The 144,179-nt window shown below is 32.4% G+C and overlaps 1 protein-coding gene across 1 annotated transcript; it reads right to left on the bottom strand.

The window, feature by feature from the left end:
• Positions 1–62,661: 62,661 nt before the first annotated feature.
• Positions 62,662–143,002, bottom strand: LOC149491106 (glutamate receptor 1-like). The gene is made up of 18 exons (XM_089702168.1): positions 142,767–143,002; positions 124,099–124,251; positions 110,686–110,813; positions 100,071–100,200; positions 84,175–84,428; positions 83,435–83,584; positions 78,982–79,188; positions 78,313–78,420; positions 76,236–76,461; positions 75,826–75,911; positions 73,772–73,939; positions 71,893–72,024; positions 71,022–71,110; positions 68,364–68,517; positions 67,713–67,876; positions 64,966–65,080; positions 64,539–64,796; positions 62,662–62,909 (listed from the first exon to the last, which is right to left on the bottom strand). Exons 1-18 carry the CDS (start codon positions 142,861–142,863, stop codon positions 62,844–62,846), a joined length of 2,685 nt encoding a protein of 894 aa, XP_089558294.1. The 5' UTR covers positions 142,864–143,002; the 3' UTR covers positions 62,662–62,843.
• Between the last annotated feature and the right edge of the window lie 1,177 nt (positions 143,003–144,179).

Below are 144,179 nucleotides of genomic sequence, written 5' to 3'. Positions count from 1 at the left end.
AATTTCTTAATGTACAATTTCTATTCCTTTGTGTAGCCTAAATACAAAGCATGTACTCAGTTAAAGTAAAAATAAAATCAATACAGTAAGCGCAGACTGCCAAAACGACAAATCGCAAGGGGGTATAGTACAAAACGTTATTCTTTCAACTCTGTTGTGTTTTGATAAAGTTTTATTTTAATAAAAAAGTTAGATAGACTACTAGATTCCTCTATTTAGACTACTAGATAAAGAAGACTGCTAAAGGAAATGTTTCTTTGTCAAGTTTGAACTCAACTAACTGATATATATTAAAAAAATATGATTTTAAAAAGCACATTTTTAGGGCAATTGTGGTAAGCAGATAATAAATAGTAATAACTGTAAAATCCTAATATTATAAAGAAAAAAGGCTTCTTTGTTAAAGAATATACCAGTAGGTAGTAAAGCCGTGGTATGTGCACTAAATTATAGTTGTAGATATTAAGTATTTAGTACAGTGAAACCTGGTTAAGTGAGACATCAAGGGACCTGCAATGTCGTTTCACTTATAGAGGTATTCCACTTACCCAGTGTCTCAGATATACAGGTATAAATAAATATCTGTCTCATTTACAGAGGGTTCCATTAATAGAGGTGAGAAAACAGGTTATTTCAGTTATACAGGTGCGATCATTAAATAAAATATATGGTAGGGTAGAATAAGAATGAGTAAACAAACAATGTTATCTCAGTTACAGAGGTTTATGCATATAAAATTTACTCGCTGTCTCAGTTATAGAGGTAACTATGATGAAAAATCGAAAGAACAAATCCCAGATATAGAGGTTACCTCGTCCCACTAACAGAGGTAATTCAGTGCCAAAGTGTTGGGACCTCAGCATGAGTTCCAGTTATAGAGGTTTCTCACTTATCCAGGTCCCACTTAACCAAGTTTCACTGTAATAATATTCTTTTACTCTTACAAAAAAAAAATAGTACCTAAAGTCGGAATTTTAATGTCTACCCAAAGAGTCATTTAACAATATTGTTTGTAAAGAATAAAGCTTACTAATTTATTTAATTATAGTCTATAGTGTGTAGTATGAATAAACAGAAAGACAAAAATGTAGCTAACTATATCGAACGGGGCAACGCCAGGCTTTTGGGACACGCCCTCGTGACGTACCTACGCAGGTGTATTGTCTAATACAATTCGATTTAACAAGTATTCCTTTTGAGGGCAATTTTTAAAGCATGTTTTTCAATTTCTTGGTAAGGTACACTTTAAAATTTATTTTGTTTTAACGTACCGTGTAGTATGAAAGATTTTTATAATTACATTGATAATATAAGATGCTCTAAAAACTTATTTTGAAAGCTATAATAATAATTATTGTATTATGTTAATTATATACATTATTCATTGAAATAAAAAAGCCGTGTTCATAGAAATAACAAGGCACAGTACTCAAACACAAAGAGAATGAAACAAAACAAAATGGAAGCAGAAATGGCGCTAAAAAGATTTCCTCGTCAAGCAAAGCTGAAATAATTTTAAAATATATTGCAACCATTTTCTGAAACTATGTGGTTTTTTATTCATATTTTTTTCAAAATAATTTATTGAATTACATTGATGATTATAGAAATTATTTTTTTTAATAAGTATATTAATGCATTGATAAATCAACATAATTCGAAGAAAATTATCTCGAAATTTTCTATAAAATTTTCTCGTACTCTTATTCTATTTTCAAACTGCTTCATCGCAATAATATTAGACTATATCCTAGAATATTAGAATTAAAAATGTATTCTTGAGACCATATAATATTAGACAAAGAATTTCTTAAATTAGACAACGGAATTCCGAAAGTTTCTAATAATATCCATAAAACTTCTTAAAATGTCCAATGTAATAAAATATCTGAATAAAGACCCTATATTTTAGACCGAATATTAGAACAGGAATATCCAGAATTCTACCACAGTATTCAGAAACAGAATCATGTTTCGTGCTAGACAGTACAATATCGGAACTAAAATCAGTAGACTGTATTGAAATTTACTTGTATCCAATACAAATATTGAACCAATGTTTATTTAGTTTGTACTATTGTTTATTTTAGTTATCACTTGTTCGTTATTTCGGAATCGACTTAATGACCAATGTATATTGTTATTTTAAAATATGTAACGAATTTAATCCTTTGGAATTGCAAGAGTAAAATGTACTACGCAAAAATGCGATACTATTTACAGTCATACTCTATCGTACGAATGTTAACCTAAAAGATAATTTAAAAATTAGTTATTTAATTAAATTTAAAATGCGCGTGTATCACGCATACTACAATGACTGTCTTTTATTTATTCGTAGATATAACATTGTTGTTAAGTCCCTAATGAATTCTTTGACATCATTCGTAATTTAATTGCATACATTTTTTAAGTAAATGATACGCAGAATATACCTAACATATTAATAATTACGCAAATAGTTAAAACTTAGTAGATACTAAACAAAATTCATTGTTACCTATAGGAACCTACAATATACATATTAAGTGGTAATATCTTTCTTCTTTCTAATAATAATTATACTTTTATACATTGTATAACTATTTAATGTCGCAATAATCTATTAAACGACGAAAGATATAAATTGAATTAACCAGTATTGTAAGATAAATACGAAAGATCTCATTAATGTGTTTTATTTGTTTACTATTGAGGAATAAATAAATTAATTGAGGAATTAACTCAGCAATCGGTTGAATTGTATAAATAAATAACAGTAATTGGTTCATTGAATGGGTCTGAAACACTCAAATCGTTAATTACTAAGAGATTCATCGGCTGACGGTTTTAATGAAAATTTAAAATAAACTTTTCTACTGTAAATTTAATTATTAAATATTTTCTGAATGTTAATTATTGTGTATCGGTTTTTCTGCGATGAATCAAACGAATATTGAAAATGATATTACAGCTTTTATGTGAGATATAATATCGTTTGGAGGTTTTATGTAGCTGGTAAAGTATTAATAGATATTATATTTCTAATATCCATACTACTTAACACGTAGTTCTGTTTGTTCTTATCTAAGGAAGGCATATAAAAATTCTGCAATTTGAAAGAAAGAAAGAAAGAAACATTTATTTGACTCCACAATATAAAATTTAAATTAATAATGAAAACTAAAAATAAATTAATAATTAATAATTAAAAATAAATTAATAATTTCAATAGTTATAAGTTGTTTGTTGTTCAAAAATTGTAACCGGGTATGGCATTTACGGATCATTATAATATACACAATATAACTTATATTTTATAAAGCTTCATAAACACCACCATCGTAATTTTTAGTACTAACTTTATCAATACATAACTTTTGTGTCCTCTATTATCACACGTGTAACTACTGCAATATATCATCCAACAAAAAAATTTAACGCTAAAAGTCGAACAGGTCGAACTTTCATTCAATTTAAATTTTTCCAATACAACGCCCGTATCGCACCTTTATTGTTAGGTACAATTAACGTTATAAAATTTAAACGGGTCGAACGTTCCGATTCGAATTTACAGGTAAAACTTAAAACTTTAACTGCGAACGTTTTAAATTTATTAAATAACCGCGGTCGGTGGTTGAAGGTTAACTACGATGGTATGTTTGAACCGACCACAATTTCCTTTTGATTTTAATTATTCGATGGATATCAGAGTCGATTCAAGGATACGAGCTTTGCGTCGAGCCTGAGAATTAACAACGCGCTAGCGAAACTCAAGTTATAAGAAAGACTTCAAAAATATTTTCGTTGCGTAGGATTAATTTTTCTAATCCAATTCAAGATACAATAATTACACATTCACTCGTTTAAAAGATGAAATCGAGTACACAAATATTTGTATATCAAATAAACATAGCATGGATCGTTAAGCAAATTAAATTTCCTTGATTGAAAATAAAATAACTCAGCCGTTAGAGAATTTAACGCGGAACGAGATTCCGCATTTCATGTTTAATTTGCGAGATGTCTGAACCAACATTAACCCGTGTTTATTAATAAACAGTTAACGTTTGATATCTGAATATTATGCATGAATGCTGTCAGTAATAAGCTACTCTAAATACGTCTCTAAATAAATGATTAGAATTTGTAAATAATGTACATACACATGACGTAGGCCGTAGGATAATGACGACAGAATAAAAAAAATCATTAAAACTTTTTGATTGAATTTCGACTTTATTTAGATGCAATCTTCATAAAAAATCTTAGATATTTCATGACTTAAAATAATTATTGAGAGATTGTCACCGAAAATGCGTTTAACCAGATTCGGCGAAAACGAAAATTACTTTTAAAATTCAATATTAATATTAACATAATAATAATAATGAGCTTCATACGCATATATTACCGACCTCAATTTAATATTAAATTGGCGATACAATTGCATATAAAATTCCTGTTCAGAAATAATTTTCCAACAAAATTGCAGGTGAAAATATGGATTGTAAAAGGGAATTTTTGAACTACAAAACAAACGCTCGAACTTCAGAACTAATGACTCTCATGCTTCAAGCTCATATGCTTGTCAAGCGCAGCTTGTAGCTAAAATATAAAGATGAATGTATAGTTGAAGCTGCTACATTTCATGACGGAATATGAAGAGGGAATTTTAAAATAAATTGGACTATACGGCGCCGTTAATCATTGGTTATCTGTATAATCTGAATGAATGAATTCGTTCAATATTTTAATAAAAATGAGAATTATTGGATGTCGTTTTGATATATACTAGGTATACTATTTAGGTACTATTATCAAAATTCAAATGATTTTGAAAATGGTATAACCAGAATAGAATAATATGTGCTAAAAATATAATTAAAACTAGGACTTATAATTAGTGGATAAAAGATAAAACCCTGAATTTTACCGCTTGCGATATTTTCAATTACCTTTAGTACGAATTTAATATTATAATATAATCTTGATTGGGCATTTACGATTCCGTTTTTAACAACTGTCCGACCCGAACACAATAGTCCATAAAAGTAAAAACTTAAAGCTATAAAAAGCGAATAAAATATAAAATAAACGTTATGATAATACTTGTTATTTACGACGGACTTTTATTACTTAGAAACCTTTTCTAAGAGGCGATGTAATTAATAAGGAAAATGTAAACAATTTACCAACCACTTAGGGAAAATATCTTGTACAATTTATATTACTTTGCCGTCAAGGAGCATATCATTTGAAAGGGTTTTTTGTGATAAAAACACTTTCTATTTACGGCGTCGGATTTTACCTGGTGTTGGATTTATTTTATCAATAGCGATTAAACGGTTTTGTTAGATTTTGATTGTTGCAATTTTACGATTATAGTTTTCTGTTTTCATAAAAAGTTGTGTGAGGTATTGGTAAATATTTTATCGAAATACCTTAATCTAATATCAATTTAACTATTTTTTACTGACATAAAATTTTAAACACTTCTTATATATTTATCTGCAAATTGTTTTATTTAATTATAAGTTGATACGATAGACTTTGTTTTACCTATTACGAAAGTTTATTTAGATAATTGTTCCGTTTTTTTTAGATTCACATATTTTATACATAGATATTCAAATTTTCTTATTTTTAGCACTACTTTTAACTTATTTCATACGATTTGTCAAGAATAACAAAGGCACAAAAAGATTACCAAAATCGGTCTGAAAAACAACGTAATGCCGTGACCTAAGGAATAAGGGAAACATTTAAGCTTAGCTCTATTTGGTTGAGTTTATCTGCTAGTTAGGTTTTGGTTTAGTTCGTTTGCTCTTCATTTTGGCTAATCAAGCACCAATTATAGTACTAACCACGAGATTGGGGATAGTGTCCGGTTGTCAATTATAAGTGATAGTTTGAACACGATATCTTATAGATATTTTGTATTTAGTATTGTACCATAATGGATTATAAATTAGTAATATCAGTATTATAATAATTTTATAATATTATTAAATAGCCAATTTTTACTCCGTTTTTGTAAGAAACATAATATTTTCCACGATTGGAATATTAGATGAGTTTTAGCGGAAGGAATGAACGGTTTATTGGGTTTAAAATAAAGCATTAATTACGGTATTAGTTTCTAAAATAATCTTATTTCATACGTTTACCGATTTGATGGATAATGAACACATATTTCATATGTATAGCTTTTTGTTGATCGTTTTCAGAAGTGGAAAAGCACACAATTTCGTTTAGTATATTAGTACGTTATAAAAATATTGATTTTTATAACGCGTACGAAAAATAGAATTAAATTTCCGTAGTTTTTAATTCCGTTGTGATGAAGTAAAAAAATATTTATTTAGTTTGTTTTATTAAATTTGTACCAACGTTAAAAATATATAAAAACATAGGCAATATTTATTTATCCTGGATCAACTCGCTAACCGGTACAAACGTAACGCAAACGCAAGCTTATAAAAATACTCTACAATTTCGACCTTTTTGTGAACAGCTTACATTACATATTATAAAAATACAAATTAGATGTTTCATCCGCTTTTTCAACTGTTTTAACGTGTAAAACCTATTGGTTCTAATCTCTAATATCTCGACAAAGGAATTGTTAAAGCGTTCAATGGTTTAACTGATTGTATCACACCTTCGATGGTCACCACACACGCGATTGGCGTCGATCCTCCGTTGTAACTAGCTTTGAAACACGCAATTCATTTTTATTCATGCGAACACTATTATTGCTTCCTGCGCAAAATACGAAATTTCATGAAATTAGCCATATACAGTATTAGGGAACTGATTACCTATAGAATATACAATATAGAACATTATTAATAAACTAATTATGTCTTTTTAGCACCGTTTTTAGGAAATTTCTTGTTATTAGGCGTGCTGATTAGTAAAATTATAGAAAATTTGAAAAACTGCTTAAATCAAGATGCATTCAATACACGTATGATTAAATTTAAATTTTTAGCCAGTTTTAAGTTTTTAGTGAAGAATAATTATTATGATTTGGGTTTACGCATTATTATAAATACGATTATTTACAAATTATCTAACATGAGATTTAGATATTTCTGTTTTATATTGAAATGTAAATTTACTGTACTTTGGGTGTTTAGTTATATTATAATAACTATGTTTATTGTTTATAAGATTTATTACAGTCATTTTATGATCTTTAGGAATTTATTTAATGAATGATGATATGAAGCTTTAAGCACTATTGTTTTTAGGTGATATTGAAAGTCACACATTAATTACTAGATATTTTGTGGTAAATAACTGTTTTCTTCTTAAAGGTTTACTGCGTTTTTTTATTGCGTTTATCTAATAAATTTGGAACGCACTCACGGATTGGATTTATTATATTTTTGTTTAAATATAAGGAAGAAAGCTTAGATAATTATTGTTTTTTTGATGACACACACATTTTTTTACTTAATTTTTCTTAATATTTTGTGTTTTATTTTTACTTAATATTTTGTGATGAATACCTGTTTTATTCTTATATATTGTAATTATTTTAACACGTGCTTTTTGCGTTAATCTGATAAATATGGTGTTTTCACAGATAGGTTTTATTAAAATAAAATAATATGACGAAAGCATAATAGATCCTTGTACAGATTTAGACGGTTGTTTACGACGCACTTTTAATATTTTTTAACATGACATTCTCACTTTGCTTTATTTACACATTTTAACATTATAAGTAATTTGCGTTTATCTACAAAACGCTCACAGTTTTTAAATAATTAATTATGAAGAAAGCTTCAAGAATTATTCTATTATTTACTTTATATTATTAATTGATAATTTAAATGAATTTCGACTCACTTTTATTTTTATTTTTACTTACTGGCTCGTAAGTATTTTGTAAGAGAAATTTGGTATGTACTAAGCGATGGTGTTTATTTTTGTTTTTCGAGGGTTTTCGACACACATTTTTTTTCTTACTAAACTAAATACTCCTAAGTATTTTGTAAAAAATAACTATTTTGTTCTTATATACTGTGTTATTTTAACACAATATTTTTGCGTTTATCTAATTAATTTGGTTTGCACTCACGGGTTGTTTTAATAAATTAAATACAACGAAAGCGTAGAGAATTCTTGAATTTTTATGGTATGGTTTTCGGCACACATTTATTATTATTTTTGTTTGGTGGTAAATAACTAATTTGTTCTTATATATTGTGTTTATTTTAACACAATATTTTTGCGTCAATCTGACGAATTTGGTAAGCACTCAGAGATGGTTTTTATTTTATTTAATGTGATGAAAAGTAAATGTTTTTGACAAACACATATTAGCTCATTTTACTTACTGGTTAGTAGTTATTTTGTGATAACTTACTACACTCTATTCTGTATTTTAACTTTATATTTTGAAATAAATCTACAAAACGTGACACACACACAGTTTGTTTTTGATTAATTAAATATAATGAGAGCTTACAGCATTGTTGTGTTTTGATGATATTGAAGGGTAAATTTGAAATGTTATTTATTTTAAGCGTTTCGTGTAAATGAAACGTGAAATAAACAGATTAAACCTTTTTTAATCGTGGTTGTAGAAAATACGGGAATTAGTGTAGCTTTTAGGAAAGCGAGTAAATGTAAAAGAAGCTTTTTGTGTATGCCTGTTTTAAGGCGTGCCTTTATTATATTGTGACTAATTTTTAAATGGTTTACGAATATGTATAAAATCGTTTACGATTTTTATACATTGCTTTTGTTTAATCTATGTTGTATGATAGGTAGTACTTTGCTCTCTGTTTTAGGTTTAATTTAATCCTTAATCTGATGTCATTGTGAGGATTATTTTGAAGCCTTTGATATCTCTTTTGTCCACGTTTCAGTAGATCTTTGAGATAATTTTATTTATATGTGAGTAATACTGTATTTATTGCGTGTTTTGTTGGTTCAATGGATACTTTGTGAGAATTTTTATTCGTTTAATATTGTCATGGTATGATTGTAATTTTTGTATTAGTGTGGTGTCAAGTCCATGGTGTAGCCAGGATTGATTTCGTAGTAATGTTATGCCTTTTTTAATTTATTTTCATCGTCATTTCTTTTTTTAAGAAAGACTCTTTGTATAACCAATACACTGACGTTGTCTGTGTTTGCGAAGAATGCCCAATTCTTTGCCAAATCGATAATTTTGGCCAGGACCTCCTACATACATAGATTCGTGACACATTCTTTTAGAAGCCCTACGAAGAATCCTTTTCTATAAAGGATTTTCTTAATTGATTTGCCGTATAGAGACGTTTAAATATTCGTTTTTTTTTACCTAACCTAACCAAAGTAGTCGTATTTTCTTAGAAGAAATGCCGATTTTTTTGTCTGGATACTCGATGAAATCACACGCTTGCGAATTTGCTGAGGTTTTCGTATTTTTATTATTTTTTAGCGCAATGGTTGAGCCGAGTTGAGTAGCTTTGCGTTACGTATCGGGAGTCGTAAATATTAAAACTTTTTCTTTCGCCCGTTTAACTCTTTTAAGCGGTAAATCTGTTTCTACTTTGTCGCGGATGCTTGCCCAATCGAACATTCGTACTATTTGTTACTTTTGAAAACTTTTAAAAGTTTCGAAAAGTTGGAAACTAGTCGCAAAAGCGCCGTAAAGCCCAGGGTTTTATCGTTTGGTGGTATGGTGGTGACTTTTTTTTGATCCGCGACTAGTACTCACTCAACTGGGCTTGCGTGTGGTAGAAAAGCGGCCGCGAACGCTAAAAAAAGCGGCGCGCTCGTAAGACATGCGCTCATTTTTCGTAGCGATGTTGCATCGAGTAGCCCGAACTGTCTGATGCCGCCGAAGTCACTCGGCGGACTGAGTACAGAGTTCCACTCGGTGGGACCCTCGTGAGCTCGCAAAGTGTTGGGTATCGATCCCTGCGTGACCCGGACACCGCCTGTCGCGATATCGACCATACCGCCACCGCATGGTGTCGCGTACTCCACTCCTAATTACGGGACGATCGCATTAAAACTTCACGTGCGCGGGCAAAACTCGCCGGCGATAGGCTTTTCGACGTCCCACTCGAAGGGCAAAAGTAGCTAGTAAATAAAAAAAAATGACCATAAAAATGACCATATGCCCAAATGGAAGCTTTTAAGTATGCGAAACAAAAAACAAAATTTTATAAAAAGTTTTCAATGTAGTCGTAATGGCGTTAGATACTTCTAATAATATCAATAATTAACGCGTAAAATATTTGGCGCCAAATATCACCATTAATGCATTATAATATTATACTCGGCGTTTGCGGAATATCTTAATAGCATACTTTGTTTGCTTGAATAATATACAATAAATTAAGATGGATATAGATTATTGACATCAAATGTTAATAAAGATGTCGTCTGTTATTACAATTTGTTTGTTTATTCCCTCGCCTACGCTGTGGTCCGTATTTACTTGAGCATTTAATAATTTATTCCCAACAGTACTACGGAATGAGCTAAATATAGAATAAACTTATTAAAAACTTTATGGGTGAAAAATAATTTAAATATTATCCAAAAGATAACTGTATATAAAACAAAAACAGTAAACGCTTTAAACCAAGAACTCATTTTCGCATATTTCTATAGTTTTATTAATATTTTCATGAAATATTTTCTAATAACTGTAACGTACCGCAAAAATGAATATTTCCACCCAGCGATAAAATTGCAAAAATTCTAATCTAAAAATTCCCAATGATCCAAAAAAGGCAACAAAAAGCTCGGTCCGTTTAGTTTTTGTTTATTCAAGGATTTCATAAATACCTCTATCCCGAATTCGGCAAGTTGAAAGAATTCTTCCTAATCCAATCCGTTTACCTTTTGTACATTTTAACAATCACAATATACCTACTAAAGGTGAAAGAAAGACCTTATTGTTTTTCTTTCATCTGAAGCTATTCTATTCGATTATTACGGACTAAATATAGACCCGCTTTTACAAAAGGTGTATTCTCAATCATACTCTAAGTAAATACCGTTAATTTTCTTCAATAAGTACATTAAATAGATTGAAAACAGACAAAAGTATCTAACGTTCATACAAAACACATTTTACCATGATAAAAGTTAGAAAACGTTGATAAACATCATCTAATTATAAGCTATACGTCACTTATAACCATACACCAATAATCTTGGTGTCATAACTAGCATATTTTGCGAGCTATAAAGGAAACTAAAGCGCGTAAATACCTACTTTTCCCGTAGGTATTTTATATTGAAATAACTGAAGTGACTTTTTATATACTGAATGAAACGTATTTCATGACACACATTATGTACATGCTTAAAACACTTGAAAATGTCCAGCCAATTAATCATAAACAAATATTTATTTCCCCGCATCTAAAGAATTCAACGATGCCTCACCTGATAGGTGAATAAAATATATCGCTCTTTACTTCAACGTTTGTAAAATCGTAATATCAATATGCAGACAACAAATGGACCTTTTTTAAAAAAGTTTACTCCCCATTCGCGTCTTCTTGATCCTGTTAACGTATACAGTGTCATCATTTCTCATCTGGTGACAACATTAAATACAGCATAAGCTACAAGAACTCTGTAATGTGTTGTATTAAAACTCTCAAGTTTCTCTTTCTGATGCAAATGTAACGACCTCAAGGGCTATGGAGCATACTTCGGATGAGACTCTTGAATGCTGGAACGTTTAAGACAAAAACGCCGAATAAATGTTTCAATTTCGTATTAATTAATGTTTATTTATGTGTGCTGAAGCGTTGAGTTTGTTAGCTTTTATAAATGATCTGTTTTCTTTTGTAAACAAGAGATTTTGATTGTAGTGTCAAGTATACTTGAGAAAAATAAGGGCACTCTGATTACTTTGATCTTAAAAGTAACAACAGGACTCTACTTGAGTATATCTGGATAATTAAACATCATTCACGATTATTTTCACCATTATAAAGAAGAATAGGCATTATAACAAAACGATACATAAAACACTACATTCACTGCATATTGTATAGAAAATACTAAAGATTAAAGCTGGATCATTTAGGGCAAGTGTGTTTCTACGTCAGCAGCCACTGCGCCACCCGGAAATCCATTTCAATAAATTACAATAACGCAAATTGAAACTGAATCACTCTGTATCAACCCTAACGGCTGAATATTTTCCTCTACTTTATCCATTTACACGCGAAATAAAAGATACAACCGCCAAAATTAGTTTAACACCTGAAAAATGTCCGAATACGCGTGAATAATTACCAATTTCCCTATATAATATTGCACTCCGCGAGATAAGCGAAGGAATCGCCATCCCACAGCTCCATCTTTCTCTATCGCAATGTATTACCGTATAGCTGTCTCGCTCTGTTGTAAGGAGCGTCATGTTTTATATAACTGTTATATACCAATAACATATCCGTATATAATGGTTGCATTCGCACCGTTATGGGCGGTGTCTGACGTTGCTACTCGCTGTTCATCAAGGACGCGCCAGCTCAATTGCTTTACAGAATAACGAGAAAATAAAAATCTCTAGTGGCTACATTTTACACTATAGGTAACGTTAGTTCGCTGTCTTTCCGGTAGGTATTTATTTTGAAGTGTTATTTTTTCGACTTTAATCGACTTTGTTGATTCGTGTCGTATTATTTTACTATGTTTACTAGAGTTTTGGTTTTTAATTAGTTTAAAAATGTCTTCTAATCAGATTTGCCTGGAAAAAATTTATTCTTTCCTAATTTTAATAAGCGTAATTTTTCTAAGTGTTATACTTCCTGTTTCAAATATTTTTATCACTTTGCTGTTTGTTTAAGAATATACAAGAGAGAGAGAGAAAAGTTAAAAATCGCTAATCTTAAAAATAATTCGTTTTCAGTTGTAATTAAAATTTCTACCAGATCACGAAGAACACCTGAATTTCAAATAGATAAAACTACAGATAACCAGAACATGTTTCTATTTGTAACATCCAAAAAAGCAAAGTCCTTTTTTACTTCTGGTTCCACTTTTGTCGTTCGTTAACGGCAGACTTTTAGTTTGTCAGAGGACAAAGTTCAAAATCCCTAATAGATTAAACCAGCTAGAAATTAGAGCTGTCTTACACAGGACTAACAGACTTCACAACTCTCTGACAACCACGCAAGAGACGAGTTGATTAAACCGAGAACTTGCTAAGTCCGAGTTTGTATTAAATAATGATTTCCTTGGATAGCCGGAACTTTAAGGCGCGGGACATATACAAGCGGCGCGGCGCGCATCGGGCGCACCGCGGGCGCACTGCCGGCGCGCCGCGGGCGCGCTGTTGGCGTCCGAAAATGATATTTATATAGAGTGGTTACTTAAATGCATTTTCTTCATGCATAATTTAGTAAAATTATGTTTTTTGTGCTAAAAGAGATTAACATTAATTTGAAAGTAACGATTTTGTTTTGATAATTCCTTGTAAGTAAATAGCGAGGATAACCCCACGATTGCAAATATATCTTTGTTGGAAATGTTGGAATTTACTTGGAAAATTTTATAGTACTTTTAAAGTAATTTTAAAGTAGTACTGGTGTAATGATGGAAGAAAAGAAGGTTAAAATAACACAAAATTTATATTGTACTAGCGGTCCGCCCCGGCTTCGCCCGTGGTACATATTTCGCAATAAAAGGTAGCCTATGTTCTTTCTCAGGGTCTAAAGATTATCTGTGCCAAATTTCATCAAAATCGGTCCAGTACCTAGTTTATGCGTGAAAACCATACATACATACATACATACAAACCCTTCCTCTTTATAATATTAGTATAGATAAAATATGGTTTTCAAACACAGGTTTACATTTAAACCATATAAATCTTATCATTAAAATCTCAGTTCAAAAGTATTTACAGTACTGATCATTCCACAATATTATTACAATTACAAATAAATAAAAAACACAATCAAAATCAGGATTATCTTTATTTCTGACATTGTAAATACATGGGAACTTTCATTATGCTCTTCTTCATTTTCACTTTCCCTACTGCCATCACCTGTGTAAATCATTTCATCGATTAATTCAATTCACCTTTAAAAACAAAACGAAGAAGGGTATGTAATAGCAGCTCTATATAATTCCACACAGAGAGAACACATTTTTGACTGACAGGCTACCGTCTCCTACCACCCGATTTGTTTTTGATTGTGTATGACCGTGAATTGACCTCTATTTGGATGCGATGGGGGAAGCGCGCCTGCGGTACGCCTGCGGTACGCCCGCGGCGCAACCGTGGCGTGCCGCCTCGTCGCCTTTCCAAAATTCTTTCATACAAAATGTATAAGAAGGACGTGGTGCAAAACAGATTCAAGAGGTGCGCTTATGGCACGCCCGCGCCCGCGCCGCTTGTGTTTGACCCGCGCCTAAGGTAAATGTTTACTAATCCTAAAAGTTTCGTCTGTCGAATTGATCTGACTTCAGTTTTTATGTCTGATTTCGTGAAAAACACGAGTTGATTAAAAAATTCGTTGTAATTATTATTATATTCATCATCATTTTCATCACAAATTTTTTTTATAATTGCAGGAATGCAAGCCATCAGGGAGTTCGGGCAGGCGAGGAATTACCAAGCGAAGCTGGCTCAGATTGATTCCTCGAGAAAATTTCCTTAAAAAACCTGAAAGGGATATGTAGATAAAATAATGTTTAGACAAGAAAAAAAAAAAAGAGAGTTTGTATACCGAGTACACGTAGCAGAAGTGAAACCTCTTTGGAGATTCAAAGATACCAAAACCGTCGCCTTACGCCATGCCGTGACGATGTGACCATGACGCGATGTTGAAATGTTACTCTAAACGCGCCTAAAGAAGTTTCACTTTGAAATATTTTGAATGTTTTAATTTAAATTTAATCCTTAATTACTGCTTTTAGTTATTAATTTGTTCATTAAATACCAGAAAATAATATCAATGTGTAAATTGATTAATCAAAAGATAATTTATTTTAATTGGATTTTAAGTTGTCGCTTCAAAGAGATGTTTTTGGTAATTAATCTAAAAGAATTTTATCCAGGGAATTTATTCTAACCTAAATCTTTTCAAACTTTGTAATGAGATTTAAAAGATTACCCTTAATTTACGGTCTAATGAGCTAAATAGATTCTTAGAGTGGAGACCGCGGCTCGGCAAACGTAGCGTAGGACGCCCTGCTACACGGTGGAGTGACGACATCCGCAGGGTTGCTGGTCAAAACTGGCGACAACGAGCAAACGACCGGGCTCAGTGGCGTGCCATGACTGAGGCCTATGTCCAGCAGTGGACAAGTGTAGGCTGACAATGATGATGATGATGATGATGAGCTAAATAGTTGGTAGTTTATCACATTATTTCGTAATGAATGGACATTGAATTAATATTATATTATATTATAAAATAAATAATAGTTGGATTAATTGGTACTAGCCAATAGCTTCTAAGTTGTTTGAAGGTTTTGAAGTTCTAATTTATTAACGTATTTATTACTAAATTGGTTAGGGTTACGAATGTAACTTCTTAATTTCAGTTTAGAATTCAAGGATTTGCTGTTATTAAAAACTAGCGGTCCGCCCCGGCTTCGCCCGTGGTACTTGTTTATGTTTTCTTTCCATAAGAACCATTCTCGTACTTCAAGGAATATTATAAAAAAAAGAATTATCGAAATCGGTCCACCCGTTCACGCGTGATGCCGTGACCAAGGAAAACGGGTTTAATTTTTACATATATAGATTATTTTACTGACCTGTTTATTGTAGTCATAAAAGCAGAAAATTGGTATTAAGGAAAATTTGAAAAAACGAGCATAATTTCTGATAATTATAGGAAACTAGCGGTCCGCCCCGGCTTCGCCCGTGGTACATGTTTACGTTTTCTCTACATAAGAACCATCCTCGTACTTCAAGGAATATAATAAAAAAAGAATTATCGAAATCGGTTCAGCCGTTCTCGAGTTATGCGCTTACCAACACATTTTGCGATTCATTTTTATATAAGACTAGCAGTCCGCCCCGGCTTCGCCCGTGGTACATATTTACATTTTCTCTACGTAAGAACCATCCTCGTACTTCAAGGAATATAATAAAAAAAGAATTAACGAAATCGGTTCAGCCGTTCTCGAGTTATGCGCTTACCAACACATTTTGGGATTCATTTTTATATTATAGATTACATACAACGTACTTGCTTTCCCTGAATAATAAATATCACTTCAAAACTAGATAATAAAAACTATAATTATCTAATAATAATTATATTGTTTAAAAAATAGTATTTATTATAGCGATACAATATTTTTAATATAGTTTTATTTTACGTTATAAATCGTGCTATTTCCCTGATAACACAATAGTTTTATTATAGCAATTCAAAGAAGCGACAACCTCTTTTAATAGAACAGATTTCCTAAAAACTATGATAAAATACCAATAAAAGCCGAGAAAACAAATTAGAAGACACTAAATTATAAGTATTCAAATATTTCAGAGTCTACGATTTCGGCTAACCTAATTATTCATTATTTTTCACTAAAAATAGCACTAGAAATGAGATCCATTAAAATATTTAATCACCTTCGCCCGGAGCCTAAATAATTATTATAATTGCGTAAGTATAGCTTTCCAATTAATCTATTTCGGTTCAGTAATAATATATTTATTTAACCATTAGTAATTAATTGTTATTTACACCATATTAAAATACTTATACAGTGAATTTTAGTGTAATTGATATGATGGAATTAAACATGATATTGTTATGTTTTGATTTAATTAATGGAATCATCGAATCGGGATCATAAATATTATTAACTAGCTGTTCCCCGCGGTTTCACCCGCATTGCTCCGTTCCTGTTGGTCTTAGCGAGATGTTGATGATGACAATCCTTCCTCGACAAATGGGCTATCTAACGCCGAAAGAATTTTTTAAATCGGACCAGTAGTTCCCGAGATTAGCGCGTTCAAACAAACAAACAAACAATCAAACAAACAAACAAACTCTTCAGCTTTTTAATATTAGTATAGATTACATTAACTAGATTTTGCCATTTTACTGTTTGATATAACATGTTTGTATTTAAAACGAACATTGGACATAATTGGATATTTTGTTTCATCTATACATATAATAAAATCGTAGGAAAGTCAAAACTGTACATTGAATATTTTTTTAAAAGAATACATAATCCATGATCTATAATCGATATAGAAGCCAAAAATATAGTTTTTAGAATTTTTGTCTGTTTGTCTGTTTGTCTGTTTGTCTGTTTGTCTGTATGTTTGTCCGAGCTAATCTCGAAAAGTACTGCATAGATTGACTTCAAATTTTGCATGAATATTACTAACAGGTCGTGTGAGGTTTTTTTAAACATATTATCATGCTATCACCTCCGGGGGAGGAGCTGTGAACCTTTACTTTTCTTACGTATTCCGTGTACTACGACAGCGTACAATCTAAAGACTCATGTTTAAATGTTGTTTTTGAGTAAGCCATGCTATTATCTAGCTTTACACTATAAAAACTACGTCATTTACGTAATTTGGGCAGAGAAACTGTTTAATGAATCTTAGTACTATAAAGACAAATTTGATTCAGCGCCATCTATGAGATTTCGTAAAAATCAAATCAATTTACATGTTAACACTACTGAACACAATGTTAAAAATTAATAATTTAAATATAATTATGTTATTTATTTATTTAACTCTTTAACCCATAATAAATCTTCCCTTCCATATAAGGTGCGCTTATATAATTCGTGTGAATATACTACATTTTTAAAAGTGAGGGTAGATGTATATTATTTTAAGTCAAACTAGACACCATTACAGTTAATCTAATATTGATTGTGTTCATTAGTTACATTTTTAAAAATCTTCGTGTTTTAATAATTCGATCACGAGGCGGGACTCTAATACAAAAAGGTTAGTTCGTTGATAATTATTATTCCTTCATCATTTACATGTTGTTAGTAAAAATATACTTTGACTGTTAATACTTTTATTCAGTATTTATCTGTATGATTATTGCTTGGTAATTAATATATTTTCATGTCGTATACCTAATTATAAACATAAGTGTGATGTGAAACTAGCTGGATTTATTTTTACACACTCACAGTCTTATATTTTGTGTTAATGTTAAAATAGTATTAATAGTGTAAATCATAATATTTTTTCAAAGTTAAAAATATTTCCTTTTTTCTGATGGTGTTGCCATCGAATTAAACCGCGCTGTCGTTTCGTTCACAAAAAGTCATGTTATTAGGACCGAATATGTAGCCGCCTCAACTTACGGAAACGAGAGTAACCTGCGTTGTCTGTTAGTTATTATATAGTCGAATTTAACGTTACATGGAAATTGGAATCTAAATATATGTATACCTACTTATATTAAATCTGTAGAGGTCAATTCTGCACATGAAATATATTTCCTAAATAACTATCACGAGGTGATTAGAGATCGACATCGACGTCAAAAATGTTTGTCCGTCTGTCTGTCTGTATAACCGTTATAGAAACAAAAACTACTCGACGGATTTAAACGAAACTTGGTACAATTATTTTTCATATTCGTGAGCAGAGCAGCAACTCCATTTTTAAGCTTTCGTCGCGTGTGCGTTCTTAATGCGTGTATCTTAATGGTTAAAGCTACACAGAAATCAAGTATGAAAGAAATGTTCTCCATATTATATAAAAAATATCTCCCGACATCATAAATGTCTATCTTTTATGGTTGAGCTTAGGAGTTCAAAGCTTTCTGATTATATTTGTCTACTAGCTGTCCCCGCAACTTCGTTCGCGTGGAAAAGTGACTATGGGACCTATGACCATGGGCTCAGGGTGGGGCAACAATAAAAAATCATTTTTATTTTCATGCTCCCACTCCCGCGCCCACTCGCACTCCCACGCCATATGCCACGTTCAGTCCCAATCCCACGCCCACGCCCACTCCCCTTCACAATTAGTACCTACCAGATCAAAGCCAGGGTAAGCGCCCCACCCAGCTCCACCGTGGCTACGCCCATGCTGAATTACTACTTAACATACAATTATTGAGTAAATACGTACAACCATACTGTACTGTTGTACTACCATAAATAATTAAAAGAATTGTTATTAAAATTTCTTACTAAACTGAGCTAAAAAACTTACGTACCAAATTATTAAAGAAAATCAAGAAATGAAATGCCTAACCTAAGTATACCAAATAGTTACTACATATTATAATTAAAAATTATGATTAGTATATAATATCGAAAATCAAAAAAGAAATGCCTAACTAATTCTACGTAAAATTTCTTTTAAATTATGTCATATTATTTTTTAGGAACCAGGGGGGGAGAGGAGCAAATTCTATTTCCTTCCTTTCTTAAACGGATGTTTTTAATAATCTATGGTGTAGCCAGTAGCCACTGATCAGCTTAATCGATACTCAGTTTTTATCAAATCCAGAAACAAATCCAAATTAGATCTTTCCTGTCTCACGCACGTAACTAAAGGCTGAAGAGAGAGAGATAAACCGTTTAGACGAAGAAAAGTGGAAAAAGGAATAAATAATTTCATAAACTTCCCGACGATCTTTAAAAATAAATTATAACTTTCATTTTTTTCATTCCCACTTTTACCCCTATGTAGGTATAATAAGTGGATGAACCAATTTTGATACACTTTATCTAAGAACCAGCGTCGGAAAATATTCTGCCTAACAAAAAAAACCGCATCTAATTCGGTTTACCTGTTAGCCAGCTACGGTGCCATAGAAAGACACACACACACACACAGAAATACATAGCGGTCAAACACATAACACCAGTCTTTTTGCGTCGGGGGTTAAAAATAGAATACGACATAATTTAAAGGACATTTTATGTGGAAAATTTACCTATACACCAGGGTAGATAATTTTTGAAACAAAAAAAAATCGCAGTAGGATGAAACCCATTAGAAAAGGATATGATAAAAATGTAAGGAAAAATAAATTACGGTCAATCGGAGTTCGGGAAGTGGGAGGGGGGAGCTTTTAAGAGAAAAAAATGGTTTCTCTCGATTTCTCGATAATAATAACACCTGCTAATTTTTTTCTACATATTTTAATTGTACAGACATCACTTTTCCACAATTTTATTATATGTATTGATGATGATGATTGAGATTATAACACTCTTAGACCGTTTTAATTTTTATTCACCCGAATCAGTGCCACCTAAAAAATCTTTATATATCGAAATTCGAGCAAAGTTAAGAAAATGAGAAATAAGAGTTCTCAAGGATCGTTAGAGATAAGAGGCTTACTATTGACCGAAAACAACATGTGTTATGCCGAACCTGAAACCGCTTCACAACGAGAATTGCGGCTCACAGCTGACCGCGAACGGCATGTACTATCCTGTGAGACCGAAACCTTCACTGAGGGTATATATAACGTCTCACAGCTGATCGCAAATGGCATATTGTACTATCCCGTGAGACCGAAACCCTCACTGAGAGGGAATTACGTCTCACAGCTGATCACGATCGTCATATTTTATCTCGAGAATTCTGAAACTTTTACTCAATATGAAGACCGTTTGACAAATAATAGGGTGCACCATAATATTATTCGATCTCTCGAAGATGAACATGAGCATAAGCAATGACTAGAGTAGTGACGCGAATATTACCATTATTTGAGACAAGAACGATTAATAAGTTTGTTTAATGAAAGATTAAGAATTGAAACTATTGGTCTCTTTAAACGGACGAATAGCGAGAGGCCCGTCTTATTGCAGACAGATTTCGACATAGTCTTAATGACTTAGAGGTAAACATAGAAGATCAATCTACAAATTCGGTGGTGTGGTCCGACAAAATAATATAAAAGTGGGTTTGCTTATAACCTCACAATTGATTACAGATCATCTTCTGTATAGGCGATATTAACGTAGTATGTTCTTTTTGTAATGCTTTAAAGTGGAGTAAGGAGTCGGCTTTCGTTTGAAGATACGCCGGAACCTTTGAAATCACTACTTTTAAGTTTTAGAGGAACATGTGCAATCTAAACAGTTCTTAGACAATATTAGCTCTTATAGTATTGCGTTTTAAATGATCCTTTGGTGCTCAACAATTATCAGATGCTCCTTTCATTCTTACTTTTAAGATACAAGGTCAAGTTTATCATTTGATAGGATCCCTTTTGCCTGAAGGCCAACCTAAGTTTCTTTAAATATATTTTGTATTCGACTACGACGAATAATCGAATACAAGAAATCAATATTTCTCGAATTTAAAACTGAACTCATTTCACAATTTTAGAACATGTTAATTCATCAGGTTAATCCGTATATATGCGTTTTAAATCGACATTAGAAGCTTTTCCTCAAGATGGTGATATTAATATAAAATTGGTATAAATGCCGATAGACGGAAGTCTATCAACACTCAGGAATTCCCTGAGCGTGTTATAACGCCCAGGCCGCTGTATTACAATTTTTCCTACAGTAGGGCGACGAATGTATTTTCGCATAGCAACGGAGGGGAACTCGTGGGGGGTAAAGTGAAGCGGGCCACGTACCACAAACATGTTTAGTTTGTGGTACCGAGCGCGAAAGAAAGTCATCGTGTTTTTAGTAAAGTTACTATGTAAACTAATGTAATTTATTACTTAGGTACATATTCTATAATGGTGCGCTCAAACTGTTAATCTACATTTAATTTAGATTATTATTTTAATTACTAAGAAATGTAGAATTTAAATCACATTCATTCATGTTTTCCTCAGATATTCGATGTCTATGATTTTCGATGATTTTAAGATTTTCTTATCAGAGTATTCAATTTTAATGTAGTTAAATTTTATTAGAGACAATTAAGAACATTCAAAAATAAAGTGTCACGTATTTTTTTTAAACGACGAATGACGAAAAACGACCGAATCGCGGACGAAGTCGCGGGCAACAGCTAGTTCTACATAAAATAACACACTAGTATGATTTAAAAGAGAATTGAATTGAACAAGATCACTTATGCTGTTTTTCCTAGCTTTTGCACTTGACTTCAAAGCACAATGATTAGCGGCATACCATACTCTTTATAATTGAGTTAAGCAGCAAATTACATACAAACGCCTGAAAGCGCCTTTGGGTAAAGGGTAAAAAACAAAGATTTAACTACGGTGCAGCGTTCAATTTCCGTAAGTAAGGGAGAGATAATAGGATTTAGCACGCTTCCCTTGCCTCGAAATCCTGAATTTTTGATTAAAGCCTTACCCCCGAGGCTCTTTCGTGCTTACATATAGGTAATACAGATTTTTTGTCTCTCATTATAAAGATGGCGCGTTAAAACACTGTTGTAAACACGAAATGAATCAACACATTATTACGTATTATTTCTGTAGCTTGAGGCTCCTTGGTAGGTACAATGGTTGAATCGAGAGACGAGAGCGTATAATCGAGATGACCTAGGTTGGAATCCCGGTAGGTTCGATTCCCGAAAAAAAATGTATCGATCTCTCAAGACACAGAGGGCTTATCAACTACTTTTCTATAAAGAAAATCAATCAGTGAAACTGATGAATAATACTAGCTGTGCACCGTAGTTTTACACGCATTGCTCCGCTCCTATAGTTATAAATATGCTATGTAACACTGAAGTAATTTTTCAAATAGAATTCAGTAGTTCCTGAGATGAGCGTGTTCAAACAAACAAACAAATTCTTCAACTATATAGGATAGATTTGCCCCAAACCCCACAAGGAAACATGAGACTTCACACGGTAATTATCCACTGCTGTTAACACCAGTAGTGGTATATACCACGCCGCATACGAAACCACTATTATATTAATACGTTTTTAATTATGCATTTAACGTTAATTGATTGGAGTTATGGCTTAGTTACGGATGATTTGTGTTAACTGAAGCGATCTTATAGATGCCTAGATGGATTAAAGGCTGCTCTTGCGTAAAATCTATCATTGCTGTGTGAGAAATCAATCAATTTAATATAAGATAAGATGTAAGAAGGTTATAAAGTACTAATATAATATTATAAGGTGTTCGACGAATGATATATTGTCTTCTAGTTGAATGGAGATCTATTTCATTCTATTTTTATTAACATTCGAAGGAAAACGTCTCAATTAAGTGGTAAAAGTCAATCATCATTGCTGTTATTCAATTGTAATGTTTGTTTTACAAAAGACAGTATATAAAATTTAAAAAAATACGTATCATAATGTATAATACACATAATCATATCCTACAAAATTATTGTTAATTATTAACCACTTCATCAATATACTGTTAAAAATATTCATGAAAATGGATGCATTAAAACAACGCAGTCATTTTTCCTGTCAGAGCTTTCACACCCATAAGGCTATAAAAACTGAATAAACAGATAATGGACTAAAAGGACCATCCATCAATACAGGTGTATAAAAGCTATTTCCAGTATTCTGAAGTAATTGAAACAGCAAGAGTATCCGAGTGTAGCTAATGTGTTTGTAATGCGTTCTGCTGGAAGGCATGTACCCGTTTGAGTGTACTGCTATATATACTTTACAATCGTGTAGATTCAATTATTCGAATTGACTAAACAGTGTACATGTTAAAGGTATAAATATATTATGACGTACTATTTTACGGAACTTATAGATGTTTATTATTCTTTAAAAAGTAAAACGATAGATAGTTGTATGATAAGAATAGAAAATAACAAGAAAAGGGTCTGAAAATGTAGTTAAATTTTTTTGAAATAAAATATTCTTAAGTCTTCCAACTACAACTCCAAACTCTTTATATACAATCAATATACAAACTAAAATACTCAAACATTACCTATGTAATCGACGAGAGAAGTCAATGAGAATCTTTTAATTTCGAATTAATTCCCTCCTTGATTAATTATAGTCACAGAAACTAACTCCGCGCTTAATATTTTATCTTATTTCAAATTAACTTTTTTATGTCTTTATAAATTAATTAAGTTAGCCCGATCACCGGATTGTTCACTCACATAAAAATGGATTCGTATGTTACAGAGTGACTGAATGCTACATTTCATTTCATAAATACGAAGGCAATCTTAATTTATTTCGACAAAATATACCTTTCACTTCACCAATAATGTAACGTATAATAAGAATAATTCTTACAATAATAAATTGATGAAGTAAATATCTAAAGTATATCTAAAGTAATATCTAAAGTAAAACTAAACCACTAAATAACATTATTTTAATAAATGCCTTAGATTTGTATTACTACTCTGTGTTCGTTGTTAAACTGTAAAATAGTACTGCCATCAACTTAATACCGGATTGAACTCGTGTAGCTATTTCTCTTATATCTATCTGATTGCTACTTTGTAACTGTAATGTTTCCAGCATCTTATAAATATCTCAGCAAAGTGGTCGACTTTGTATTCTAACCCTGAACTTATGCTATCCATTGTCAATATCAATTTGAATGTTCCCAAACTAGCATACATCTGTCAGACCGCTGGGTATAGACAGAAAATGTCTTGATATAAATATCATATCGGATACGTACTGAGAAAAATATACGACGTCTGTTTTAACAACCTTGAAGTCAAGAAATAAACTATTGCCTTAAGACAGTTCTAAAAGCATTCAGTCAGTTTATAATTCACGAATCCATTTTTATTTGACCATCTTAGATGTTAGGTGTAAATGAAATTTCCTTTTGCTAATATTGAAGCGTCAGAAATAATCTTTTAAAACAGAGCGAAAAGTCTACGTCCCTAGTAGACTAATTCGCTAAAAGTTTTTTAAAGGAACAAAAACACACTGCAGCTGGAAGCCTTGCTTAATGGTACTGTGAATAATCCTCGAATAGTAGGATAATGGGTTTCAATTATCCGACGTGCTCTGCTGTAAGATACGCTTGCATAATGTAAAGATATTAACGATGTTAATTCACATTGTCTCTGAGATTTATCCGCGTTAATATTATTATGATTAGCAGAGCACTTTTTTTTAGCACTTTAACTGCAGTTAAACCTGGCTTTAATGCTTGGTTTTGGTACTTTTCTCAGCTAACACAATACAATGTGGTAATATAACGATAAACAACTACAACTAAACCACTTTTTGAATAATTAACTGACGGAAGAATAAGGGACAATGGTTTCTGGAATTTAGTTGTAAACTCAAGATTTGTAGAGGCCTATTTACAATGTTAATCATAAATAATCGTATTATATCCATGAACTTAAATATGGTTACATATTATAAAGTTAAACTGAACCCTTCTAAAGAGCTACTTATATTAACAAAGTAAATGTATTTAATAATTAATTAACTTAAAACGTTATTAAAACAGTCTATACAATAATATTATTACTATTAAAACAATAGCGTCGCAGGAACACAAAATGCAATTAACATACGGTTCCTGTATATTCTGAGTCCATTAAAATCACTAACTACTTGATTTAATAGCTAAATGCAATAACTACAGTGTAGATGCAATTACTCCGTGCAGCTCCACTCTAGAGTCTAGGTGCTCAACCCTAATAATAAAATTCTCACTGTACAAAGGAAATCTAAAACGTGGCATTTCCTGCAATATTGTCCTTCCCTTAAATTTCTTTAGAAATGAACTAACTATACACCATCTACGATGCGGATAAGGTTTTAAGGTTATTAGATTGCGAGCGAAGTTTTCAAGTCCTGTCTTCATATTAAAAAAGTTTCCAGAGTTATGTTAATAAAAAAGGAAAGGTTTAAAACACGATAGACTTTCATAAAATCAAAATTAACCCTAGAAAGATAATCATATTGAGTAGTACGGGAAAGATAGTCATGCGTCAAATTTACGCATGTTTTTTATTTAGCTCTAAGTCGAGGTATATTGTTTTTTTTTCTGTAAATTGTAAGTTATTATATATTTACAGTTATATTAGAATAAGTAATATTACAAATAATTTATTTTTAATAATTTTTATAAACATATATAAAAAAACGAAAACATTTAACGTCTGCTATAAATCAAGAATTCTCGTAACACGTATTGTTTCTAATAAAAACTTATTTTTACCACAATTATCAGACTTTTTTATATGTTATATATATGTTTTACATATAGCTATATGAAAAATTAGTGAGAAACAAGTTTAGTACATATCAACGACGACATAATATAACTATGTTACATTTTTTGCATGAGGCATTTGCCTTTTGTCATATTTCAGAAGGACAAAAAGTATAGTAAATACGTTTTTTTACTGAAAGCCTCCTCAGTACTTTCATACGATGTACCAGGTACTTTATTTGGTAACAAATTGGAGATATTATCACGCAAATATCTTATCAAAGCTGGTGATTCTAAACACCCACGCATAAACAAAGAAGACAGTTCCATGCTTCTATATTTCATGTTTTTTTGACTCAGATGTTTTTGCGCTTTGTTGTTAACATTGTGGCTATAAATTAAATATGCAATATGCAGGCAATTTTATTGATTCCATAAAATAAATCTCATTGTCTTCCTACTATTGAACATCAGGGAACACATTCGGTCTAATGCATCTACTCCGCCTTTTGCTTGAATGTAATATATCAGCTTTGCTTTGTATCTCATCGGGAAAAGCTTCTTCTGTGTCACTTTGTTCGTCATCTTCAATTTTGTGGTCCTCCTACTTCACTATCGGTTTCTTCACAGGGACCCTCATAGCTTTGCATAAGAGCGGCTAGTATACAATATTCTTCCAATTTTCTATCCCCAATTGTTTTCTATATTTGCTTTAATATGTACAAAATAAATTTTTAACATAAGTCACAATATACAGTAATAATAAGCTAAAAAATATTCAAACTATCATAGAAGTCAAAATCTTAAAAGTCACGGTAAAGATAATCATGCGTAATTTTGACTCACGTAGTCGTTATATTTCAAAATCGGTTACACTAACTTTATTGACACGTATACCATAGGGTAGCTCTCAGTGACTTATGAAATGTCCTATAAGCACAATTATGGATTCGCGACATTTAAAAAGATACAGCTATATTTCGAAAACGCAGGAGTCATTTTGACGCAGACTATCTTTCTAGGGTTAAATGATGTATCCCATATTACGAGTCATAATTATCTACATGATTGTAGACTATTCAATATAATGATAGTTTTGAAATATTACCCATTGAGGGTTACAAAAAATAACTATTAGTTCAGATAGTTAATGTTCTATAATTATACCTTAAGAGGTGATGTTTTTATTACTTTGATAAATGGACAACAACTGATATTTATAGTGAAGTGACATATGTACTACGTATCATAATCTTCTTATCTTCTTATATATAAAAATGAATCGCAAAATGTGTTGGTAAGCACATAACTCGAGAACGGCTGAACCGATTTCGATAATTCTTTTTTTATTATATTCCTTGAAGTACGAGGATGGTTTTTATGTAGAGAAAACGTAAACATGTACCACGGGCGAAGCCGGGGCGGACCGCTAGTAATATATATATATAAATGAATCGCAAAATGTGTTGGTAAGCGCATAACTCGAGAACGGCTGAACCGATTTCGATAATTCTTTTTTTATTATATTCCTTGAAGTACGAGGATGGTTCTTATGTAGAGAAAACGTAAATATGTACCACGGGCGAAGCCGGGGCGGACCGCTAGTCTTATATATAAAAATGAATCGCAAAATGTGTTGGTAAGCACATAACTCGAGAACGGCTGAACCGATTTCGATAATTCTTTTTTTATTATATTCCTTGAAGTACGAGGATGGTTTTTATGTAGAGAAAACGTAAACATGTACCACGGGCGAAGCCGGGGCGGACCGCTAGTAATATATATATATAAATGAATCGCAAAATGTGTTGGTAAGCGCATAACTCGAGAACGGCTGAACCGATTTCGATAATTCTTTTTTTATTATATTCCTTGAAGTACGAGGATGGTTCTTATGTAGAGAAAACGTAAATATGTACCACGGGCGAAGCCGGGGCGGACCGCTAGTAATATATAAAAATGAATCGCAAAATGTGTTGGTAAGCGCATAACTCGAGAACGGCTGAACCGAATTCGATAATTATTTTTTTATTATATTCCTTGAAGTACGAGGATGGTTCTTATGTAGAGAAAACGTAAACATGTCCCACAGGCGAAGCCGGGGCGGACCGCTAGTTTATTAATAAAATGAACCAATAAACACAAATTGGAAATAATTATCTATGACTAAAAATAAACTATTCTCATCCGTATCCAAATAACTATGTAAGTAAATTAGTATTCATAGATTTTCCATCACAATTATCACAACTAATGAGTCCCGAGTTAATTCTAACGTGTAATTTCAGTTAAATGAACTGTTTCAAACATTACTCGTACAAAATTTGTCAAATTCATACGTATATTACGAACATTGACCATTATTAGACTAATTTAATTGTGGCTCGTTCCTGGATGTGGAGTTGGTTACTAGCTAGATTTCTGTGGTAAAATTGGAATTTAAATTCGTACAGTTTGAGGTAGTGAAGCTAATGTTAATTACAATTTAATTTAACCAGAAATATTTCGAATGTAATTACATTAATTATGAGGAGATGGTTTCTAAACTATTTTATTATAGTACGAAACAAGTTTATGTTTTAACTTATAATATCATAAATAAATAACATGCACAAACGCAGAACGAAAGAAGAAAGTTTTATTTTATAATGCTGCAGCTACATCGCCTTAATTAAGGTGTAAGAGAATTTTATACAATCTCTTTAAGGACGAAAGAGGAAGATATTATCTCGTTACGTTATTAAAGGTTTTTATTCTTGCTTTTATTCTATAGACAAATCTCTAAACTCCTTTGAATGCATTTTTACCGTTCATATAATTTAGCGTACCTTAGCTTGACCTGCTTTAAGAATTCACAATTCATTTGAAAATAAATTTCTTCGAGCTTGACTTTATAATAAATGTGAAAAAATTTATTGCTCGCAATAAACGATATTGCAAACAAGGATCTTGTTACAGAAGGCAGTTTTATAGATAATTAGCGATATTCTTATATTAATTGCAGGAATACTGTTTACTACCGGCGTATTTACTAAGAAATTAAGGTACAATGGATTTGTTCCATTTTCATTGACTTCTTGTTATCGCTGTTTTCTTCAATTATAGATTTCATTCGAAGATATTAACGAAGGAAGAGTATTTCATTTCCTATGAGTTCACCCTTTTGTTTCTCAGCAATAGAATATTGTGTTTCTCAGCATGCCAATTAAAATATATCGTGCTTATTATGTAGTATTCTTATTTATTATTTTTATTTCTCATTTCACTGAGTTGTTGTAATATTACAATTTTGTATAAATACATCATTGACTGAAATAAATTAAAGATATTTGAACCATGATAAGTTTAATATATTATATACTATTAGATTTGAAATTAAACATATTGCGATCAAAAATAATGCTTTTGAATAAAAAGCTTTTCTCTATATTTTGACTCATAGAATCAGGCTAATTAGAGCACGAAATTGATAGGACGTCTCTTTGTTGCAAACATACGTTGATTTAAAATAGTGTGAATGAAGATATCTCTTTCATACATAAAACATAATCATTCTCCTATTATAAAAACAATATGTACTGAATAAATGAAATTCACACAATATCCTAACAAAAGAAAGTCTACATCTTTGCTAAGGGCGTTGTTAAAATAAATATATTGAGCTGTTAGAGATAAACTACAATATTTGAACGCCACACGACTTCGTCAATAGAGGGTCCATTCAATTATATCTGTCTGAAGCAAATATGTATTGATCCCAAGGAGTATTTGCTGACTCAAGTACCAATATAATTTATAAAATTCAATTGAAATTTCATAAACGTTCGCAGACTTTGGTAGCAAAAGGATTAATTTGTTGTATTCGGAATAAATGGTAAATTCAAGAAATCAATTTTATAAGTTAAATTATACAATCGTTGAATATTTGTACCTAATATTTTTTCAAAAGAGTCGCTTGATGTTTGAAATCCGATTTACTACGTATTGAGATGAAATATTCTTTCGACAAAGCATTGTCGTCACGAAAAATATTTGTAGCATTAATGTATGAAAGGAATACTCAATAATACACACGAGAATCAAACAGCGCATTATTATTAAGTACATATATTTATAATATTATTTGAACATTTAAAAGGATCGATATTCGCTTCGGTAAGTAACTAAATGTATGAAATAAACTTTATTTAATGGGTTTTCTAGCTATTGTTATTTAATATTATGAAGTCTAGATCTTAATATATATAAATCTCGTGTCACAATGTTTGTCCTCAATGGACTCCTAAACCACTTAGCCGATTATAATAAAATTCGTACACCATGTGCAGTTCGATCCAACTTGAGAGATAGGATAGTTTAAACATGTAGGTACCACGAGCGGAGCCGGGGCGGACCGCTAGTATTATTATAAAAAGTTGAGTATTCCTTAATCGAACTCTTAGTAGATAGATTAATATAGAAGTCAATAATATTATCCTTATAATGATCGTATTTTAAAAATCATAACATCTCTTGCAGAATTATGTCGACACAAATATACCAGTAGACTGTTATAGATCCACTACAAATAAGTCCAAATAAATGTTCTGTTTTAATAAAAAAACTAAACAGCGTTCACACTATCTCCAGTGCCTAAAGTGGCCATGTATAATGACCCTAGAGAAACTGACAAGATTTAGAACACTAGACGCTTCGAGCTAATGAGAGATTAATTTACATGCAAACAGCATATTTACGCTTCAATAGCGAACTTGGTTAATTAATACGAAAGTGTGCCAGGATTGAAGGTTAGACTAATATTTGTTTTGACTAGCTGCCGCTCCGGGGTTCTGTCTGATAGTTGATAAGATTATTGACCGTTATTACGTACCTATTGATTTCTTTTGCAAACTAGTCCAGATATTATTTAAAAAAATATAAGTACCGTTAATTTACATTTGTTTTTGACGTGAAAACGTCTTATAATTCGATAGAGCTGGCTGCTCGCACGAAAAACATGACTCATGCGGCGTTACCTCGCTCTGAGGCGTTCCATGTAAGGTTTGAAGTGCAAGCGAGAGCGCGGAACGAGCGACAAAGAAGCACAATCGGCCTTAAGACGTTGTCACGTTCAACTATTAGACCGGGAGATATTGACACAAAATTTCGAGTCTTTTGTAACAGGATGGCGGTTCTACAGGGGTCTTAGTACGCAATGACAAAAAGAAAAATGATGGTGTGAACGCTGGTACCGGCGGCTTAGTCGCGTGGGCGTTAGTCGAATTCGTCGGAAAAATAGCGAAAGTCAAACGATTTGTAAAAAAAACATTTAAATATGCAAAAGAAAAAAAAAATATTGAAGTACCAGTAGTTTACATAATATGCGTTTTATGGTATTGTTATTTACTTTTATTAATAAAACATAGAAATAAAGTAATTACGACATCTTGTAACAAAGTCGCTAAGTCTATTCGTTATCGCCAGTCGTCAGAATTTTCCTCCAAATTTAGTCGACCATTCCCATCTATGTATTTCTAATAACCTTTATGAGGAACAAAGTTTCAAATTGCATTAATTTATTTCTATTCCAATACCAAATTCGACCTTATTTTAATAACACCGGATTTCCATCAGACTGTTCTATCTCCGCCTGCAAATAGAAACTTCAGCAAACTTTGGAAGTTACACCAGAAATGCATTATTAGTAAAATGCATCCAAATAGCCTTCACTTTGGATAACAATGTATCATTCATTTATCTATTTCTATTCCACAAAATTTGGCCATAAATGAATAACACAGAATATCCATCTAGATTCTAGAGCTTTCCACCTGCAAATAGACACTTCGATAGAAACTTTGGAAGTAACAACAGAAATGCATTATTAGTTAAATTTATTCAAACTAGATAGGCATACATACACACTAAACTGATTATATATTCAGAGCGAGAGCACATCTAAAATATCCTATTTAAGAGGACTTGCTTCCAAGAAATGAATAACAACGTGCATTGCGAATTTAAACAAGTTTTATGATCGTTATGTTTTGTGCATGTGAATATAGCTAAACGTTGGTTCGCTGAAGACATGGCAATAATGAAAACACACTGCAATGCGACTTTTTAATGGCCTAGTCGCTACACTAAATCATATGAAGTTTCTACCTGTCTTATGCTTTGTTGTAACGGTGCATTTAGACCAACGAACATAGAGCTAGAGCAAGAGCATTTTGTCGTGATCTCTACTAAGAGACTCTACTCTACTCTTCCGTGAAACGAAAAATCGTATTCAATGCTGTTCAGTATTAGAACATTGCATATAATCTTTTCGAACAACGTAAGAATGCTCTACGCCTGTTTACACTAAAATAATTGGACACAGTAAGGTTAGAATGAGCATTCGCTCGTATGATCTAAATGCACCGTAATGGATTCGCGGAAAGACATTTTTATGTGATGGTTTTGTACGGAATAGAAACGGTATTCATACTGCATTTAAGTAAAACGCAGTTGTTGATGTTCTGCGAAATGGTATGCATATTAAAACGCTTTACGATGTAGATTCTAATGTGGGTGATATAGAAATGTCGTTGCATAAAAATATAGAGCAGAAAAGAGAGTTAAAGCTAGGAATTAGAATATTTTTTCAGTTTTATTTTTATATATAGGTACCTACATAATATAATAAAATAGTAGGAAAGTCAAAACTGTACATTGAATATTTTTTTTAAAGAATACTTGGGTCGTGATCCACAATTAATAGATACCGGTATAGGTTACAGAGATAGCTTGAGACCTGAGGAAGGACAAGGAAAAAAAATGTTTTGCCACAAAGACTTTGTAATAACACCTGATATAACCAAAGTAAACCAATGCATGATAACCATCCATACATCACCCAATATTAACATATCAGTTATTTTTAAAATAAACCAATGATAACCATCCATCCATAAAAAAAACTTCTTAGTGCCTCAAATAATCGATAAATCGAATCGATCCAATAATGTCTAAACCTACGCTACAAGCCTGTGATATTGCGCACTTTATTGAATAAGAGCACGATCGCAGACTGGTTGAATAAACTTGTTAAAACACGTTTTCCACTACCAAGATGCGATTATATGAACATAAGCCTATCAACTAGGCCACAGCATGCACTATCTGTATTAAATTGTGCATAACATGGCTTCAGGATTGAAGAATCTATTTTGATGCTAGTTGGAAATCTGCAACTTGGACGTAATGTGATGTTGATGTGAGTTTAGACTTTACGTGATATATTTTAGTAAAACTTTTCTTGAATAAGGGCCAAGTTCCAATTCTCGGTTTAAATTGATATGTCCAATAAAGTTTTATGAAATGTAAAGAGGTCACGTAACATGTCAAATTATGAACAACTAGCTGCGCTCCGCGGTTACACCCGCGTGGCTCCCCTCCTATTGGTCGTAGCGTAATGATATAATATAGCCTATAGCCTTCCTCGATGAATAAGCTATCTAACACCGAAAAAATTTTTCAAATCGGAAAAGTAGTTCCTGAGATTAGCGCGTTCAAACAAACAAATAAACAAACTCTTCAGCTTTATAATATTAAGTATCTCTCTCTCTTGTCGGTCCCTCAGGTCTGAGGATCGTGGTCAGCATCAGGGTTGCATCTGGAGCGGATGATTTGCCTTCACCGGTCTCTGTCCATAGCGTATCTTACGACCGTGTAAAAAATATTAAGTATAGATTAGAACAAAATTTGAAATGGTTGTTATGATTTCTTTCACCATAGATTGAAAAATTAGCCCTGAGTATTTTCTTTTTTCATAAACTGCTCTCAAAAAAGTAAGGTACTGTCTTATCATTTACTAAGACTATATTAGTTTCCACTGCTGGCAGGGACACAGGCATCTCATAAAGGACATAATCCACAAAGGTGGTCAAGAAGGCTTCAAGCAAGTTTCATATTATATTGCCGAACGTTTTAGTCTTGGACATCTTATTTTTTTCTGAATGTCATGTGGGAATGTGAACATGGAAAACATAGTAGGTACATTAGAAAACCAATTTTATTTTTGCATGTTCATAATAATAACATTCATAATAATTTACAAACACGTTTTACACAAATTTGAAAGCTAACTTCTCCTGAACTGAACAATGAAAAATGAATGACGTCAAAATGTAGAAGAATACATTTCAAGCATAATACAACTCATTACATAAAACCCTTTATTCTAAACAAAATAAACAAACATAACTTCAAACCCTTGTTATAATTCAATAATTATACGAGAAACCTTAACAAGACAATCAACCATGTTCCCAACTAAAACCTTATGAATTTCCCAACCTTGCCTTATAGTTAAATACTCTACAGTACAGGCTCAACTATTTTGAATAATACGAACTTTAGTTTCCTATTCAAAATAGTTGAGTCATTGATTGAGAAGCCAACTCAAGTCGAGAACATGGAAGATTGTTAGTTCAGAAATTCGAGTAAATCTACGTCGTAATGTTTAGTTACTGATACTATAACATACTTAGCGGGAACTTCGTCAGATAATGAAGTACGGGAAACTTTGATATCACTATACCTATCTTGATTAGTTAAACAGCTTACAAAGCCCGGATTCCGTGAGATGCGGGTACCAAAAATAGTTAAGATTTTTACACGAAGGTTTCTTAACGATACGCGAAACTCGTCTCTAATGAAATAAGGATTTTTTATATTGTTTTATTTTGGTAAGTATATTTTTATTTTTTACTAAGGTAATTTTAAATTATTTTTATAATTGTAAAAATACGTTAATGTTATAATTTCCTATATCTATTATTCTACACGTACTAAATATGAATATAATGATATTCGCTACGTCCACAAAACATGTATCACAAGGACGCTGATTTTAGATTTATTAATAATATCCATTTCTCATATCTCCATTCAGCTCGTAAATCTTTATTAGTTATTTAGCAGCACATGCATTCGAATGCATCCTGCATTGCTATATATACAGAACCTATAAGTCACTTTATTTCCAACATTGGCGTGAACCGTAAATAGATAGATTCGCCCAATCCATAATTGATAGCAACCAACACGTAGCCCTTGGGCATAGGTAAGCGAACAATTGCTATGAATTGAACAGCGTATCCAATAAGTCCATTTCGGATTCATTGGACCTTGTTAACATCCTGCAGGGGCTTGTTAATTTGAACCGCTTGCAATTTTGTTTGGAAGAATTAATTTTGGAAACGTCGAATGGGTTCTGGATTGCTTTGTTCTTTCAGCAATATGTATCTTTTGTTAGTGCTACGAACGTATTTGGTTGTTGTTTTGAAATTTACGTCAATAGATTGTATCTTTAGTAATAAGTTCATAGGAAGAACAACAATTCATAGAAAGAACAACAACAATAGCTTCCAGCTGGAAATAAGTAGGTTTATTTATAATACAAATACAAGTTTTTTGGGATAATTGAAAAATATATGAAAAGTTTTTTATATGTGTTTAGAACACAGGTTTACACGTTACCAAAAATACAATAACTAGTTTATAACTACTGTAAATAACCAAAAAAGACGATATAAGTCTGACTGATTCGAAATATATCCTTTATGAGCATACAAAACTGAAGCAGAATAATAAATATGACGCTTTCCCATCTTAATCCGAACGCAAATAAACGAACTAAATAGTAAATACAACAATTACGAACTTGTTGACGCGTTGGCCAAAGCGTTAAATTTCAAATGAATGTACGGTGTCATGCTCAAAGCAGAATGAATAATCGCATTTCTCTATTTGCTTGTTGGTGTAGAACAAAAGCAGTAAATCAAATAATGGATTTTGTTCACCAAAAAACCATCGAACAACTAATAGCTGTAACTGAACAAAAAGTAATGATAAACCGCATACACCTAGTTGTTTTCATAATATTTTATAACATCAGCATTCTTTAAACGCTTCTGCATCTTTATATCTAAACAAAATATCATTTTTATTTTCCAAGAATACAAGCTACATAAATCGAAAGATCTACGATTTCTGTCAATAGAAATATCCCTTTCGAGAAGCTGAAAGGCATTCAGTGCCATTTTCCATTTCGCAGGGTACTCACTATCAATATTACTACGATTCAAAGCGAACTGATAATGCTATGAAATGTCTGTTCTTTAATACGAGATGTCCAATCGTGGAGAGTAGCAAGCTTGATGAGCCAATTTCTATTCTGCTACTGTGGTAACATAGTTGCAAATTTAACGAACAATTTGCTTGCTACAACTGTACACAGTAGACCTAATTTGCACATATACAAAGGGAAGTAGCAAGCCAAATGGGTCAATTGCATACCGATTGATAATCCTATTATCACGTCTACGAGAAGACGTTCGATCTAGTGCTGTATTATTACTAATAATATTTGATTATAGGGAATTACGCCACTTGATTTGATTAAGATAATGTATAGATGATTAATGCGTAATTGCGTAATGTACCAACTACCATCCTAATAGACTATAGAGTTAGGTAGTTAGCCTTCCTGCTTATGGATTTGTATGGAACTTGTATGGAATAAGTTTTAAGTTTTTTATATCGATCGCGACAAGCGACGTCAATACCTAATGTAGAACGTCGTGGTGGCTAAGGTATATAAATCAGTCATCTGGAAAATATTATTTATAGATCGGCTTTTAAATATACCGAAATTATACTACTCTAAAATATGCCTCCGAATAATACGTGAAACCTTTAACGGTGAAATATTGATATTATGAATAAGTTTTGTACGTATGTTATAAAGTAAGTACTTTTATTTATTACTTTCTATTGTCCAATGAATGGAAATGTATTCAGATGATATTTGCCTTATCAAAGGAATAGATTGAAAAGTCATACATTGGTAATAGAAATTATCCACCCCTTCTGGGAATATTCAATAGCTCACTGTAATTTATTTCATAGAAATATCTGTAAATAGTACTTTTAAAAACTAGAAATTTTCCAGTTAAAATATAATAGAACGAAGGGTGGGTAATTTCTGTATTGATGTAATTCAGTACTTTATAGATAGTGTTTGAGATTATGATAGGATAGTGACTGTAAAGACTGTAAAAACACATTCTCTATAATAAAGTATTCATAAAATAACCTCAATTTAAACATAAAACATGTATTTAACTAAAAATGATTCTATCATATACAAATTAGTTCTTGAAACTACATGGCATTAGCCATTTCGATACAAAAATCCCTGAACTTTTTACATAATATTATACAAGTCTCTTTCCCACCTCACGATGTATTATTTTTATATCATACTAGCTGTGCCGCGCGGTTTCACCCGCGTGGCTCCGCTCCTGTTGGTCTTAGCGTGATAATATATACCTAGCCTATATTACTCGTGGATAATGTAGCTTTCGAATGGTGAAAAAATTTTTAAAATCGGTCCAGTAGTTTATGAGCCTATTCATTACAATCAAACAAACAAACAAAGTTTTCCTCTTTATAATATTAGTGTACACAAATATAAAACAGCTCTTTTAGAAATTAATTATAACATAGAAGATTACGTAATACATATTGTTCCAGGTAATGTTTATTTATACTTTGGTTAGGTGCCAGATTAAAAACTGTACCGGTAATTACTCTAACAAAGAAGATAGAAAAATGCTTACTCTTTAAAAATATTAAGGTAGATTTTTAAAAATGTCAAAAGACATAGATATAAAGAATTTATCCTTTTTATGAGCTCTATACAAATTGTTGAATATAATATTTTATTGTTTCTTGTATAAGAAACAATTTTCGAAAATCTTTTTACTCTAATAGTTTTGCTCTAGGTATAGGGTTAATTTTTAACATGATTTGAATGTACTTTCTTTAAACATGCAATTATTGTCAGTATTGAATGTACTGCACATTCACTCCTTTCTGTTAATTGAAATAACGCGATCTTTTTAATAAATACAATTTGGATTTAATACTTTTCATCTATTATATAATAAAACCCAAAACTAAACAGTTTTTGTTAGCAGTGGTCTTTTAAAATATTCTCTTATATTATGGCTAAGAATTCAACTTTTAATTATACCATGTTTTTACCCTTTTTTGACATAAATTAATTCATCTTTACTCTTCTTGGCTAGAATTAATCCATTAGATATCGTTGAGAAATAAATAATATGTTTGGTGGATGTTTGGTTTCAATAGCGACGTCACAACAACGCACTTTTTGGCATTTATTGATTACATAAATATGAAATTATTACATAAAAATGAATATGAAAACAAACACATAATTAGGTAAATAAATGAAAACGATTTAACAACCGCATCCAGCTAATGAGGGGAATTGGAAATCCGCATGACTACCAAATAACCGATCCAAATATAATACGGAATTAATCCTTGTTCCGTCAATCAATGCAAAGTAAACCGAATAATATCCAACCACGTTTCCATTTAAGCTATTGAATCTACATTTAGGTACAAATATTAATTCACTGCTATTTCCAACACTATTTCATGATTTTGCGGCGCGTAAGAACCCGCGGGAAAATCCATTTCTATAAATCATGTGTTATTTTCGTAAAAAGCTACATCCCTGCTAAGTATTATCAATATCTGTTTAGCAGATATTTCGAGAAAGAGCTACCAACATACATACATCCTTAAATAGTTAAATACATCTATCCTCACCAACTTTCGCATTAATTTATAATAATAATAATATTCCTAGCTGTGCCGCGTGGTTTCTGACTGACAAGTTGGGTTGGTTGGTAGTGGCCCTGCCTTCCAAGCCAGAGATCGTGGGTTCGATTCCCACCCGGGGCGAATATTTGTGTATAGATGTTTGCTCTGTGTCTAGGTGTTAATTATCTATACAAGTATTTATTTAAAAATTATATATGTATGTTTATCAGCCATCTGGTTTCCATAACACAAGCGAAAGCTTAGTATGGGATCAGATTGTGCCGTGTGTGAAAATTGTGCTGAAATATTTATTTATTTATTTATTTCACTCGCGGACGAACTTGCAATATCAAATATTTATATAGATCATGTGTTCTGATGCCTACATTACTGTGAAATTTCCTCCAAATCCGTCCAGTAGTTTTTTCGTAAAGACTTAAAACTTACATCATCATCACAAACCACAGACACAAACTAACATTTATAATATTAGTAGGATACTAATAGATCGAAAATTTAGTGCGAGGTTAAATACTTTATTTACTGGGGTACACTATCCATACTAATATTATAAATGCGAAAGTAACTCTGTCTGTCTGTCTGTTACTCAATCACGCCTAAACTACTGAACCGATTTGCATGAAATTTGGTATGGAGATATTTTGATACCCGAGAAAGGACATAGGCTACCTATGTCCTTTTCGCAATAAATTGCGAAATATGTACCACGGGCGAAGCCGGGGCGGACCTCTAGTATTATATCTTATATATAAAATTCTCGTGTCACAATGTTAGTCTGCATACTCCTCCGAAACGGGTGGACCGATTCTCATGAAATTTTCTGTGCATATCGGGTAAGTCTGAGAATCGGCCAACATCTATTTTTCATATGTACCACGGGCGAAGCCGGGGCGGACCGCTAGTAATACTATAGTATAGATAATCCCAATACAATCACAAGGTGAACTTGGACAAATGATGACAGATTACACACGTCAAAGCTATTCATAGCTCGAAGCATTGAGAGATGAATCGAGGGTGATATGTTAAATGTGATCAATTTACTATGGACCTTAGCGATTGCACTTAGACACGTTGACAAGGACTCCTTTGTAAAGGGCTATCTGTACTGGGATCGTTTGTTAGATGGATCCTTCACATATTTGATTTGTAAGTGGGGATGTATGTTGGACAGGTTTCTATTAGTTGAATGCAATTATTTCACTAGATAACTATTATAACCAAGGGGAAACAATGGGAAACAAGTCATAGGGAATAGAGATTTTTTTCAACTGTGCCATTTAGAGGTCATAAATCACTACATAGTATAAAACAAAGTCGATTTCCCTGTCCCTATGTCCCTATATCCTTATGTCCCTATGTCCCTTTGTACGCTTAAATCTTTGAAACTACGCAACGGATTTTGATGCAGTTTTTTTTAATAGATAGAGTGATCCAAGAGGAAGGTTTATATGTATAATAACATCCATTAAATAGTGGAGAAGTACTGTTATTTTTGAGGTTTCTAAAGTGATGTCGTAAAAAATTACATTTTTTCCGCTTACATTGCAAACGCAGGCTGAACCCTACGAGTTTTATCAAAATAATGTACTAAGTATTATACACATTGAAAAGGTCTATAGAAAAGTCCGCGATGGTATATGTCTATCTCTTATTGATAACCCACAATAACATTTTTTTGTCATTTACTTTTTACGAAAAATAATGGCTAATTTTCGATGCGATTTTAACCAATACAGCATTAATCCTTAACCAATTAAATACCTTGAATACATTGTTCGTTTAATATAGATCTATATGGCCCTTTACACCGTATGATTTAAGTGAATATTTTCGAAGATATTACAGATTTAAAAATTGCGGGACGTAGCGTTTGCGGCGGTACCGGCCGGCCGCCAGGCTATTCGGAGCGGGCCGCTATGTTTTTATATACAACGTTCACAGTTTTTCTGTAGTGTATTTAGTATCAGCATTGCACCCGTGCGAAGCCGGGGCGGGTCGCTAGTCTTATATATAAAATTCTCGTGTCACAATGTTAGTTTGCATACTCCTCCGAAACGGGTGGACCGATTCTCATGAAATTTTCTGTGCATATCGGGTAAGTCTGAGAATCGGCCAACATCTATTTTTCATATGTACCACGGGAGAAGCCGGGGCGGACCGCTAGTAGAACTATAATATTAACGTATTCAACGATACGATCATCGCTACACTTATAAAAGTTGAATTGAAATTAAAATTTAAAGTTGAATTAAAATTTACGGGTGTAGAGAAAATTTAATGTTCACTTTTAATTACTTAATAATATTATATTTAATACGATTTGTTTATTATTAAGTTATTTTACTTATGACGCATTATATTGGATTTTTATTGGAAAAATAAAATCAGTTTCTTATTTCATTAGCTTCAATAACTCTGTAAAATCAGAAATATTATTTTTATAACTTCTTTGAGAAATCTTGTATGTGCGATAACTAATAAAATAACTAAATAGATTATTAGCATACAATTTTCAATCTTTAAAACGGTAAAAGTATTTAAAGAGACAGCTTTAACTGAATTATTGAGAAGCAGAATTAACCAAAGCTAATCAAATGAATGCACGAGTAACCTCCATCGCAAATTAGCGTGAAATGTTACTTTAAAAAATACATGTATATGTCAATCAATTTAAAGAACTGTTAAATGCCAAACTATTTTGTTTTTCCACTGATTCTTGAGAATTATATAATAGTATTAAAGATCACACTCGTTTCTAGACGGCCCAAGTAGGTTAGCCTATTGTTGTACATAATAATATAGAATGACTTTCTTTTGTTTATTATATTACTAGCTTCCGCCCACGACTTTGTACGTGCATCCCCATTTTTCCCCGTTCCCATAAAAATTTCGGGAAATCCTTTCTTAGCGGATGCCTACGTCCTAACATCTACCTGCATGCCAAATTTCAGCCCGATACGTCCAGTGGTTTGGGCTGTGCGTTGATAGATCACTATATCAGTCACCTTTGAGTTTTATATATATATATAGACTTACTATAAATAAAACCTATCCTATATTACTCGTGGATAATGTAGCTTTCGAATGGTGAATGAATTTTTAAAATCGGTCCAGTATAGTTTATGAGCCTATTCATTACAATCAAACAAACAAACAAAGTTTTCCTCTTTATAATATTAGTGTAGATGAATAAGTATTAATTTTATATTTATAATATACATTAAATTATACACACGCCACCGTTTGTACACATTATTTCCTATTAGCTGTACTTTATGTGTCTCTATTTCTTTTGTGTGTGCAATAAATAATTAAATAAAATAAATAAATAAATAAAATAAATTCTTTTAAAAACGCAAGCCTAGTAATATCAACGTATTTTTTATAAGAACAATGGACTATAAACGTTCGTAATCACTTAATTTTATAAAATATTTCGAGGTTAATATTATGATTAATACAAGTATTATATTATTCGTGTCGTATAATAATTATGAAGTGTTAATAAAATAGCATTTAAATACTTTCTACTTTTATTAACGTCGCCGGTTTAAAACAATTTAAAATGTTCACAATTGGAATTGCGTGCAAGTCGAAAGCTTTATTCGAGAAATTCTAGAAAAATAGCCTTAAAGTAACATTTTGCTTTAGACTTTACTTATCAGACCACTTATCAATGTTAAAATTGTGAGGAACAACACGGTATTTTATGATTTACGTGCCTCGTAATGTAAGGTTTAAATGATTTCTTTTTATGCCTACTTATAGTTCTAAATAACTCGCGTTCGAGCTAATAGACTACAAGCCCGCATATGAAAAAAATATGGGTCAAATGAACCACCAGGGGTCATATCTAGAACGAAAGAAGAGCAAAAAATAATAAGATTCATCACTATGCCGTCACTTGTAAGCTGTCCAACTGAGTGCAGATGAGAATTGAAAAGTACAGGTAGACTCGGTAAATTTTGGTCATATATTTTTGTACGGCATTCTTAACCATCGATAGATCCATTAAAAATAATAAGAAACCGCTCAGTGCCGTACAAAAATGTTGGTCCACCAAGTCGGAATTTTAATTTCATTTCCGAGAGTTACCGGGGGTAAATTTGGTCATTTGACCATGTACGGCATCTGTGTCATACTATTGCTATACTGCTTTTAATCCATTATTCCGCAACGCCGTACAAAAATCATGGGGACAAGGGGAAAAAATCGAGAGTTGCAATCCCCTCTCTTTCCCCACTCCAGGGGGTCATTTGACTAAGTACGGCTTCGGTTCCAAAACATTATCTAGCACTCAAAAGTACTATTAAAAGCAATGCCGTCAAAAAATAATTGTTCTTTTAAATGTATACCAATAATCATCTTAATTCATCGAATTCTTGATATAAAGAGCTGTAAGGTCATTTGACCCTGTACGGGAACTTTTTTTTTAACATGATATTGTAAAATTCAATTGTTGTATAGTATTGCCGTTCAAAAGAAACCGTTCTAAAAAAAGTTATAGAGAAATGCAAAACCAGAAATTTTGTTAAAGTTTAAACATCGTAGATTAATGAAATATAATAGTTTTCTACACTTTATTCGTTGTTTTAAATAGTATTAACATAGATAAATTAGGAAAAAACGATGCCGTACATTTTTGTGCAGACCACATCTTTTAGGCTGATGAAAGCGACGAAAGCTACAATTTTAAGGGTGCTTTATGGCCATTTGATACAGTACGGCATTAACATATTTTTACCCAACTACGGCAAAGCAAAAGGAGGGTTATGGTTTCGACAGGTCATGTATGTATGTTCATCTATTCCCTCGTAACTTCTAAACTACTTATCAGAATTCGACAAATAACATATCATTAGAAGCATCTGAATTGTTCACTGGATAACCAGCGACCAGCTAGCTAAAGGCTATATGGGGTTTCACAAAATCTAATGTGGCGCCCTCTAGCGGACAAAACATACAGAGTAAAAAAATAAAGTTAAGATAAATATGCCGTGTTTGGTATCATTTGAAAGCGCTTTACTTGTACATTTTGAATATGTATATAATACAAGCATTTGCTTTTGACTTTACCTGTATTCATGGGCTGATTGCATATAATTCACATCTTTTCGTTCATAGCTTTTTTATTAGTTCATCAATTTAACGGAGTCCATTCCACTTGACTCCGAGTTTCCAAGGTGATAATTAACCACCTCGAGCTTCTTAATATTAATGTATATTTATATTTTATTATCAAAATATAAAGCAAACATTTCGTTACATGGATTTTTTCTTTTTCAGATTTTTCCCCTTTGAACCAACGAAAATGTACGGCACATGAAAAAATATTATCTATGCATAAAATACTTTAAAAATAAATTTATTTCGTGTTGTGTCAAATGACCCCCTGGAGTGGGGAAAGAGAGGGGATTACAACTCTCGATTTTTTCCCCTTGTCCCCATGATTTTTGTACGGCGTTGCGGAATAATGGATTAAAAGCAGTATAGCAATAGTATGACACAGATGCCGTACATGGTCAAATGACCAAATTTACCCCCGGTAACTCTCGGAAATGAAATTAAAATTCCGACTTGGTGGACCAACATTTTTGTACGGCACTGAGCGGTTTCTTATTATTTTTAATGGATCTATCGATGGTTAAGAATGCCGTACAAAAATATATGACCAAAATTTACCGAGTCTACCTGTACTTTTCAATTCTCATCTGCACTCAGTTGGACAGCTTACAAGTGACGGCATAGTGATGAATCTTATTATTTTTTGCTCTTCTTTCGTACTAGATATGTCCCGTGGTGGTTCATTTGACCCATATTTTTTTCATATGTGGGCTTGTAGTCTATAAATAACGTAATGGTGTGTGCGTGTCTTTGTGTTCGTGTTTGTCTATGTGTGCGTTCGTAATTACAGTGCTAATTAGAGTAATAAAAATTAATTTACATTATAAATAAAAAGGATAAAACGTTAAGGAATTGCACATAATACCCCTAATTAAAAAGGGTCAAAACGTTAATAGAAAACAAGTAAATTCTACGGTACGGTCTACGGTAAACAAAATAGGACAAAAATTACAAAGCAGCTTTTTATGTCGAGCTGGGGCCTGACGAGGGAGATTTAAATACAACAACGCGTCTATTCAAGCCACGCGAATAAAAGTCGCCTCACTATATTCTATACAAAATGTTCGTAGAATATGCCAACTGACGAACGAGCCACGGTGCAGGCTTAGGGTAAAGGTAATTGGTAAAGGTAATTGCATAGTATTTCTAGCTACACTTCCATACGAACCCAATTATTCGTTACGATTGTAGAGATAAAGTCGAGAAAGAAAAAAGAGTGAGTGTACTCAAATAGTTTGCTTTGCTTGTTTAAAAAATGTCCGACTTTTAAAAAGACTGAATATAAGAGGACTATTTTGGCAATGGAGAGAGGTCTGAATAATTGGGTGTTTTTATAGATATTACTAGTGGTCCGCCCCGGCTTCGCCCGTGGTATCTACATGTTTAAACTATCATATCTCTCAAGTTGGATCGAACTGCACATGGTGTGCGAATTTTATTATAATCAGTTAAGTGGTTTAGGAGTCCATTGAGGACAAACATTGTGACACGAGATTTATAATATATATATTAAGATATCCTGTACCGATTTGTTAAGACAGTTTTCTTGTATTTGGGTTTGCATGAATGCACATAAATTGTTAAAAAATGTTAACGTACATTGTCTAGATTTCATATCTTAGTAATTGATATGAATTTATTTTCAAGAATATGAATGTTTTTTATAAGAATTTATTTTAATTATTTAAAGAGGTTTTATTTCAGTTGTGTAATTATCACTCACTCGGTTCGTATAATTTCCTATCGAACCAATGCAAAAAATAAAAAATGGCAAAATACTATTCTAACAAAGCAAACATTATGCAAATTTTAACTTGATGCAATGCAATATTTCCTGTGTGCAAGAAAAAAAATCATGACATATATGACAGCAAAACTAATAATAGATACATAATATTATATTATGTAATAAATATCTATGTTTGTTGATGTTCTCAAACGTTGACTCATATAATTGTGACTCAGTTTATATTTATAGAAATTGGATATATAAATATTATTTAAGATGGCATTTTTATTATATTATTTTGAAATGTAGAGCAACCAGTCGTGATTTAACGAGGAGTCTTGTATATCATTACAGAAATGTATCTTAATATTTTAAACAGCAGCAAAAACTTCTCGAACTATTTAAATTTTATGTTTTTTAAATCATTTCCAGTGTAGCTATAGTATAATTATTCTTGATATAGGTATTTTTATTAGATGGGTCATTATACAAAAATGGGGTAACTTTTGAGGATATTTTGTTTACTATATTTTTTATATCAGATTGTTACAAATTAGGGTGTATATGATAGCTAATCTAATGAATATATTGTTCCAAATCGGGCCAGCCACTTTTTTAAATAGATTGTGAGATATTTTAAATTTTCTGGATTTGGCCTCCAGGGGACTGACGAGGCTAACATGGTACTGATAAAAAACTATAACTTGTAATATTCTTAAAGAAATTCAATGAAAATTACTACAAATCTCTCAGTTTTAATAATGGCACATGTCTTTTACGTACTTAACATGTTTAAAAATGATAATTAATAATATGTGATACTGGGAAAAACGATCTCTCAATTTTCAAAACAGCCTTCTGACATTTAACGCAACGTGAATATTCTTACTCTCTTACTTAACTTTTACTACTTTGAATTAGTTTTACTTGATATTTTAAGTAATTCACAAACAATAGAAACAAAAAAACGGCCAAGTGCGAGTTGGACTCCTAACAAACCTATTTTTTATTATGTTTGTTACTTAAAATTTACACTTTTAGCAATTTTTCCTTTATCTGTGTTATAAGACGTTGCTATTTACCGAGTAGAAGTAAACTATAGTAGACTGTATACATGGCAAGCATCCTGTGTGTTTTTTTATTCCCTTGCGAATATTGAATTATGTGGAAATTTGCAGTATTAACGGATGTAGGTATCTTTTGATTGCGTTGCGTTATAAGTTTGATTTTTTTACAGCCCCAAGGGTTCTTAATCTTGAGTATCCAATATAAATTTCAGATTGATACCTCCACGCGTTCCAAAAAAACGTCTTAACAGACAAACGGACTACAAAGTGATCCTATAAGGGTTCTGTTTTTTCCTTTTGAGGTTCGGAGCCCTAAAAATTTACCAATATTTATGTTAAAAGTACTAATTATTATAAAATTAAAAACCAAAGGCTCGAATGAAAGTCTCATCTGAGTTTTCATAAGAGCCCCTTGACATTTTTATAATGTTATTAAGTATATTAATTAACTTTTATGTTATTTTGAGGTAATTTTACTTCACAGTATTATACGTATACGTATTTATCTGATAAATATAAAAAGCTATGCCCTGAAAGCATCAAAATCAATAATTAAAAGAAAATAAGATCTTTTTAATAAAATTATTAGTAGTTTGTTTCAATAGCTCTTTTCTTTGCTACTCTTTTTTAAATGTTTCTTCCCTAGTCAAATTCAGTTTCTTTTAGCGTGGCGCATGATGTTTTTAACTGAAATATAATATAGAAATGCTTATACCAATAGCAATCAAGATAAAAGTTCTCAAAAATGATAGAATCATCAGTACTATGGGGCCGCGTCAGTCCTCTGGCGCGATATCTGACAAAGGACTGATGCCAGCGGATTGATGAAAAGGGACTTAATATGAGGTTATAATCACAAATTAGGTTTTTTTGCCTAATTTCTGATATCAACAAACTATATTTTTACAAATCATATTTAACCATTTATAAATGAAAATAAAAATCGGATTAACAATAAAATAACGACTCACCATAGGACTGAAATGTTGACTGGCGCAGCAAGATTTTAGAGGACAAACACAACCCTAGCGCTGGTACAGTTATGACGGCCGTCAAAATATGCGGTGCACAAGTAACTTCATTACCAACATTAATACTTAGACAGGGATTTGACCTCGACTTGGTGATATTTAGCGAGAATTTCGAATTTAAAAAACACACAACGGACTGACTAGTGAAAACGATGACAAAGTTTAATTTTATTTTTTAAATAAAATGGAAAACATTGCGTTATGAAAGTTGTAGTATATAATACTATGTACATCAAAGATTGTAGTGAATTAGTAAGTTTTCTTAAATCGATGATAATGTTTAAACGATAGTCACTTGATTGTTGGTTTTCGGAGTTGTGACATGCCAAAGTACTGACGTTTGAGGTATTAATTTATTATTTTTATTCATTTGTATTTTAAATAAAGAAGTGAAATTGAGTGACCAAATAAAGGACGCTTCATTGTTTTAAAATAGATTGTTATTTGAATAAAATATAATAAGACTTTGTTTAAATTGGCTGATGACATCGAGTTACCCCATTTTTGTATAATCACCCAGATAGACTTTTTTCTTTTCTTGATTTAGACTTCAAATAAGCAGCATTACGACTGTATTTTTTGTCTTTTTTTTTTTTGGGTTTAGTTGGTATCTCAGCATTTTCTGTTTGGAGCGATTTTGACAATAATTTTTTTAAATCGAAAACTGGTACTTGTCATGACGTGGTTTCATTTAAATTTGGTTTAGTTCTGACAATTTTATGGTGGTTTAAATTTTTTGTAAAAAAATAATTAAGTATTTTATTCTGAGTCAAGGTAGAACCGTGGTGAAAGGGTAGTTTTTAATAAAGCTAGGGTGTGAATTAATAGGGAATGGAATGGGGAGCGGCAACGCGATAAGTGCACGCAAGCAAATCTACATTATACACTGTACACACTGTACGGGCAAATTTATATTTTACATCAATTTCATTAATTAACCTTCTTTATAAACAACTAGCTTCCGCCCGGGCTTCGCCCGCGTTTTCAAAGAAAAACCCGTTCCCGTAGGATTTCCGGGATAAAACCTATCCTATGTCCTTTCTCGGGTATCAAAATATCTCTATACCAAATTTCATGCAAATTGGTTCAGTAGTTAAGGCGTGATTGAGTAACAGACAGACAGACAGAGTTACTTTCGCATTTATAATATTAGTATGGATTTAGGCATCGGCTGCTTTGGACATATTCCTACTATTTTAAATGTGTATTATACAATTAGGGGTAACTTACGATATAATTTTAAATCAATAGTTTAAAAAAAATACGTCCAGGCAAACGGCCCTCCTCATTTTGTTTTTATAAGTCGGATAAAAATATAGGCTACATCGCTCAGGACTAATTTTCGCTTTCTACCAGTGTAAACAAAATCAAAATCATAAATATTTTAAAATATTCTCATTTTATTACTTATCATAACACTTTTGATGAATACATACAATATTTATATTATATTAGTTTAGTTAAAATATTTAAATCTTCCACTGCGGATTAAAAAACTAGTTACGTCCTTATATACTTAAGAGCAAAATGCCTCGACTTGCTTAATATTTGAGAGGTCAGCCGCTAGAGCAGTCGAAGTTTAATACAGCCAAGTACGAGCAAAGTTTACCGTACCTACACGATGTTCAGCAAATACTAGTACATGCACTGCTCATATTATGTACTAAATTATTAATTCCACCATTCTCTGTATAGAATACAATATTTGCACTACAACTCTATATGATTTAACAACAATCCTTTCATGACAATTCAATTAATAATGGTTAGGGAGCCAGGTGCAAATTTGGTTAACTATTTCCTCTCAAGAGATAATTCGTCAGACGCATGAGAGTATAGTATTATAAAGCCTCGTGAACGTCAGCTGGCGCTCGGTTGGGGGGGTGAGCGGTTGTAGCCTCCCACGCACATAGGAAAAAAAATACATTCATTCATTCATTTCCTCTCAGCTAAAAATTTGTCAAATTGTAGCTAACCCAATATCTCAACGAAAAAAAATAGTCAGCTGGTTACAACATGGTGTATTATACGTCAGCTGGTGTCTCGAACATGAAAGTTAAATTTAAAGAAAAATTTATTTTCCGTTATTTCCTCTCAAACAAAAATTTACCTGATGATAGCTTATATGTAACTGTGGATAAATATATATGTCAGCTGGCTGTATCTTGGTGGAAAAACCGTCAGCTGATACGGGAGGCTACAACCGCTCTTCCCCCCAACCGAGCTCCAGCTGACATTCACGAGGCTTCATAATACTATACTTTGATGCATTTTACTAATTACCGCTTGAGAGGAACTTGGTCATAAAATCTGCTGCTGGCTCCCGGACCATAATTCATAACTTGGTGAATGTTTTAGCCTCAATTATTAATACCACAAGCGTTATAAAGAGAATGTTTACAAATATTATTGATATTATTCAACAAATATTATGAAATAACAACTGAATCGATAAACAAATATCACTGATGTAGGTATACACAAATGATTGAAATCAAAGAACTCATTTTATTGTGTAAATATTATGCGGAACATTCGCTAGTTTTAATAAAAGCCTGTGTGATTTTATGATCACAAATCATATTATATTTGTAGTTATTTTATATTTTTAAGATATATAATATTTAATTTAGCTAGCGATTTATACTTTTGGAGCGAAAAAGTTCTATAAATTAAGTCTGTAAATTGTAATAGAAATATGATGATACTAGGTACTATTTTTCCGGTAATGTGAAAATGAGTAACAAACTCATTATTATACAGTGTTGTAGTATGCATGTGTACATTTGATTAGTAACTTACACCCACTTTTGGCTCTCCTGAAGGATACTGCAAAAATGTTATTATTATTATCTTTTTCATATGGTAAGAAACAAATGAAAGTAAATAAATGATTAAAACGGGTAGTACTTCATTCAATAACCTTAAATAATTATATAACTCAAAATAAGAAGGATTAACTTCACAGCAAAGTTTATCTCAACAACTACTGAATTAAATTAAGACGGTTTTCCATTTGCTGCATAAAATTACTAATGCATTTTCCATTTTAAACTAATATAGACTTTGAATTACTAAGGTATTTAAATTTTATTATTACTTTTAAATCCTTTTTAATTGTAGATACGTATATAGTACCTAATATTTTTCTACTTATAATGTTTTGATTATAAGTAAGTATATTATTTAACTGCGCGCGATCGAGAAATGTGGCGTGAACTCCTGTCGGAAGCCAAGACTCTGTTTGGGTCGCAGAGCTAGTTAAAAAAAATGTTTTGATTTATAAATAAACAACACAAGCCTTAATTGAGCTTACTGTGGGACTAGGTCGATTTGTGTAATAATGTCCTATAATATTTATTTATTATTTATTTATTTATAAATAACTTACTTTCCGCCCGCGTATTCGCCAGCTTTGTCTAATAAATACAATAAATACCTAAATAATATCACATTATAAAAAAACCGCATCAAAATCCGTTAAGCAACTTTGATTTAAACTGTGTAAATGTAAATAACCATTATTTTTTAAATTTTCTATACTATTCTAAAATATTATGGAAAATTTCCTTATGTAAAAGAAGCAAGAGGACAATTAGGAATTATACAAAAAGCGTTATTATGTGCTATAATTATGCCCCCTAACTATCGACACTTACAAATTCGCTAAGAGCGTGACCCACATTCCAAAATGAGCTCTCACATTCAACTTCTTTGTATCAAGTACATCATTTCACCGGCCATTTTTTTCAGTATTCATTAAAACAAAGCGTCATTCAGACTATTCAAATGTACCTGAATGCATGTGCAAAGGTCACTGCAACACTTATGAAATAATCGCACATAGCAATTCCTTTACATCACGATTGACCTAATTATAACTTTCCCTTTAATAAACGCCATTTTACACCCACTTGGTAGTATAATTTAAACGATAAAATGAAACGTCTTTTTAGGGTTCCGTACCCAAAGGGTAAAACGGAAAGCTGTTACTAAGCCTCCACTGTCTGTCTGTCTCCAGGCTGTATCTCATAAACCGTGATAGCTAGAAAGCAGAACTTTTCACAAATGATGTATTTCCGTTGCCACTATTACAACAAATACTAAAAATTATGCAAAACAAATACTAATACATACGTACGGAACCCCTCGTGCGCGAGTCTTACTCACACTTGGCCGGTTTTTTAATTTAGTTAATGGATGGCACATTTTAAAAAGCCATAGATAATTGTGGCAATTAATTCATGGCTTTCAGCTTTGCTCATTTATTTTATGAACAACAAAGCTTAATTGTGTTTTAAATTTAAATATTTTATGCAGGAGGACGGCCAAGAAATAAAGGATAATAGCTATTTTATTTATTACACAATTTTTACAATTGCTAATCTCAATTAAAATGAGCCATCTTTAAAAGAGACGTAGTGTACTTAAAAACAAACAGAGACATTTTATATGAATAAAGTTAAAAATGACGCACACTTTCTAAATCTCATATGGAAAATCCAATAAAACTAGGGATATCTCCTTAAAGGGTATAAAAGGGACAACTATTCATAGAGTATAATGTAATAGTATGATAAACATAAACACAAGAAATAAAATATATTTCAAATGAAATAAAAGTTATTTCGGGATACCGTGATTGCTGTGCCTCTCTCTATAGAAACTTACTTCAAACTGAAACTTAGTTCCGATTAATAAATCAGTTTTAAAGTGCTTCTAGTTAATTAAATAAATGTTGAGTCTATTTTCATCTTTATACATTTGAGATTGAATGCAGCAAAAGTCCTAGAATAGCAAGAAGTCAAAGAATATTAAGTATAAGAAATTAGTAATTTTATAGTATAATACCAAAGGATACCTTGAAAAGAGTGAATAGGCTATACCTCCCTCATCAGGCATGCTAACCAAGTGGACCGCATCTGCGCTTAACATCAGGCGAGATCGCGGTCAAATGCCTGAACAGTTTTTGAATAAAAAAAAGTGTATAAAATGATTACTTCAGTATTTTTAAATTATTAGATTGAAGACCGAAAAACCAATTTTGTAATTGTGCTGTATTATAATTTCAATCTTACTGGAATTATTATTAAATTATTATCCATATAAAAAATTTATTATTATAGTCGAAAGATTATATCGAATGAATTTCCACAATAATTACTGCGAATAATACGAATATCTCGTAGCAATGCAAAATTGCTTTGTACTCAAGTAGGTTCATACCCATAATGCTTGGAACAAAGAACGGTACCTACATTATAATTGTATTTTTACCTGAGTCAAGAATGTTCTTGGCCCAGTTTTAACCCTTTATGTTCACAAGTCTAAGGGCGCGGGCACACGATGCGTTGCGGCGCCGCACCGCAAAGATTTCACCGTGTCAGTGGGCACACGAGCGGTGCGGCGCCGTAACGTTTTTATGTCGCAGCGGCGTCGTAGCAGCGTTGCACAGTGTGTCCTTCCTTGTGACGCAAAACAACTGAGCGGTGCCGCTCCGACGTCGCACCGCATTCACCCCTCCCCGCCTCGTCTTGGTGGTTACAAGTCCGGTGCGGCGCCGGAACGCATCGTGTGACATGCCACAGATATTTCTATGTAAGACGACGCAGCGACACCGCTCCGGCGCCGCACCGCCGCCGCAACGCATCGTGTGCCCCCGCTCTAAATGGTTTCAAGATATTTTATACGATTGCTCGCGTGTTTCGTATTAACCAGATTAATTTTATACGTTGATGTTAATTTGTTATAGCTGATTGTGATTCGTTTGAACGCAAATGTATAAATGCAATACATTGCAAAAGATTAAAAAATCGTATATTTTACTACTTACTTTACTCAGTTTCACCCGTGAAATAAAGCACATAGTCCATGGTACTCGGTGAGGATTTCCTGAGCTTTTTAATAGCATAAGATACTCTTATAGGCCCATGTTGAAAAAAATATGGGTCATTTGAACCACCAGGTGACCTATCTAGAACGATATAAGAGCATAAAATAATAAGATTCAGCACTATGCCGTCACTTGTAAGCTATCCACCTGAGTGCAGATGAGAATAATTCGAAAGTACAGGTAGAGATTTTTTCCCCTTGTCTCCATGATTTTTGTACGGCGTTGCGGAATAATGGATTAAAAGCAGTATAGAAATAGTATGAAACAGATGCCTGTAGTCTATTAGAGTTTTTTGAGTTAGATAATAGTTGAAAAACAAAAACTGAAAATTTTCAGCTTTATAATATTAGTTTAGATAAATATATCAGACATAAGCAATAATAATATAGAAACAGCCGTTGAGCATTATCAAATAATATAGTCTAATTTTGCAGAATATAAACATAATATTAAACACTTTAGCTTTGAACAAACACATCATAATAAATACATTATATTTTTATCTAACATATTTCTCATAAATTATAATCATGAACACCTTTTAAAAATATTTCTACAAAAACATCTTAAGCCAAACTCAATAGGTACTCGTTTCGTATTACCAACTTAACTTTAGCTCAGAGAAAAACTACGTTAAAATGAAAGTTTGTATTCATATTTTCATAGTACGTACTTCAGCTCTTACAAGCGGAGCTATCAATTAGTAGTTTGTAGTGTACACACTAACTAAGTTTGTAACTCAAGCGAGCAAGTTTGTCAGATAATCTTTTATACAAACGTCCCGGATCGTCTTCATCTGAGTATGTTGATTTAAATTGTACAAGCCTAGTAAAAGTTTTGGTAAGTGTAATTAATTTTACTCTAGTGGAATAGCAGTTATTAAATTTAAGATTCTTCTAATGGTGCTTTCTCCTTTAGTGGGTTGTCGGTCATTTTGAAAATCATAATTATTAACAATGATTATTCTAATGCTCTTCCGAAACCATTTATTTCGGAGCCGTAGAGGTTCCATTGAAAATAAGATTTAAAAAGAGAGCGTGTGTGCCGATCACACCTGTGTGAAACTTCTTTATTAAGATTCAAAGATACCAAAATCGTCGCTCTACTCCATGACGTGACGGTATTGCCATGACGCAACCTTGAAATTTTAATTTTACTACCAACGCGTTCAAAGAAGTTTTACTTCAAAAAGTTACTGAATCGTTCTCCACGTACTTATACAAATGACGCTTAAAAATTTAAACTGGCATTGCTAGATGCAATGCCAGTTTCAATTTTTATGCCAGTCACACTTTCCTGTAAAACGACATAAATGCCGTTTAGTTTTACGCTTCATATTTTCTTAATAGTCTATTTCGAAAATACACACAATTTAATACGATAATATATTGATATTGAATTGAATTTAAAGTCCCGAAGCGAGGAAATTGAACGTATACTTTGATGCTTTTCCGTGGTAAGAAAACTTTATTTCTCACGTTGACTTCTCACAAGCTTAGAAGCTTGGAAGTAGAAGTTTATTTTCCTTTTTCAGTTTTGCAGGTATTTCTTAGTGAAGGTGTAACTTTTCTATACAATTTTCCATGTTTATATATATTTTTTGGAAAATAAATTGTCACTTTTCAGAATAAGGCTCATTTAGAATTTATCATTGCATAAAGGAGTACAATCTATTGTAATCATAATTAAAGTTTCCAAATATTTCGTTTTCTAATTTTCTTACGTTCAAATATTGAATAAGATCAGGCAAAAAGTCTCTTTTGATTAAAAATAAAGTTGAATTTGTGTTGCACGTGTCTTCACAATATTACTGCACTGTATAGAATAAACGAGTTGAAGCTCATTGAATTTATTTCATATCACATAATATGAAAAATATTATTTATTGCATTCAATATTCTCGAAGCAACTTTATCAATCGGCACATCAAATGCTTCTGTTGCTCGAATAAATATGGTCTTCAAAATTCAATTGAGATCATTTTGATCCATCAAGATTTTATTAAGAGTTTTATTTTCCAAGCTATTAATTGGTATTATGAGAGTGAATTTCGACCAACTTGAATATTATTAAATTAATCAATTGAATATTATTCAAATTGCCAACGTTAACTTAACAGCAAAGTTGTATCAAAAAGTTTCATTTTTAGCTTTGTTTTAAATGGAGGTTGCTTTTAAATCTTAATATAACTCTAACAACTAAGCTAGGTATAATTATATTCAATCAATAAATCAATTAATAATCATCTAGCTGTTGACCGCGAATTCGTCCGCGATTACGTCGTGTTTCCTCATTTGTCGTGTAAAATAAAATACGCGTCACTTTATTATTGAATGTTCTTATAATAATACGAGCAGTCCGATAATAATTTAACATTCAAAAACAACACTGCCATAATGGTATTATTATTTGACTAAAATCATTAAACATATTTTTAATTTACTTACTCGCTCGAAAATTTAATACAGAAATAGTTCCACATGTATAAGACACCGCAATAACTAAAAAGCGAAAACCAACAATGACCAACCTAACGTATGAAACAGTTTCGAAATAATAACGTTAATTAACAGGCGGTGGAAAATGTTTGCATACCGCCGCTTCAGATGCCTAAAATAGTCCAACATTTAGCCTCTCGTCACTTTAGTTGAAAAGCTAGTCCGAACTGCATGGAGCAACTCATTTTGATGTTTGTAAAGGTAAATGGAAATGTTTATCCTTCCCAACGCGTGAATATCTAATTACGGCGGGGGCACACGATGCGTTGCGGCGCCGCACCGCAAAGATTTCACCGTGTCAGTGGGCACACGAGCGGTGCGGCGCCGTAACGTTTTTATGTCGCAGCGGCGTCGTAGCAGCGTTGCACAGCGTGTCCTTCCTTGTGACGCAAAACAACTGAGCGGTGCCGCTCCGACGTCGCACCGCATTCACCCCTCCCCGCCTCGTCTCGGTGGTTGCAAGTCCGGTGCGGCGCCGGAGCGCATCGTGTGACATGCCACAGATATTTCTATGTAAGACGACGCAGCGACACCGCTCCGGCGCCGGACCGCCGCCGCAACGCATCGTGTGCCCCCGCCGTTATAGTTCATTGCCAGTCGCAATATTAAGTTTTGAACGTGGTTACTGGCATAGTATAAAGATAACAAGTAGACCGTCCCCCGGCGTTTAGGAGCGCACGGTATCGCAAGGGGCAGGGGCACTTGTCACATTGATAATATTTTAAATAGGTAATGGTATAAATAAACACCGACCGCTCACAACAATGCGCGGCGTTGTGTGCGTGCGTCATATTATTGCGTACCTACATAAATGCGTGGCCAACGGCACCGCGGCCATTGAAACGGCGCGATGTTCGAAGATAACTTACTTGTTCTCTTTATACTATGTTACTGGTTAGTAGCGTTGATTTTGATTCAATATTGCAAATGAGATACGTGATGGAGCGATGTTTGCGGTGTATTATCGGAAAATTACAAATGTTTTACCGTATTAATGCTATAAATGGGAACGTTTGAAAGATGCTTGTTATTCAATTTGAGTTGAACGGATTGGGAAATTTTGCAGAGATTAACTATAGTTTGGAAAATCAAATACTGTTATAATCTGAGTACTTATCATGTATAATATCGGACTGAACGATATAATAGTAGTACTTTTTTATTAATATAAAAGTAAGTATCCTAATTCTTTCATGTATTTTCTAGTCCGTAATCTTATAAATGTGGAATTTTGGGATGATGGATGGATGGATGTTTATGGCTCAAATGCGTCTCATCGAATGTGTAAGAAATTCGCTTCTAGATTATAATCTGGACTAGCACATAGGCTACTATTTATTGAGGTATTATACAAAGAAATGTGGGCTCTAACGAGAAGCAAATGTTATTAAAAACAAAATGGGAAAGTTAATTGTACAATACTAGCTTACCGCCCGCGGCTTCGCCCGCTTTGTCTAAAACCTAATAAATTATATACTAAAACCTTCCTCTTAAATCTATCAAATATCTATCTATTAAAAAAAAACCGCATCAAAATCCGTTGCGTAGTTTTAGAGATTTAAGCATACAAAGGGACATAGGGACATAGGGACAGAGAAAGCGACTTTGTTTTATACTATGTAGTGATGATAGTGAAGTATGCAAAATCCCAATCCAGTGACGATAATGTTTGAGAAAACAATCAGATTTTTTACATTTTTATAACTACGTATGTAGTATTTACAGTTTGGTGCTTATAGAAGCTTTAAAATATTCAGAATGAGAACTATGTTTTGACATGATATCGACGGATGGACAGGCATATTGATGGAGCACCGCGCCACTGCATGGCCATTTATTATTTTATTTTCGTATTGGAGTTTTGAAATATATTATGAATACTCGATAATGGTTATTTTGAAAACAAACATTTACAGAAGATCTAGTGGAAATAATATTGCTTATAATTTGGTGGTTAATGTTAAAAATATATTGTAACTAGCGGTCCGCCCCGGCTTCGCCCGTGGTACCTACATGTTTAAACTATCCTATCTCTCAAGTTGGATCGAACTGCACATGGTGTGCGAATTTTATTATAATCGGTTAAGTGGTTTAGGAATCCATTGAGGACAACATTGTGACACGAGATTTATATATATTAAGAAGATGACGATTCAAAAGTGCTTTTGAAGAATCTATTTGAATAAATAAATGTTTGAGTTTGAGTATATTTCAGAAGAAGCCAAATTTACAATTATAAAATACCTATCTCAAACATATTTACAGATACATAGACCATTTTGTATGATTATCCATTTCGTTGAGTTTTCATCCATTTAATATACGATTAATGTTTACTTTCTATGTATTCAAAAACCTTATCAGTACCAGACATTGTAGTCTGGAACCCAATAAATATTGCGATTAACTTGAGGGTGGCATACAAACAAGGGTTACAATACATCAGGTTAAGGACCTCTAGCATATAAGCCCTTTGTGTAGGATCGTGCGTCTAGGGTAGTCCGTTGGATTATGCACACAATATACACAATATATCAGTCAACAATTGTTAATCCATAGTCCATACTAATATTATAAATGCGAAAGTAACTCTGTCTGTCTGTCTGTTACTCAATCACGCCTAAACTACTGAACCAATTTGCATGAAATTTGGTATAGAGATATTTTGATACCCGAGAAAGGACATAGGATAGGTTTTATCTCGGAAATCCCACGGGAACGGGAACTATGCGGGTTTTTCTTTGACTGCGCGGGCGATGCCGCGGGTGGAAAGCTAGTATAGGTATACTTTCAATCTGCCAAATATTATAGACTTGTAGCGCGTGCGCTATTATAAAGTGTACCATCTACACATTTTTTCGAAATAGCTTCATGTAAAAATATACTACGATTAAAATATACTACAGTTTACATATTTAAAACCAGTGCTAAGGGCATTAGCTGGCTAAATATAGAGTTGAAAGTTATACTTTCAGACGAAGTTGCGCTATGCAACTTTTCCTATAGATATTCTAGCACCTATACCACTCTAAGTCAATACAAGCCTGAAACTTCGTTCAGTAACAGACCCATCTTTTGCTTCTTTGGATACCTATTTTATCTAGAACAAAATTTTAGCTTTACTGGCCTTATAACTTGTATCAATATTAAACTATTTGTGTAGATGGCGCTGTTATGTAAGCGGGTAATCTATTGATTTGATTAGACACGCTATCTGGCGGGATATGCAAGAGTTAATTTTAATACAAAGACGATATGTATCCTACTAGTATTATAAATGCGAAAGTTTGTGAGGATGTGTGTGTGTTTTTTACCCTTTCACGCAAATACTACTGAACAGATTACAATGAAATTTAGCACACGTATATATGGTAACTTGAATTAACACATAGGATAAGTTTTATCCCGAAAATCCCACGGGAACGGGAACTATGAAAACGAAAAACGCGGGCGAAGCCGCGGGCGGAAAGCTAGTAATACACAAGTCTTAAAAAAAATTTATATTTTGCATGGTTGTAATTTGTATAGTTAACATACGTAGTATATTATTATTAGTCTGTGGTTATAACATAGATGTCGCTGAGGCTGATTTTAAATACATTCTAAGAAAATATTATGTAGTGAATTTTTCTCTAAATTAATTTGTTTATCATGTCTCTTAAATTATTATACAAATCATAACTTTTAGTTTAATATGATAGTACGCAATCCAGCTATTTTCCTACAAATTGCTCATCGAGATTTAGATGAAAGTTAGTTGATGCGTCTTTGGCTTTTGCTTTTAATAAAAAAACCTTGTTATTTTATCATATTTATCATCTCTAAATATTTTTAAGCTAATTAAGATTTATTTTAATACACTATTTTAGAAAAGAACTTATAAACAGATTAGATAATATAATTGTGTAATTTCTCACATAATAGAATGGGGAATAGGGGCATAGGAAGGTAAATAAAACACATTTTAATACACGACATAAAAATTGAATCGTACATCAAGTGAAATATTACGAAGAAAGAATCTTAGCTTACTTAAATAAAATTGGCACAGATTGTTCAGTAGGTATCGATATTATTTTAAAATTGGCACTGCGGAGGTGTTTTTCGACGATAAAGTAATAGTAAGTGTGTAAAATAAATAATATGTATTAACGTATTTTTATGGTGTTCGCTTACATTCAATTGGTTACGTAGAAAACTGTGGTAGAAAATAGCAGTACCGCTATTTCTTGCCTAGATTTAAAGAAGATGTTTTTGCATTAATCGTCATTCAATTTCATAAATACGTAATTCAATACTAAATCCAAAATATTACAAATATTATTGTATTCTCTGTGTAATTATTAAATCATGGGGTGTATGTAGCGTTTATGCCTTTAAAATTTTTTACTTATAAACATAATAACCACACTACACTACTAACTTCACTTGAATAAATATTAACAAAATTGGCATAAAGAAAAATGGATAGCCACTGAACTTGTTATAATACATTAATTATAATATCATGCATGAGCATAGAACAGATAAAATCTAATATTGTTTAATAGTCAATAAACAACTACCAGTTCAATCACACAATATTATTAAAATGTAGCAGAAAAAAAATGATTGGCTGACTACATATGGAATGAACATCATAATCCTATCTATAACTAACGCATAATATACTTTAATACTATTATAATGGAATTCAAATAATATACCTTATATTAAGTATTTAAGATTGATATTCTAATAAACATTGTGAAGAACAAAACACAACATAACGGAGAAATAACGAGGAAATAAATATGTTTCACAATATAAACTAAGTTTGTGCTTTATTAACAGATTTAAAGATAAAATTATTAAATTTAAATGCATAAAGTCAGGTACAAAACAATTAATGATGTTTAACAAGAAGCTTATAATAACTACGTTTTGCCGCAAAACAATTATTCTAGAAGACTTAAGCGCGTCACACACGGTGAAGATACTATAATATTTTATGTTAAGATTCTCTAATATAAAATATTACAGTATCTTAAGGTATCCGGTATCAGCGTTCTGACCATCATTTTTCTTTTTGTCATTACGTACTAAGACCCCTGTAGAACCGCCATCCTGTTACAAATGACCCGAAATTTTATGTCAGTGTTTCGGGTAATAAAAAATATTATAGTATCTTCACCGTGTGTGACGCGCTTTATTGCAAAATTGGCTTCTTCAAAAACTTTTTCCAATAGTAAATATTATATTGAGATCGTAACCCGTAAAAGGATATAATATCGTAAATGATCTAAAAACTATCGCTATCTAAAACTTACGCTACGTATAGATTAAATGCTACATGATTACTACATAAAGAGAGTCTATCATGAGTTTTATTCATTAAAAGTCAAGTCCCCTGTTCCTTGCCAGTAAGAAGATTTTCTTTAAGAGCATGTAGCTGATCATCTTTCTAAGCCTTTTTTTAATAGTAATATATTTTATAATCCAGTCCTGTTCATTGAACCTGACCCGCCTTTCTGCTACTTTTCATACATTTTTAACTAACTTTGATTGGAATTGCCTAAGTATTTCGTGAAAAAACTCATGAGTGACGCTTTGATGAATTATTCTAATGAACGATTATATATTGATACGTATTCTATAACATAATTAGATGAACATTAACATTAAATTTGAAAGATGACTAGTATGCTTTATACTATACGATTGCAGAGCGTCGTCGTAACAGTGTGCTCTTCACTAAGACAACATTTTCATAATACTCGTGATGTTAACTTTGAGGCTCTTTTTACCAAGACTAAAATGATGTGTGTACGTATGTAAGTACTATATAATATACCTAGTAATTACTTATTAGTACACCCATAGAACGTCTCTTTGTATGATTTTTAAAAAATACACATTCAAGTTGTGTTGCGAAGTATTTTCTTCGTCTAATTCTCTGTTATTTTAAGATATTATGAGCCCTTAAATATTCATTTTCCCGGTTGTTCGCACCTTACTTATATCCTCAATTCTCGAAAATTCTAAAGGATATGTTTTAATTTAAACTAACGCAATGAGAAACACTACCAAGTATACAGTTTTAACAGACATTAATAACTAATGATATTTTTATGAAGTGGATTTGAAATTGAGTATGGTTTCTGTATAAGTGTAAGAAAAAAATTGTTTGTAATGGCAGTGACTATAATATTTAGTATTTTCCAGATGGACAGGTGCAGCTTTTGCAGAAAATTTTAATTTACGGGCGCAAAAACTGTTGGCATTAAATTAGTTTTTATCATTTTATTTTTATTGTAAACATGTTTTTACTTTTACAATAAAATTGCCTTGCTGTAATATTGATGGAATTATAAATATAGTTAAAATAATTATTTTTAAGTCATAATGAATGCAAATGTTTACCCTTTAACATTAATTAAACTGTAAGTAATAGCTTAAGAAATTATCATACGAAAAATAAAACATAAAAAAAAACATATCAAAAATAGTAGTGCTCACTGCTCACAGCTCACAGTTCATAATAGTGAAAATTCATTGCTTATGTTACTTGTACAATGAGCAATAATAACAATTGAAGACAGAATAATAATTGTAAATAGATGTAATTCTGATTTATACAAGAAAAACTTCTTACTAAACGAAATAAACATAACAATTGCACATCACGGATACAATGATGCTAAATCAAATGGACAGATGGAACAATAGAATTTAGAGCTGGAAGAGGTCAACATTATTCGGCTGCTTAGCCGGCGACTGGCGGCGGTTGTTGACGCCGCACTTCTCGGATCAGACGTGCGTGAAGCTCGCGTGCACAGCATCCTCCTGCGAGATCTGGTTACCAGCAGGGAAGTACTGGAAAATTAGAATAATGGTCAGTAAGATCAACATTATTACGTAGAGCGAGCAGCCACGCGAATATATACGCGAGAAAAATACTTCAGCTGTTCGCTCTTTACTAACAATATTGATCTGGCTAATCAATTTTATGTTATTTGGAAGAAGTTCGTATTTTCATAATACAGCAAAGTTTCAGACCCCAAAGAGAGAAATGTTTTAGAGGTGCATAAGAATCACTCACTTCGAATACAGTGTAAATTGGTCTGAATTATGCATCGTGATTGAGTGCTTTGTACTTAAACTGTGACACGGTTGTACACATTGGCACAATCAATCTATGGTCAGTTCTACAACGGATCGACCTACTGACCACAAGTTAGTATAATAAATACCTACCGTATACTATTTATCGTCTTGTAATATTATTGATATTTTGAACACACCTGAAAGTACTTTAAGTACTTTCAACTTCTTTATAATAAATAATGACACTATTTTTTTAAATATACCTTTAGATTATGAGTTGTTAAAAAAATGGAATAATAGGTAAGTTGGTTAACATGAATTGAGCCAAGCTGTAAATGAAAATCTAGCAGAATTAAAAACTATTTACAATATGAATCAGATTAATATAAATATTAAAATGTTTGCATTCATGACAATTAGAACAACACAAAGGATGAACTAAAGATATTAACAATCACTTATTTATAAGCAGACTTAGGACTTTCTCACGAATACCAAACATAGGAGCATTATATTATTGGATTATTGTTCGTAACGTACATAATATGGACTTATAACAAACATGGAAACAAATTGAAGTTAATATAATATGTCCAGCAATTTGCATGAAAATATTAAAAAAAATCAAAAACTCTATGAACGATCTAAAGATCTATCTTCGAAAGTCGGATTTCCACATTTGTTATCCAACACACAGAAACGTCCAATGGTATTTTATTGTAGTGGATATCAATTGAACAGTTTATTTCAATGTCTACTCGTTTCGAAAGGAAAATACACTTGAAAAGGTAAACGCTCACTGGGTATTTGACGCTCATACGGACCGTACTTAACTTACGAAATGTAATGTCTAAAACAATTTCCGATGAGTGCTTCCTGCCGATTCTCGTCCTAGGAGGAAGTCTGTGTACTACGAATATATAAATGTAAAATATACATTAGTAAAATGAAAATAAGTCTCAAATTACAGTGCTTGAGTGTTGAAACAATTTTTGTGTTTTTCTATACATAGTTCATATTCTTTTTCATATAAATGTTCATATTCATAGTTCATATAGTACATAGTTCTTTGTAGAAGTCTTTATAACTCTAGTGTATACTTTTGCATTCAAACTCAAGAAATTAACTTCATAATTATACCAGCTGTAACGTAGTAATCAATGACATTGACAAGCAAATTCAATCAAGTACAACAATTTAACGTGCAGTTAACTGCATATTGCATTACCTATCTATTCATTAAAGCTAATTAACTCTCGGGTCGCTCGCCCAGTACTACGTGCTCTTTGTAGTCGCTCAAGTTGTACGTGCATCGAGTCAACATATTTTACATTGCTCGTTTGTGCTGACGGAGCAGTCGTGCGCGGGAGGAAATTAAGGAATGTATTTGTTACTTACTCCAGCGAACGCAGCTCCGTTCCATCCAAGTCTGTCTTGGTCGCGGGAACGTTGAGGCGTCTTGCGATCAGAGCGGGAAGACATCTTGGCTTTAGCTTTTAGTGCAGCGCTTAGAGACACGTTGCTTCGTACAGCTTCATTGCGTCCGTGGTGACAGAATTCTAGAAGGGCTACTCCTAGGGCAAGACCCAAGCCTCCGACGAGCACGTAGAATATTCCAGCAACTTGGCTCAGCGACATTTCGGATATTTCTGATTCCTGGAATTCAAAGAAAATGTAATTTAAGATATCTTTAAAATTAAGTTCTTAATAAATAGACGATAAGATTTGTGTAAATTTTATTAACTTGTCACAATTTAGATTTTTTGAGTTTAAAATTGGGTATGTTTTAAATTGAAATTAATAAAAACTTCATGTTTTCGCATACCTTTTCTTTGTTATTTTCGCATTGCGGCTTGTTAATATACAGCATCCACTTCCGCCAGAGTCTTGTAATTATTCCATCCTTCTTCAGATCCACAATGACAAGATTCAGTGATTCTCTGAAATTATTAAATAATTGTTGGGTTATTAAAGACATGCCGTTAATTATGTATCCTTATTGTTTCTAAAATTACAATGAGCTACCGTTACGTAAAAATGAAAAAGTTAATTAGGTACAATAATTTGTTCTTGATTCTTTGCTTACATCTATTATTAAGAAAGTACACAACATAAAATTCGGGAATCCATATAGCATAAGCCAGATCCATTAAAAATTAACTAATCTTTTGCGCAGCCGTTAAACAGATTATAAAGAGTAATTTAGAGGATAATAACAGCCGATTAAAACAAATTTAAATCTTAAATCCGACCAAACACAATTTATAAAGAAAAAATTTCATTTACATTTTATGTTAAATTCGATTCGTTTATGTTAAAAGCTATTTGCTTTGCGCATAATTCGAAGCATGTTATAAAAGCGAAGTACTCTAATCCGAAGGCAACTTAGTCTCTAGTATCGAGATCAAATTCACGAAGAACGTGAAACTTTCAACTTTTTATTACTCCAGGGACCTTAGAAGGTAGCTCTTTTTACATATATGGATAATATTACATGTATAAGAAAGTCTATCTCAAGTTTATTGTTTGTATAATTTTCTCCGCTAGCTACCTGATAACGCGTCTGATATTTGACCTTTTTGTTATGCCTTTTTATGAGAACGAAGTCCGAAACCGTCCATAACCATCAGCGTAAAGCTAAAATAAACGACGGGATTAGAAAGGATTCGCGAAACTAACCACTACATTTTGTTCAGTTCAAAAATCCTCGCAAAATATTCTTCTGGGAGCGAATTTACAACTTTAATATCTCCAGCGCCGTGCAGCGGAACCGTCTACCTCACGCGGACGTAATTCCTCATTCAGGCAAGGTCTCAAATCCGGGCCAGAGTTTAAACTTAAACCACGTCCCCTTCGTAAAAATGCTATATCGTACATCCAATAAACTTCCCCAGCGATTCGAGCTATCATAAAACCACAGCTGTCTGTTATAAAATGTAAATTTTAACTTGTTGTTAAAAATCACGTTCGCAAATCGCGGTATCATAAAAATGGGGTGTGTAAATTCGAAATGCTGAAGGCTCATTTTGTCCTGACGGCCCATGTAAATTTACGACCATTCAGTATTCAACGGGGAATTACCTCATAGAACGATTTCATCCTGATAGCAAACTAGGCGAAGAAATACACTCATATTTTTACATAATATACTGCTTGAGTATCTTCCCAGCTGGATCATTTTGGTTATTTTGAGTGTAGAAAATGTTATGTGTATTTTGTGTTTTCTTTTTCCAACAGTACATCTCAATTTTAATAATATCGTTGTACTTAGTAGGTACCATAGGTTAAATTTGTGGACGAGGCTTTTTATGAAAATAAAAATGCATAGTCCACTCTAGTCTATAAAGAAGACCACCACACATTCCTGGAAAAATTGCGTTTAAAACGAATTTATGATAAAAAGCATTTTAATTTCTAAATTGCAGCGGCATTTAATATTATGAATACAGCATTGAAACAACGCGACCACATAATCACGCAGGCCGCACAAACAAACCCCTAATATGCTTTTAAAGCAAAATCTGAAAGTCTAGTTCATTTTAATACATTTTTCAATCTCGTTTCCCCGTTACCGTTAGCATGGCTTTGACGAGCAATAGCGTATGCAAGACTGGTCAAAGCGCGTGTCTCATTGCAAGACTTTTTGTGCTAATAATGCCTTTATAATATAATTGCATCATTTATCGGGCAACGATCAAAACACGATTATTTTTAGCGCCGGCAAACATTAATCAAGTGAATTGATTTTCAAGAATATATCGGGCTGTTTACTCTTTTGAAATATTGCTTTGCTATCGTCGGTTTTAATCAATGCGTCATGCATGAGGACGTCAAATAACATCAAAACGTTGGGTATGGAGCGTCGGGATTGATTAAATAAAATACCGCATTGTTTGTTTTTTTTTTGCTCGCCGTTTTGTAAACCTAAATAATTGATGAATAATTCGATATTCTTCTACCGTTCAGCCAATCAGTTTTATTTTTAATTTAAACTTTAAAGCAATGGTATATCGTTTGTAATTGTAACGATCAGGTTACCTGACGCAGTGTGCTGTGTGTGTGTCTATTAATAACACTGATAGGATTATATTTTTTTAACCGACTTCAAAACTAATAACAATTATCACAAATCATACACTTGTTTACATATAGGTCGTATTGTGTTAAAATATAACTCACTACATATTATTACTTTCCCTTTCGTCGTTGATCCTTATAAACTTAACAAAATCACACATGCACACAAACACCTTTAGATTCTCTTGCTATTATTGTAGCACATAAACTAATTTCTCAAATCACCACCCTTCATCATATAAACAAAACAAAATTACACACACAGTAGTAAATACTGCAGTATACTGCCGTATTATACATATATGTCATCATCGTCATCAGCCCACATAAGTTCCCACTGTTGGGTCATGACGGGCCTCTTATGAGTGTACTAACAACTACTAATCAAAATCAAGGCAAATCACACACACCTTTAGATTCCCTAGCTAATGTACGTGCATCATATTAATTACACACACACATACTAGATTTGATACTATAGTACATATAACTCACTTCATATTAGATCCCCTGGGCAGAGCAATCCCGAAGTCAACGTGCTTGTATCTGCAAATGGGCGGTGTCAGACAGGAGCGTTCATAGCGGCTGTCAATCGTGTATGGGGGATCGTTGGCCACCTCCGGGTCCTTCACTAGATCGTTGTTTGGTAGGAACTGACTCTGAAAATATAGCGTGACTTGTAGACAGTACCTACGATAAAAATTATAGTATTCGTTCTAAATTGAAAAGGGGATGCTGCTGTTCTAATAATAATTAATGTAAACTGTACTAATCTCAATCAGTTTGTATTAATTTGCATAAGTATAAGTTTGTTTAAGCGATCAGAGAAGAGATGATACGGTAAGTAGGCGAAAACCATGTGGTCATGAAATTATAATAATAATAATATAGTGATGGGTCGAATTCATAGGCAATAACAATGATGTCGTGATGAGTATATGATTGTAAAGTTTTGATAAATAATAATTGTATATAAGAGTTACAATGGAATCAAGTAAAATTTAATCAATAAGCAATGACCATAAAAATTCATTATTCAACACATTACCGTTATAATTTGAAAACAATAGTACATAACACTCGCCGTGGCATCGCTCAGCGCACATGACATAATTGTTACCTTTTATTGTAATAGTGCAATCTTACTTCGAAATTGATCTTCGAGCTGTAGGTGAGAAATTGGGCTGGCTCCGAGATTCTTTCAATAATGAGATATGCGGCGAGGTTCGCTGTGTACGAACACACAAGGATGAGGGCAAAGAACCACCAGACAGTGCCCACTATTCTTCCAGAGAGCGATCTGAAAGAGACATTCGTTAGAGAAAATAGTAGGGGATCGGTGGTATTTAGAAGAACAAAATTTATATGGAGGAATGAGCTGCTTGTTTATTTATTGAAATGTGCTTTAAAATTATTATAAATTAATCCATTTGCTTACAAAAATTAGCCCTATGAGTGTGTAATAATAAGCTATTATTAAAATTGTTTTATAGCTAAATAAAAAATGAAGATAATATCTTGTATTATTGCAATATTTGCCGTATCTAATATTTTAAGTTTAAATTTCTTTTTTTACTTTCGAGGCGTGTCAGAAGTGAAACTTCTTAGGAAAGATTCAAAGATACCATTGCCATGACGCAACCTTCAAAATTTTACTCTCAACGCGCCTAAAGAAGTGTCACTTCAAAACACACTTATAGGGCTTTTAAATGGAAAAGTAATCAGACTTCTTCATAATCTACGAACGTTAAAAGTTACTCACAGAAGTTAAAAACTAAAACCAACAAAATGCATGTCATAAAGAGATCTCATCTTGCTCTGAGAACTTGCTGAATAACATTATTTTACAAAAATAAAAATTCCCTTCTAAATGGAAAATCATTTGTAAGAAATCGTCTATATGTTGGCGGTACCTATTTTTAACTTGTTATAAGAATTTTCTAAGAAGACTCACTTTGTGTGTAGTTAAAAAAATAAACATTTTCAAACATTGAATGACAGTAAACTACAGCGGATATTTTTTAAAAGTTAACAAGTTTATGTTTCTTCGAATCTTTAAACTTTAATTAACTTTAATCACATTGCATAATTTGTATACAAACAACCACACCATTCATCCATAAATAAAAAAAAAAGATTTCAAATTATGCATTTCACATTCTTTATAAGGTGCTTCTCCAGACGATATGCACGTGCATACATGCTACGTGCATATAAAAACGTATGATATTTGCAGTATTTTCATTTAATGAAATTAATTGGGATACTATTAACCCACCATCTAAAAATACTAATGAGCGAAAGTTAATTGCTGACCAAACTAAAATTAACGAATAGTTACAGATGTAGTTTAATTTATAAAACTGCTTAGAACTCTACAAAAATGATATCTTGCATTAAATAGAAAGCTTTTAACAATATTACTATGAACACTTTCTTTTTATTTACATGTTACTGTTGTTATAATAAAGTGTTCAGATAAGTATTATTTATTTTCTTTATACTTTTAAACAAACTTGTGACATCTTATTAAATAAAATAGCTACATTTGCAGAAATACATAATATTATATTCCTCAGTAAATATTAATTCATTACATTGAAGGTATCAATATTGTTATTAAATGAAAATTTTATACAGTTTAGAGGTAATATCAAATATGCAATATCAAAGCTGGAACCATGGATAAAGCAAACTGTACCAGTACGATTAGCGAAAAATTATCTGGATGTAGTCGGATAATTATTAAATGAGATAAGAAATGTTTGGCAGTATCAAACGACCCTATATATTACAGTTATATTTAAAAAAAGCTCTATTAGTAATATTAGTTAGTAATTTGACATTTTCTAATATCAACCGTCATAGGTTTTATAAACCACGTTTATCACAGGTAAGCATTTTATAACAAAATGAATACTATTTCAACGAGGCTGCTTTGGTTATATTTAATTATTGTTAATATTAGTAGATTACCTAATTATAATTGTGACACCATGATGATAACATGTGAACGTATTAATTTGCTACAACAAAGAAACATCAATAAATTTCTCAATCTTTCACTTTCAGTGTAGTATTAAAACAATGCTTTGTCTTTTATTCTTACTCAAATATTATGTTGATAGTATGTAAAATGTATGGAATATAAGATGAACCATTTTCCAATATCGGATTGCGTGTAAACTACTTTACGGAAACAATATTGCATTGTAAGCACGATTTAACTCGAGACAAGGAATTTAATATATTCTCTTAGAAACGATATTGACCGCAATGCTTAAAATTCACTAGACCCAGTATTCCTTGAATCTTTAATCTAAAGGTAATCTCAAACTTTATGCATTCTCTGTACACTAGGTTGTTTAAAATAGAGGAAATATTTACTAGCTGTCACAGGGTTTTATGAAAATTCTATTTTCAATCATGGTTCGGTTTATATAATACTAGCTTTCCGCCCGCGGCTTCGCCCGCATTTTCAAAGAAAAACCCGTTCCCGTAGGATTTCCGGTATAAAACCTATCCTATGTCCTTTCTCGGGTATCAAAATATCTCTATACCAAATTTCATGCAAATTGGTTCAGTAGTTAAGGCGTGATTGAGTAACAGACAGACAGACAGAGTTACATTCGCATTTATAATATTAGTATGGATTGTCTATCCTTTTGTAAAGTCGGAACATCGATGCTATCCATATTTGACTTTCAAGCAAAATATGAAAACAATTTCAGATGAATTTGTTTATTTGCAGAAAGTCGAGCTCAAGACGAAGAAAATTAAAAATATTTTCATAAGAAATCTTACCTCGGTACAACGTCACTGCCTTGTTGCATAAATGATCCCAGAGAGAACCAGAACGAATTCCAAATGCTAAATTCATTATGCAAGATAATCTGAAAGGAATTTCAACCATGAAATACCATAATTTATTCTTAAAACTGAACAAATCATGAACGAATTTTATATCAAATGATATGACCAATGGCCATAGTATCTTTTGATTTTAATTTACGACGTAGTGTTCTTTACAATATAATATACACGGTACAGTAGTAAGTAGCAAGTAAGCAATACTTGCTATGTAGTACTGAAGAGGAGTTTACTATCACATAAAGGACAAGTGATAACTGCGTTAAAAACAACCGACTTCAAACTTGCACTTGCAACATTTACAAATACAGACAAAAATGCTCATAAAATAAAAACTACTAGGCCTATCCGAATAAAATTTTTATGGGACCAATTCGACACCATCCCGCATCGAACAAAAAAAGAATCACGTAAATCGGTTCAGAAACCTCGGAGTAATCGGTGTACATACATAAAAAAAAAAACATACCGGCCGAATTGATAACCTCCTCCTTTTTTTTGAAGTCGGTTAAAAATCGACCTTCTTAGCCAAAGACAGAAAGCCTTTCTAATAAACCAACCAATATATTGCGAAATCTAGTCTTGAACATAAAAAATAAATAAATAAGGATTCAAAAGAAGGAGAAATTAGAAAATTTCCTAACAAAGGTTCCGGAATAATATTTAAAAAAATGTCAAAAGGCTTACTTAATTATTAGACTTATAATCTAAGTATATCAATAAGAAGACGTGAAATTATCAATAATTGTATGTACAATTTAGTTACACAACTAAATAATATCTTCATATATTTAAAAGTAATTACCTCATTAGTACTGCTGACAGGATGATCCAATTGGGTATCAGATATAGATACCGATTTCCACTCGTGCGGTGAAAATCTTGACACCAAGAACAGAACTATGCTCACCGCGAAGAAGCTGAATAGCACACAGAGCTAGAAATAATAGAAATAGTTCAAAATTCAACTTTACTGTATGCGAATTAAGGTTTTATATTGTTGACTTTTTTTATCAAAGCATTGATCCATTGAGGAGTTAAGAGAAAGCTTAATTAATTTACAATATTTTACATGTTGCATCAAAATTTAACTACGACAGGAGCTCACCTACGCGAATATAAGTAGACACATTATAAAATGGTAATAAAAAACTTGTAGTAATAAAAACATATAAAGGACTTATATTTATTGAAATTTATTACATTTGCTAGACTTATTAGGGAAACGAAATCTAAAATCTTATATTTCGTGTCAAACATAAAACGCTGAAATAACATTTTAAAAGGTTAAAGATTAGAAAATCTTTAACCTTTTAAATTGTTATTTGAACGAATGTAAAAGTAAGCCTTATTTGATATTGTTACCTGGATATAAAATACGTGTTTTTTTACACGAGTAGGTATCTTACATGATTATATATAATAGGTAGTAAATTAATGTAGAGTATACTAAACTGCAAACCAAATTTCCTAGCTGTAAACATGCATTTCAAATTTCATAATTAAGACTTGTCCACAGGTTGATGTTTGTAAAAGCATTTTACCAACATAACCATCAATGAGGAAGCAATCTATTGTGCTGCAGATGACAGGATAATGAAAATCCACAATTATTAAACAGATGCTTGACATCACCGCAATTGTTGACGTGGGTCGAAATTGGGTGGTATTGTCAAAAGAAAAATAATATCTTCGTTGTCCACGATACATAAATATTACACACTTATCTCATGCATATTTACTGAAAATACTTTGCAAGCTCCAAGTATTATTTTTCAAAAATATCGGACGAAATTTAATTAAATTATATAACCAATAAAATAATAGGTATGGATGAAAAAAATATGTTACTATAGAAATCTATCTGTCCTTCTAAGACCTTTTAACCTTTCAAGCCATCTATTTTATAGCGTAATATATTATGGACCGGTATATTAAATATACACCCAATATCCTACACTAAAACTTATTCTTCGATCAAGGCAATCGTACCATAGAATGGTAACAAAATATCTAAAGAAACTAAAGTCCATAAGTCAGTGTGTATCTCGACGTTGTGCTCAAGACCTGCTATAATAACATTCACGTTTAAACAGCATTTTATCGAGACACTGTTTGAATTCGAAGAGCGCAGCCACTTCTAAAAGCTCAAATGCTTGTGACTTGAACACTATTTGACGCTTGAATTTCGAGAGAAAAAGAACAGAAAACGTGTGTGAAGTTAGTGATGATAACTATGTTATCAAAACATAGTTAGAATTGGCGTAAATTTTGTGGGTCATTTGTAACAGGATGGCGGTTCTACAGGGGTCTTAGTACGCAATGACAAAAAGAAAAATGATGGTCAGAACGCTGATACCGGATACCTTAAGATACTGTAATAGTCTAGTAAATAAAAAAGAGATAAGGATTAAGAAAGAAAAATCGCGACTCCCAGACTTTATTAAAAAATCCAAAAAGGCACTTCTTGCTCATTAGACTAATAAACTTAAGTTAAAGCGTTACAATATTTATTGCAAATAAAAATATGTACGTTAATACGCTACACGTTCCAACTTCCAAGAATGTCTTAAATAAATAGAATCTACCTTAATAATTCCTTTTACTTCTACTACATTATCCAGCTTAAATAAAATCAAAGCACATTACGTATTTATTACATTAGCCAAATAATGTATACTTACCCATATTTCCTTAGACAAAGGCCGTAAAAAGCTGAATGTATCGGAGAGCTGCTTAGGCGTCTTTGTTTGTATAATCGGATTTTCTACAGACAGGAATGGTTCAGTGAAATCCACCACACGCTCCCTTACAGATGTTATGGCTAATGGTGCTAAGGCCAAGTCTGCTTCCTGTGGAGTTAATCGATAAACATACATATTTTTAAACCAGCATCACAACTAATAGGGTATGTTGTAGGATAGTATTAATACGTGGAACTGAGCGAAGGAGTAAGCAGGATTTTGGTAAGTTGGGGTTTGGCTTCATTTTCAAATAATGTAAGTAGGCCGTAGATATTTGTTGTCTAATTTTAAATAATGCAGACATTATAAAACAAAAATAGAGGAATTAAATTAATTATTTAATTGGCATTGTGTTTCATTCTTTCCTAAAACAGTGTATAACTAACACATCTTAAAAAAATATGGATATTACGAAAGTTTCCTCATATGTAGCTAACAGCAGAGTTATAATTACCCTATTTATGTATCATACTCCTCTTGAGAACTCATCTTATTTAAGCCCTGAGAGGTTGTCACTGCATCTAATTACACATGCAAGACGCTTCTTCAAGTATTTTACAAGTCGTTTTACATGTCTATATTTCATAAATCCCGCGTGTTATGGACGTGAAACTTCTTTAGGCGCGTTGAGCAATGGCATACCTACATAATATGGTAATACCGTCACGTTATGGAGTAAGGCGACGATTTTGGTATCTTTGAATCTCGCCAAGGAAGTTTTAGTTCTGATACGTGTGCGTGCACGCTCTTTTTTATTAGCTAAACAATTTCATAGAATATTGCTTGTGAATAAAACGAAACGCTTCCCATTTTTGGCCAGTGTTGCAAATAATCAAAGCCTTCACAGACACATCGTACGCAATACAACAAAAGCATAACTGACTTTATAGGATGGAAGATAAACTATTTTTCCCGGACAAGCCGTCCAATTCATGCCCCGGGAAAAATCCGTTTTGTGTTGTTCGGAATATTGTTTTTTCCAAACTACTTTTAATACGCTTTTAACCAATTTATTTTTCGAAACTTTAAATACAACATTAGAAATTGATGATTCATTTCTATCAGACTACTTCTTATTTTAAATCTATGTTTAAATACTGAATAAAAGGTACTAAAGTGTCCGAAGACACAATAAAATAAAAGAGACATATCCCGATCGTTATTCACTCGAAATACAAAAGAAAGTTAAATTGTTAACCAAAGTATTGAGGCATTTAATGCACTGCAAACCACACACCCCCGAAGGCGAGCCTTTGTACTCCACTGCTTAATAGAATAAAACACTTTATCCCTCCCTTACAAATCGGATCCTGATATTTTTCTTTGATCATCACATCTAAGAAAAACTGCTACACTTTAACACAAATGTTTTTAGCTTCTTTGAACACGCTTTCAGTTTAATTTATTATTTACGTATAAGCTCTTAGCATCACTAGTTTTATGTAGCTGGAATATTTTATGCTAATAAATTATGAAAGTAGATACGCATTTGGTACAATATTGTTTGATGATGTTTAAATACCATGTTTACAATTTGTATTAAAATACAAAATATATGTTTAATATAATATTAATAAACAAATACAATTCCAAAGCTAGTTAATCTTTCTTGTAATTAATATTGTTCAATAACGTTATCATAAATTGGAATGGAATTAAAACGGAGAAAAAAATATATTGGAATCAAGCATCACAACAAAAGATACTTAATAATATGTTCCATTGTTAAATGTCATTGGTAGTTCAATTAATTAACGTATCAATATTGAAAAGAAATATGATATACTAATAAATTTATTTAATAAGCGAAGAAATTAAGTTTATTAACGCGCATTGCTCTGTTTGGTTTGACAATAATTAATTATTTTAATGTACAGTTTATAGATTTTTTCTAAGCAACCTGATTTCTTATTAAAGGAGAATCCATAGGAAAAGGATAAAACAAAATTATTTATGCTATTAAGTTATTTAATATCAATTATAACTAAACTTACCTTCTTTAGAACTTCACCCACTAAGCCGGACCAGCCGTCTACTGTTTCGCTTCCAAATTGTCCATCTTTTACTATCCTTATTTCATCTTTAAAAAAATAACCGTATAAATATTGCATACATTTAACTAATTAAAACATATAATTAATGTAGCAAACATTAATAAAATATACCATAACCGACATTAAATGGGCATAATAAAACAATTAGTCGAAATTATAGAGTAGCATATTAAAATATTGAAACCTTTTCCATATTATAAAACGGCCTGACCTGCCCATTATTTCTTATAGCAGTATTATTACCAGTGTGGGAAAGTGATGACTCTAGAAATAATAATATAACGCTGGAAATAATACTGCTTTAAGACATCATACTGGTTTGGAGGCTGGTTGTAACTCAAAATACGTACATTTTATCCCCAGTCTCTTCGCAAGGAAATCGGCCAAGTCCTTCAAAAAGCCATGGTACTGTTCCTCTCTCTGCCCATATTCCTTTGGTTTTATCATCAAGTATGGCTCTTGCAGCATTGTCGTGATTATAAATGTTCTGTTTGTCTCGAATGTTGTTGGCGTGTACAGACGAACGTATTTTGGTGACAGGAGATGCAAACCTTGCTTGTCAGACCACGTCGCAACCTAATAAAGGATGAGTCTTTAATGAAATTCTTTAATTTAATGTATTTATAAACCGGATACTGACCAACTTTTGTAGGGGACCTTTCCCAAACTCCTAATTACAAAGTTGTTTAAATATAAATGTAATTTAGACGAGTTACCTACATAAAATAATTGAAGATGATTAGTTTAAAAAATAGTTACGCGAAAAATTTAATTTAAAAAAAAAATACATTAAGGTATTTTGAGTTATTATCGAAGGTTATTATCGAATGCATGAATACGAAACAAAATCATTTCATATCACAATCTTACTTCCTTTCTTGCGTGTTACATGTAATGCTATACCATCCAGACACTACCAACCTCTGTATAATTCCCACAATCCATTAATTACAAACCAATTTACAAATGACCTACCGACTATGCCTATACCAAGAATCATGTCCAAGGAGGCCTCTGAGCTGTTAACGTTATAAACCTATTAGCTTATCTCAAAAGCCTGAGTTTCTCAATCTCCGGTCTGACTTTGATCTAGTATTACAGCCAAGGTTTAACATAGAATATATTTATCAGCATCGATGGAAACTATCTATATTCAAATATTCTCGGTACGGTCAGAGAGCAATTAATTTGGTCAAGTTATAACATTTGACTGGATCGTAATATTCATTGGATAGTCTTGTTGTTTATGTATGAAGTAATTATTGTAACTATTATGTGTGTAAAAGGTTAATAATGAAAAATGAAAATCGTGCTTGAGGGTAGCTGTTACTGAATTATTCTCCAATCCATTACTGTACATTCATGCAATTTATATGAAGATTTAATAATTTGTATGATTTATTTATGATTATTTTACAAATCTCATGCACGAGATCGCTAATAATTAATTAACAATTTATCGTCTAGACGTCTCTAAAAATAGGTTTTATTGAAGAAATCATGAAAAAGATATTATAAGAGATAAAAACAATTTTGTACAATGGTCTGTGTCGTTTTAATCTTTGCTAGTGAGATTTTTTTATTCATAAATACAATCATCCTTTATCAAAAACATTATTAAATTTATTTAGATGATGTTATAATATAAAAAATGTTATAATAAAAATGTAAAAATAATAATGTAAAAATGTTATAATATGAAAACATTTATTTCTAACTAATTCCATGTTACCGAAAAGTTATATCCAAGAAATCGTTCAAATCTCAAGTCGTTAAATCATCAAGTCGGTATGTAACATTGATTTATAATTATTGTCGGAAAGCTACCATAACCCCGTCTAACGCTGAAAAGATGGAGTGAAATAAACTTTATATTACATAACTTTCAACAAAGGTTGTTACCACGTAACTGATGTGCAAAGTTTTACGCACCTAAGATTTTGTAAACCTTATTACGTGAGCGTATTTTAAAATTATTCATTGGTAAATCGCGGCTTAATGGACGTGGGCGTTTTAGAATTATATACAGTGTTTTAATTTGAATATACAATTATTATAGTATTTAAATTTTAGTTTGGTGGAAAATTTCGAAGATACTTAGGCACTCAATGTAATTATTCTTTATTGACCTATCCTGATACTAGATTATTTAATCTACAAGGGAGGTAATCTTTAAACATTTTAAAAGAAAATTAGTAGGTATACCGAATAAAAATGTAATGTGCTAATATTTTTTTTATTATTTATCTTACTTATGTTATAATTACTATTCCTCACAATTTTAGTCCTAAAACTAAAATAATTTGCTTCTGTGTGTTAACTGTAAAAATATCGTACAAACAAATGAAACTGATGTAATAATAATATGTTCCTCAATCCTCAGCAAGGCCTAAAAATAAAACATTTCATAAAACAATATAACCATACCTTAACCATCGCACTCTGCACAGTCATTTCAACAACTTGCAGGGTGAAATTACACCGGTGTCCCTCCTCGTTGAACGAAATATTCCCCGTTAGACCCTCGATATCCGTCTAAAATACATTTAAAAAGTTCAAATAAATCTCTTCCCTGATTTGGGACGGAACGCATAAAGTAAAGGTGGTCGAACATCTGTTCGTGGACTAATGTTCCCAACTTCCTAAGTACTTTGGCAATACCTTTTTTACCGTGTCGCGCTGGACCCAATATTTTCCACGGACTATAAGAACTGTTACGATAGGACATAAATAATAGCATTTTATTACTGCGCCCTTTCATAAATGTCTTGTAAAAGGCCAGCACTAAATTTGTTATGTAATATTATATTTCTAAGTTTCAGCAGTTTAACGGGACGGACTTTATTTTGTTGATCCATTTCATTGTTTTTTTTTCATAATTGACTGGTTCCTTGATTAAGGTTGCTAGAATACATTACCCAATTACATTTGAGACGATATTTTTGACTTAATAATAATATTAATTATTCTATTACATACTGTTGTTGAATGAAATCAAAGTACCAAGACTTAAATCACATTGTAAATATTATTAAGACATGACTTACAGACATTGACTGTATATGATAATATTTTTATACACACAACACCATATACCTTTTTAATCAACCTCGATATTTTATCCCCATGTTCAAAGGGCACCACCCAGCCCTTACCAGGGTTGCAATCAATCACTTTAGTGGTATTTGCTAGCGCGGCAGCCCTTCGCAGTGCAGCCCTGAACGCATCTGGCTTCTTCCTCCACAGCCTTCCAAGAGCATCCATCAGAACTTGGACTCCGTCGTACATTAGTGCTGTTTGCGCCTGTATGAAATAGGAGTTAAGTATTCGTCTAATCACATTAGAATACAGTAGCATAAGCTTAAAATGAAGAGACAAGTAGTGGTTTCATATATTCATCTAAGTTAAAACTTCGGCTATGTAGTTTAAATATGTTAGGGAACTAGAAATAGTAAATAATATTATATAAAAAAGGTCGCAGTCAAGATGAAGATTGAACCGGGTGGATGGAAAACGTTGGTAATTGGCACTAAAATTAATGAATCATTGATTTGATGCAGGCCTTAGTTTCTAAATCACTTGTAATATGAGCATGTATCTATTTATGTACCTACTAGAGGTCCGCCCCGGCTTCGCCCGTGGATGTACCACAATTTCGCAATAAAAGGTAGCCTATGTCCTTTCTCGGGTATCAAAATATCTCCATACCAAATTTTATGCAAATTGGTTCAGTAGTTTAGGCGTGATTGAGTAACAGACAGACAGACAGAGTTACTTTCGCATTTATAATATTAGTATGGATATATACTGTGGTTCTAACGCTGTGTTATTAAATTAAAAATAAAAATATTAAATGATTTGAATGTTTATTTTATTACGATGCCTAATATAAAAGCTTTGAATTCCAGCAATAAAAAATAGAACCATGTGTAGCATACGTTTTGAATGCTATATTAAAAATCAGTCTGGCGCATTTAAATAAAATTCTAACACAGTAACGCAAATAGCCTCCATAAAAACACGGGCGGATGCAAAAATGTCATATCGACGATCCAGGTATAAAAAAAATGAGAGATATTAATAAAATCGCTTCGAATGTTCATTTCATTTCGAGATCGGAGTTCAATTTTGTTTTTCGGTTGAATGTTTTTAGTTTTCTATATAAACACGGTGGGAGGCCAATATTAAACATTGCCTGTGAGGGCTTGCTTTTTGTGTTACATGTCAATATTAATCTGGGAAATGAGAAAATAAATGGTAAGCGCATGTTAGTGCCATGGTAAATTCGTCTTTACCTATAGCAATTTACAAACGAGTTAACTATGAATAACTTTAACAGTAAACTCGTATAAATTTATAAAGAATAGAAAAATTCGATAACGAGGCGGGACTCGAACCCGCATCCTTTCGCGCCAAACCGGGGCGGATGCCTGACCAACTCGAACTGATCGATTTTCTTCTATTCTTTATAAATTTATGTTTATAAAGCATTTGAATGCCATAAAACCAAAAATATCAAATTCGGTAAACTCGTAGTTTAATATTAAAACCATTTCTCTGAACTAATGATCCTGTTACTTACAGATCGGAACGTAGAATGAGCTCTTAATCAAAGCCGAGAGTTCCAACTAAAATGTAATCAAACTGATTATTATTAGCAAGTGGCCATTAATTTGAAAAGCACTGATGTGCACTTTGTACTGGAGATTATATCGCTAAATTTGCAGGCGTTGGTCACGTAATAGCTTCCAAACAAACTTTGATAACACTTTCAGTGTGGTAAGCGTCAAATATATCTAAAGTTGGTTGGAATTAGTTATAACTTATAAGTATAGTGTATAAGTATAACGGCATGAATAATGTGTGCACATATTTATATAATAGACTGTGTTTTTATTATGAAATTTAAGTAATAATTCTTTTAAGATTTAGAAGACTTAATGAATTACAAGGCTTCTTCTAAACTGATGTGTTTCGAGCAAGATTGGTTGACCATTTTATATCGGGTAACTTTTTACCTCGCTTATTAGCTTCACTTGTATGGTTGTATGTAACCGTCTCCTTTAGAATTGATATTGGTCCACTTTAAACAGACTGCTGAATTAATCAACCTTCGTACACTTCGAATCGGTGGCAATATACAAATTTAGATTCTTATCAAAGCGTTTACTTTGGCTATTTTGACTATAGTTATGATTATTTATTAACATTAAACATTTTACAATTAGCAAACAGTTTTGAATATACAACTAGCATGTTATCAAATATACACAATAGCACATAATATTATAGTGTAGGAAACACAGCGAAAACTAAAAACTAAACTAGCCTGCATTACATTATTATTACTCTAATAAAAGCTCAGAATTTCCTGTGCAATTTGAAATACATCTTCACCGTCTTTAAAGCTATTTCTAGATAGATTTAATATTATGTAGCTTTATAATAATTTTACGTTATTTTTAGCTCTTAATTCTTCGAAGAGGAGATTATTAAACGATACTAATAATAGATACCAAGGTAATATATAATTTTACTATGAAACTAAAGAAATAGCATCTGTATTATAATAATACGTTATTTATTTAATTACCTAGATGTACGTGACGTGCTTTTGTAAAATCCAAGTACAAAATATACCTTATACTACATTATAATACAGGTGCCGAATCTTGGGCCGTATACAATAGCTTTGATACTGAAAAAAAAAACATTTTATCTATTAGTATAATATTATATTTAAATCATGAAAATTTGTGTTCGATTACTTTATTTAATATTAGATGCAATACTAGAAAACGTTTACACAGTACAGAATATTACGAGTAATATAGATTTATTCGATTAAAAAGCATATCCCATTTTCCTAGGCTAGGCCGATTTTCTGATAGAATATCTGGTTCTCACATGAACGGAACTAGCAAGGTTGTTAGCGACCTGCCGTTGTACGTTATTCCTGTTGGTCGAGCATTAGAGATCGGGTTATCATTGAAATAACCAGTATGTACCTATCCGTTGCATCACTGTAAACAGTGATAGACATGTTTTAGACGATTTTGGAAATCAACCCATACAATCGAATCTATATTCCGTTTTCAGGATAATTTAAGCTGAGCATTCAATAATTTAATGTTTGTAATTAATAAGTATATAATATGAGTAATAATGAACGAAATTATTTATAGCATTTCAAATAATTTTTGAGGTCACGATCCGTTTCGGGTCGCTGCGCCAACAAAGTAAATTTGTAACCAGGCGAATTATTTTTAATTATTATAATATAATATTTTATCCGTAATAATAAAATATTTAAATAGTGGTTAATGTCTATTAATAAAATGTTTGTAAAATGTTACGGTATAATAATTATGCTTTGACTTGTAATTAACTTCATTTTCGGTCCAATTTTTGATGGCCAGAATGTTGGAAAGTTATTACAAATATAATATTTAAGTTATTTATCAGGGCCTTTAAGTACTCACTGTGTGTGTACTCCCATCGTCTTATATTTAGCACCTCCACGAATATTATGTTATGTCTTGGGTAAGTCGTAAAATTTTGTTGATTTTATGTAATGGTGATTTAGAAATATCTTCGGCAGTATAATATAATGCATGTAGATATTAAATTTATGTAAGGGATAGATTCATGTGGTTGTCCTAGTTTGCTTTATTGGATAGTTATTTACTATTAAATTCAAGGTTATTATAATTTTTGATATGTCAAGAAACAGATTTATTAATTTTAGAATTAGGAAGTGAAGGAAGTTTGTTATGTTTGTTGTTGTGAAATAATAAATGCAATTTGATAGAAGAAAGAAAATATGTGAGATATTAAAATATATAGTAGTGTCAAATTACAATAAAGTCGAGAAGGATCACATATAAACTCCAATAAATAGATTAATAACATCCAGTTAAAAAGTAATTACGTATTAAATCGTTCATTATTATCTCGATAAATCCGTGTTATAATGAAAAAAGTTATCAGAATTTAATTTACATTCTGTATTGATTGCTTATATTATTAACAGAAGACTGGCTTGTAGATCCCCATTGTGATTCAGACGAGCGAAAAACGGAGTGCAGTTTTTTTGCATAGCTTTTACGGAGCCGTAATAAGGCCTGAAATGTGTGAACTTATGAATGAATATTGACGTTTTTGATGTGTGAATAAGTGTGCATTTTATAAACTGATTTTGTGATGTCGTTAATTTTGTTTTCAGTGAATTATTATGAGCGATTTTATGAGAATAATTAATTATATTATTTGCAAAGATTCTTATAGATTCACTGTAAACATAACAGTTTGAAGTTATATTTGTATATCAACATTATAATACATTATAATTCATATAATATTTTCATATGATTGTAAAAAAAAATATTGATCCAATGAAAAAACTTAACAAATAACCAATCATTCGAACCGTTTATAAAATCTTCCTATGTAATAGACCTTAATATTTACATAATTACACTGTTATTCACCTATAATAAAATAATAGTATCTATAAAATCCAATGCAAATGACTATCTAATTGACTTACCGAAATAGTCCCCTTGAAGCGCGGGTCCATCCTCCGCAGCCCCTCTATGAAGTCGCGCACCACCTTCCTCGAATGGTCCACTATGCGGAACCCGGTAATATTGACCGCTCCATATTCCGTAACCTCGTTTTCCCATTGATCGTCCATAACCTGATAATGCGAACGCCTTAAATTCCTATCTGCTACCACAAGCCGGAGACGTGACTCGAAAGCCTTTAGCGCATCCGACAGTCATTTATCTTATTGTCTCGACAAAGTTTAATTTAGTTTATACTTTGTAATTAGGAATACTCTAAGGAATAATAAGCAACTCGGAAGCTATTTAGAATGTGAATAAGATGTAGCGATTTTTGTTGCTATTTCAGATGGAGTTATTGTCGTTCGAAGCTTGGATTAGATCATTTAATTTTTAAGGTAAGTAAAATAAACAAATCCATCCATCCAGTTTAGTTGAACTGGGTATGTAAAAATACATATTATAGTATTCATATTTCTCAAGATGGGATAAAGTAGTTTGTTTTTTCATTCTCGTTAGATATCCGCCCTAGCTTCTCCCGAGTTACAAATATAGTCTTTACCACTAAGAGCACACATAGCACATAATATTATTGTGAAAAGATTTTTGAAATTGGTCCAGTTTTGGACCTGAGATTTACAGTATTGAACCTGAGATTAGCACATAACAATCTCGTAAGAAACAAACGAACTCTATAGCATTATAATATTAGCTACCAACTAACCAGTCCACTGAGCAGATAGTGGTAAGTTCTCCTCCCTAGTTCCACCTTCCTCACGTGTTCTACAAGCACACTCTTAGCGTTTTTCGCATTACAGTCCAGGACTATACGCTTGCTGCTCCACCGATCATGTTCCTCTACCGCCATGAGGAATTCCATGGCTTCCGCGGGGGAGTTGATGCGTTTCACCAAAGATATCTTGAATGTGGTGCGGCCTGGTTGCATTGTTTGGTATAGCTGCTGTAGCCGCAAGAGACCTGTGGACAATGTGCGAATTTATGGTCGTGTTATTTACGTTGAGACGTTCTTGGTTATTAATTCTGACTCGATTGTTTTTTTACATTGTTGTCTGAACAAAATTGATGGTAGGTATCTTAAATGGGATAAATAGTAGAAACGAATGGTAATAAACATTTTTTTTATAAATCAAACTTTACAATTGATATGATAAAATATTAAGGTAAGTAAATGCATGTTACTGATATGCAAAAGGTTTTAGGGGCTTAAAAAGTGAACTGAAAATATTGGAAAAAAATGTAAAAAATTTACTCCACCAAAATTGTGGAAAAATATTCAAAATTTAACTTTGACTGGTCGACCTTAAATCACGTAACTTATCGGACCGATCACAATTTTTTACTATGTTAGAGAAATGATTAGAATTTTGAACATACATGTTGCAAATATACCACATTAGTATAAATAATAAACATTACAAAATATTAATCGTACCTCCTCAATGTATTTTACTGTTATTCTTAAATCTTACAATTTTATCGCAAGAGATATTTTTCCATTGTTATAAAAAATGTAAATAAAGCGAAGCCGGCACTTGATGCGATTCTAATCCGCACAATATTCCATCGATAAGCTTTCAACAAAGGCAAAAAGCAAAATATTTAACTCATAACAATAGCGGATGTTCAGAGATTATATCAATGGCCGGCTTTTTATGTTATTCACGAGTTACCGTGATGATATTACATTTTGAAAATGCGTTTTTTACTGGAACATATTGTGAAGTGTATTGCATTATGTAGGCTTTGTATACAACAATAAACTGTTTAGAATAGCTTTTTATGTTCAACTATTCTTAAAAATTAGAACAGTATTATTATTATTCACTAAAACATATAAGATAATATAATATTTATGTAATGGCGTATACATTGCATTTTTATTTAAACAGTCGATTTCACAAGATATTGTCCTTGTAAACTACTTATAATACAGACAACATATTTCTAGATCATTCCCTACTATGCTACACCTTATCTAAAGCATACATAACACCTCATACCACTAATCCCCATCCTTAATTACAGCGGTACCTAGCAAAACTCTTCCAGTACCCTAATCGTAAGCCAGCTAGATTAATGTACGGACCGAAACTTGTCGAGCAATTCCAACCATGTGACGCTACCAGGGCCCTTGAGGTCACACCACAACCGCTAACGGGATACCACGTTTCTGAATTCCTCATTTTATACCCATATCTATACGGAACGAGAAATACTTTGAGCGCGATACGTATTTGTTTCCAAAATATCATATGGTAGGTGTAATATTTCAAAATGTCATATTGAAGGTGTAAAATAATAAGTGTCCATAGTATGGTAGGTGTTAAATCAGTATTTATAAGATGTGTTTGTCTTCCGTTGTTTTCGATTATTATCATGGCTCTGACGCTGTCGTGTAAGCGATAAGGTTCAATAAACTATAGACATCTAAGCTATAGACTATAATCATCGAAAATACGGTTAATATTTTCTTATAAGAATTCATCCCTGCCAGAATTACTTCTGTTTCAAAATTCTGATTATTACATAATGGATCAATGAAAGAGATATACCCAAATCATAAGTTATCAATCACAGGCTTACTTACTGCAGAAGTACTGCATATTCAAGGGGCGAGATTTACTAGATGAAGAAATATAATTTAGTAGATATAATAAATTTGCTACCTCTTTTAACGATACGCTATGTACCTTATATAATAAGTTATTACGAGTACAAAGAAGATATTTTAAATACATAGTAGCATTTGGAGCCCATATTTAACAATAAACATAAAATAAATAGATAGGTATAAAATGAGATAAACATAACATTCGCAGAGCTTAAAATTAACCTATCCAATGCTAAAGTTGAGGAAACCTCTTAAAATACACTTGAGTTTGAGAAATGGCTAGATAACTGTAGAACTCATAAAGTGGTATTACCATTAACAATAGACTGCGCACTTGTTACAACAAAGGAGTCCAAAACTCGACTTGTGAACTTTACTTGATTTGTGCAATTATGTTCTGGGTATTAATTACTTTTACACTTCACTAAGTGACTTTTCCTTGTTATAATGTTATAGAATTTAAAAATCTGGAACACTTTTATTATAAGCAGTATGGCAGTGGTGTGTAGTATTACGTGAGTATTAGATGAGATATGAAATACCTTTTATTAACGAATCTATAACCAAAGTTCTGTATAATTGTTAATTATTAATTATTAAAGTGAATCAGGCTAAAAATGTGATCTTACATTTAAATACTCGTAGTTACATATTTAAATTTATAAATATAATTTTGGTGTGATATGTAAGATGTTTTTCAAACAACTATTTTGATGGTTAATTGTCATAATATTGTTAGACGTAACTTTTGATTTAATATTTTTGTCGATGATTAATTGTCAATATAGTTGTCACTGTTTCCTGTTCGAACATGTTTAGCTGCCGAATACTATAAATTGCCGCGTTCCTTTGACTCGTGGCGCATCCTTGTTCCGCGTTCCCGCGCCCACCCAGGTGAGAGCCCTTCCGACTAGGGCCCTTCTGGCCTCCTCCACTCAAGCGACAGTCCAAGCCGAGGTTCGAGATCCCCGTCAAGTGGGGACGCCCTTGCGCATGTCGCTACCAGGGTGAACCTTCAGTTCACCCCCGCGTCCGCGTTAAAATGTAGAAGCCTTTCTGGCTAACATTGAGAAACACCATACAAAAAAAAAACTCGTGGCGCATTCGTACGAATCGTGCCTAGGGGCTGGACTTCCTAGCGAAGGGCTCTGGACGATGGACCGGGGACATGCTCCATCGTCCGGGGCAGTGAGGTGACATGAGACGTGTTCCGCTCATGCCGCCTCGCAGAGGAAGGAGGAGGCGCGCACGCGCGCAGCCGTTGGTGGTAACGGAGGTGGGCCCGTAACCGGGCGTCCGCTGCCAGGGTCGTGGACGATTTCTAAGAGTACCCGCGGCCCCGGCTAACTGCGCGGCTCGACGTTTTTTTTTTTTAAAAAATAAAAAAAAGGGGCTGGACGTTGTTTATACGACGTTCGACCTTCACTTTGATAATAGTCGTTGACTCACTGCGATTTGTCTACTACCTACATCAATTAGGTAGCTGTGTAGAATCGCAGTACATTCTTACATTACATTCAAACTAATATTTACATTCAAACTAATATTTAACCCGGCCTCTCGTGTTATTTCTTATAATATTTTATTTAAAAAGTAATCTGATTTAAACACGTGTATTTCAAACTATACAGATCCAATAAATTGTTTTATTTACATGTGTAAGGAAATCTTTTAAAAATTCCTCTCCTCGCCGTATTACAATACTATGAATTGTTTGAACTTGGCAGTGCCCACAAGTAAATTGACTTCCTCGTTTGTTCCACTTTGCCAAATAAAAACGTCCCAGAAAAATCTACATTCAAACCGGTGTTTAAATAATTTAACATTTTCCTGCGACTTGGACGAATCTTAATTAAACACGGCGGTCAAAGCTTTGATCGCTCGTTCGTATTGTCGGGTCTAAACTCTATTGGCTATTATTGTACCATTCATTGGCGCATCCATCCACCGAACTTGTCGCCAAACTAGTACGCGAACAAATCGCATGTGAATGTACGCGAGCGCCGTGCTTGTGTAACGTGTAGGCGAGCGTGCAGGCAATAAATTGTTTTCAATTTATCTGCGCATGTTATAACGTCACCACTGCTCGAACGGTGAAGGAAAACATCATGAGGAAACCTACATGTCGAAGAATCAAAAGTTCGATGACATGGTACTTGGTACACTTACCAACCCGCACTAGGCCAGCGTGGTGGATTATGGCCACGCTCATAAGGGACCCAGCAGTGGGAACCGTACTCATCATCAGCCCATACAAGTGGGAACCTGTATGGGCTGATGATGAGTACGGTTCGGGGCTCGGTTCGTAGTAGGTGTAGTGAATGTTGGAAAGTCATTACAATTTATTTGGAGATCTTCCACGTTTGCAAGAGCGTCACCATTAAGTGATTTGTGACCGATTTGCGGGATTCTGTTTCAATTTGTCGTTAGCCGATCGTGGATAGAAGATTGATTGTTCCCTGTTTATTCGGTGCGGTGTTTTCTTACGGTACAATAAATTGTATGATTCCAGCTTTAGTATCGGCATATTGATGTTTCGAGTGATTCGGGTCGTTAAGGATATGTGCTACATTAACTTGATGAAACAATGGTATACCTACTTATAAAAATTGTAGTAATAATAATAATAAATAAATATTATAGGACATTATTACACAGATCGACCTAGTCCCACAGTAAGCTCAATTATTAAGGCTTGTGTTGTGGGTACTAGGCGACGATAAATATAATATTTAATAAATACATAATATATAGATAATAACACCCAGACCCAAGAACAAATAATTGAGTTCATCACACAAATATTTGCCCTGACCGGGGATCAAACCCGGGACCGTCGGCTCAGTAGGCAGTTACTTTACCACTGCGCCAACCGCGTCGTCATTGTAGTGATTTGCAGTAGGTACTAGAACGTAGGAGAAAGTGATTTAATTTCATCTTAAATAGATATTGTTATAATTTTGAAAGAGTTAAATGGATGTAGGATGTTTATTATATTATTCTATTCTATTAATCTAAAAAAAATGAAGTCTAAGTCAATATAAATTACATTGAAATATCCTTTAAGCCTTAAACAGAGTAAAATATAAATTATTGTGGCAAAATTAATTGCCTATAGAACCAAGTAAAATTCAAATAAGTACTTGGAAGTTTCCCAAACTCTTTAGATTCAATTAGGTACTTTATGCGAGACAGGAGTTTTAGAAGTTAAAACTCCCTTATTTCTTAAATATATGTAAAATGTTTCCTGTTTATTTATTTATACCGTGAAAATGTCCCGACTATTTTGTGTCAAATTAACCTTTTCGTATATTTTATCCTTAAAATGCAATCGATGATTTTAAGTTTTATAATCGGCTTCGAGTCAAATACTTATTACTTACTATTATTACTTTTTCTTATCTAAATTTAGATAGAAAAATCGGCTCTATTTTTACGAGAATAGTCAGAATTGCTCGGAATAAAATGTTTTAAAAGACATGACAGAAAAACACCCACAAAAAGTGACAATTCATACAACTCAATAGTTTTCACGTTTTATAAAGAATAGCATATACCTATATAAAACTAGTGGTCCGCCCCGGCTTCGCCCGTGATCCTACCTGTTTTAACTATCCTATTTCTCAAGTTGGATCGAACTGCACATGGTGTGCGAATTATATTATAATCGGTTAAGTGGTTTAGGAGTCCATTGAGGACAAACATTGTGATTCGATATTATATTAAGATAAAATACTATACATATACAAAATTATCCGCCCTATTTTGTTTGATAATTTCCAAGCGTTATATTATGTCCAGTATATGTCAGAATGGGAGAAGTTAAATTGAAATCGAAATTGAAAAGTTTGCGAAGATACGAATGTTGTTTATATTCATAAAACTACGAAACTGATACTATCGGGGAAATCACATGCACTTCTTTCTTGAGGAAAATAGAATAGATATTAAATCAGAAAGTTACAACTATATTCAAGCATAATAATATCGTTAAAACTTGATTCATTTCAATTCTTTGACTTCTTGTAAGAGAAATTCTTAATTTATTCATTTTCATGGCTTCTTATTATTATGTACTTCTTTGTCTGTGTTTTTTTTCTTACTTTAAACCTAAATGTAATGATCAAAGAAAGGCTGTCTTATCACAGGTTATACATAATATACATGTACAGGTAGAGAGCCAGAGCCTCATATTAAAATTGTATGAACAAAGGTGAAATAAATATTTATTTTATTTTTGAAGTGAAAACTTCTTTAGCGGCGTTGGGTATAAAATCTTAAACTCGCGTCAGGACACGTGACCTGATCGAAAAAGCGTAAGACGGATGGATATCAAACATGCTCAACGTTAATAATCAAGTTTTCACTTCTGCCGGCACTCCCGGAGTGCAACCCGTCTTTTTTTTTGTTCCTATTAATCTACAACAATAATTAATATAAAACAAATTCACGACGTATTTCAAGTTCGTTAAATAAAATAATCTGCCGCTAATCTGAACAAAACAGCTTATACTGAGGATAATTCCATAATATTTATATTAAACAAAGTCTTGTTTATGAGCGACTAGATTTCCGAATGCGGCTTCGCTCGAGTTTTCAAAGAAAAACCCGCATAGTTCCTGTGGGATTGCCGAATAAAAAGTATAGCCTATGTCTTATTCTGGGTCTTCAGCTACATACCAAATATAATTGTAATCGGTTCAGTAGTATTTGAGTAAAAGAGTAACAAACATCCATCCATCCATCCTCACAAACTTTCGCATTTATAATAATAGTAGGATTTTCTTCTAACTTTTCAAAATTATAACCAGTCTCTTCAGACGCTCCTTAGACACTACTTGTCGCTTTTTTGCCTCTCAACGAACAAAAAGTATGACTTCCCAAATGGTCCGGACTTTAATTTCTTGTATAATGTTTGTTTAGTAAATATTTCATTTTAATATATTTAAATGTTTTAAAGAATTTGTGCAAATGACTAAACTTTTTGCGGCACGTAGAAAATTTATTTTTATTGATAACATTTTTTCGAGGAATATGTTAAACGCTAATCTACTTTTAATAAAATATTTTGTCGTGATATAATATTTTGTATTTAGAATCACTGAGTTTATCATTAAAGTAAACAAATTCAAAATAGAAGGGTTCTGAGAAAATTATAATTAATAACACTTACAAATACAACTCCTAGAATGGATATAATACAATATTATTTCTTGTAAAATATACTTCAATAGCAATTAGCATTTCGGAAAATAAATCCTCAATTTAAACGTTTACTATCTGGAAAATTGAAATACGTTCTTATCACTCTTAAATGAGCTCAGAAAATAGGGCATAGCATTCTGTAAAGTATGTACTAAAGTCTCTCAATACCTCATATCATGGAAGTTAACCTTTTGTAAAACTAGACGTCCTCTAAGCCCCTTAAAACGTTAATGATGGAAAATCGTGATTTTTATCGAGAGAAATCCCGACATATTTCTTGTGTATTAAACTGGCTACTTAACTGAAATGGAAATGCAGTTTTATTACAAATACCTACGCCACATTTTGCATTGTACTACCGATAGTACTGTGATTGCTTTCATTTGTATTTATAATTATATAAAACGAAACTAGAACAAGTTGGTCGAATTCGTTTGGATTTCTGGTTAAATGAGTAAATGTGTAAATTGGAACGAGCGCGTTTGTAGAATAATTAAAAATAAAAAACCCTCTAGTATGATTTAAATACCAATAAATTATAATTCACATTAAAACCAAATGATTAATATATATTTTTAAGTACTTAATGTGGATTGATTTTACGCGTAAAGTAGACTACTAGTACTTGGAAATGTGTATTTCGGTTGTGTCCGGGATTTGCCGTAATGATTCGGGGTATTAAAGAATTGTAAATATAGCCTTTAATACTTTAAAACATGCTTTACATTCGTAAAATAATGTTTCATATCAAAGTTATCGGTTTACAGCTCAGAATAGTTTTTCTGGTAAATCATAACAATCAAAAACTCATATCAATCATCTCTATAATACAATAAAATAAACACCGATCTTGACATCGCTCCATAATATAGAAAATCCAATAGGAAACACCAATTTCGCAATACCATCGACCGTTGATTGACGTCAATTCAATTTTAGCACTGTTTGGTTTTTCCAAGATTTTCTTTGCAAAAAAACATAACTTAATGCAGATAAAATTAGGGTTGAATATTTTTAATACATCTAATATGTAAAACTGATTATTATGTCGTACTTATCTGGGGACTATTCATTATATTCGAAATTGGCAATAATTTGATAAAAAGAACTTTTGAAATCGGCCGAATAATAACCCGATTTGGGAATACCTTCACATCAACTTACCTACTTAGTGCAGCATTAGGGGACTAATGCTAATCGTATTCGCAGTATGGTGTCATAATATTAGATAGTAATATGTAATTCTTTGTAAGACAAATTTTATCAAAAGGAAAATAATATTAGTTGAAAATCAATCGGTTTAACCGCAGGTATTCATATGGATTACCTAGTCGTAGGTACAGTTTAGTAATAGCTTTGTATTACTATTTTTTACATTACAGATAAGACTATTTGACGACGCGGTTGGCGCAGTGGTAAAGTAACTGCCTACCGAGCCGACGGTCCCGGGTTCGATCCCCGGTCAGGGCAAATATTTGTGTGATGAACTCAATTATTTGTTCTTGGGTCTGGGTGTTATATGTATTTATATGTATATGTATTTATTAAATACTAGGTTTCCGCCCGCGGCTTCGCCCGCGCAGTCAAAGAAAAACCCGTATAGTTCCCGTTCCCGTGGGATTTCCGGGATTGCGTCATTATCCCGGGATAAAAAGTAGCCTATGTCCTTTCTCGGGTATCAAAATATCTCCATACCAAAGTTCATGAAAATTGGTTCAGTAGTTTAGGCGTGATTGAGTAACAGACAGACAGACAGAGTTACTTTCGCATTTATAATATTAGTATGGATTATATTTATCGTCGCCTAGTACCATAATAATGTCCTATAATATTTATTTATTTAATGAGTAGAAATTCTGATAATGTTACGTATGATTTCAGAAGGATTTCAAATTTCTAAACCTACCTTTGTTAAAGTAATAAAAAAACTTCACCTGCATTACAATAACATAACATGAAAAGGTCATTTCATTACAAAATATGGCATGATTTTTAAAACACCACAGAATCGTACTACAAAAACGCCTTAATGAAATAAAATCAAAAGAGAAGCCTATAAATTACGCAAGTGTCAAGTATTCACGTTGCGTTGATATTGGCAGACTTTTGGCAGACTATTTTATTTATTTCCTTCAAAAATTGCTTATTTTACTCCTCAATATTGAGCCCGGAATTCTCAAGGTTAGATACATTTTAATTGGAAGCGAAACCCATATTTAGGAAGGTTAATATATTATTATTGGAGGGTAAAATTATATCGAGCTCTTAATAGTCCTTTAGCTAGGCCCTTCGTCTTGGCCAGCTGAGCTCCGATCATTTACAGTAAATAACTATATTATATAGTATATACCTATTGTAAGATCTTTGGTTTCTTAATAAATGGGCAATGAAATGTATTTATACTAATTTTCATGCAAATAATTAACCTATTTTTATTTAAGAATAATATTTTTTTCTGCGTTTATTTGCTTGTTACACAAAAACTTAATAGCGGCTTGACAATTTAAACCAGAAATATATTGGATGTTTTTGTATAGCCATAAACCAACGTTAATTTTTTATATTATTTACAGTTACATTAAATTTCTAATTCCTTGTTATTTAAATTATAATAAACGTTGTACTGTGAATATGCAAATTTATTCCAACGCTTTTTAAGATGGTTACTATCAGAATAACAATAAGATCAGGCATGACTGAACCACAATAAGAATAAACTTGATCGAGATTTATATAATATTATAATATTATGCTACGACCCTTTAGAAGTTTCTGGAATTTTTAATTAACGTTGTCAACAATCTTTGGTACACGAGGTATGATTTTGTACGGATTTTATGTTGATTCAGGTGGAAAAGTACCGACTTTATAATTAATTGTATTTTAGCAGTCGTGTCTATCTCTACTAGACTTCTTTTTCAATAAAAATGCTTATCGCCATCAAAGTGCAGAAATTTATAAGCCACACATAATCAGCATATAGAATGGCCGGTTGGCTTAGTTGGAAGCGACCCTGCCTTTCAGAGGTCGTGGGTTCGATTCCCAACCAGGGCAAACATGTGTGATGAACATCGATGCTTCGTCTATGTCTGGGTGTTAATTTATATATAAGTATATATTTAAAATTATATATTTGTACGTTTATCAACCATTTGGTTTCCATAATACTAGTGAAGAGCTTAGTATGGGATCAGATCGTGGCGTGTGTGAAAAATTTCCTGAAATATTTATTTATGTTAAACAAAAGAAACCAAAAAAGGATCCTTAATTACCCAAATATTTCAATACATTGAATGTAGAGTAGATAAAGTGTAGAATAAACCATACAATCCGAAAAATAATGCTTCCAGGAAAAGCATTCAAAAAGCGCTATATCTACTCATGATAAATTATCATTTCTCTTTCAACCGTGTTAAACCGCAAGTTGATGTTACAGCAACATTTCAATTTGAGAAATAGTTCGTACATTCAACACTATCTGGCCACAAAATTCTCTCTGTATCGCAGACAAAGCTAGCTCTAATTAGATTAAGAGCAAACTTAGAACGCAAACGTGGATTTTCAGCCCATATGCTTTTGATACATCTGAACATTATTCGTATATTTAAAACTTAATTCATGGAAGTGCATGCATTCACTATAATATAATCGGTATTTCGCTAGTCTATAATATATTTGTAATTATAGATATTATAGTAATATTATGAACTATTTTATTGTTTGTTCTGAACTAGTAGGTATTATAGTTATTTAAAAACGTATTACACCTATCAACGTCTATTCCGTAATAATACAATACTACTTTTTATAACGAAAAAGTAATAATATATGATCGACCTAACTAATCGACACGTAATTTTTTGTTCAGCTAATAACAGTAAAAATACGGTTACTCCGACGGTATATACAGCTAAGTATAACTAAGTGAAATATCGTCGTATACCTAATCATTAACGTCGTTCCCTCGAGCGGCATATAATACAAAATGTAAATTTATCGAAAATATCATCCAAATATAAATTTACGGAGAGCTGTAAATTGTATTACGGAAAGTAACCTTGACGTTGAGTTGTTTTGAGAGTTCCCCGAAATAAGAGCGAGCTTAGAAGCTTCACTAGAACAAATACCAATCAATTTTGATGAAAAATTGTTAACGACACGCCATAGATATCACAGTGTCTTCATTTGTGTCGTTTTATATAATAATTTGGAGTTTACGTTTTGTTGAAATTGCCGTGTTGATTTGTTATCAATTTTGTGGCATTTTTTGCATTTTTATAAACGGATGGGGACTTTTTGATGGAACAGCATTGTTCGAAATCAAAAGATTATAGTTAAAAAGTTTAGATTAATTTTTTAAAGTAATATCTTTAAAAAATTATTAAACAGTGTACAGATACATAACTCCTTCCCAGTACACATTTGTTACATCAAGATCATATTAAAATCCGGGTGAATGAAGTTCCGCAAGTCACGTTCATATTAAGTATAATTTGCACTATAACAAAGCCATAATACAGTACACATTAAGTGTTTGCGAGTGGAAACTTAACACGTTTCGCCATGCATGAGGACACTTACTATACTGCACTATACTGCACTGTACTGCAGAGGACATAAAATGCTGGCTGCTCGCACTGACTTAGGTTATTGAATAAATTGAATAGATATGATCGTACTGTTCACTTGCATCCTTTACATTTGAATGTATGTTTTATCTAACGTCGGGTAATAAGTCTGGGATCGAATGGGACGCTTTAAAGTGAAGTAATTGATCTTTGCGATACGTCTCCGAATTGAATGGAGGATTCTGTTTAGTCTTCGAAAAGTCAGCTTCTAAAGTTGCAGGTTTTATAGAACATGTTTTAGGCTATACTCCAAAGGCCTTAAGGTATAGCTTTGAAAGTTTTCAATCTATTAAATTTACTGAGTATAGTAGGAATAAAATATTTTTGGTTAAAATATTATCACCTAATTTGCAAATATGTAGTTCTATTTAAAACAGCATTAAAGTTTATATATCCTAATTGGATGTAGAATGCGTTAACAAAATTAATTAATGCGATGCATTGAAAGCGCAACTGAAAGCTAAATCCTATCTCTGTATTCTTCGTAATTCCACATTCCCAATGGACGTCTAATCAATGTATTAAACAATTTAACCTACTAGAATATCGGTGTACTATAATTAATGTTTCGCAACAGAATAAGTTTGGAGTACCGTTCGTGCTAAAACTAATCATGCAGAAGTATGGTGCAGGTGTATATCGCAAACAAATTAACCTTATAGTTAGAGCATCTTTGATTAACTTGGAGTTTCTAGGTTGGGTATGCGTAAAGTATTTTGAAACAATATGTTAACAATTATGGTATGCCGCTTTTCTGTTCGATACATATTCTTTAGTATATGATAAAAGGGATGTAATATATTTTGTATCATTAGATTATTGTTTATGGATGTTATACGCGGTGTATATTATGTACTAGCTTTCCGCCCGCGGCTACGCCCGTGTTTTCAGAGAAAAACCCGTTCTCGTAGGATTTCCGGGATAAAACCTATCCTATGTCCTCAAACTCAAACTCAAATGCAAATTGGTTCAGTAGTTCAGGCGTGATTGAGTAACAGACAGACAGACAGAGTTACTTTCGCATTTATAATAATATTAGTATGGATTTATAAAATTATATAATTTTTTGTTGACGTCCTTGACCTATGCATATAATTAAATCGTAGGAAAGTCAAAACTGTAGATACATTTAATATTTTTTTAAAGAATTCTTGGGACGTGATCAACAATAGATATCGAAGCCAAAAATGTAGTTTTTAGAATTTTCGTCTGTTTGCCTGTTTGTCCGTTTGTCGGTATGTATGTCCGGGCTATAGTTTCAAATAAAGCTTTGCAATGCCTGCAATGCAATGCTAACTCAATTTTTAGATTAAGGAATTAAAAGGGAGAACGGCATGGAATTCGATCTTTTATTTTATTAAGCTATTGCATAGCTTCTATCGCGGGCCTTGAGCGCGGGGACCGAATCCACAAATTTAGTAACAAAAACCTCACGCTCCTCACTCCGACGGGCGCGGAGGTGTGGCTTGAAAACATAGCATGGTCCCCGAGTGCCACACGTCTTTTTTATTTATTTAAATACTTTATTGTACTGCCAACCAAACAAAGATACAAAGAGAAAATTTATGCTAAAAGAAGACACAGCACAGATGGCGGTCTTATCACTTGTATTTTGTAAGTTATTTCTTCCAGGCAACCTACTGAAGGAGTGATAACATTTTTTTTATTATATAAGGTAGGTATAATATATCAAATTAATATTTACATTATAATGTAATGGGCCATTATTATTGGTAAGTCCATAATTATATTTATTTTAGAAAATAACGTAACATAACCTAGTAAACATTTATTCATTTATATCAAACTTTTCATCATGACAATAATATTTGCAAATGTCTCTCGGATGGATAAATCTGACCATTTTACAATGTATATTTTTGGAACACTGTTGATGTTTATACAAGTTTTTCAACAAAGAGATTTTACTTTGTCAAAAATCAATCCGAGCTACTACTAAAATATAGCATGAAACACGTTATTTCAATGTTTTTTGGAAACCTGTTTTTTGTTTTACAATACAAAACAAGCTTATTGTTAGAATTTTTGTTTAGATTAACGCTATTATAAGCATATTTAATATGAGAGGTGCATATTTAATATGAGATTCTTTGTTTTTCTTCATAGATGCAAAGAAAGCACAATCAGAACTAAACGTGCTTACATTTTTAATAGAGGTTGCAATCCGTGTATGGTCATAAAACTTTATGCTTGTATTAACTTGGGTTATTCCAAGAATCTGTTTCTCTCCACTAATGGGACCATGTTTTTAAATATACTTCAAGGATATAGTTGGAAAATATTCAAAGACTGAATGTTCTTTGCTGGTATATCTTTTCAATAATGAGTGTTTGACCGAGATTTACCTGGTTTTTACCGTGATGTTATTCCTTACGTTTTAATAGTATTCCTTGTTTAGAACGCTAAGGAGGATTTATTGAATGTTATCTTATATATAAAATTCTCGTGTCACAATGTTAGTCTGCATACTCCTCCGAAACGGGTGGACCGATTCTCATGAAATTTTCTGTGCATATCGGGTAAGTCTGAGAATCGGCCAACATCTATTTTTCATATGTACCACGGGCGAAGCCGGGGCGGACCGCTAGTATACTTATATAGCAACGAGATGTATTACGATGTTTTAAAGAAACAAAGATCCACGAAAGTTAACCCGATTATGCTCTGCACTTTCCGGCTATAGAGTTATATTTTTATTTAGTTTTGATAAATTTAGCGTTGTCATATAGTTGTTTATTTTATTTTGTTAATTAAATAAAATGGTTTTAATGTTAATACTTTGTTACAAGTATTTAAAAATAATGATTTGACAATTTTTCTTTCTAAAAATGGATGGCCTATTGTGATGTTAATTTGTGAAAGAACATCATAATAAGTAGGTGATATTTATATCCCCAAATTTTATTTAAAGCATTACCAACATAAATAAACGCTACCAAGGTACAAACAGTAAGAGAGTAGGTATTTTACGTAATTTGAACTAGAAATTACCAGTAGATACTTAGATAGCAAACCGTTACCGGGATGAATATCCGGAAAACCAGTCCCTACATTTTCTATCTACGAGCTGTAATCCAGTGACACAGATTTATAAAACCACTAGCGGACCTCCCCGGCTTTGCCCGTGGTACGTGTTTACGTTTTCTCTCGATAAGAAAAATCCTCGTACTTCAAGGAATATTATAAAAAAAAAAGAATTAATGAAATCGGTTTAGTTGTTCTCGAGTTTTGCGCTGAGCAACAAATTTAGCGTTTTATTTTATATTATAGATTTAGTTAGAGGTTACTTCTAAAAGTGTGTGTGCTAGAAACTTCATCAAAACTAAATGTTTTGATGAAGTTTCTAGCACAAATTTAAAATATAAAATATACAGACTCATCTTCATCTTAAGGAAGCTACAGATTCTTCTTTAATTCCACAAATATAATTACGTTAAGGTAATTTAAGTCTTCTTTTCTAGAATTAAATAAATAAATATTAATTACACTAGAAATGAATTACATAATACTTGAAATGCTTTCCATCTTAAAACGATATACCTAATTAAAAAGATACATACTTACTATAGATACATACTTACTATACATACTAATATCTAAGTTTAATGATAATTAAATATTCCGAGCTAATATGATCTATTTATGTACTAGATATTATAATATCACGAAATATTTTTATGATTAATTTTTCCTATTTATCAAGGTTGCCTGGTAGAAATCGCTTTTAAGCGATAAGGCCGCCAAATTGTACATTTTTTTCAAGTTTATTTATGTAAATGTTATTTTTGTGTGCATTGTACAATAAAGTATTTTTATTTTATTTATTTATTATGAAATATTCCTCTCATTTTCAATTCCATTTCTTTCTACTTTTATAAAATCATTAAATTCGTTTAATCTATAAATATAATATATAAAACTCAAAGGTGACTGATATAGTGATTTATCAACGCACAGCTCAAACCACTGGACGTATCGGGCTGAAATTTGGCATGCAGGTAGATGTTAGGACGTAGGCATCCGCTAAGAAAGGATTTCCCGAAATTCTTGCGGGAACGGGGAAAAACGGGGATGCACGTACAAAGTGGTGGGCGGAAGCTAGTAATACAATAAAAATTGATAAAATGAACTTACCATCATGCGAATCGTACATGTAGATAATTTCCTTCCACCCATAGTGTGTGATGACGTCGAAGATAGCCCGGTGGTAGTCTGGTCTCATGCTGATCGCGTGGTCTATTAGACCAGAAGACGGTGGAATAACCTAGAAACAATTCATTATATTAGAGCATAATTATATTAACTAGCTTTCCCCCCGCGGCTTCAACCGCGTTTTCAAAAAAAACCCGAGGGATTTACGGGATAAAACTTATCCTATATGGTAATCCAAGTTACCTTCTAGATGTGTGCTAAATTTCATTGTAATCGGTTCAGTGGTATTTGCGTGAAAGAGTAACAAACATACATACACATATATTAATCCTCACAAACTTTTGCATTTATAATATTAGGATAGGATAGGATACCTATTATAATAAAAATTCATTATACGCTTATGTCTGATATGCTTATGTCTGCGACGCGACGTTGTTCAGGTATATGAGAGATTTTGTGTGATGTTTAATTTTTTCAAATAGAATCTATATTTTAATTTACCTAGCAAAGGTTACCTACATTGGGGAAATCTGTAGTTAATTAGTTTTAAAATGATCCGTGCACACAGATGAAAAATTCAAAAAACTGATATTTGGTTTCGAATGTTTGTATATTTTGTTTGGATGATATTTCGCCAGGTATTAACAACGTACTCATCAAATCATGAAAATGTAGAATTCATAAAAAATAAATGAAATATAACATTTCTGCTCAACTATAACGTGTACCTAATTAATTATTTAAATCGTATAACCTACCTGTATTAATGAATATATCTTATATAGTCTTAACATTCTTATATAGGATGTAGTATTTGTCTTAAAATAACTGTAACAAATTATCTTTGGATTACTTGCACAAATATTCCGGGCTAATATTATCATATCATATACCAAGGTTTCAAAGAACGTAACATAATCATTCAGTAGCTATTTCACTAGAAGACAGCTTTCGAACTTCATTATCCTCCCGTCAACGGGACATTTATCAATTCTAACTAAATCTCAAAAAAATTCATTCGTAATCACTCAGACTCCAGAGAAGTAATAACTTGCCGAATAAAAGGAGTTCGTCCAATTTCTATTGAAAATAAAACAAAAGATTCAACTCGTGAAAGGCTTTACACATTAATCTAACAGATTCAACTCAAGTATTAATGACTGAAAGAGAGATGCTCAGTGGAAGGGATTTCGCGGGCTGAAATTACGTATTTTCTTGAAAGCAAAAGAGGCGCCGCTTCATGATGAGCGACGTGTGACGTGTGTATACAATTACTGTCAAACGTTTAACAATATAAAATGGGCTTCCGTATGGGACTGGATATAATGAGGATTAGTTACAGAAGAGTCCCCTGAAGCCAATATCTAGTCTAGTGCATAATAAAATTATGTGTTATAACCTTTTCTTGATAAAGAGAAACTTCTTTCCTTGATGCAGTAAAATTTTTCAAAAATAAATTTGTTATAAGTAATATTAATTGTAGTACTTGACGGTATTTATCTCTTTATTTTTCAGGATAGATACCTACTCTTCTTCCTAAGCACAAAGATTATTATTGTTGTTAAACGTTTTACTCATGTAATCCGTGAATTAAATGCATGCATCTCAAAGCGATTTAATCTTAAGCTGTATAACATCAGGTTACGCCCGGAAGGCGCTAATGTGAAATGTTAGCGCATCCAAACATCCACTGAATTTACATTGGCCGATACTTTGGGCTAATAGCGGAGTAAAACGAACTTTCGATTGATGCTATTCCCGGTGGAATATCAATGTGTTTGAAATGCAGATATATTATTCTATTTGCAAATTCGTGTTTTAGATGAGGTAAATGTGCGTTCGAACTTTTATTGAGGGCACTGCTTCTGTATGAGTAGATAAAGCAACGCTGAGTAATGTTGGTTCAGTTATGTTTAACTTTGGGCTTCCAGAGTACACTATAATGGGTAATAGAAAACACGAGGCATTTAGAAACTGTTATTATGTTTGTGCAAAGATTCTATCAACGCAATTATAATTACTGAGTTACGCTCGCAACTTCTACTGAAAGCACTTTGTGGAGGAGATTGTTATTTATATTTGGAGACAGGAGAGATAGATTAAAACTAATAAAACAGATACTGTCTGCAAGCTGTGTATGTTAAATTTGATAATAACAATATGTTGGGATTTACTCCAACTTTTAACTAATAAAGCAACGCTTACACTAAATTATGTGCATTAATCTTGTCTATGACCTAGTGCATATACCTAAATACGTTTATCTGTACATCGACGAAGTTATGCGTAACTTTTGTTACAAACGATTTAGCTCAGCCGCGACACGTTAACGGGAACTAACTAGAAACGCACACATGATTGTGAGTTGTGGAAGTGTGAGTGTGTAATATTGCGAGTTTGGAAGTGTGAGTGCACACGGTACTGTATGAAATTGTTTATGATCTACTTAAGCAAACAAGAACGTAGGTCGGTGATTCTTTCAACTGTCCTTTGAAATGATTTCAAGACCTTCTTATGACATTATGCGTCCACCGTGCCTTCCTTAAAGTGACAACTATGACGTCACAACATGGCGGCCGATTGTTTTCAAATTTCTACGTAAAGATGAACTTGAAATTGAACAAATTAAAAAGTGTTCTGCTTTTTAATTTGTTCTTGGTGCCGTAAACCAGATTATCACGTCTATCTACTGCTCCATAGAGCCTCTGCCGTAGGGATCGGAAACGAATCAGGAATAGCGATTGTCAGCGAAAATATCTAACTTCGACAGCACATTTATACTCATCAATGGAAACGGAAATTTCATTGGAATTTTATTACGATTATTTTACTAGGCATGTTTAAGGTTGATGTTCCGACCGTCCCTCCATACATTTTTGATTACCTCTAAACACTTAACACAGACACTATTTCTTTAAAACTAATCATTTTATCACTTCTCTATAATGAAATGTGTGCGCGTTCGACCTTTTTAATCAATAATTTACAATATTTACTTAGAAAAACAACAGTAAAATACCGGAAAAATTTGACACTTCTACAGTAGTGTGCGTGACTTTTGCCAAGCGAAACACGACATAAAGCACGACATCTAGCGCATAGACTATATACTTATTACAGATCTAGCGCGTCAATGTCTAAACGAAAGGCGATGTTTAGACATTGACGCGCTAGATGTCGTGCATTCGCGTTCGTTATCTTATGCATAATGAGCATAATTCTAATAAATCAAAGTTCTGTGTAAAAATTGAGTAATTTCATTTCCAATCGTTCAAAGAAAATAACAATAAAATAAAATAAAACTAATGACCTTAGAAACTATGTTTTTTTTTATTTATTACTCATTATTGTTCGTCCGTCGTAGGTCTGTAAACTGTATTGTACACTGAAGGTAAATGGTACTGTAGGTACTTTAGTTCGGCGTCGTCGCTCGTCGGCTTGATATAAAATTACATTCTTGATTTCATTGACACGCGCTATGATTTGCGCGCGGAATTTCTTGTGTTGTGAATTTATTTTTGTATGCTATGCATTTTAATTGATTCAAATTGCAATGTTTCTCTAGTATGCATTTGAGACTATATTGTAAATTGTAATAATTGATCGTGGGTATAGTAATTAATTATTCTAATAACGCAATTAGTAATATATGTATTTTCGGTGGGATTCAAAACAAAAAATTGGCCCGTGATTTTTATGAAATTTCACCACATTACAAATCACATCAATCATAGTTCATACACATGTAGGTATGACGAAAGTGATTAGTATTGTGGCTAACATTGACTCATCAGTTCATCACTGAAACCAGTGATAAATCAGTACCTATATCATATTGTGTTTGAATATTTTTAAACAATGATATAAGTATACAATTATTATAAATCGGTAAACTATCAAAGTAATCACAAACTTGCAAACATTGGTAAAATGTCCAGTAGTTTATGAGCCTATTCATTACAATCAAACAAACAAACAAAGTTTTCCTCTTTATAATATTAGTGTAGACAAACACTATGAATACGATCACGAATGCAAATTCGGGGATTTTCTAATTATTGCTAAATAATAATTGAATTCGTTTTGAAATACTCTATAATTTTTAGTGTATAAATAGACATTTATAATGTGGTGCTCATTTTTTTTGTACTGCTAACGCTATTGTAGGTACCTATTTTCGTTGTTTTATTTCAAGTGAACACGGCCATACAATTTTGTCACGAGCCGCCTATGATTGTAGGTACTTTTGTTAGGCTCCTTCGTCGTCCGCGTCGGCTCGAAAGTTCTTGATTTCATTGTCACGCGCTATGATTTGCGCGCGGATTTTCTTGTGTTGTGAATTTATTTTTGTATTATTATTATTTTTTATTTATTTTTTTATTTTATTGATTCAAATAAAATATTTCACTAGTATGCATTTGAGACTATATTGTATTATGTATAATTTATCGTAGGTATAGTTATTCTTATAACGCAGTTATATTTTCGGTGGGACAATTTGACCCGTGATTTTTCTGAAATATCACCACGTTGCAAATCACATCAATCATACACACGTATGACGAAAGTATAGTGGCTATAATTGACTCATCAGTTCATCACTGAAACCAGTGATAAATCAGTACATATATCATATTTTATTGTGTTTGAATATTTTTTAAACAACGATATATACAATATTATTATAAATCGGTAAACTACCAAAGTACTTCCGAATTTTCAGACAGACAAACAAGTAGTTTGAACACGCAGTTTTCTTATACTAGTAGCAAAAATCAAAACCATAATATTATGTTTCCCTACTATATTTTACTAAAAGTCCAGTGCGTCGAAATCGTAAATAATAATATGTTTTTCACCTTCCTGGTTATTTTCCCATAGTAAATAGTGTTTTAGGTTTGTTGTTGTAGGTAGGAATAATAATAATTATTCTTACATGTTGGTTATGAAATGTATATTGAAATAATTTACTTTTACAAATCATTAGTGATATAAGTTTTGAGTGAAAATGCTTGGATCAGCATAATATTATATGGTACTTCAAATACATGTTTTGATAAAAAAAACAATAGTGTAATAAAATAAAACTGCGTTTTATTGTAATCAATGTTGACAATTTTAAATTCCAAAATTATTGATCAATAAAATAGTTTACACCAACAAATATAACTTTTATTTTTATAACAATCGTTCATAATATAAACCGTAGCAGGTGGCGTTTTGAAGTTCTGTCTACTCATACAGAAAAATGGAAAACTTGTTTTTTTTGTAAACAATTTATTACTCATGTTGTTTGGCAACTCGAAGCGTGGTCGTCCGTCGTAGGTACTTTTGTTCGGCGTCGCGTCGTCGTCCGCGTCGGCTTGATATAAAACATTCTTGATTTCATTGACACGCGCTATGATTTGCGCGCGGAATTTCTTGTGTTGTGAATTTATTTTTGTATGCTATGCATTTTAATTGAATCAAATTGCAATATTTCTCTAGTATGCATTTGAGACTATATTGTAATAATTGATCGTGGGTAGGTATAGTAATTAATTATTCTAATAACGCAATTATATTTTCGGTGGGATTCAAAACAAAAAATTGGCCCGTGATTTTTATGAAATTTCACCACATTGCAAATTATATATTATACAATTACAATTACAATTATTATAAATCGGTAAACTATCAAAGTAATTACAAACTTGCAAAATATGCTTTTCCGAATTTTCAGACAGACACACAATTTTATTAGTTTGTTTTAGCAAAGTAGGTACCTATACCTATACGCTTACGTCGCGCGTCGCGTCGTCGAAAACGGTGCGCCCAGAAACAAACATACCTAATTCAGTTACAATCCTTTTTTTGTTCCGTAATTTATTGTATTTATTCTAATACGATTTTTTTTATTCGTCGGCCAGTTCTACTAGGTATAAAAAGATAAAATTGAAATATAATTATTGTAGCGACAGCCATATTATGTTACTATGTTTTCGTAAATATGTTTTTCACCTTCCTGGTTATTTTCACATAATCTTATCTTATATATAAAAATGAATCGCAAAATGTGTTGGTAAGCGCATAACTCGAGAACGGCTGAACCGATTTCGATCATTCTTTTTTTATTATATTCCTTGAAGTACGAGGATGGTTTTTATGTAGAGAAAACGTAAATATTATGTACCACGGGCGAAGCCGGGGCGGACCGCTAGTATATATATATAAATGAATCGCAAAATGTGTTGGTAAGCGCATAACTCGAGAACGGCTGAACCGATTTCGATAATTCTTTTTTTATTATATTCCTTGAAGTACGAGGATGGTTCTTATGTAGAGAAAACGTAAACATGTACCACGGGCGAAGCCGGGGCGGACCGCTAGTCTTATATATAAAAATGAATCGCAAAATGTGTTGGTAAGCGCATAACTCGAGAACGGCTGAACCGATTTCGATAATTCTTTTTTTATTATATCCCTTGAAGTACGAGGATGGTTCTTATAGCTAGAGAGCTAGTTAGTTTAGTTTTAGTGCAGTGGCAGTGTAAATGTTGTTGTTGAGGTTATGTAAATTTAACACTTTAGTTAACTACCAAGATATAAAGAAATGAGGATAGGACACAATAACTATTGGTTGAGGTATTTATAAACTCATAATATACTTTTAAAAAAATCACGTTTTAATAAATTTCTAGAATTAAATTAGAACAGCTGATTCAAAATAGCCTAAAAAATCTTAATAATAATAATTACGCTTCACAGCAAGAAGAAATGTACCATATGTACCCGCACAAAGTCGATATTGTGTTGCCTACCGTTCGACTCAATGGCTAGGGTTGTAACTACCTTTAATAATTATTACCAAACTAATAAACCGAGTGATGCGAAATAACCATAATTCTTTTAGAGTTTGATAAAATGATCAGGCAGGTATTTTCTTTAATCCTCTGAATTCTCGGTTACTAAATTGTATCGTTGAAATTATTCTTAATCGCGTAAATTTAATAAATAATCATATGGAAAACACTTTTCATTTGTTTTTTTACTTTCACGCCCAACTACTATACAATAATTACGTTGTTTCGGTATTTTGACGAGAAAACGCAGGAAACATCCGTTGTATCATTTTAGATAGATTGTATATTTTGTATCTGTAGAATTGAAATCAAAGCTATGTATATGTTGTCTCCATTCTTTTCTTATCGGATTGTTGATCCCAATGCGAATGCGTCACTTAAATTTTATAAAAGACAATTAAGAACATCAAAAATAAAGTGATACGTAAATATTTCACAGTGCAATATATTATGTAATTAATAATAATTATATATTTATGAAAAAATAATTACATCAGATTTAATAATAGCAATTGTTTTGAATGTACATAATATGAATAAATGATTACATCATAATAGTAATAATCACAATTGTTTTATTTCCCATTTGTTGCAACCCTAGCATATTTTCATGTAGCAGCAGAAGTACCTACACTGGCGGCGCGGCGGCATCGTGCGACATCAAAGGCATTGCCTTACTAGGTAAGTTTATAATGACTCATTTCTTTTATTATATAATTTACGTTTTACTTTTACAGAATCCGATTCAATGGATTATGAAGACGAGTCACACAACGCCATACGATAGTGATGATGAATGAACATTTCAATAAATGCATGCGTGTTTTTTTATGTTGTTTTGTAATTGTTAATTGTTTCTTAAATAAAGAAATAAACTAAATATTTAAATGATGATTTGTTATTTGCAACACAACTTTATATTTGAGATTCTTTACAAATGTATATTTAGTTTTGTATCATCAAATTTATAAATTTTATTCCATAGTTTTCAAAATTAAATGTAAATGACCATAAAAACATTAATAAAGTAAATCATTGATGTAAGGTCAGGGAACGTAATACATATATACATCTGACCATGTAGAAGCTAAGTCTTGTTGACTGCTGAAGTCTGTAAAGTTTTGTTGTCTGCTGAAGTCTGTACGCAATGAAAATATCTGCCGTTTCGAAAATAAGTTTTTAAGACCCTAATAAATAAAATATATGAATGGCAGATCTGGTGAAATACTTTCAAAATTGTATTTTTTTCAGCACTTTCATAAGTGTCTGCCAGAATGTTATCCGCGTGATAATGGTCTGCCATTGTTATTTTCCGATAGTAATAATAATCTATTTTCAAATATCAAAATGGCAGACGTGGTCAAATGGTTTCAAAGTTCGCCAAAAATTTCCACCTGTCTTACCTAAGCGCGCGCCCCGTCCACCACTCTGGGCTTAGTGACTCCTCATCTCATGTATAGTAGGTATAGGGGAATCAACACACAAAAATCCAGGTCTGGTCAAATACATACAGGTAGCTTTGCGCTAGCTCTCTAGCTATTACTTCTTATGGAGAGAAAACGTAAACATGTACCACGGGCGAAGCCGGGGCGGACCGCTAGTAAATAATAAAATAATAAATAGTGTATTAGATTTGTTATTGTATCTTGTATACCTACGAATAATTATTCTTACGTCTTGTTGGGAAATGTTCAAATACCTACCTATTGAAATAATTTACTGTTACAAATCATTAGTGTTATTAGTTTTGAGTGAATAGGCATGGATCAGAAATTCAGAATATAATATGCTACTAACTACTCAAATACATACATGTTTACACAACAAACACCACTGACCTCTATAACTATAAGTTATAGAGGTCAGTGACCGTCAGTGACAAACACTATGGATACCTACGCTCGCGAATGCAAATTCGGTGATTTACTAATTATTGATACCTAGTCATTGAATTCGTTTTGAAATAGCCTGTACTTTGTAATTTTTAGTGTTATAGACATTTATAAAATGTGGTGCTCATTTTTTTGTAATAAATCATCCCGAACGCTATTGTATTTTCGTTGTTTTATTTCAAGTAAACACCTATACAATTTTGTCACGAGCCGCCTCTGGCCTCTGGGTGAAATAAACAAGTCAAATGATTTTTGTTCTAATTGTATTTTGGTAGTAGTTTGTTTAGAATTTACATTACCATTGTTTAATTTTTATTTTGTATTTGCAGTAAAATAAAAAGATGAAAAACTTCATTAGGTATATTGTACGACACCTCACTCTGAATCGCGCTAGCGAAATTTTTTCGTTACAGAGCACATATACAACTTTCGGACAATCTTCATTGAGGCCGGCCGGCAAATCGAGTATGTCGAGAAACTTCACTTATTCGATGGAGGTATTCTACCTTCCTTCCTCCACAGTTGTGGGACCCCGACGTGCATTGAACACGCAGCTTTCTGATACTAGTAGCTAAAATCAAAACCACAGATATGTCTGTGATCAAAACCATAATAATATTTTTTACCTATTATTTTACTAAAAGTCGAGTGCATCGAAATCGTAAATATGTTTTTCACCTTCCTAGTTTTTTTTCCATAGTAAATAGTGTGTTTGATTTGTTGTTGTATGAATAATTATTCTTACTTGTTGGTTATGAAATGTATATTGAAATAATTTACTTTTACAAATCACTAGTGATATTAGTTTTGAGTGAAAATGCTTGGATCAGCATAATATCATATTTGCTACTTCAAATACATGTTTTGATAAAAAAAAAACAATAGTGTAATGTAGGTAATAAAATAAAACTGCGTTTTATTGTAATCAATTTTGACATTATTTATTTCCCAAAATTACAACAAAATAGTTTACGCCAACAAATATAACTTTTATTTTTATAACAATCCTACTTGTTTTACATTCACGCCATCTAGACTTAAATCTTTATCATTTTTGTATACGTCTGTGTGTGTAAACGACCCTGTATGCAATGACAGATGTTATAATGCATTTTTTTACCGAATTGGGTGGATTTTAAGGCAATGATATGACATATTTCAATAAAATATAATATTCAGTAACCGCCATGACTATTCCTACGACCTTAATCTTTTCCAATTACGCAAAAACTCAAATAAACTAGAAATGTAGAATTCAGCGCCATCTAGCGGGATATTGGCTGGGAACAGATCGTAGCAATCACCTTAAACAAGTTTGTTTATAAACATTTATTGTAGAAACTTTTGCTGTTCTTGGTTTATTTTAAGGTCAAACAATAATTTTAAAGAACTTTCAATACAGAAGTTTGGTAAACACGTTTTAATATAAATCTGTTAAGTTCCTTAAGTAACTTTTCCTATTTAATAATAATTGCTGTTGAAACGTGTTTTATCTTATATATAAAAATGAATCGCAAAATGTGTTGGTAAGCGCATAACTCGAGAACGGCTGAACCGATTTCGATAATTCTTTTTTTATTATATTCCTTGAAGTACGAGGATGGTTTTTATGTAGAGAAAACGTAAATATGTACCACGGGCGAAGCCGGGGCGGACCGCTAGTATTTTTATAAAGTTAGTTTGGTTTGTGTAGTTTGCATGACAACCTCGTAAAACACCTACAGAATAATTTAAAAAAAATACAAAAATAATATCGAAAATATTTTGCAGCAAGATAACTGAGAACAAATTTTACAAATCAACAGAGAACACACATGTACATCACACATTTTTACGTCTAGAATTTACGAATAAACGTACCTTTTCCGGGAACCACGGCGTAACAAAGGGCATTTGGAAGGTATTAGTGTAGGAGTGTAGGGTATCAAACGATTCCGGGTTCACAGCTCCAAGCATTGCGAACACGCCCCGGGCAAACTGGGTGCAGACTGTGGACAAATGGTGAAATTAATTGCGAACTTCATTACATTAGGCAGAGATAATCGAACATTGTGCGTACATTGTTAGCACGCGGCGTTAATTAAATTCCATAAGTGTTAAGTTTAGCATTATGCGTATTAACTGTAGTCAGTTAATACTTACGCATAATGCTAAATAGCTAGTACGGGTATACTATACGACTATACTGTGAAAGTTTTAAGGAATGCTTATTGCACTTTAACACTATATTTCTTGGCATAGCTTTATTGTTTCTAAAATGTTTTTATTGGCTCTACCTGTATGTTTGGATGGAACCGAGTGTAATCGATTGCTTTACACTCGAGTGTAAAGCAATCGATTACTAACCTTGTATATATTAAGAAAGTTCACAGAGACAGCTAGTAATTTAATTAGCATACCTATGTGACGTTGCTAACTGGTATAATTTTCGTTCAGATCAATAGTAAATAAGCTTATATTAATAACAGTTAATTGCGACAGTATATCATATACCTCATGTTTGTATTTGTAATTATTTTTTTTATTAATTATTGTTCTTATAAATACTTGTGTTTAATAAAATATTACTTTTTACTGTTATTGATAAAGTTTTGTGAATGTGGAATTCAATAAACTTGAATTCTACATTCACATCATAGTTTGGTCATAATTAAAAAGACGTGTGGCACTCGGGGACTGCCGCGGTAAAGCTATTTCATACTATGCCTTCAAGCCACACCTCCGCGCCCGTCGGAGTGGGGAGCGTGAGGTTTTTCGTTACTAAATTTCTGGATACGGTCCCCGCGCCCCCGCGCTTAAGGCCCGCGATAGAAGCTATGCAATAGCTTAAAAAATCCTCTGTTAAAATAATTTTCATGTGAATTTAAATTCAAAGCAATAATTCAATCATGGACTACAGAGAAATAGATATTAAACTGACTATCTATTCATAGGAACACAGTAATAATCACGAATTCACAAATATCATCATTAAATTAAATTCTAAATTATAGTTATGCATTACCAAACTAAACAGCACAAACAAAGAACCATAATCAAATTAGGTAGTACCATCAAAAGTCGTGTATTTAAACCGTATTATTTGAATTGGAAATTGCCACAGATAATAAATCCATATTATAATTTACGTACGAACGAACGCTTTAACAAAATTTTGTGTAATATTCTCCAATGACGCAGTTTCGGTTCGTAACCATTAATATCACGTATTTCCAATTTACAAATACATATTCGAATTATATGGGTCTATGCAAAATAGGTGTGGATTAAATATGCTGTGGTCGGTTGAAACTCATCAGTGTTAGATTGAACTTTTGCTGCAACGCCGCTTGTTTAGTTAGACATTGGCGGTGATCCTATTGTCGCAAAGTGAATAGAATGCGTCCCACTTTAGATCCATCTGAGGGTGGAATTGTATAGAATAGGTATAATGTGCTGGTCAATGTTATCATGTATTAGATGTATATAACGTATATTACGTACCTACGTAAGTATTAGATACGTTATAATATGGGAATGGGTGAATGCATACTTTTACTATATTCTCTCTTATGGTTATACAAATACCGCTTTTATGATGGATTGTAACATAAACATTATAAGTTTACATTTAAATGTAACAGTTTTAAAACTATTATAAAACTTAATAAAAAGCGTATGATGACGAGGGAGACGCCCATTGCATTTTAATAAATGAATTAATGGTAAATTGGTAATTCATTCTATACTTTCTTGGAATGATGCCAAATAAATTGTATTTTTTTCTTTCAAAACGATCCTAAGAATTATTTAGATTTAAGAGACGGGTCTACACAGAGCAAGCAGCCTGGAAAAGCATTTTCCGCGCGAGGCAATTCGTCCTGTGTGGACGTGGCTCGAAGAAAATGGCTGTACACTCGCTTTCCAAAAAGACCTAATTAATTCATATAATTATCGATGTTGTTAAAGAAATAAAAGCGGCTAAGTGCGAGTCGGACTCGTGCACGAAGTGTTCCGAACTATGTGTTAGTATAGTGGCAACGAAAATACATCATTTGTGAAAATTTCAGCTTTCAAGCTATCACGGTTTATGAGATACAGCCTGGAGACAGACAGACAGACAACGAAGTCTTAGTAATAGGGTCCCGTTTTAGCCTTTGGTTACGGAACCCTAAAAAATAAAACATCTAAATACACACATTATTCAAATGTATATAAATGTAAAGATTAATACATTGAATCTCACACAGTCCATAAAGCGTAGATTAGCCCATATTGAGTGATGAACTTGAAGAGCTCACAATTAAAGTAAACCGCTAATAATCTTAAGCCGAAACGCTAATGTTATTTGCATAATTATAACTCGGAGTTTCAGCCAGTTCTGAATGTAAAGCACAGATAATGAAAATAAAGTCGCTAAAGATTATATAAAGCTTTTTTAAGGAACGAAGACGTTAAAACGTGCCTGGGCGAATACCACGTATTTGCGTTGGGCACAAAAAACTTCCACTCAGATTAAATTTAAGACAATTCACTTTATTTTCGAGTTCATTAAATTTAGCCCCAGTGACAGGCTTTTAAGATAATTACTTTAGGGTACAATTACAAGCGCCCGAGGTGCAAAGATATAGAAATTAAAATTTCAACACCTGTTTGTATTGAAAAGACATTTCGTAGGCTCTTGTGTGTACTCTATACAGGATATATAAATCTGTGCAAATTAGGATTATTAGGATAATAAGTTCATTACACAACACAAATGCATTAAAAACGATAATTACTGAAACAATAAAAACATTTGATAGTGACGATTTTCCAATACTGGGTTCATACAACACAGTTCATTCATGTTTGTTAGCACATAATTAAATGCATTAGCTTTGTATTATATTGATTTTTACCTTTAGTTTCTAACTAGCTGTTGCCCGCGACTTCGTCCGCGATTACGTCGTTTTTCGTCATTCGTCGTTTAAAAAAATACGTGACACTTTATTTTTGAATGTTCTTAATTGTCTCTTATAAAAATAAACTACATTAAAATTGAATACTCTGATAAGAAAATCTTAAAATCGGAGGACATCGAAAATCTGAGGAAAACATGAATTTGATTTAAATTCTACATTACTTAGTAATTCAAATAATAATCTAAATTAAATGTAGATTAACAGTTTGAGCGCATCATTATATAATATGTACCTAAGTATTAAATTACGTTAGTTTACATAGTAATTTTACTAAAAACACGATGACTTTCTTTCGCGCTCGGTACAACAAACTAAGCATGTTTGTGGTACGTGGCCCGCATCACTTGACCCCCCGCGAGTTCCCCTCCGTTACTATGCGAAAATACATTCGTCGCCCTACTGTAGGAAAAATTGTAATATTTTAAATTCGAGAAATATTGATTTCTTGTATTCGACTATTCGTTGTAGTCGAATACAAAATATATTTGAAGAAACTTAGGTTGGCCTTCAGGCAAAAGGGATCCTATCAAATGATAAACTTGACCTTGTATCTTAAAAGTAAGCATGAAAGGATCCTCTGATAATTGTTGAGCACCAAAGGATCATTTAAAACGCACTACTATAAGAGCGAATATTGTCTAAGAACTGTTTAGATTGCACATGTTCCTCTAAAAGTAGTGATTTCAAAGGTTCTGGTGTATCTTCAAACGAAAGCCGACTCCTTACTCCTCTTTAAAGCATTACAAAAAGAACATACTACGTTAATATCGCCTATACAGAAGATGATCTGTAATCAATTGTGAGGTTATAAGCAAACCCACTTTTATATTTGTCGGACCACACCACCGAATTCGTAGATTGATCTTCTATGTTTACCTCTTAAGTCATTAAGACTGTCGAAATCTGTCTACAGTAAGACGGGCCTCTCGCTATTCGTCCGTTTCAAGAGACCAAATAGTTTCAATTCTTAATCTTTCATTAAACAAACTTATTAATCGTACTTGTCTCAAATAATCTTGTCTCAAATAATGGTAATATTCGCGTCCCTACTCTAGTCATTGCTTATGCTCATGTTCATCTTCAAGAGATCGAATAATATTATGGTGCACCCTATCATTTGTCAATCGGTCTTCATATTGAATAAAAGTTTCAGATTATCGAGATAAAATATGCCATTTGCGATCAGCTGTGAGACGTTATACCCTCGAAGGTTTCGGTCTCACAGGATAGTACATGCCGTTCGCGGTCAGCTGTGAGCCGCAATTCTCGTTGTGAAGCGGTTTCAGGTTCTCGGCATAACACAATATGTTGTTTTCGGTCAATAGTAAGCCTCTTACCTCTAACAATCCTTGAGAACTCTTATTTCTCATTTTCTTAGCTTTGCTCGAATTTCGATATAAAGATTTTTTAGGTGGCACTGATGCGAGTAAATAAAAATTAAGTTAAAACGGACTGAGAGTGTTATAATCATCAATCATCATCATCATCAATACATATAATAAAATTGTGGAAAAGCGATGTCTGTACAATGAAAATATGTAGAAAAAAATTAGCAGGTGTTATTATTAAATCGATCTTGAACCCAAAACTGTAGTTAAAAATTTTTTTGTCTGTTTGTCTGTATGTTTGCGCACGCTAATCTCAGAAATGGCTTATCCGATTTAGATGCGGTTTTCACTAATGTATTGTGGTAATCTTCATTTAACAGTTAGTGTTTATTTCATGTCAATCGGTTCATAAATAAATAAATAATAAATAAATAAATTAATTATTAAAAAAAAAAAAAAAAAAAAAGTTATGACAATTTATAAGTAATCACGGCGAACATTTGCTAAGGCATTATGTCGTATTAGAGCGTATGCGCACTATGCGGTTAGCCGCATTGCGGGTAGCCGTCCGGCTGACCGCAAGCACAATTATGTACGTAATATCCGTAATATTCATTTCTATGCGCACTGCGATGCGGCTACCGCAGACCGCACAGTGCGCATAGAAATGAATATTCCGAACATAATTGTGCTTGCGGTCAGCCGGACGGCTACCCGCAATGCGGCTACCCGCATAGTGCGTATACGCTCTTATATTTTTAACCCCCGACGCAAAAAGACGGGTGTTATGTGTTTGACTGCTATGTATTTCTGTGTGTGTGTGTGTGTCTGTCTATGGCACCGTAGCTGGCTAACAGGTAAACCGAATTAGATGCGGCTTTTTTTTGTTAGGCAGCATATTTTCCGACGCTGGTTCTTAGATAAATTGTATCGAAATCGGTTCATCCACTTATTATACCTACATAGGGGTCAAAGTGGGAATGAAAAAAATGATATAATAATTTATTTTTAAAGATCGTTGGGAAGTTTATGAAATTATTTATTCCTTTTTCTATACACTTTTCTTCGTCTAAACGGTTAAGTTACGAGCTCCCTCTCTCTCTCTTCAGCCTTTAGTTACGTGCGTGAGACAGGAAACATCTAATTTGGATTTGTTGCTGGATTTGATAAAAATTGAGTATCGATTAAGCTGATCAGTGGCTACACCATACATTATTAAAAACATCCATTTAAGAAAGGAAGGAAATAGAATTTGCTCCTCTCCCCCCCTGGTTCCTAAAAAATAATATGACATAATTTAAAAGAAATTTTACGTAGAATTAGTTACATAGGCATTTCTTTTTTGATTTTCGATATTATATACTAATCATAATTTTTAATTACAATATTATGTAGTAACTATTTGGTATAGGTTAGGCATTTCATTTCTTGATTTTCTTTAATAAGTTGGTACGTAAGTTTTTTAGCTCAGTTTAGTAAGAAATTTTAATAACAATTCTTTTAATTATTTATGGTAGTACGTATTTACTCAATAATTGTATGTTAAGTAGTAATTCAGCATGGGCGTAGCCACGGTGGGGCTGGGTGGGGCGCTTACCCTGGCTTTGATCTGGTAGGTACCAATTGTGAAGGGGAGTGGGCGTGGGCGTTGGCGTGGGCCTGGGAGTGGGCGTGGGAGTGGAAGCATGAAAATAAAAAAAAATTATTGTTGCCCCACCCTGAGCCCATGGTCATAGGTCCCATAGTCACTATTCCACGCGGACGAAGTCGCGGGCACAGCTAGTAGACAAATATAATCAGAAAGCTTTGAACTCCTAAGCTCAACCATAAAAGATAGACATTAATTATGATGTCGGGAAATATTTTTTATATAATATGGAGAACATTTCTTTCATACTAATAATTGTACCAAGTTTCGTTTAAATCCGTCGAGTAGTTTTTATTTCTATAACGGTTATACAATATACAGACAGACAGACGGACAAACATTTTTGGCGTCAGTGTCGATCCCTAATCACCTCGTGATAGTTATTTAGGAAATATATTTCATGTACAGAATTGACCTCTACAGATTTAATATAAGTATTATTCATATAATTAGATGCCAATTTCCATGTAACGTTAAATTCGACTATACAATAACTAATAACAGACAACGCAGGTTACTCTCGTTTCCGTAAGTTGAGGCGGCTACATATTCGGTCCTCATAACTTCACTTTTTGTGAACGAAACGACAGCGCGGTTTAATTCGATGCCAACACCATCAAAAAAAGGAAATATTTTTAATTGTGAAAAAATATTATGATTTACACTATAATTAATACTATTTTAACATTAACACAAAATATAAGACTGTGAGTGTGTAAAAATAAATCCAGCTAGTTTCACATCAAACTTATGTTTTTAATTAGGTATACGACATGAAAATATATTAATTACCAAGCAATAATCATACAGGTAAATACTGAACAAAAGTATTAACAGTCAAAGTATATTTTTACTTACAACATGTAAATGATGAAGGAATAATAATTATCAACGAACTAACCTTTTTGTATTATTGTTTATAAATATAAATTCATAAACAATAAATTTATAAAGAATAGAAAAAATTCGACCACTAAAGAATGCTGGTTCGAGTCCCGCCTCGTTATCGAATTTTTAAAACACGAAGATTTTTAAAAATGTAACCAATGAACACAATCAATATTAGATTAACTGTAATGGTGTCTAGTTTGACTTAAAATAATAAACATCTACCCTCACTTTTAAAAATGTAGTATATTCACACGAATTATAAGCGCACCTTATAGGGAAGGGAAGATATGGGTTAAAGAGTTAAATAAATAACATAACATAATTATATTTAAATTATTAATTTTTAACATTGTGTTCAGTAGTGTTAACATGTAAATTGATTTGATTTTTACGAAATCTCATAGATGGCGCTGTTTCAAATTTGTATACTAATAAATTCATTAAACTGATTCTCTGCCCAAATTACGTAAATGACATAGTTTTTATTGTGTAAAGCTAGATAATAGCATGGCTTACCCGAAACCAACATTTAAACATGAGTCTTTAGATTGTACGCTGTCGTAATACACGGAATACGTAAGAAAAAAAAAGGTTCACAGCTCCTCCCCCGGAGGTGATAGCATGATAATATGTTTAAAAAAGCCTCACCCGACCTGTTAGTAATATTCATGCAAAATTTGAAGTCAATCTATGCAGTACTTTTCGAGATTAGCCTGGACAAACATACAGACAAACAGACAAACAGACAAACAGACAAACAAACAAAAATTCTAAAAACTATGTTTTTGGCTTCTATATCGATTATAGATCATGGATTATGTATTCTTTTAAAAAAATATTCAATGTACAGTTTTGACTTTCCTACGATTTTATTATATGTATAGATACTAATAAAATAGGCCTTTAAAAATAAAACGTTGAACTGTCACTTTTGTTTATAATCTTCTTCTTATATATAAAAATGAATCCCAAAATGTGTTGGTAAGCGCATAACTTGAGAACGGCTGAACCGATTTCGATAATTCTTTTTTTATTATATTCCTTGAATTACGGGGATGGTTCTTATGCAGATAAAATCTAAATATGTACCACGGACGAAGCCGGGGCGGACCGCTAGTTTATAAAGAAAATAACCTTCCATTAACTTAAGACACCACAAATCTTTGGGGATTAATAAACTCCAGAATCCATGATTATTATACAAAAACCTCGAGTAAAAATAAAATGTTCATTAAGCACTTTTCTGTGGTGTAATTTGATTTATATTTTTCTCAAATAAATCCTTATTTGATGGTAACAAAAAGTGACTTAATCTTTATATATAAAAATGAATCGCAAAATGTGTTGGTAAGCGCATAACTCGAGAACGGCTGAACCGATTTCGATAATTCTTTTTTTATTATATTCCTTGAAGTACGAGGATGGTTTTTATGTAGAGAAAACGTAAATATGTACCACGGGCGAAGCCGGGGCGGACCGCTAGTATTGAATAAAAATAAATCCTTTACTTTGTAAAAGCTAATATATCATCATCGCTAAAATAATAAAGTCTACACATAATAAATTATCTTATGGTACGTTCCAATTTAGAGAAAGATAAGCAAAATGCGCATTGATGATTGAAAAAAAAAATATTTGTACCTACCGGCCGAATTGATAACCTCCTCCTTTTTTTGAAGTCGGTTAAAAACCAATCATATCCACACGAATACTAGTATGTTACGTTGCAAAACTTTAGTAATGTATATATAATTTCCTAATAATCGCTGAACGACACATTCAAATTAAAATCTTATACGCCGCGTTAATAGACCGTCTATAAAACAAGTAAGTTAGCACATTTCACATAATAAACACGTTGAATACTATTCAATTTGAACATTTAACTTCTGTCTTCTTTAGCCGGGTTTCCTGGAACGGTTTTAACACAGATCTCTCCATTGTGAAGGGTATTTAACTCTGAAGCTTAGTTTAAACTGAGGTTCCGAAATCAAAGTGATGTAGTTTTTAAATTTAGCTTAAATTTCATAAAGACCATCCCCAACCATTTTACGAATCTTTAGTAATTACAAGTGAAAACGTGGTGTTGATAAAAAGAGCGTGTGTACCGATAACACGTGACAGAAGTGAAACTTCTTTTTCAAGATTCAAAAATACCAAAATCGTCGCCTTACTCAATGACGTGACGGTATTGCCATGACGTGACTTAAATTTTACTCTCAACGCGCTTAAGAGGATTCACTTCAATAAAGCTATAATCTAATATCTAATAATTGTGTATATTAAGTTCGACTTATTCGTAATACCTCGATTTTCTATTTAATTTCCAAATAAGACCGCAACACGAGAAACAAAAAAGAATAATGACTATCAATTGGGAAGCTGCGGAGATTTATGAGCAAAATATATTAAAAAGTAGGCTACAAAATAAACTTCCTTCTTTTCGGGAAATAAATGAAAGTACAATTTTTATTAGATTGTAAAATTTAATGCTGAACTCAGAGCAAATATGTTTATCAATCCAAAACTAAATAATTGTTAAAATAATCATAACATACACGATTTGAAAGGTAGAAATACGCCCTTGATACTCATAATCTATCCGCTAATAGTAAATATTTTAAATTCATATGAAAAATCTAATACGATACTATAAGCCAAGTATTTTCTCCATATAAATATTTGCCAAGTTGGCTGATAAGAGTCCGTCGTCGGCAGCGGTGATACCATTCATGATAGTATAGCCATTTGCATTTCTACAAAGAGCCGAGAGACCGATTTGAAAATACCTAGAAATTCTTTAATATAAACTGCCTTTACAATTTTAAATACATTTATTTATAAGTAATTCATACTTGACATCGTATAGAAAGGAGATAATATGGAAATCTTGTTGAATTAAATAACTTTATTTCTGATTTGAATGCATTACACGCTTGAATGGCCAAACGAATTTTATAGATGAAACCATGATGAAGAATATAGGCTACTTTTTTGAGTACATTAAACTTCTGAGCTTCGAAAGAGCGAAGCAAAGCTAGACATTAAATAAAGGCCATCTAAATATTTTATGAAGATAATAAGTAGTATACAAGTATTTAAAAAAAACTTAATATCCATCAGAAGTCGGAAAACAACGGAAAGTAATCAACTACACCTACTAAGAAATTTATATTTGTTATTCCTACAAAACTAGGACGACTTTAAAACATATTTAATTAAGCCTACTTTATGAACCTACAGCACACCTACAGTATTCATGTAATTGTATAATACATACGAGTATTCGACTCTTTTTGTTTTACAGCGACTGTCTGGTTAAAGCAAGAAATTATACCTGAACATTATAAACGGGCGAGAAAGTTAGCGATCAAATAAAAAATTCACGGCCCCTTTCAGTGGATTTGAGGGAAGGCATTCTTATATTGTGCCTCGTTGAAATAGCAAAAAGTTCCCATCATTAGGACAAATAACGCCTCCACCTTCATCCTCTTACGGGCAATTTGCTTTTGTTCCTCCTTTTAATTTCCGCGTCAGTATTTACATAGTAAAAAGAGAGAAGTATGTTATCTTGGAACATAGGTACATCGCGCAGTTTGTATGTACGCGGAGTGACCACGCCCCCGTTCATGTACGTATGCATGCTTGACGCACGCACACAACGCGCCTCGATTCCCTCTGTGGTACCAGTCTCGTGAGGGTCGCGCCATTGCTGTGAGTGGTCGGTGTTTGTTTATACAATTATTTAAAATATCAATGTGACAAAATGACAACCCTGCGCCTCACGAGTTTAGGTATCGTGGGCTCCTAATCGCCCGGAGTTGACCTACTTCTCTCTTTTTACTATGGTATTTAGGAATTACTTTTTCCAGAGATACGAAATATGTTGCCGGCTCTTTCTGGTTTTCAAGTCGTATCTTGGACGCATTGAAATAAACGAGCTGCGATACGTTTCATGTCTCCGAGAAGTGTCAGCTTTTTTGGTATCTTTTGTTGGATGGTTCAGATGTTTTTTTTTACTTTTTTTATTGGCTCTCTGATAAAGCAAATTGCCCGATTGTGAGGCTTTTTGATAAATTACCACTTGTATACCAGTGTGGCCTTGTAAGTCAGTGCGACCACCTATTTCACTAATTATAGTATAAGTTCATTTAAAACATTGTAGAGTAATAAATACTCTCACCGCATTATTTTTGGTAAAACCACAACAAGTTTATACAAAATTGCATCAAACACACGTTATGAAAACATAACATCAACCCAAGGTGTACTTTGGAAGTTGAAATTCAAAGACGTTCTTTCCTCGTATAAAATAACTCCTGAGGCAACGAAGTTTTGTGTATGTAAATTTAGAGCTCTTTAGTACCTCGTGTGATGTACAAAGTGTGCAAGAAAACGTATTCTTACCTAAAAATTACCTTGGAATTTTTAACGACCGACGCCGCACACAAATGGCTGTTAATATATGAGCATTCATTTTCAATTTACGTACCTTGTAGGTGTTTGCTTATCTATAATATTTATCGGACGTAAATTTCCGTTCCAAAGGGTACATATTTATTTTTCCAACTTATTTTGTAAGGTTTCGTTATAGCGTCGCAATATTTACGTCCTTGCGAAACTGGATATTTCTCAAACATTCTGTCCGTTGTCAGAATATTATTCACCATGTCTGTGGTATTTGTACGATATCACTTCCTTCAGTATCGGTGAAATTGCATGCATTTACCAATATGTTCAATTCGCATGCAATTTTTTTGATACTGCTTCTTGCTTGAACTCCTGTCGAATAAACTAACAGTTATGATGAAATGGTTGGTGTTTGTTCACTTATAGGAGTCATATCAGATCTTAGGTTACAATAACAACCGATTCCTCTACATTCTCACTCCAGACTTTGACAGAGACTTTAGTTCCTCAAAATGAAACGTTATTTCCTATTTTATTAAGAGAAACTGTGCTCGGCGGCAACGAAGATTTTGCTCTAAGATACGATATTTTTTCAAAGAGGATATTAACTACATTATTGATAAATATCTTATTTCGTACATAAAAGAGCAGTTTATATGGTTTGTTTTTCACAAAAAGCAAAAAGAAGCCTTGATTGTTTCGAATAGAACTGTCCGTTTATTGAATAAACTGTCGGACAAAATTTTCAAACAAACTATTCATTTATAACACTAACTTGCACAGATCGTGAAATAGTTGAAACAATTGAATACAATTAACAAGAACGTCACCAGAAACAATGGAAAATTGTTAGAATTCCATGCTCTGTTTCGTTTTATTCGTAGCTTGATATTGCGGTCGAATAAAAATACAAAGCGTATTTCCAGTTTAGAAACGAAATCTGGGAGTGTTTTGATATTTTCGAGTTAATTTAGTGTTTATTTCGGAATAACAGAGGTAAGAATAAAATGGATAAACATACAAAGAGATAATAAAACAGATAAAGCAATAAGACAAACTGAACTCAAACATTTATTTATTGAATTAGACTTTTAAAAGCACTTTTAGAACATAATAATATAGTTTTACCATTCACCACCGATTCGGAAAGCAGTTTCTAGAAGAAGAACCGGCAATTAACATCAATTAAACGGAACAATTTAGTGGAATAGAATAAACTAGAGCATCATTGATATAAGTTCTAAACATCAAAAATAATGTACCCTAAAAAGAAGGACAAAACATTGCAGCAGTAGCCAAATGCTACTGTTTAAATTACAAGTTACACTAAACACAGAACTCATTTTGAATTATTCTGGCTATTTAGCGTATTTCCTGACTAAATGATATTTATTTCCTTTGTTTCAAATTGTCCATTGTATGAAAATAAATGTAAAAGGATATCTTTTCAATTCTAGAATTCTGTGACAATCCTTTATTGCGTAACTAGAATTAATTTGGACAATACATAATAATTTGGATTATACATTCTGTAGTTTGAAAACGTATGTCGTATTCTTCTCAATATAACGATACAATGTCTCAATTGTCTTTCAATACACTGCTATGCTGCTATTTTAGATCATTTGACCGCCGTGGTCATAGGTCATAGGTGTGGGTCCGCCGGGTCAAACCTTCTTGGGAAAATTCAAATCGCTTTACAAATTTACCTCAGTGAATATTGATTTATTATTTCTTTCTTCTTCTAGTTTTTAGTCAGTAAATATTGTTCTTTTATTGTATGTATTATTTGCTTCTTATTTATTGATTGAAGATATATTTTATACACTAATTTTAGTCAAGTAATATAATAATTATATATATTACTCGTACTCTACACTACAATCGTACTCAACCTGATATATTATCAGTATAGTAATAAGGTCAGAAATACCATATTTTCGTTATAAAATATACATCTAAAAAATATAGAATAAAATGTCATAAAGACCATAACGTTATAAAATCTACATCTCTATATTACGCATAGATACTAAAAAACAAAAGTACTTACTCAACCGCGAGAGTTTAAAAGCATCAGCGGTATTGATGACGTCAACATACGCTTGCAGCTCCAGTCGCCGGCTGCTTATGTTCTGGTTGTGAACCGTCATCGCGTACTTGAATACATTCTGGATTTCTTCGGTGTTCTGGTCGAATATCGCTCCTGTGAACAAAATAAAAAAAAATCATAACTACATAATAATACATTGTAGTATCTATAGAATAGAAAGGATGGAAATTTTTTCATACAATATGACTAATTATATTATTGGTTTATAAAAGGACATATTTATCGATAAATAAACAGTAAAGCACATGAATTTATGGGTATCGGTAGACTTGCAATGTAATTATAAAAATCTTATCCCTACACACGCTTAAGCGACCTTTTTCAAAACGTTGCACCATTTCCCAATCCTGCAGTAAAATATAGAACGTCCTTTTCTCATCTAATAAATACTAATCCCGCCATCTTTCAAAGCATACCACCAAATCGAAAAACACCCCTTATAATTCTTAGCAGTAAATCTGAACAAATAGCGTCAAAATCCATTCACAATATATAACAATCGAACGAGCACGGACATGTGAAACCGAGCAGTAAAATAAAAGATCCCATTATTAGCTCTTATCAGGGGCGCCCGCATGACGTCATCGCTGATGTATGGCCCTGGACGAACCGTTTATCTCACTAGTCTACTACTTCTTTAATGGCTTCCATGCTACCGAGTTCTGTATTGTATCTGTGGTTTGAAATCCTGACTTTTTATCGACGGAACACGCATAACCTTAAAGTAGCGCTGTTATTCATTATTTACAAAGAGATTGAGATATTTGTTTTTAAGTATTTAATGCAAGAATGTTAATCTGTTACTTCTGGTAGCTTCAATTTTTTGTGTGTGTGTGTTAAGTGAAAACTTCTTTAGCGGCGTTGGGTATAAAATCTTAAACTCGCGTCAGGACACGTGGCCTGATCGAAAAAGCGTAAGACGGCTGGATATCAAACATGCTCAACGAATAATCAAGTTTTCACTTCTGCCGGCACTCTCGGAGTGCAACCCGTCTTTTTTTTTTATTGTACATAATATGTGGTTTGGTATCTCGCGTTTTTTTTTTTTTTGATGGAGCACGTATGAACTTAAAGCATGCCGTGGCAATATTATTCATCATTTACGAAGAGATTAAGACATTTGTGGTTTAATCTGGCACTTCCAGTTGCTTCTTTAACGGCTTCGATGCTTTGTATTGTATCTATGATTTGAAATCCCACGTTTTTTATCGACCGGGCACGCATGATCTTATATAGTAACTGTAGATGGAACAAGCATATTCTAAAAGTTGAGGTTTAATATGAAACCTCAATCGTATAAGTTGAGCTTAAAGTATAATTTTACGTTTTCTAAGTCAAACGATTCATATTTTTCCTTTAAAGCTCTATTGAATTCTCATAATAATCATGACCATTCACAAACCTCTATTTAAAAATATATTGTGCGGTTCCCATTCAGAGAACTTTCGGCAATTGTTTCCTGCAGTTAGAAAGGAAAAACTCTAATGACCTTTAAACGAACTTAATGGCTCTTTCGCTAAGAACCAGTATTTTATTGGTCCTAGTTAGTCTTCGTTAGATTTACCAGGTCTAGCAATTGAATTCCTTCCGTTCCGTTCCATTATAATTCTCTTCCCGTTCTTATTTAAAGATTTTTCTATTTGTTTATTTCTTTCAAATTGAATCACTAAACGGACTTTGTAAAATAGAAAATCGCTTCGTAAACTGCGAATATTTAATGCTTACATGCTTAAATGTTAGTAGTTTATGAAAATACTTTTGTTATATTGTGTTTGTTATTCCCAAAATGAACAATAAACAACAATGTAGTTCAATTTTTGATGAATGTACGTATCGTCTTGCATTGTTGTATGATATTTAAACCTATTCATTCAATGAATAGAACATCATATTATTATCAAAATTACAAATAGTGTATTGAGTTACAATATGTCCATTAAAATCACCGTACGATAATTAATATGCACCTTTATAGTAATTGCATTGTTATTTGAATAATACATTTAATTCGGCGTAAAATTCATTGAATGAAATATTTAGCGAATATAACCTTTTTGAGATAATTCCACAAAATAGACCGTCTATACAGATAATGTGTTATAAAATATAATTAGCGGTCTAAATCATCTTTATATAATTTAAAAGTTTTAAGTAAAAGCAAATCAATAAGATTTACACAAAATAAAGCAAAAAAATTTGACTTGTATAAAGAAACATAAATACTACAATAATGTTATACATGCTGTAGAACTTATCCAAGACTCGCCGTTGCGCGATGAACACAACATTTTTTTTTTGTTTTGTTTGTATAGTTGGAAGGAAAACCTGATGTCTAATAATAAATAAATTATTATAGTTTAATATGTATTATTAAATATTAGGTAGATATGTTGTTATACATATTACTACAGCTCTTAACCTAAAACTTGCATTTTCAAATTGATTTTCCAAGTCTAAAAGATACAATATTCGATTTAAAAATGATTCGTGTGCAATGATGTTCGTTTCTCTTGAATATTAAGTAGAAATTTATTAAATACCAAAGGCTGCGTCAGCTAAGCTTCCACTTATAAAATTTTAAATAATCGTTCTACAATAGAAAGATAGTTAATTATAGCTTTATCTCAGTATTTTCTCTTATTAAACGGATTCGTTTGCTCAAGTACAGTACCTGCAGAGAGCCCTGTAACTTCATTAAAAGGAGATTAAAAGAAGTTTCCAACACAAAAGTATTGCAGCGCCGAGCCCGGGATATTATGAAAGATAATACAAGTTGCGATATTACTGCAGTAAGTGTCTACTAGTGTTTACGTCTTTTTTGTAGCAAGATGGCGATCGCTGTGTTTAATCTTTTGCATAATTCGCAATACTTCCTGGAAAATATTTCTGTCGTGAGACCGTTTTTGAACTTTTTGCGGTTAAGCTGTAATAGTGGTATACGATGGTATTTTTTAGTGGGAAAGGGATGTTAGTTTTTCAAAGTGTTCCTTTAACATGAAAGTACTTGTATAGTATGTACTTTGGAAGGAGTATGTTGGATTCAATGATAAGAACATCAAAAGCACACGAGATAAGAACCAAATGATTAACTACTATAATTTTGCAGTACGGTTATTATTATTAACGAAACTGTTATTTTAAATTAGATGCTACCTTAATTTTACAAGAATATGAAAATAAATACAAGAAGGGAAATTAAATTCCAAATTCATAGCGCCAATATACACAAATAATTTGGAAAATCCAAAAGTGCACGCCTCATAATTTTTTTTTAATAAATATTTATTAATTATTATTTTTGTTTATTTAATAACAATTAAACCACATCGAATCAGACCCTGAAAAATGAAAGGGTTCTATTCCTGAGCATACTCAAGCGTAAGAGAAAAAAAAAGACTCGATTAGTAAAGTATTTCGGTCGCTATCGTGTTAACAAGAAAAAGGATCCGCACATACAGACACACGGACGTCCAAGACAGAACTTTTTTAAACTGTTTTTTAACTAGTTTAAATAACAAAAATGACATCAAAAATATCATGAACGTTAAAAATAGTGTTTTTTCTTAATATGTGTGTGTATGTATTATCTTACAAGTGCAATGTATGATACATAAAGCCATTTTAAGTTTGAAAAATCAGATGTTTTGCGCGAAGTGACAGTAGTACCTACCCACCTCAACGCTTCGCTTATGAGGCGTGCAATAATTTCCGTTTTATATTATTATCTTATCACGAAGGAATGATAAATTAATGTTAAAATCTATGAACATTAGCTTTGTTTTAATAATAGATATATGAAAAAAATTAATTAAATTATTAATTTAGGCCTTTGTTAAAATTTTCTTTCTTTAATTTCGCTTATACGAAGACTACGAACATTGTGCCAATAATCAAACATTTATTTAAATAAGCATTCATTATATATGTAATTATTTCATATTATATTTAGATTTTTGGGATAACTTTTCTTAATCAAAAAACACATGATTTGGTTTTGTTTGGTTAAATTTAACAAATCGTATAAATTACACGGACGCAGCCGCGGGCGGTCCGCTAGTAATATAATACACACTGAAACGTTCTATAAATGTTTAAAGCTCTTTACCAAACATATTGTTCATAACAATTAAGTCAAAAATCAAGCCGTAATAACCATACGATTTAAAGACCGCTGTGAATGAAGCATCGTCAATCCGTCACTCCGTCGGCTCTATATCAAATTCACCTGTCACATGTTCCAAAACCTGTCTTCTCCCAACTACGTTGAAATTGAATTGCATGTAATTAATTTTGCAATCAACGGATTTTAAACGTAATTAAGAACGATTTCTACGTCTTTTTAGGAGGATAGATAAGTTTAGATAATCAACGCACAGACTTATACCTATGTTTATATATCAATACAATAAATATGCATCATTTTTATATTGGTGCAAATGTTAAGAATAATTTGTACGTATTTTCCTTCTTTTCTTCTTCTTCTGAAACAACTTCTGAATATGTATAGCTTCATCTATTCATTTGTACGATTACTTGTACGGCCTCATAAAATTATCTTCCTTTTTCTAAATATTCCGTATCTTTAGATATACTTCATGCAAATTTACGTAGATTAATGGAAAACATTCAAAAAACGTATCTACAGGAATAAATCATTCAGAATTTGGCCGTATCATCATAGTACATTTTTTTAAGAATTTAAGATCACAAAATATACTCCTACAAAAATTTAGTATTTTAGCACTTCTCTTATATAATAAGTACCTACTTATATGTCAACTTATTGAACTTTATTTTATCTAAAAAGCCTCTCTGCATTAGTAACTTAAATATTGGTAGAAAAATGTTTCATTCGTTATTTTTTGGAACAACAAAATATGGCCTGACCTACGCAACTTTGTCTGCTCTCAAAACGAATATTTTTTGTTCATTGTTTCTCCACTCCTATTGATCAAAGCATGATGTTATATTATAGCCCTCCTCGATATATGGAATATCCATCACAAAATGAATTTTTAGATTCGAAACAGTAGTTTTAGAGTAGCACGTTCAAACTTTTCACCTTTATAATATTCGTATAGTTTATAATCAAACTATCTAACAGCAACTGATATTTGAATACAAACTTATATGAATAACTTATGAAATTTATATATATAAAGGCAAGAATATTTTCACGCAACAAACTGTTTCATCGCAGTTTTAGGGCTGTCAGAATACTATTACAATATTACCGTGTACGTAAATTTGTTGTAACCGTTTAGTCCCGTTGTGACACCCTGGCTAACGTATTTTAAAGTTATAGACGGCGAAGCGCGAATTAGTTAAGTGCATAATATATTGAGGTATTTGTTCAGAGATAATTCAGTGTTTATAATGTTACTAGCGGTCCGCCCCGGCTTCGCCCGTTGTACATAATATTTACGTTTTCTCTACATAAGAACCATCCTCGTACTTCAAGGAATATAATAAAAAAAGAATTATCGAAATCGGTTCAGCGGTTCTCGAGTTATGCGCTTACCAACACATTTTGCGATTCATTTTTATATATAAAGATAAGCCCACATTATTTAAAGGTAAACTGTTTAAAATGTTACCGTTTAAAATGTAGACAATTCTCTCTAGAAAATAGTGTGAAATAAAGCGCTTCACATTATAAAAATAAACATAATAATACGGGAGTAATCATCCAAAGGCGATTCGTTTAAGAATCGTAGGGAAAAAGCCGTCATTATCAATAATCTTGAATTCTTGAGTATGCAACGACGTATTAACCTCCCAATTGCCTTCTGATCAACGTTTTATAAATATTTCATGACCTGCAACAGAACAGTGGCATCATTAGGAAGAAGGTAAATAAATAGTAGGTTCCTTGCGGTTTGGCTAGAAGCCAGCTCATATGCGAATTCTTCATATAATTGCGTTCTCCGTCACATAAATAAGTTTTAAGTAAAACCTTTAATTTGAGATAATATTTATGTAGCGGTGCTGATCGTAAAATACTCGTACGTGTCAAGAAAAAGGTTTTAGTGAAACGCAGATTCAAACTTTAGGACGTTTAAGAGCATTTTTTAAATTGTTTAATTTGTTATTGTATAATTGTATATTATATTGTTTTATTAGTTCTTGTGTCTTTGACGAAAAATACTTTTTTATGAATAAGCATCAAAAATCGCAATGCATGATTTTCGAATGATGAAAGATTACGAAATTATTCTATAAATTTCTGTAGTAAGGTGACGTCAACATGGTAAGTAATATTCGAATTCACGCTGAAGGTGCAGCGCATAACCATTTGGATTTGGCAAACGAGTATAGCGTGAGTTTAAAAAAATATATGTGTCTTTAAATATATTTAATTTATCAGAAATAAAATATATTGTTAGTAATGACTTGAATCTTGCGGTTTAGATTTTAACTAACCTAGGTTTATATAATTATTATCATAACAAACGTAAACATAGTTATATCACGCTTAACCACAACTATTATAATCAAGACAGATGCAAGGCTGACTTGATTAACAATATGTAAATCCATACTTAATACTATAAATGCGAAAGTAACTCTGTCTGTCTGTCTGTTACTCAATCACGCCTGAACTACTGAACCAATTTCCATGAAATTTGGTATAAATATATTTTGATACCCGAGAAAGGACATAGGAATAGAAGGATAGGTTTTATACCGGAAATCCTACGGGAACGGAAAATCTTCCCGGAAATCTTCTCTGAAAACGCGGGCGAAGCCGCGGGCGGAAAGCTAGTAACTTATAAATTCTTATGTTTCTTTTAATAATTGTTTTGTCGATTATGTTGTGTGAAAAAGGGAAATAGTAATAATGCACGTTTATCTAGCAATTTTTTCTTTATTTTTTTTTTATCTTTTTTAGGCTTTTAATGTAAGTTACTTTAACTTATCAAAAGTTTTGAATATTAAACGCTGACCAAACTAAAGACGGTGGTTTTTCGAGAGACAAATAAAAATCTGATCTTGGTTTTAGGTAATAAAAAATGTATATGCAACTCCAGGTGAAACAAAACTAGCTCTATGTTTTCTAACAATAAATGCAACTACGACATCTAATCTTATGCAGACCCAACACGAAATGCAGCCAACGCATTACATAATATAATGTAATATGCATATTGCATGTATCCTCACTAATTTAGTAGTTATTCGCTCACCGTAGATCAGCGTAATTTATGCAATAATTAGTCTATAATTTCTGATCTATATACAATTGATCATTCCTGCTTTGTGATGGAATAACAATACGGCTAGTAACGGCTTTCGCTTGGTAATTAGTAGGGCCTGTATATAGGAATAACGTGAAAGGGACCATTCTGTTGTGATGGCAATGAAAGGCTGTGTTGTTCTAAAGTCTAGACCAGTTTTTGTTAATGAACAAAGTAGCTATTGTTTATTAAATTTAACAATATGTAACTAATTAAATAATCTTAATATATATAAATCTCGTGTCACAATGTTTGTCCTCAATGGACTCCTAAACCACTTAACCGATTATAATAAAATTCGCACACCATGTGCAGTTCGATCCAAATTGAGAGATAGGATAGTTTAAACATGTAGGTACCACGGGCGAAGCCGGGGCGAACCGCTAGTTAAATTACATGTTACAAAGATTTAGTATCAAATGTAGCGTAAAATACGTGGTTTATGTAATTATCTCCGTAAATGAGTCCCTATTTCCCATAGTCAGGGAACGGCTAGACCGACTTTGCCGTCGGTTCACCTACTACGTAATAAAGTAGCCTACCAGACAGAATAGATTATTATTAATTAGTTATTAAACTGAAACTTACATAACAAATTAAATATTCAACTGAAGACTGAAAATAAATGTTTATTCGCTTAGATTAAGGATTGGTCTCCGCGCGCGCGCTACGACTAGATACCGCCCCACCTAAAAACAATAGCTCTGTGAGTGCGGCAACTCATTTCTGTAGTGTGTTTTAGGCAATTTGTAAAGACGCTAGTGTGTGTGAAGAATTGGGCTGCCAGCTACATAAATTTTACCTCATAAATGGGAAATCTGGCATCTTGGAAAGAAGTTTGAAAAATATTTTTTTCATCCTGACCTGGCCGGGAATCGAATCCATGAACATGTGACTCAAATCCACTTGCGACGCTACTATACTATAGTCACAAAGGTTGTTTAAAAGTAAAAAAGCGGAAATTAAAAAAAAAACATATTATATGAGTCAGTTAAACATGGTTAAACAGAAATAAATTATTGTATTATACTTTTTTATACATGTGTTAGTAATAGTATTGAAAAAAAAAAGTTCAAATTATTGCTAAAATATTTCCTCAACCACGTGTATTTTTTTGGATATGCAATACGGCAACACTGAATGGCGTCGTATTTTCGTAGAAAATTTTTTCGAAGTAAAGGAGAAATTTCGAATAATACGATACTTAGTGATGGTACATGATCCCAGTGTCTTTCTTATTTTTTGTTGTATTATTTTTAAATAGTTTTATGACACAAATAGGCATTTTACTTCAGATTTTGTTCAAAATCTTTATAAATTATCGGTTCACCCTCTCCACACAATGCTTGTGACACGACTGGCTTGGGTACGCCGAATTCGGCGTACTATAAGTTGCCGCATTTTCAAGTACGCCGGCGGTATCTAGTCGTAGCGCGCGCGCGGAGACCAATCCATAATCTAAGGTTTATTCGTTTGAAAATATTTACTGAAAAAAGGCTCGTAATTCAGTACATTAGCATAAGGGACTAAAAATAGGTTGGTCGGTTTTATCTCGACCCGTTTACAAGTTGGCAGGTGTAAGGAGTGAATTTGTGTTATTAATTTAGCCTCACCACTTATTTAAATTCAGATCTAATTTTTAAACTCACGTTCAAAATGTACAGTTGATATCGTTTTATCTTTCAATGTATATAAATTATTAAAATAGGTACCTTTTTCGTTTCCAAATTTTTGTTTTTCATAACCTGCTTCGTCTGGTATTTGCTTCCTATCCTATAAATAATGTAACTGATCACTGTCTATGGTTGAAATATACAGAAAAATATTATTACTTGAAAATAAACAAAATACGTAAACACTGTAAACTGTAAGCATCAGTTTTTGTTAGCGCGTTTCCTAGTTTGGTCGTGAACTGTATACAGAGTTACAAAATACAAAAAACTCTAAATGACTATTTCTTTCAATTACTAAAAGTTTTTATTTATTTGCAGTTTTCACTCACATTTAGGGCCGATTTTTCAATGCTTGGATAAAACTTATCCGTCCAATAAAGTATTACACGATAATATTAAAATATCACGTAAACTGTCAAATACGGGCAATTAGAATACGTTTTTAAAATGGTAGTTTTATACATTATTCGGCGAATAAGTTTTATCCAAGCATTGAAAAATCGGCCCTTAATTGCAATTATAATCTCAAATATTACGGCTGGTTTAAAACTTGAGTTTACTCAAAAAATCTAGTTCAATCAATCAAAAATATAGGTAACCTATTAAAAACTCGAATTTCTATTACCCGAATCTTAAAACCCCGAAAACGGTTGTTAGAACTTTTAAAAGACAGACGTAATGAATGACAAATTTTTAAAATTCCTTTTTTAATTTCCCAGATGAATCAATTTCCAGATGCACCAAAACCAGATTTTTTAAAAGTATTTTTTTGTTTCCCGTATTCTCATAATACATATCTCTTTATACCAGATTCTCAAAATACTTTTTTTTGTTTCCCATCGTACCATTTTCCAAATAAACTATTGCCAAATTTTCATAATCTTTTTATTTGGTTCCCATATAATCGTATAACAGATAAACTATTGCCAGATTTTTATAATCTTTTTATTTGATTTCCATACAATCGTGATTATATCTTTACTATCGACTGAAAATAAATTAACATTGTCAGTAAGTAAATTTATTGTTTTACTTGTCCATTACAGACCGGTTTTAGTGTCAAAGTCGACTCAGTAGGTTAGGTTTGCACTACGACCCCCACGCTAGAACTGACTTGCTATTGTTTTACTTGCCTATTACAGAAAGGTTTAAGTGTCAAATTCGACTCAGTAGGTTAGGTTAGGTTTGAACTGTGACCCCCCATGCACGAGCCGAGCGAGCGAAGCGAGCGTGCCGCGGCAGCGGCCGGCGAGTGCCAGAACCGACTCGCTATTGTTTTACTTGCCCATTACAGAAAGGTTTAAGTGTCAAATTCGACTCAGTAGGTTAGGTTAGGTTTGAACTGTGACCCCCCATGCACGAGCCGAGCGAGCGAAGCGAGCGTGCCGCGGCAGCGGCCGGCGAGTGCCAGAACCGACTCGCTATTGTTTTACTTGCCCATTACAGAAAGGTTAAAGTGTTAAAATCTATTCAGAAGGTAAGGTTAGGTTCGTGCTGCGTCCGCCTGGAAGGATTACGTTTTGCTGGATATCGTTAATTTGAATTTCAAAAATCTGGACATTGTTTGTTTGGATATCAATTAACTGTATTTCAAAAATTTGTGTTTTAAAAATCTGGCTTTCGTGCATATGGATTACGGTCATCTGGATTTTGTGCATTTAGAATTAGTATGTCTGGAACTCATTCGTCTGGATTGTAAAACGTCGTACAAATAAAGAAATGGGCAAATGAAATTCGGAGTTGCGATTATATGGCCAACAAAACTTCGAAATTTTAAAATTCGGGGTTATGAAAAAATTTCCAAACGTTTTCTGGATTATGATATTCGGAATATTAAAATTCGAGATTAAGATAGGTAACCAAAAATATAATATATTTTACTTAATCGCACACCTTTCAAATATAGCTCACAATACCAAAGTATTTTTAAGTATGATACATTATAAGTTCAACTCTCCCAGGACGCATCCTATGTACGATAATATTTTGTTTCTGTAATATTCCAACAGTATTGAGTTTTCTCAAAACAACGCAGTGAAAAGTTGTAACAACGTTTGGATGAAGTTGAGAACGAGAAGCTGAAGTTAGCCTCTTTGCCTCGTAATATGTAGTACCGTACCTATTGCAAATTGTTTGTACATTCCAATAAAATAATAATTAACTAAACGATGTTACAAATTGCATAAATTAATTTCAGACTATTAAACGATTATAAAAATATAGACATAGTTTAAACTTGAACGTTTTTAAAAAACACTTAAAATTTTAGATCATATTATCAAAACAATCGGTAAAATTATGAAAACTTTTAAAAAACGTTTTCTGTCTGTTTTTGTATTTATGAATATTCAAACCGTAAATATTGCGCAAATATTTAGTTATTTTGTTTTGTAAACAACTAAGTATTTCGAATGTTTGATTTGATTTATGATTTTATCATCCATGTTGGCAAAATTGAACATGCGTGTAAAACATACCAATAAACTAAAGTAAATCGGTAGCTTGTTAGTTTTTATATAAGGACAAAAAAATTAAAACTAATAAAAGTAACTTATTAGAAGTTAAAGCTTCATTTGTAGGTTTGTCCGAGACCTACTCCACCCTACTCGTTCAAATAAAACTCTTAGCTCAATTAATTTTTATCGAGTAAGTCTACAACATGGCCATAATATTATGGCAAATCATCAATATAAAGAGTTGCAAATTTCGCGGGAAACCTCTTAACGACTCCCATACTATAAACGCAGTTACGGGAACGCACAGCTGCAGAATATGCCTTTATTGGCTTATAACCAGTACAGCAATGAAGGATTAATTTCATTTTAAAATATCAGCTCGTTATTTCAGTCGTAGATTGCCACTAAGTAAGACATTGAGACATTCAGTCATATATCAATAAGTAGACCGATCTATAAAAAAGTGTCAGAAGTGAAACAGCTTTAGCAAGAAATCGTCACCTTACTCCAGGACGTGGCGGTATTGTCATGACGGGACTTTTAAATTTTACTCTCAACTAAATTTCACATCAATAAATTTACCATTTCTACTAACTATAAAATATTCATAGTACACAAACATTAAATCCAAAAACAGCATGCTTCTATATTTAAGTATAAATTATAGCAGTAAATATTTACAACTTCACTTCACTGACACAGCCTTCGTTAATAAACGTCTCTTTTCCTCATTCTCAAACATTCTTTAATGAGCCCGCTTTGATATTCTAAGCTCTTGTTAAGACATGGGAAAACCACATAAGAGCGCTTTTCTATACGTGCGAAACCGTAAACCTTTGCTTTGCGTTGCATGATTTGATATGTGGTAGACATTTGATATTTTATTTAATTTATTTGTAGAAAGATTTAAATACATTTTGCAACAAACAGTGACAGTACAGTGGCCTATCTTCGTGACGCGCTGCGGTATTGCTATACCTTCCTCATTAATCTAATTTCAAAAGTATTATCTCATCTACCATTTTTGCATCAATCCAATCGGAGAATTTAACCTTTTCTTTTATAATCCATGTGTACCACAATACAGACAAACCAATCTATACCGGATAAAAATGCAATGCTAAACAATATACTAACAATAACAGGTGAAATCGCTGTAAAAATATCTATTAAAATATACAGTAATAATCTTCGACCGTAAATGAGTTTAAACGGGCGGAATGTATATTTCACACTCCGTAAAAATAGGACCCTGTGGCTATGCTCCACGGAATGAATAAATCATTGTTTTGCCGAGCTTTAGAAAGAGATTCTGCAAAAAATATACATTGAAATATGCAACTAAATGTAATGGAGGTGAAGTAATTAAACTTTACTAACAAATGCGTTGTGTGAACGTATGAGTGTAAAATGTATTGCTATTTTTATATGGAAATATTTCGTAGGAATTTTATAATTTCATTTTCATTTCAGTGATTTTTATTATTATTTATGCAGACGAAACCGTTAATATTTAAAATCTAACGTACATTTTAGCCTTGTAAACATCTAACCCTAATTTAAAATCATTTCATAATATATTAGATCAATATAATCTTTAAGAGTATTGCTAATTATGTCCCATTATGTTCCTGATGACACGGGTCTTCTATGAGGATACAGGCTCGTCTTCTATCTCAATAAAGCTCCTTAATTTTATTTTTAAATATTCCATTTCCAAGTCACTATAGAAACTTTATAATTTACAGCGCCTTTAAACCCTGGCCTATCCAATACCCCGCTTATTGTTACTGCACGATTAATTTCGATTGCAGTTCCGAAACAATAGCAAATGCGACGATCGGACAATGACCCGTCCCACGCTTTATCCACTACAATATGTGCAAATAACATCGTTTACATATAAAGCTATTTAAATCGAAACGCTCTTAAAATTCATACCGTTTAAACATGATTATCTACAAATATTATTTTGTTATTGCGTAATGTTATGTACAATTATTTTAAAGTACGAAGGGTTTAAGCAATTAAGTTCAAATCGAATATAGTTGTTTCAGGGATGTTTCTGATTTGTCATTTCAATTCAGCGTATAAAACAGCTATTTTGTGGCACTAATTCTCTTTATAACCAAACTGCACAACCCGTATTGGTCCGGTTTAAAATTAAAAAAAAAATATGGCCTAATAATGTTACTCCATTATTGTGCACTATTGGTGAAAGAGTTTATAAAACTAAAACATCTGTTATTTGATTCTCCGATTAGTCCTGTTTATCCGTTTGGGAACTACCATGTCATAGAAACACACAAACATAGATGTCAAGCTTATAAGGCTACCCCTCTCTTTTCGGGCGTTAAAAATAAATAGCAGTAAAATTTTAAACGTATATAAAAAATTAACAAAGCGCCAGGTGTAACATTCCACAGTAAATTCGATCGCGTGCTCGTCATAATATTTTCGCACGATTACACATTCCCATATAAATGTCGATCTTTTATTTCACTCTTATCATTAATTTTGACCAAAATAGCTTTTATATTTCGCAAAGGTACCTTTGTTGTACCACCTATCAATACTAATATTATATAGCTGAGTTTGTTTGGTTGAACGCGATAATCTCATGAACTACGGGTCTGATTAGAAAAAATATGTCAGTGTTAGATAGCCCATTTATTGAGAAACGCTATAGACTATAATATATACTATTAGTAGCGGAGTAAAACCGCAGGGCAAAGCTAGTATTAACTACAAAACAAATCTAAAAACAAACATCCAAACGAATTATGATGCACATATTATATTATCTTGTGTGACACCATGGTCATTATTCTGTAGGAGAACTCAAATACCATCGTATTTCGAGCTACATTCAGTAACATTTTCGAAGCAAATATTTTTGGATCTGTATAGGTGTCGCCCTATTCCTACCTATCGCGTAAAAGATCGTATTGCCTGGAAATTCCTTTACCGCTATCTGTATAGTAGAGCCTGGTATACATATTTATATAAATGGCTTTTCATTTATACTTCAGTACATAATGACATTACATGGAATACCTGGCATTGCTTTTAAATCGAATCAATATAATTGTCTCTGTTTTTGTTGTGCTTTATAAATGTTTTATACTAACACAATATAAATACGTTCAAATACTTTTCCTTTATCGCTGCAAGAATACAAGAGCTTTCTATGATATGACATTTCTTTTACTATTTTCCGTAAAATATAGAAAACAATATACTTTCTTTAAAAAAATTGGGTAATAAGTGTACAAATGCAATTCAAACTGTTGTAATAAAACACGTTATTCAAACAAAGACGTTTACATTATGAGGAATAATGAGCGAACCGAAGCTAGCGAAGCGGTCCTTTCTCTTCATTATACTCGCGTAATCGGCTTTCACCAAACCAGCGACATTTCAGAGAGGAGAGCTTGTAAAATCACCAATTATGCAATTTGCTATTGCAAAATATAGTCTGATTGAGTATTTACTAAAGTATCTTGTAATTGGTTGCATTAACCACAAAGACACCGCTTATCAATGGCAAATCGAGATTGATTTATGGGTGCGAACTCAAGCGTAGATTAACTGATCTGATTAAGCTGGTAAGTGAAAAATTTCAGCTATGTTCAATGGTCATTTTTCAAATTTCTTAAACTTTTATTGGAAAGAAGTTCCTTATCGCGAGTTGCGAAAGGGGGCAAGACGGAAAAAAATAAGACGAAAAATTGTAGCGACACTTTTTGCTACAAATGGTCGATTCTCAAATCTACCTAATAGGTACACAAATTCATGAAAATCGGTCAACTCGTTTCGAAGGGGAATGGTAACTAACATTGTGACACGAGAATTGTTTACATATTATAAAAGAAATAAGAGAAGATACAGTTCATAAGTACTATGTCTATATTCGCTAATAATTAATCAAATACGATAAGATTTTGTAGTTTATTCATCCTCAACGTACGCACCACAAAATATGATCGTACCTTCAGTGATTGTCATCACATGATCTATCATAGCACGTTGGCTGTTATTAATCTCTCTCTTGTCAAGCAAGATTATGGAATAAATTGCCAATGTCCATACTCCATACCCAATGGGATAACAAATTGGCTGTAAAGACGCTTGAACTACGCGTCTATGTGCGCACACACTGCACTATACCGAGAACGGTTACCATGGCAACGCGCCTACAATATTCAAGATCCAATTCACGTCCAAATCAGTTTTTTCTGTATTATATGGTGCTGACGGATTTCCGTATCCGGGCGAAAGGCGATCAGTAATTTTTTCACGGCCCATCAACTCATATACGAATATTTCGAATGTTTAACTTTCATCTTTGTTATATTAAACTTAGTTTTTATTACATCTTTCCTTTCCTCAGTAATTAAGTTGTATGTTGTATCGACAATTGCTACAATAATAATTGAACGAAATCTTATACGGCTTTAATAAGCGACAAAGACCGGGTAATTGCTTGATCGAGATGGACTCGTTAGTGACAAAAAATAAAGTTATATTATACTGAGAATATTTTCGGCAGTAAAAAGCCTTTATCAAAACTTAAATGACAATTAAATGTAAATATCTCCTACATACATGGTACTATGCCAGCATTACATTACATTAAATCGAAAAGCTAATGAGTAATTCCCAAAAAAATTTATACAGCTTTTTTCACCATACAATATTGTTCTAGAACATTTACAATCACAACAACTCAAAATCCATTCCAAACACATTTAAAATCGCCATTCCAAATTAAAAGTTCACCCGTTGCGCGCACCACTACGAAGCATAAACAATGTTTGACAAGAATCGTCAGCAGTTTAGGCGAATTGAGCAGAACATTCGAGAACATTCCAGAATATTCCACAAGACCGGCTCGATCCAGTCCACTGCAGCCTTTGTTCTCAAGCCCCACTACACTATTGGACATTACATGTTCCAATGGGTAGCTATTATCTTATAAAGGTCAGCTTTTTGCATCGTCAGCGCGATCGGTTTATTGTGGGGAAATATTTTTTGTAACTCTTTGCGATCGATGTTATGACGGTGAAACTTTTGAGATGGTACGCTCGTCTACAAGAATAAACTTTTAGTAGGAGCAATGGTGTCGCTAATGACTTTAAAATTTAAATAATCAAAGGTTATTTGGAAGATTATATTTCTAGTAAAAAAAACTTTTCAGTGTTGCGCAAACTTGCTTAGTTAATAAAATTGACTTGAAACAAAAAAAAAACGATGAAAAAAGTATTATCATAAATTGAATGATAATTTACAAGAGTTCTTTATTAAGAAATAACATTAAAATTGAAAAAAATCTTTAAGAATTTTTCGTTTCCATCACCGCGAACTTTTTCTGGACCGCATCCCTTTAGTAATCCTAATCTTCAAAAATATCTCGATACCAGTTATCCCCATCCCCTTTTCTCGTTAATAAAAACCCCTCAAGCCGGAATTTTTAAGTACGAAACAGAAGGATTTGCGAAATGAAAAATATCTCGCCCATTAATAACCGGCTGTTAAATATTCGAAAAGAGGTTTTATTTAATGTGAATAAATTAGTGTGTTAAAAGAAAAATCTGTGTATTAAATAATTAATATGGAAACTACAAGTGTAGCCGCGCTTTAGAAAAGCCATGCTTCAGAATTTGTATATGTTTTATGCATAGGTACCATAGGTACATGTTATTTGCATAATATGGTATGTTATGAAATACAAATTATACAAAAGGTTTCAACGTATTTAAAATAAATATTATAGGAAAATGTAGGTTCGTTAAATAATAAATTGTCTTCTTTGTTTATGGCCCCACCAATATGGCTGGGCGCGGCTGGGCAATAACAAAATGGCGGGTATATGAAATGCCACTTTGACAGTTGAGGAAAAGGACCAGTGAAATCTCAAACTCGAGCTGCAAGATGCAATGTGTATTATTCATTTCAATACCAGCCCAATATTTTTTTTTTTTAATAAATGAGCATAAACTTAATTAGTCTAAGCAATAAGAAATCGATTAAAAACCAATTACGTATATAATGTTCAATTATTATTTAATTAGTTAAGGCCCAATATTATTTATACACATTTGCAATATATTTTTGAAGAAATTATTAGCAGCCGCGCAGTTTTCATATGAAATAACGCGTATTTAAATTAATCGTCAATATCTTATTTCTTAAAACAACTACATTAATCATTATGAACAGAAAGTTTCTAATCACACATACAAAACGATTTCATTATTTATTTATACCTGACTAGATATCCGCCCGCGGCTTTGCCCTCGTTTTCAAAGAAAAACCCGCATAGTTACTGTGCGATTTCCGGGATAAAAAGCCTATGTCTTATTCTGGGTCTTCAGCTACCAACATACCAAATTTCATTGTAATCTGTATCTGTAGTATTTAGGTGAAAGAATAAAAAACATACATCCATCCTCACAAACTATCACATTTATAATATTAGTAGGATTAAACACACTATGTGTTATTACATGAGTTAAATTAAGACCAATATGCGCAATTAATCGCAAAACATTGTTAACCAGATAAATGATTGTGACTGCACAAAGTGAAACCACTGTTGAGCTTTGAAAAAGGTACACATATTGTCGGCTTATACTACTGTAATGCATTGACCGCTCGCTATTTAATATTCATTTACATGTACTGACAATCAACGTGAAAATGTATAATGAATAAACGTAATTATTTTCTATAATATATTATTTTAATCTATTGGTGGCAAATCGGTGTTAAACATAAATGTAGAAAAAGAAATTACGTAAATAAATGCAGCGTATTCATAAAAGGAAAATAAAAATTCAGCTCCGCTAATACCCGCAATTGTCTAAATAATTAGATACTTATATCGCAATATAACTCGACATCTGAAAAAGATTTCGTCAAAGCACATTCCGTCGTCGTAAGTAGAGCTTAGGCGAAGAGTGTGCGAAAGAGACAGTCGCTTAAAGAAAGAAAGAGAAAATCGATATATTTTCGCACATCCAAAAGGTTGGTTAACGAAGCGAGAGGGAACGAAAACAATAAATAATCTTTCACATTTTAAAAAAACAAAAACAAATAAGCACGCACAAATCAAGCATAAATTATTACGCGACCTTTCAAAACATTGACATTTAAAAACAAAATAAAAAAATACGCATCGCAAAAAATATTTCTAAAAATACGTATTCAAACGAAATAAAAGTGTTCGAAAAACTTACCAACAGCGATTTTCTCGACGGGAAAAGGCTGCCCCGATACACCGAGGAGATACAACAATGTGCCGGCGAGCAGGCTTACGAGCCGTAATTTAAACATTTTTCTATTAAAATCTCTTAAACCGTCGAAGAAAGTTATTCACGGGCCATCACATGATACGACAGACTGTTAAACGCGCGGTTAAAGTTGATTATCTGTCAAAAGTGATGAAATAAAGTGTCGGGCTGCTGCGTGCAAACCTGTGACTTCGGGCCAACTGATGGCGAACGCCGGAGCGTGGGGCGCGGGGGCGGCGCCCCTCTGCCTCTCCTACATTGGGAAATTCTCTCTCCAAATAGTATCAACTTTAACCGCAATCTCTTAACTTCGCTATTGAAGCCATGTCACGCAAACTAAATGAACGAAACTACATTATGGATTGCGCGTTTTAAAATACAATGTAACTTGGCATACAATTTTAAAACTTTTTTGTTCGGCTTTTGTTTTTAATTTACTATTATAAATAGCGATATTATTACTACTATTACTAAATAATATAACATACCTACTAGATATATCTAAATGTATTGTGTATTATAATGAGCGTAGTTCTCAAAAGAGACGTAACTAGTTGGCAAAGGGGAAATTCGTTTTTTACCAGAAATTTCTAAAAATAATAAGCACATGGGATGTTGCGCGCGTCGTCGCTGATCAAAAGGGTCGCCCCTCGCTCCTCGCCCCTGATCCCTCGCATTATAGCCAAGTTTTAGCTGAACCTTGAAAACGTCCATGTGAAGCTTAGAACCATTCTATATTACCAATAACAACAACAACACAAATGACTCAATGTATTTATTATTAGTAGTATCGAAAAAAATTTGAAAATTGATTATCATTTTTTTAAAACAATATTCATAATATCTTAAATAACTTCAAATAGTCACCTTCGGATATGTCTAATGTTACAAGAGATATCAAATATTATTTGATGAATAATTATTAGTAAATAATTTTGATATCATAATTCGTATCAATGAACATTAAATGGAAATGTTTATATAACTTAGACGATAAATATCATTTTATCTACAAAAAGTAAAAAGTTATTCAAGCGTAGATATTTATTACAGTTTACCGTTTCAATAAGTTGTTGTTTACATAACTTTTGATTGTGAATAAATAACATTTGATACTTGTTTACATATATACAATATAATATAATCTAAAAACATTGAGATATATTCTTAGCCTCACTAAGGATCAATTTCAAATTGTTTATAATACCTAATATAAAGATAGCCGCGGGCGGAAAGCTGGTACATAAATACCAGCTTTCCGCCCGCGGCTTCGCCCACTTTGTCTAAAGCCTAATAAATTATAAACCTACTAAGACCTTCTTCAAGAATCACTCTATCTATTTAAAAATTAGTAATGTA

Source organism: Colias philodice, chromosome 1 (genome assembly GCF_061535455.1).
Source record: "Colias philodice isolate Cphi_HAF_F1 chromosome 1, ilColPhil1 Martin Lab GWU primary, whole genome shotgun sequence".
NCBI lineage: Eukaryota > Metazoa > Arthropoda > Insecta > Lepidoptera > Pieridae > Colias > Colias philodice.
This window is presented reverse-complemented; position numbering and strand designations above follow the sequence as displayed.

Excerpts from the sequence above, each read along its gene's own strand:
- LOC149491106 (XM_089702168.1), bottom strand. The coding sequence starts at position 142,863 with ATGTTTAAATTACGGCTCGTAAGCCTGCTCGCCGGCACATTGTTGTAT. Across the intron at positions 76,462-78,312 it reads TGCAGAGTGCGATGGTTAAG|GTTGCGACGTGGTCTGACAA; the intron begins GTATGGTTATAT and ends ATCCTTTATTAG. Across the intron at positions 68,518-71,021 it reads GGCAGTGACGTTGTACCGAG|ATCGCTCTCTGGAAGAATAG; the intron begins GTAAGATTTCTT and ends TGTCTCTTTCAG.